The following is a 115,505-nucleotide window of genomic DNA, read 5'->3' on the forward strand; positions in this document are numbered from 1 at the left end:
ACTTATGCCCAACAAGAGTTATAGTCACCAACAAAGTCTTATTGCAAGCCAACAACAACTTTAGTGCATGGCATACAAAGATCAAGCTATTCAGCCATCTTGTATCTGCTTCAAACATTTCCCCTCTGTAACAATGCAAACACTACAACTCGTAGAAAGCTTCACACACTCTTGATCAAAACAGTGTGAAGCAAAACCAATTTATGGTGCCAACAAGAGCTTCATCAAAGGAGTTCAACCACAATTCTCAAAAGCTTCACACACTCTTGATCAAGACAGTGTGAAGAAAAACCAATTTATGGTGCCAACAAAAGCTTCATCAATGGAGGGCAACCATAATTCTCAAAAGTTTCACACACTCTTGATTAAGACAGTGTGAAGCAAAACCAATTTATGGTGCCAACAAGAGCTTCATCAAGGGAGTTCAACCACAATTCTCAAAAGCTTCACACACATTTGATCAAGACAGTGTGAAGCAAAACCAATTTATGGTGCCAACAAGAGCTTCATCAATGGAGGGCAACGACAATTTTCAAAAGCTTCACACACTCTTGATCAAGATAGTGTGAAGCAAAACCAATTTATGGTGCCAACAAAAGCTTCATCAATGGAGGGCAACGACAATTTTCAAAAGCTTGACACACTCTTGATCAAGATAGTGTGAAGCAAAACCAATTTATGGTGCCAACAAAAGCTTCATCAATGGAGGGCAACTACAATTCTCAAACCTTCGAAACAAATTCAAGATTGTTCGAAGCAAATTTAATTTATATGGTTCATCCAAACCTTCTACTACTACAAGGTGTGGCTTGCATCACAATCTCTTGCTCAACAATGTAGAAGTAAAATTTGTATATGTTGTCTGTCCCACATTTTCAAATTTCTAGTTTCCCAAAAAAAAAAAAAAAAAAAAAAAAGGAAATTCAACAAAGCTTCATCAATGGAGGACAACTACAAATTCTCAAAAACTTCACACTATCTTGATCAAGATAGTGTGAAGCAAATTCAATTCATAGTATCCAACAAAAGCTTCACCCATAAAAGCTTCACCAACAAAAGCTTCAACTCCAAAGCTTCACCAACAAAAGCCTCATCAATGGAGGACAACTACAAATTCTCAAAAGCTTCACACTATCTTGATCAAGATAGTGTGAAGCAAATCAATTCATGGTACCTAACAAAAACTTCAACTTCAAAGCTTCACCTTCAAAGCTTCAACACAAAAGCTTCACCAACAAAAGCTTCATCAATGGAGGACAACTACAAATTCTCAAAAGCTTCACACTATCTTGATCAAGATAGTGTGAAGCAAAATCAATTCATGGTGCCCAACAAAGCTTCAACCTCAAAGCTTCACCTACAAAGCTTCAATACCAAAGCTTCACCTACAAAGCTTTAAAAAAAAAAAATATATATATATATATATTTTCGGAAATTCAAAAATTCGAAAAATTGAAAGAAAAAAAATTGCCTAGGCCTCATCTTCTTTGGGCCTAACAACTTTCATAACAAATATATATGAAGAATGAGTTTTGGGCTACCACTTAAAAATGAAATGTCTCATTCGTCAACTCCCTCGACCGGAGACTTGGGGGACTCCTACCATATGCTACTGCACCTTGATACTCGAAAGTCTCACGACCACTCAGTGACTTGGATTTTTCAAATCTCCAAACGATAAGTTTTCCTCACTCGAGAAATTAAGGGAGTACTACCTCAACCTACATGCTTCACTCACAAAGCTTCAACATACAAGCTTCAACAAAAGGAAAAATTTAAAGAACTTAGTGAAGAATGCCTTGGTGTATTTAACACAATACGTTGAAATGAAGCAAAGCTTGTTTATTGATATCTCTGATAAGTTACAAATATGTGCATATACATGAATCAAAATAAACAAACAAGAGGGAGCCTTCACAAAGGTTGCTCAGAAGAAGTTTCAGCAGTCGGCAGAGCCCCAGAAAGAGGAGGCATGAGAGGGTGACTATTCGGAGCCTCAGTACTAGGCAAAACCCCAGAAGGAGGAGGCACTGGAGGTTGATCATTTGGAGCTTCATTACGCGGTACAGCCCCAGAAGACGAAGGCAATAAATGCCTTTGGAACAAACCCACAAACCTCTGATGATCAAGTAAAATCTAACCATCAGATTCCTGCAGCTGGTCGAGCTTTATCTTCATGTTTATAGCATAGTCATGTGCGAGCCTGTGCAACTGTTTATTATCATGCTTGAGTCCTCTGATATCCTGTTTGAGACTTATCACTTCAGCCGCCAATGATTCAACTTGGCGGGTTCGAACAAATAGGCGTTGGGCCATATTAGACACAGAACCTGCACACTGAACACTGAGAGCCAGAGAATCCTTAACAGCCAACTCATCAGACCATTTGGAAAGTAGTATGTTATCTTTAGGAGTGAGAAGGTTCCTGGCCACCACCGTAGCGGTCATATCATTCTTCATCACAGAGTCCCCAACGGTAAGAGGACCAGTAGGGGATAAGAGGGATGAGCGCCATATGTTGTCTTGAGAAGGCATGGCTGCCTTTTCACCAAAGTTCAAGTCAAAACGACTATCGGATGGGCCAGACATTCTCAGAAATGATGAAGGAGAAATGAGGTGCAATAAATCTCTGAAGTAAGGGGAAAATTCCTACAAGCAATAACTCTTTGAATGTATTTCTTGCACACAATTGGTGCCCTTATAAAAGAAAAGGCAACAGGGCCGTTGGTTCAAAAATCGAAGAGGCACCACTCTCCGGATTTTGAAGAGGCACCACTTTCCACACGCAACATCAGCTCCTCGAGTACCACAAATAACTTTGCTAAAGATCTCTGACAAAGTTTAAACACATAAATTTTAAAGGTCCAGCTACCCTACTATTACCCACAAGGGTAAAGGAACATCACCACTACTTGATAACTAGAAAGTCCTAATGTGTGTCAACCTCTGTGCTCTGTGGCAAGGCAGACTGGTAAAAATGCCCAACTTTTACTCACATTCGAGAAAACACTCCCAACAAGATTGCTTGCTCAAAAATCAAAGAGGCATCACTCTCCGAATCTCGAGAGCCATACTCCCAACAGGATTACTTTTTCAAAAATTGAAGAGACATTGCTCTCCAAATCTCAAGAGTCAGACTCCCAACAGGATTGTTTTCTCAAAAATCGAAGAGGCACCGTTCTCTGAATCTCGAGAGCCAGATCCCCAACAGGATTGCTTGTTCAAAAACTGAAGAGGCACTGCTCTCCGAACTTCGAGAGCCAGATTTCCTTGGATAAAGCTTGTCTGCAATCTTCACAAGCAACATCAGCTTTCCAGATACCACAGACCACTTTTTCAAAGCGCTCTGACAAAGTTAAAACATGTGAAGCTTGCAGCTCCCACTACATTGCTATGACCAAGAAGGGTAAATGAATAGCATTATTACTTGCTCAAAAATCGAAGAGGCACCGCCCTTCGAATCTCGAGAGCCAGACTTCCAACAGGATTACTTTCTCAAAAATCGAAGAGGCATCGCTCTTCGAATCTCAAGAGTCAAACTCCTAACAGGATTGCTTTCTAAAAATTTGAATAGACACCGTTCTCTGAATCTCGAGAGCCAGATCCTCGACAGGATTGCTTGTTCGAAAACCAAATAGGCATCGCTTTTCGAACTTCGAGAGCCAGATTTCCTTGGATAAAGCTTGTCTGCAATCGTCACACGCAACATCAGCTTTCCAGATACCACATACCACTTTTTCAAAGTGCTCTGACAAAGTTAAAAACACGTGAGGCTTGCAACTCCCACTACATTGCTACAACCAAGAAGGGTAAAGGAATAGCATTACTACTTGTTGTTAGGGAGACTCCTATATATGTCGACCTTCATCCTCCACAGACAGGCATACCTGCAAAAATGCTCAACCCTTCCTCATATCTGAGAGGGCACTCCTAACGAAGCCTCTCGAAATACTTAGCTTTTTTCCCCCCCCAATAATACCTATGCAAACCAGCAACACCAGAGCAAGAGTATCTCATATCATAAGGGTCAAAAGCAAGAGTATCCCATATCATGCTATTTCCCTGTCTTTTCCTTTGCCCTTGTTCTTACTTGCAAGACAATGAGAAAGAGAGCAATCAGTCAACACTTGAAATCAAGCTTCTAGTCAGGAATTGACTGCCTGGAACCCCTTGCCTGATTATTTACCTGGCATTGCTCTCGAGTACTCATCTTCAACATCTTATGCTTCTAGAAAAGATACCACATATGCTTGGGGGAACAGATAGGGCAAGTGAGAAGGATACAAGGAAGCATGTGGAGACAAGCGCAACAAAACACGTGCCGATTCATCTATTACTTCGTCAACAACAAAAGTATCTCATATCATCAAAGTCGAACGCAATCTTGATTTGATGGACTTGTTTTGACCCTCAAATTCTTGAGTCGACCTTATACTCTGAAGGAAACCAGAAAATCCTCCAGCCCAGTTTAAGAATAAGTCTGTGGAAAGTTACTTCTTCAAAAGCAAAAGTATCTCATATCATCTCTTTTCCATTTGCTTCTCCTTATCCTTGTTGCTGTTTACGACACAAGGAGAAAGAGAACAATCAACCGGAAGCCGAAGTCGAACCTTCGATCCAGGTTGCTTGCTTGGAAGTCTGATTGCTTACCTTGTCTGTTACCTCTTTCGGCAAATCTCCTAGCTCGGCGACTTGGGGGACTCCTACTATAAGGTTTTGTATTGCACTTGACCAAGCCCGAAACTACAAGTAAGCTTCAAGTGAAATTGATACATTACCTTGTGCATCTTCATCAGTTAAAGATACCATCCCTGGATGGAGGAAAAGTACTTCTAAAGAAGATGCCATATCTACGTATAAGACAGAAAATGCAAGTGAAAATGATACCACATTTCGGTACTTAGAAGTTTCGTGATTACTCAATGGCTTGGATCTTGCAAGTCCTCAAACGAGGAGCTTCCTTCACTCGGGAACTTAGGGGAGCACTGTTTGTACCATACTTGACCAATCCTGAAACTACTGAGCACCGGTCAACGTTATACCGTCAAGGACCCAGAAGAGTTTCCATCCAACCAGGAGGCCAATCACAGCGCGTCGACATCAGAAGCTAATCATAGCACGACACATGTCAACATCAAAAGCCAATCACAACACGACACGTGTCGATGTCAGAATGAAACTAGAAACTCTCTTCTATAAATAAAGATTATTCTTTCACAATATTTCCTAATGTCATTGGTACTAAATCATTCAATAGTACTCATTAAAGGAAAGCTTGAACTATGTACTTGTGTAAACCCTTCACAATTAATGAGAATTTATCTACTCCGTAGACGTAGCCAATTTGGGTGAACCACGTACATCTTGTGTTTGCTTCCCTGTCTCTATCCATTTACATACTTATCCACACTAATGACCGGAGCAATCTAGCGAATGTCACAAACTTAACACTTTCTGTTATACCAAAATCCTCATTGATTTTGTGCAATAATAGTATCATTCAATCGAATTCCAAACGGTACGCCGCTGATGTTGGTGGACTCCATCGAACTGGACGCGGGTTGAATGGTAATCAACTCTCCAGTCTTTCTATCTTCTGCCATCACGCCAAGTTGGTTATGATTTGGCAAGATTAAATTTTAATGTAGCTTTGATGATTACAAAGCCACGAGATTTTTGTTTGGTTTCTAGGTTCAAATTTTAAGAACACTAGGATTTGTTTTTTTCTTATGCAATCTTTGTAGAATGCACGACTTTGGGTTTTGACTTGTTTTAGGGTTAAGGTTTGGGAAGAGACAGGCCGAAACCTGCTCTTATACCAAGATAAAAGTATATGTGTTTAGGGTTTGAATTTTGTTATATTATTTTTCTCTCTATGAGGCATATATATAATCATACATGAGGCCCTATAAATTAGGAAACAAGACTCACGCAATATACAAAGAATCAGTCATGTAATCCTATTCTAATTACATTCCTAAATCATAAAGTTGACTCATGCCAACAATGAGTTGTCAGAACTCCCACTGAAGTGAATTGTTTACTAACCTATCTGGAACTGGAATAGGAACAATACTGATTCTATATGAGCTGCCTACAATTTCAAACCTTACAAGCTATAGTAATACGCATCCTACATGTGAGATTTCTTGTGGTGTAAGACATTTCGTGTCTTACAATTATCAAAATTTAGAAGTTATTTAAAAAGAAACAATAAATAGGGGTTCGGATTTGAATTCCGTAGATGATTTAAGAAAGGCATTGATTGTGTATGTTTATACCATACTTAGGGCCTCCGTATTTAGACCTCGTATAAATACTCGGGGAAGTCAAATGTAATTGTGTAATAAATGGAGGGGCAAATATGTAAAAATGGGATAAGCCCTTATTCTATAAAAGGACCACACACCCTTACAATTAGGGAGGGCCTCACATCCCTTCTCATATTCAGAGAAGCTCGTCCTCATATAAGGAAGATCTCTCTCCCTCTCAATCATCTCACAAACAGAGAAATACAATAATCAGTGTGAACGTAGCCCAAACATTGGGGTGAACCATGATACATCTTGTGTTATTTACTTTCTTGCAGATTCACGGTCAGATTTACATTGTTCCAAGACTTCTGGTTTTGTGCATCAACATTTGGCGCCGTCTGTGGGAAACGATACGAAAAGTTGTGTCGGTTCTTCTTCATTTTTTCACCTCCATCGTGAGTTTGCAAAATCACAAAAACGCAGAAACAGAAAAAGATCCAAATCTCAAACACTCCTCAGATCTCTCTCTGGTCCCTCATATCTCTCATGTTCTTGGGTGTCCACACCGACAGACACCTCTCTCTCTCTCTCTCTCTCTCTCTCTGCTCATAAAAAAATCCCAAAGATTTGTTTCTTTTTTACAGCAAGTTCGCAGTATGCACTCCCAGATCACGCCGGACTCCGTCGGAAACATCACTGCTCATTCTTCACCATCTTCTGTTGCTGATAATGGGCCTGGAGGAGACTTGAGGGCTATGGCTGTGAAACTGGATATCAGCATCGATGGCCCAATGATGAGTAGATTTTATATTATATATTTTACCCTAATCTTAGTATATTTTGGTTAATATATTGGAAGAATTTTGATACTTTGAATTATATTTTCAATATAGGACTTTCGACTTCCTCTGGAGCAAAACAGGAGCAAATGGACGAATTTTGGAGTAATTCCAGTTGGAGGACGTTCGTGAGTCACTTAGCTTGATCATATCAAAATTTGGGATTTTTCCACCAAGCGGTTATTTTCTGGCGATGAAATAAAGAAGCAGTGCACAGTGTTGGAAAATGACGTTTTTGGGCTTAAATGACGTTTTTGGAGCCCAAGATGACCTCGGATAGGTTCATGGCCTTCTGGAAAAGTGTTCAGAATATTCCAAACATCAAATCCAGCTATATTGAGCCAGTTTTGGAGCAGCTTATGGGCCAAAACGTGGCTGTTCAGATTTTAGACGAATTTTACTATTTTTATTTAGGGTTTTTATTAATTTTAGTTTGCTAGGGTTTGTGTGGTGGCTTAGCAAATATATTGCTTGGCCGTCTACAGTTTTAGACTACGCTTTATTTTATGCAATACTGGAGACAGAGAGAAGTGCTAGGGTTTTGAAGATTTTCTACTTGAAGGTGTTTTCAATCATTTTCTTAATAGATATTTCTATGATTTCAATTATGAATATGCGGAACTAATTTCTTTTGCTAGGGCGAAGCCTTGAGCCTTAGCATGAATATGTGATTTTTATTTAATTGCTTATGATCGATTGCATGCGTACTTTGAATTGTTAATCACCGGGATAAAAACTATCTAAATGTCGTAATGCCTGATCACCATTAGGATCTTTAGAAAAGTAATTTGATGCAATTTTGGTCGGAAGGTTCCCTGAAATTGACGCTGGCTTCTTGTGATTAATAATTGTAATTTCTCTTAGGATGAATATCACGTCTTAAGGATTGCATGGTTTTTCAAAGGATTTTCATAAAGCATAATGAGTCTTTCATGTTTAGATTTGATCCGAACGTCCGGACGGGTTGCATGTTAGATATACGTTCTATGTTGGAGGTTCCAAGTAGAATATGAATTAGGAAAATCTAACCTTCAAAGTGGCATGTGTAGATTATAAGTAATTGGTAAAAATTCATAGGATTGCTAGGTGATGGTGGAACCCTAGTGCTTTCTTAATTTGATTTTCTCAGAACTGTTTTCTTCTCTAGTCCTAATATTACAGATTATTTATTTTAATTCATTAAATTCGTTTTTATTTTAATTAGGTTATAAAATCAATCACTTCAATTTCTATTTTACAATAATTAAATGGAATCTGATTAGTTCGAATTATTTAATAATCCCTGTGGAGATGACCTTGCGAAATCCGTTTATACTACAATAACCTTGTGATTCTTGCAAGTAAAATAGGAGATTTAAGCCCGTTCACATGAGTAGTAAAAATCCCTATCAAGAAAAAACTATCGAGAAACCTTCCTCCCTAGTAACGAGTCACGACTGAGTCACGAGTCACATGAGTTGCGACTACCTTGACGACCCCCCGAGAGAGTTGAAAAGAGGACCCATTTCACGAAGATCGCAGGAAGCTTTTACGTTCTCGAATCTGAGTCATTCCGACGCCAAAGAGTTTCCACTTTCTTCGAGCTTGAATGGCCTGACGGGGTTGCAGCAGCTCGAGCTCCAAGCGAACCTGCTCAGCGGTGAGTTTCCCGAGTTGGGTTCTCTTCATAACCTCAGCTACTTAGACGCCATCAACAACGCCATCTCTAGAGGTGTCCCATTAAATTTCCCGACCTCTCTGCTTCAAATCTCCATGCGAAACAACAACTTAGTAGGAAACATCCCGAAAAACATCAAAAAGTTAGGTTTTCTGCAAGTGCTCAACCTGAGTCACAACCAACTTGGAGGTGTCGTCCCCGCCCACCTCTTCAACCACTTGTTGCTACAGCAGCTCACTCTCTCCTTCAACCAATTCACGTCCGTAAAGCTCCCGGTTTCTCCTTCTTCGGGCGCCTAGAGTGCGCTCATTGCACTAAACCTCAGCAATAACGAGCTCAGCGAAATGCTACCGTTGTTCATGGCGGCGATGCGGAAGCTCTCGGCATTGACGCTGGAGAACAATAAGTTCACGGGTATGATTCCGACCATGCCGGTTAATGAGGCCGTTCTGGTGACCACGCCGGACATCACGAGCTTAAGATCTGTTTATTTTCCTCTACATTCAGTCACACAAGAAGTTGTTGTCGCGGGCGCACAAGGACTCGGTTGCCGTCGTCGACGTGAGTTTCGAGGAGGGGTTTCCCCTGATCTTGACCGCGCTTGAGGTACTGGACAACTCGACCCAGTTGGTGCTCGAGGTGGCTCAACACTTGGATGAGAACATGGTCAGGATCATTGCTATGGATGGGACTGAAAGGCTTGTGATAGGACAGAGCGTGCTCAACACCGGTGGGGCTGCCTGCCGAATAAATGAGATAGGTTTTGATTGATTTATGAATTGGCGTTGGGACTCCCTGACACTCCTGGGTCCCACAATGAATGCAAATGTGGCATTTGAGCTCTCTAAGAGGATTCCCCACCTAGGGTTAAGAATGAATGAGCACTACCACAGGGCAATGGTTTATGTCCAAATGATGAAGAAGATGGGCGAAAACAAATCTGAAACTTTGTATTTTGATCTGAATACGGGAGCTAAGATCCCATCTGTTGGTCTTGGAACATGGAAGGCTGAACCAGGGGTAGTCGGTCAAGCTGTCGTCGCTGCAGTCAAGAATGGCTATAGGCATATTGACTGTGCATCAGTACAACGTGGCGTCACGGTAATGATGCCTCGATCTGCAGTGGTCCTCTTCCCAACCTATTTGGATTGCAATGAAGAAGATAAGTTTTTTATTATTAATCATATTATTGTCTGCCATATGCCAAAAGGAAGAAGAGAAAAACGAAAACAAAAGCAAAGCAGAAAGAGAAAAGAAGAAAACAAAAGCAAAGCAGAAAACGAAAGCAAAAGCAGAGCATAAAACAAAAGCAAAAGCAACGCATTAACGATCTGCAACTGTCAAAGCTTTTGTGTCGAAACCTTTGTTTTGAGTGATGTAATTTATTTTTCTTATCCTTCGCAGACATCTGTATAAACCCCATCAGAGGGTAATAATAATAAAATAAAATAAAAACGGCAAGCCCAAAATAATGGGCTGGAATGTTGTGTGGAGGGCAAAGGCCCATGTGCCCAAAAGAGCCAAACCCTATATTATCACCAACCAGGTGATCAAAAATACGCCCAGTACTCCAAAATTATTCGGTAACCTGCCGCTATTTTCACCAACCAAGTGATCAAAAGTATGCCCAGTACTCCAAATTATTCGGCAGCCTGCCACTATTATCACCAACTAGGTGATCAAAAGTACGTCCAGTACTTCAAATTATACATGAGCATTACTCACATCAATCATACATAAACATTCATGAGCATCACTCATATCAATCATACATAAACATTCATGAGCATCACTCATGTCAACATTCATAAGCATCACTCATGTCAACATTCATGAGCATCACTCATGTCAATCAACATAAACATTCATGAGCATCACTCATGTCAATCAACTTCAAAAGCTTCATTTACAAAGCTCTAGCTTCAAAAGCTTCATTTACAGAGCACTAGCTTCAAAAGCTTCATTTACAGAGCTCTAGCTTTAAAAGCTTCATTTACAAAAGCTCTAGCTTCAAAAGCTTCATTTACAGAGCTCTAGCTTCAAAGCTTCACTTGCAAAGCTTCACCTGCAAAGCTTCAGTGCAGGGTATACAAATACCGCATCCGAACAACCGCCACTTCGGCCCATACATGGATTCAATTTGAAGTCTCCAGCCAACAGACTCTATTGACCGAAGACTTGGGGGACTACACTATACACCATATATTAGGCCTCAACTGGGCCTCATGAAAAATACATGGGGGACTTTAGCCCATTATTCGTGTATTGATGAGCGAGCCCTTATTCTATAAAAGGGACTCCCTCACCATCATCAGAGAGTATCGCCACCTACTGAGCAACCACCTCGCTGTGAGCATCAACTCTAGACCATATTTATGTATTGAGGAGCGAGCCCGTATCTTATAAAAGGGACTCCTTCACCATCATTAGAGAGCATCGCCGCCTACTGAGCAACCGCCTCGCTGCGAGCATCAACTTTAGCCCATTATTTATGTATTGAGGTGCGAGCCCTTATTCTATAAAAAGGACTCCCTCACCTTCAACGCCACAAGCCGAGCAGCCTCGCAACATATGCTACTTCTAGTCGAACATCATTTCACTTTGAGCACCGCCTCATATCAAGTATCAGTTCAAGACGACATCTAGTTACTTCGGCCCACACATGGACTGAATTTCAAGTCTCCAGCCAAAAGACTCTCTTAACTGAAGACTTGGGGGACTACTGTTTATACCATACTTAGGGTCTTCGTATTTAGACCTCGTATAAATACTCGGGGGACTCAAATGTAATTATGTAATAAATTGAGGGGCAAATATGTAAAAAGGGGAGGAGCCCTTATTCTATAAAAGGACCCCTCACCCTCACAATTAGGGAGGACCTCACATCCCCTCTCATATTCAGATAAGCTTGTCCTCACATAAGGAAGCTCTCTCTCCCTCTCAATCATCTCACGAACAGAGAAATACAATAATCAGTGTGGACGTAGCCCAAACATTGGGGTGAACCACGATACATCTTGTGTTATTTATTTTCTTGCATATTCACGGTTGGATTTACGTTGTCCCAAGACCTCCGGTTTTGTGCATCAACAGTGTATAATTTATCATTTATGCATCTACATATATGAGCTTTCCTATATTTTAAGCCTGGTATATGCTGTTGTTTCTACTTTGGAGAAAAGTTTTTGCTGGACTCAGAAGCTATAGCATTGCAGTGGTTAGATTGAAGATGCTTAATTTTCAAATGCTACTATGTGTAAGCCTTGGAGGTTAATTGCATGACTGACAAACACAAATTAAATACATGAACATAAGCAAACGTAGGCGTGGTGGCAACGTACTCTCTTTCTGCACTAAAATTACCGTAGTTTATATTAAATTAGAATATTGCTCGATTAACAATAAATTACAAAACCGAAATCACATGATTATTTGCACATCCGGATGGGGCATGCACTGCAATGAGAATGCAAGTACCTGACTTTTGTTCACATTGTACATTAGCATCAATGGTGAACCTCTCTCTCTCAAATATACATGTTTTGTCTAAGAGTAAAAAATAATTCTAGGCTGCAGCATGAGTTGCTATAAACGGATCAACATCGTTGTTTCTTGTTCGACAGCCCTTCACCCTTTTAGATGGCAAGAAAAGCTCCTCGCAGCAAACAGCACAAGGCGAACCTCCAAGGCCAACTTGGCGATCAAGGTTCCCATGAATTGACAAGGACCTCACCATTTTCTTCAGCTTGGTAACTAAATTGACGAGCTTCTCCCTCCTCGACCTCTAAATCTTTCGTTATCTCAAATCCTCGATCTCTTTGAAGTTAGCAATGGCGGGTTTGGCGTCTGGGGCTGGAGAAGCTTATATAGAGAATTGGGGGAGTTGAAAGGAGTTGATCAAAGTGTGCTGGGATGATGGCATCACGCGGATTTCGTGCAAGGTTGTGCAAGATAATTAGCATGGCATTTGTGAACGGGAGGTGCTATCCCACACCTCTTTTTATTTTTCACACACTCTTTTCAATTTTTGGCCGTTGAATTGAAGAAAATCAAATGACATAAATTAGTAAGCGTGTGGTTAATAAATATTGTGCCTTTGCAAGGAATGTTATGCTTGGTCATACATGGAATCAGACACTTGTTCGTGTCTTCCCTTCGTTGTACCTTTACAGACAGTTGTGCATTTTTTTTGAAGGTTAGATGCGAACAAGCATGGCATGACAAAGGCAAGGCGCAAATAAACATATCATGCCATAACACCAAACTATCATCTTCATCGTTATGTCTTATTTTTGTTAAAAAAAAAATTAAAAAATTAAAAATAAAAATTCCCTTACCATAACACCAAACTATCCTCTTCATGTTCTAAAAAATGTATTTTTGGTGAAAATATTCTTATAATCTATGTCAAATCAAAACACTCAAAAACAAGGATATAAATCTAATATTTCACTACCGATTTTTCACAAGAGCTATTGCTAGGGAGGTAGTGACGACCCTTGTATATCAATCGCCAAAGTCGTACCGATCCCTTCTTTTTCAAATTTCTCTTCCTCTTTAGTTATTTTTTATTTTATTTCTCTTATCATAACAACAAAGTATCATATTTATGTTCTTCAAGATATAATTTTCCGTGCAAAATCTATTATAATTCATATTTAAGCACTTGAAATCAACGATTTAAAACTTAAATTTAAAGATATTTAAATTTAATAGTGGTTACTCAAATAAAGTAACATATGAAGAAAAAAACTCAAAGGAAAAAACAAAAAAGCAAAATAAATAAATAAATTGGAATAGGGAAAGATTAGTACCATGCTACCGATCCTCACCCAATCGTTCAGGGCGACATTGAGGTGGTGGCGGGGGCATCAATTACCGGATTGTGATTTTCGTCAAGAATGAGTTGGTGGTTGATCCCACGGCTGCCACCGTCGTTCATGATTATAAGGGCATTGTTGTGTGGAAGAAGGATTGAGAGCATTCCAGGCAGTTGATCTCATTCATCAATTGTCAAAAACTATCTAATTTTATGGAGATTATGATCAATTCATATTTTAATTTAAATGTGCTCTAATGTCCTTTGGATTGCTTGAAGTTATCATCATCTTTCATTATAATAAAGATATTGAATGAATAGTTGATATTTAATTTTTAATTTTCTTGATCTTTTGTGGATGCAGTTATTATCTTTTTATCGAGTATGGTCAAATTGCTTACTGAATATATATGTGAGAATTACAAACTAAATGCAGGAAATAGATATTTTTAGCAAATAATTCAATACAGAAAACAATTTTTGGAATTGCCCTAATCACCTAAACTTAGAAATGGGTTATTAAAAGAAAAATAATTAAACTCCCTAATAACGTTACCAAAAAACAAAAGAACAAACTCATTCATAATCGAGTGAAGAAATTTGAACAAAATCACGGTTAACCATCATAAGCATCAATGTAAAGTTTAAACTCATATGTTTGAATTATTTTGTGTTCATATGTTATAATTGGTTATAGCTGACAAGTAATAATTGATTATGAAAATACTAATATGCCCTTGAATTTGATTGAATAGTGGATGAAATCTAACGACAAGAGGTTAATTGGTTAATTTCAAATAATTCAAAGGGTCAATTTACCAACAAAAATAGTTTAAGGAAGTCAATTTCAATTTGAGTAATAATTCAAGAGGTGATATTCCTCTTTACTTGGAAGTGAGAGGTCTTAGGTTCGAATCTCGTGTATAACGAATTTGATACCAAATTAAGCTGCTCATTATGTGGTTTAACCAAGCTCTCCCTCTTTTTAGTGTAAAAATATCGATGTACTAACAAAAAATCGATAGGCTATCCCTTACCCAAATCCTAACCAGAGAGCATAGATTCATAAGAAAACTAATGAAAAAGACTTGAAAACCTTGAGTTTTAACGATAAGGACAAAATAAAGGATAAAGTGAATAGTATCAGGATTGACTTTTTAATGTAAAAATGTGGTTTTTTGTTAAATAAACAATACCAAGAGTTTTTCATTAAAGTTTCCTAGATTCATAGCATTTAATTAATTTTTTATGCGAATTAATCTGATAATACTTTATTATTCCTTTATTGGTCCAGCCTCTTATGAACAAATAATAAAGAACAAAATACACCAATAAAATTTCAACGAGAAACCATGACCAGCTGACGTGTAATTCTCTGGTTGGCCCTCACACGTAGCTCGCCCAGCCCAGAAGAGAAGACACGGGGTGTGTGTCTGTGCCTCTAGAGGTTTCGTCACTGATTCGCACAACAAATCTCACAGAGAGAGAGAGAGAGAGAGAGAGAGAGAATGAGAGAGAACCAATTTCGAGCAGTCGCAATCATCTTCTTCCTGTTTTTCTTCGTCTTCAATGTCTGTGATGCACTGTACGGACCTTCAACGCCAGTTCTTCAGCTAACTCCTTCCAACTTCAAGTCCAAGGTAAATGATCGAACTTCACCAGTAATTGCAACGTGCCCTTTTCAGATTTTCAGTTTTTTTGCACTAATCCATTGAAATTCGTCACCTTTTTCATTGAAAAGCACTTGGGCGCTGATTTGGCTTTTTCAATTCAGAAGCAATTTTATTTCTGTTGAAAGCAAAGTGCTTTCTTGTAGCGCTTTTAGAATTTTACTGCTTAATGAGCTTATTGTATAAATTGTTTGATAAATTTACTTGTTTTCGTTTCCCAGCAATAGAAATGTGATCAGTAAGTTCCGATGATTATTGGGTTAACTACTGATTCCTAGTATGGTGTTACATTATCAAGAAATTGTTTGGATGTGATGCGATTGTTATTTTTTGTTTGTGAACATCGAAGGCGATCAGTAAAACATTGGATCAGACCAAAATATGACCAGTATTTTCTTGAACTGAATCCTTTGGAATGGTGGCAGGTTCTGGACTCGAACAGAGTTGTTCTGGTTGAATTCTTTGCACCGTGGTGCGGGCATTGTCAGGCTCTAACACCGATTTGGGAGAAGGCGGCTACTGTCTTAAAGGGTGTGGCTACCGTGGCAGCTCTTGATGCTGATGCGCACAAGTCCCTCGCTCAGGTTTCCCATAGTTACTCTTGTAATTACTAATTTTGACATTTAAGTTTGAAGTAGCAAAAGTAGATTAACAACACCCCTCTGCCTGAAAATAATTTGGTCATAGTCTTGTCGAATTTGGACAAGGCAATATGAATATGTCAGGTTGTTTACTATGTTAATTTTGTGTGGGACTGTCGGTATGTTTGATTGTTCTATAGGAATACGGGATCAGAGGATTTCCAACAATAAAGGTGTTTGTACCTGGAAAGCCTCCAGTTGACTATCAGGGAGCAAGGGATGTGAAACCCGTTGCAGAATTTGCACTCCAACAGGTTTGTCGTAATCTCCTGTTCAAACTCTTATTGTTTTGTTAGTTTATTTCTTTGTTTGTAATATCGGTTGGAATAGAATTCCGTATTAGAGGATGCGTAGATCATGATTATCCTTTGTTGTCGTTTGGTCATATAATGCTCTTGCATAAAATGGATTCGTGTATTAGTAATGTGACCATTGGTCCTGTACAGATAAAGGCACTGTTGAAAGACCGTTTAAGTGGAAAGACAACAGGAGGATCAAGTGAAAAATCTGAGCCTAGTGCTTCAGTAGAATTAAACTCCCAGAATTTTAATGAACTGGTGCTTAAAAGTAAGGAACTCTGGATTGTCGAGTTCTTTGCACCTTGGTAAGTAGTTATTATTGTTATGATGATCGTATAAGCTGTTTTCAGATTGCGATCTTCAGTCTATTATATGAGACTGTAGAAATTATTGACTATTTTTTCTTCTAATTTCCTTGTTTTACCTTTAAGGTGCGGGCACTGCAAAAAATTGGCACCTGAGTGGAAGAAGGCGGCTAAAAACTTACAAGGGAAGGTGAAGTTGGGACACGTTGATTGTGATGCAGAGAAGGTAACTTTACTTTCATTGCTATGTATGTGCTGGGTTTACATGTTATTATTTTCTGTACTATATGGTTCTAACAAGGTGGTACTACCAGTCTCTGATGAGCAAGTTCAACGTTCAAGGATTTCCAACCATATTGGTATTTGGAGCTGACAAAGAGAGCCCACTCCCCTATGAGGGTGCGAGGAGTGCTTCAGCCATTGAATCATTTGCTCTTGAACAATTGGAAACAAACGTTGCACCTCCTGAAGTGACCGAGCTAACTGGCCCTGTAAGCTTTTATTTCCTTCCAATACTTAAGCTGTGTGAGACTGTAAGTAACCTAGGGGACTAAAGCTTCCGTGCACTTGTAGGATGCAATGGAAGAGAAATGTGGTTCAGCTGCCATCTGTTTTGTGGCATTCCTACCTGATATCTTGGACTCCAAGGCAGAAGGGAGGAACAAGTACATTCAGCAGTTACTATCCGTTGCAGAGAAGTTTAAGAGAAGTCCCTACAGGCAAGTTTTTGGGAAAATGCATTAATCACTTGCGATGAAACCTCGCAGGCTTGAGAAGCTGAGAATCTAGTGACTGACAATGAATGTTCATGTATGTTGCAGCTATGTCTGGGCAGCAGCTGGTAAGCAACCAGACCTCGAGAACCGAGTAGGTGTCGGAGGTTATGGATATCCAGCATTGGTGGCCTTAAATGCAAAAAAGGGAGCTTATGCACCACTTAAGAGTGCATTCGAGGTTGATCAGATTACGTAAGTTTTCTGCCTCCACATTATCTTGAACCACCCTTGATCCTTGTGATAATATAGCAAACTAAAACAACTCAATTTCGTTTTGCAGAGAATTTGTGAGGGAAGCCGGGCGTGGAGGAAAGGGAAACTTGCCTCTGGAGGGCACCCCGAGCATTGTGAAGATCGAACCCTGGGATGGTAAAGACGGACAGATTCTTGAAGAGGACGAGTTCTCCCTTGAAGAACTGATGGGAGAAGACACTACGAACAAGGACGAGTTGTGATAAATTTAAAGCATTATCATGATAGATAGAGGAAACATGTATCAGGCTAAGATTGATTTTGGAGGACGTTACGAGCAATGTTAAGCGTTGCTGATCATTCTAGTGTTTTCTATTTTTTCAACGATGTTTTCGACAGAGCTCAAGAGAGCTATCTTATGAGGAACGTCTTTTCGCATACAAGTTTCTTATGCTTCTGATCTTGTTATAACTGGGAAAATTATTTTTCCTACATTATTGAAAAAGTTAGGACATGTTTGGAACTCTACTTGAATTCAACTTTTTAAACTCAAAAACAATTTTTAAGTTTTAGGCCTTAAAAACTTGTTTGGTATGATTCTTTTCAAAAACTGAACTAAAAAATATAATATATTCTTTAAAAACATAAAAGTTAGTTTTTCGAGTTTTTAAGGTTAAACTCATTCCTTTTTTTTTTTTTCTCCTTCCTTCCCTCTCACTCCAAATCTCTCTTTTATTCTCTCCTTTTTTTTTTATACTTTTTTTCTCTCCTCCGATCCGCTTTCTTTATTCTCTCGGCTCTTTCTCTCACTCATCTTTCTATCTATCTCGTCCGATCCTCTCTCTTATTTCTCTTACCTTCAATCATCTCTTACTTTCTTTCCTTCTCTCTCCTCTTTCTCCCTCTCCTTCGACCCTCTCTTTTTAGATCTCTTTATCTAGTTTAAGTCGTAAAATGTAAAATTTTCAAATTGCAAACCAATCAAATTTTTTAGTGTTACAAAAAATTGTTTTCAAAAAATGTTCTTAAGAAATGTTTTGAGAAATGATAAAAAATTTCAAATAAAGTACCGAACAGACCCTTATCTTTTTTAGCATCGACTTAAATTGGTTTACTTAAGAGTCGTGCTATCTACACACCTACTTTTATCTCTTACACACCTCTCTCAATCTTTTACCTCTCACACACCTCTCTCAATTATCGGGCATCTGATCAAATGAATTAATGAAGATCAATGGACAAAATCAACAAGAATATGCGAGAGGTAAAGCCAAATCTCAGTAACTAATGGCTGGTTAAAGTGAGTGTTTTCAAAAAACAAAAAACAATCGAGCCCGTCCATCTGTGAGAGTGCCTGAAAAACATCTCTGTGAAGATCCACTAGATTCGAAATATTACAGAAAAGAGGAAAAAAAGAGAGTTATGATGCATTAAATTGTAGCTAAGTGGCACCTAATCCCTCAAAACGGATCCACAGCGAAAAATTGTGAATCACCTATACATGCTGCAGCTTCTAAGTACATTCAGAATTCCATTTGCTCAAGTTGGAAAATCATATGCGCGTTTTACCAGTCGCCCTTTATCCTCGCCAAGCATTCTTTTCTCAAAGGTGAATCGGCAAATATCGCCTTGATAAAATCTTCTACCTGCAAAAATTCAAGAGCTTGTAGAACAGTGAGAAATGAACAGCACGGAAAGCTGAACAAAATATGTGCTCAAGTGAAATCATGCCACGGACAACACAAAACTGAAATCATACCTCTGACGACGTAAAGCCACAACTGCGCAACTCTCCACTTTCCCAAGCTGCTGTAATGGATTTTAAGGGCATATCTAATAATTCTGAAGAATTTGAACACAAAAATGAGAATTAGGTCTCTGTTTGCAAGACATCTACTAGTTCTCTCCTGAATCACACTAATGTTTCAGTATCGGACATAAAACAATCAAACATGCCTGCCAATTTACGAATTTTATATAACGAAGGTATGAAATCATCAATGGTGCAAGCAATGCCCTCTTGTGACTTCTCTACTTGGATGGCAGCAAGGGACTCCAGCAAAGAAATTAGGCTTTCCAGCATCAAATGAATCAGACTTTGAAGCTAGGAACATAAATACAACGATATAGTTAGCAGACACATAAGCATCAAAAGTACAAAAACCGGATATATAATCAAAAGATTATACCTGTAATGTTTCTTCTGCTGCCATATCATCTAAAAGGAGTATGTCTTTTGTCACTCTAGAAAAAACCGATTCAAGCACAACACAAATGCTTCTCTTGTAAGTTGAAGGCAACAAGATTGGCTCCCATATCAGACGTACTTTGTCCAGAATAAAAACAACCTGAACAAGATATGTTTAGCCTTATAGACATACCTCCGTAGAAAAACAAAGGTACTAAAAAGGCCTTAACAAATATAGTATGAAACAAAAGTTTGTCATTAAAATTAACAGCAGGCCACCTGATCTATACTCAAATTTGCAGATTGAAATTGTTGCCTTTCATGGGTATTCTGAAATCCATCAGCGCCATCTAGAGCCTGGTAAAAAACAAAAATTTCTGAAGTTAAATAAAAAGCTCAAAGTTTCTAAAATAAACTACATAAATTTCTGGCTCTTATACGAATTGGAACATTTCTGCACGGTTATACCTCTCTCAAACTACGAATAACATGTTGAATTTGTCTCTGCAGTATTTCCTCTGCTATAATATGGAATCTTGGAGCCATATCAACGAACATAGCATGTTCTTTGATGGAACTTGGAAAGTCTGAGCGATACTGTGACAAAAGAGTACAAATGTATGAATTCCACTATTTATTATAACTTTAGAAGCAGTATAGATTAAATGGATTCCATTATTGACAGAATAGCAAATCAGCATTTTGTTGGGATCTAAGTTAGGTATCCTATAAAGAGTGAACTGTGATTCTTTGGCACATTTGAACATACAGTTTTTTTATTAGATAGTGGTACATGATACTAGAGTGATTATAGGTGCAAAGATGCATGTGATATTGGTGATGGTGGTGAATAGAACCTACAAAATTGATAACATGAGCCGATTATGACTGTTCATTGCATACCTCGAAAGCAAGCCCAAGTATCTCCTGAGATAGATAAAAGCAATCATTGTGCATAAGAACAGCAACGTGGTTGATTCCATCAAGCTGCCTTTCTAGCTTCACAAGTCAAGAGAGAAGATCACTTATAGTGCATGCAAAAATCACCAATACTGATGAAAAACTTAAGTGAGGTGAAAACAAGCCAGAAAGTAAACTTGATAAAGATTTGCCAGAGCAGTTTTATTAACTGAGATATGATGTTAAAGCATAGGAAAACAAAATGCTACAATTAAAATATTAAAATGATTTTCGTGGTGGTTCAGAAAAATGACATAAAAATCATAATGATACTGTAACATCAACTGTCATCAGCGACCTCTTTTGTATCTTTCATGAATAAAACTTAGAAAGGGACAGAGAGAAGGTAGCCGGGTTCGGATTCTCAAAAAATTTAGTACAATAGACAGCGCAATAGGACAGACATAACCATCACACCTGCACTTTTTTAGATTGGCTTAGCAAATGTATAAAAAGGTCAGTAGGTAAAGTTTATAACTGGTTTCCATGTACTAACCTTGACAGGAACCACAACTTCATATAGAAGTAGAGCATCCCTAGCAGCCCGATAAAACTCCAAAGCAACTCTGGGGGATGACACGCAAACATCCTACACATTCCAATCACAGTTGTGGCCTTAAAAGAATCGAGAAGCGAGAAAACTGAAACTTGAGAAAAAATGCATTAATCATAAAAACTAAGTTTTAAACACAAGGGTGCTTTTCTATTTTACTACCTCATTAAAGGGGAAAATCAAACATTTTATAAGTTTTAATCCAGATACCTGAAGTGTCTGGTGCACTAGCTTCATTAGTTCAATTGCTGCTTTGGACACCACACACCTCCCCGACAGGAATAGCAAGTCAACAAGCTCTGGAGATTTGGCAGCATCCCGATCATTCTTGTTATTCCTTGGATACTCCTGAGTGAAAATATACTGTTCAACGGCTGGCATTATCGAATAGCTATGAATGCATTCAATACAGATATAGAAGCTTACATGAAGAGTAGAAAAATCACATTGTAGAAGCAGATTTCTGGCTTTTGCCAGGATCTCTGTCTTCTTCCTGGATGCAAAGTGAACCTCGACATTTTCAGCAAAATTGCTCAACTGGTTATCTTTGTTATCAGATGCTGAAATAAACTTCATTTCCCTTAAAGCAGTCTCAAATTCGGAAGTACAACTAATGATCTTCAAAAAGTCAGCAAGTTTTGAAGCATCTTCAGGAACAACCTGAAACAACAAAACGTATGTCTCCATTACATAGACATATGCAAAATGACAAATGTCATGATGCAGGCAGTAATTTTAATGCAGCTAATGACGAGATAATTTTGAGTATTCACCGAAATTCTATGTTTATAATAGAATTCAAACAAACTAAATAAAAAAGAAGGGGATGGGTGCAAAGAGATAAAAGGAATAACCTTCGAAAGAAATTTAGAAATAATTAACTCTGAAATCCTTGGCCATGTCAATCTCCCAAAGCATCGAATCCAAGATTCATCTTGAAGGCAGATATAGTTGCTAATAAACTTGATAACCTGAATAATCCCTGAATAGATAGTCTCGCCATCCATTTTTTCAATCTGAAAATCCAAAGGAAAATGTCAATGCAACGCTTATCAGAATCCAGTGAGTACAAATATGCGGAATACCCTTTATTGAATTGATAACTTAAAGAGTCAGTCCCACAAATTAATCATATATGATAACTTGAGGTGAGCCCTTTTGTTTTTTCCTCAAAGATTACAGGTTCTACCATTAAACATTAACAATAAGACTGATAAAAATTTAGACAAGATTGACATGTAAAAACTACCTTTGGATCATTTGATGGCACAATGTTCAGTATTGCCTCAGTCAGTACTTTAGGGTCTTGATTTACTTCAGCTACAAAGGAGACAGGAGCTCCAAAATTTAGACCCGGGGAGATGACATGCTTGATCATCAAGTCAGCTACTTTAGCAAGACCATAATCCAAAATTCCAACCACCTAAAATCCCATAACAAAATCAGAAAACTGAATTCATTACAATAACTTGAATTGAATTTTGGGCAGTTTTGAACAATGTGTCTACTTGTACTGACATTGTAAGATGAGGACTCGAATTTATATTCAAATTCAATGGCAAGGGAAGGAACGAAACAAATTAACTTTAACTTACATCCAAAGCTTCCAAAACTGTGCGGAGCTCAATCCCATCGTTTCCATCAATGTTTAGTACATACTTGACACGGATTCTATTCAATTCCCGCTCAAACCGCACCGCATTTCCGATGAACCTCACAAGCACCTCTTGAATCTACAAACCCAAACCGAATTCCTCTAAAAACACAATCACAAACTCAAATAAAAATCAGCAAAAAACAACCACAATAGATTTTTTCCATGAACCAGCTATTTACTTTTCTCTCATTTTCGTTCATTTTCTCGGCAACCAAACAGAAAGTAATCTTCTTTACCTCCTGAAAGCATTCTGACCACTCCTTCCTCAGCAAGCTGTACACCACTGGCTCTCTCTCATCGACACGATCATCATCAGAAATCCTAAGAGCTTTCTTCAGCTCCCTCAGTTCCTTGGCGGCGAATCTCAGCCGTCCATTCCTCAACCCCTCTCTCGCGCCATTCAACTTTTCACTTATTGCCAGAATTGCCCTCACCAACTCCAACAATGCCTTCTTCTCCCTCGCCTCTTTCGTCGTAGCGCTCATCTTCTTTATAATCTGTCCGATCTCCGCCTCGATCGGGCGGTCGGAAATCGAACTCAGAAGCTGAACGACGTCGTCGGACATTTGATTGGAGCGCGTAACGGCGTCGTTGCAGACGGAGAAGAGGTTGGCGAAATCCTGGTGGTGAGAGAGGAGGTAAGATTGGATTTTGGACTTGATTTGGAGCGAGTGGGAGTCGAGGCGTTGGATGAGGAGGCGGAGATCCGGTGCGGACAGAGGGGTCGTGGGGTCGCTGAGGTCCTGCGCCGACAGGAGCTCTCGAACGTTGATTGAGTCGAACTGGGCGTCCATTTCTGGCCAATCGGACGGCAGGAACTGCCGTTTGGGGAGACTCAGCCGGAGGAGTGTAGTTTGTATCGGAATGGTGGATGAAGAACGAAGAGATGGGACTGGCGGAGGTTTTAGGCGGAGTGTGATAACGTGCGCCGGGAGCGTTGGTGTTTGGATTTTGGGGCGGGCTGTTAATTATTCGCGGGGAATTATGTTGTTCGAATATGGGCTTTGGGCTTGTTCGACCTTAATGGGCTGAGCTTTTGCTTGAAATTTAATGATTTCAAATATAGCCGGAGCCCAAAGCCCAAAACCCAAAACCCAAATCCCAACATTTCTTAAATTTGCTAAACCTCCTAATCCCTTGTATGAAATTTCACTTTACTCCCTATTATGGCTTTAATCCATGTATCCTTTGCCTTTTATTTTACCTCATTTTGTCAACTAGATTGATGGAGGTGTTAGCTTCGCTAACGTGTCATAGCTCTTTAGTTCATTTACAATTTGTTTTTACATTTGGGACATCCCAAACCGTAAAAGACACTAAAGCATGAAAAACAAAAAAAATCAAAACCCCCGTCTAAATGGCTCAATTTCTCAAGATTACCATTAAACTGAGTCACTGAGAGTCTCGTGACTCTGATATGAGGAGAAATCAACATAGGAGACTAAATCACCGATTTGGACGGTGAATACATGCCGGTCTGAGGACCCGTTTCCTCAACTATTTGGACCCGCCTCACTCCGTTTCATATTTAAAAAATTTGGATCTACCCCGAACCGTTAGGACTTGCCCCGACTCACCAGTCTAGGGCCTATTTACCCACCCCTAATTAAAACTCCCAATTTTTTGACCTAGCACTGAATTCATAACTAAAAAACCAAAGAACCCATGCCACTTCAGCAAATTGAAGTGCTTCTCTAAGTGCAACCACCTCAGCAACATTGAAGGTGACATTGCAACAAGGTTGTCCATAAACCTAGGCATTGTTCGTCATTTCATGGATTAACAATATGGTGTATTTGGAGAACAGCATGCGTTTAAATCAGTCAACACAAGTCATGTTTAGTGTGGAATTTAGGTTAGTTGACCTAAACTTGTCAAGTGCCATAAGAAGATTCCCACTCCACCCTCCATTAGATCTTATGAAAATGAGGTTGGCATTTTTAAATAGATAAATAAGGATAATCAAACTCGAAACCTAGGAGAACCGAACTCGAGGCTTAGGAGAACCAAACTTTGAGACTTCTAAGCAAATCGAAAAAAGGAGAACATGCAATAACTAATGAGTGTTTGAACTTAAAACATCTTTTGTTTAGATACGTACAAATGCATTTCACCAAAAACACAATACACCATCCAAGAGTGTCAAATGAAATTGAACTTATATTTTGCAGTTTAATTATCACACAATGACATTTACTAAAAGTTTGTACTATCCACACACCTATTTTTACCTTTTACATACTCCTCTCAATTTCTGGCTTTCATATCAAATGAATTGAAAGAAAGAAGAAAAAAACAATAAACATAAATTAACATGAGTGTGTGAGAGATAAAAAAAAAATGTGAACCAGATCATTATTTATTAAACATAGTCCAATAGGCAATGACCTAAAATGTTAGACCATAGCAATCCTCTTTTCCTTGGTAACAATTAACTATGAAAGATTCCTCTTCCTCTTCTCTTTTTTCTGTTTAATTTCCATATAATTTAATCCCACTTGATGAGAGGAAAAACAGAAGCAAGAGAATCAGAAGAAAATTGGCACTTTCAAACGTTGAATAGTAGTCAGTCATATATTTGTGTCTGGACACTCTACTGGTTCATCGTACATTCGACGCTGATGAACATTGAACTTTGACCGTTTCAACTTCAACCCAATAACGCACAGTCATGTTATTTTATGTTGGCGTTAAACACGATTATGACAAAAAAATTAACAAGACTTTGAATTAATAATATAATTATTAAATTATTATGTTAGTCTAATGATGCAGCCTGCAATATTCGTGGCAATTACTTAATGGTTGAGATCGAAATATGTTAATTTTATAAGCGTACGAATCTATTGAAATATCGATTGTGTGAACGAATTTACATTTTGAGTTAAAAATTTTACTAATCAAGCAAAACATAACAGAAAGATAACTTAATTAATGCTGCAAATTGTTTTTGTAGATGAATTAAAAAGGTTTATTATATTAATACACCTCACATTTGCTTTTTCACTTAAAAATTATTTTAATGCACCCCACATACTTCTCCATAATACCTCCACACCCTACATTCTCAATATACATCTTATATTTTCTCCATACACCCCACATTTCTCAAATCTTATAACACCCATTTTTAATTTTCATGGACTGAATCTAAACATTTGAACATTTCGTTTGCCAAATGATTTCAAATCATCTAAGAGTCATTGATATTTAATACTATATGAACAAATGCAACTCAATTTCATGCGTGTGGCTGTGTAACATTCAATTGAAATAGATTCATATAGTTGCTGCCCCTTTTCTCAAGGGTTAGGATTTCGTTGGTTAGGATTTCGTTCAACAATGGAGGATGAGATGGTTTTGATAGTTGGAACTTAAATCCAAAATTCAAAATTCAGCACTAAATTGGATTCTTGGAACTTAAATCCAAATTATCATTACATAGTGGAGTAAATAAATTATTTAATATTAAATTTTAATGTGGGGTGCATTCAACATATTGTGGGGTGCTAATATAAAAAACCATTAAAAATCTCACAGCTTAAGCAAAACCATATAGATAACTTACAAGAGGAACTCCATTCCATAATCCAAAATTCAGCACTAAATTGGATTCTTGGAACTTAAATCCAAATTAATCCAATCTAGTAGAACCATCTTGGAAAAAAATAAACTAAAATGAAAACCCAAATGGCAAAGAAGCCACTAAAATCCCCATTGTTTTTCTTCAACAAGATGGGTAATGTACACAAAGGGAAAACAACTTAAGAATAAAATCTAACACAAAGAATTGGTAATTGGAAACTTATCTGTGTTGAGGACAACCCTAACCCTAATTCCAAGCACCCCAAATTTTGTCCCCAATGAAACTCACCAGCCTCCTTATGGTCCCCCTCTCCAGTCCAACCTCACAACCTTCATCACCAGACTCACCACCTCTCATCACTTCACCAACAACAACACCAGCATCCACCATTTGTGGGCCTACCTCCACCTCCTTCTTGTCCCCATGCCCTTCCCCAGAGCCCAAATGACCACCACTGCCCTTGTTAGTCTTCCTTCTCTCTTTCTTCACCTTTGAGTTTCTTAACCTCTTCTTCTCCACCAACCTCTCCTCGTAAGCCTCAATGATTTCGTGGATCAGCTGGCGGTTCGGCGAAGCGTCCCATCGTGCCCAAAAACTCGTGTAGCACCTGAAGCAGTCGCACTTCTGGTGGGCCTTGTGGTCGCCATAGGTCTTGTCCGCGTTGGGATTGTGTGGCTTGATACAAGGCATAGATGTTACCTGCGGCGGTCTTGTCGCCGGTGCAGGATTGGACTTAGTAGTGGGCCCAAGCTGGTTCATCGTGCAACCGCCTGAGGAGTTGTTGGTGCAGGAGATGAGATAGGCCAAGACCTCTTGGTCTTCGGCGGAAAGAGATATGGCCAAGGCAAGGATGGTTGCCGGAAGAAGGGTCAGAGGGTCAGCTACGGAGGGCGGCGACGGTGACGGGTGGATTTTGCCCTTCCTGTTGTAGAGCTTCTTCATATTGGTTGTTGGTGTTGCTCTTCCTTTCTTCTTCTGGTATTTAGCTTTTTGCTTACAGAAAGAAAATGATTTCGTTCCACTTTGGAGTCGGTTGTGTTTTTCACATTTTATATCTCTGCAACTGTTTCGTGGCGAATAAGAATCTAAAACATAGGAGCACACGTGTCAAATGTAGGGAATGCACGTATTTTGCCGTTTGCAGATAAGTATCATCGGTGATGCAATTTTATCATTATAAACGATCCTCTCTGGATCTAATGATCTTGAGCCTAAAGATCAAATGATTTGGACCATTGAAATTTAATTCAATAACTACAATTATTATAATTTTTAGAAGACTCCTTATTTGTAACCATTTGATAAAATTTCAACAATTCAAATCATTTGATCCTTAGGCTGAAGATAATTAGATCCAAAGAGGATGTAGGTTGATTATAAACCTTTCAAATTTTTTGGTAACCTTTTTGGCTAGATAGCTAGTTCTTACTTACTAGAACATGCTCAATGTAAGAGCTGTGCTTATCTTCTCATTTTCTAAGAAGTCTTTCTGTGTTTTCTTCTTTATTAATGGAATTCCTATTGACCCAAAAAAAAAAAAAAAAAAACCTTTCAAATTTTTAATGAAACCTTTCAGTTTTTTAATCATTCCAAATCATGTGTCAAGTAACTATTCATTATAAACCTTCCATTATTTAAATATTTGATGACTAAATAATTTTCGTTTTAAATAATATTTATAAGATAATCTTCAAATAAAAATTAATAAATTGAATGATTTTGATTATGAAATTTAATCACGAACATATTATTCGCAATCGGCGGAATATGGCATTCTCCACGAGGATAGAAGCATTATCAGGGATTTTTTATTTTATTTTTGTTATAGTATTATTGATGCTTCTGCGTTTCTTTGTGGACCAATAGTCGTGGAGATGAAAATTATTTGCTTGCGTTGCGTGTAAATGAATGACTGTAATAAAACTCTAAGATATGAATTAAACACTGAGGCTTGTGCAAGTTGTTCGTCTTACTTCTTTGCTAAGTAAATAAAAAGTCGTCAATGGAGCCGTCTTAAAGATTTACCAAAACGCGTATAAATTTATGCTCTGCTATTTTCTACTGAGTAGATAAGTTCTTTAGTTCGCCGGGGTGTGCTATTCGATCACATCCTCGTTTTATTTCTCATATAATTTTTTTCAATTTTTGATCGTCAAATCTAATAAATTGAAAAATATCAAATGACAGAAATTAATAAAAAATATAAAAGTAAAAATGAGTGTGTGGAATAACATCACCTATAGTTATGTTGAGAAATGTATCCTACTTTGATGAGAAGAGAGACCTCAACTTTTTTCATGGTATCAGAGCAGGTTGTCCCACGTGTAAAGTTTAATGACAACATGTGTTTCACGTCACCCGAGTTGTATGTCTGCGTGTTTATAAATCCCAAATTGATGAAAAAGTGACTTTACATGTGCTTATAAATTATTTGACTGCTTTTCATATATTATTAATTAATTTTATATTGGAATCTAAATTTTTTTTTTTCAAATTCATCGCCTACAAACATAGATGGATTTGAGCTGCAAGAAAGTGGAATTTTTTTAACCATACTTTATGCAAATAAAATATAACAATTAACCATGTGAGCTGAGCATTATTGTATCCTCTCAAACTTTTCGACAAGTCCAAAAGCAATAAAACAAAGGTGGGTAGATAATTTTTATGTTCAATTTGGACATTATTCTAGCCTAGCTAGGAAAGACCTAGGATCAAGTGCATGTGTAATATATAATGTGGTGACATTTTGATTTTATCGTATTTCCCCTACCCTTTTGTTTTAAGCCAAGGCTCTGGATGGAACATATATAAACTTCCAAATTCATCAAAATCCTACTAGTGAAGATTATCACTCCGCTTGTCATGACATTATTTAACTTTTAATACGAAAATTTGGATCCTCAACCACCGAGAATATTTTGTTCTTGTCGGGACAGGAAAATACTCTAAGCCTCGCTTCAATATTTTTTTTCAAACATTTTATCAAGCATCTTAACTATTGTTGAAATATTAATGGATAAACTGAGCTGGGTTAAATTAATGGAAAACTATTCATGGATTCGGCAATGCCCTCAACTATCCATCAGCACAACCATGATTAAAAATAAGTAAACATAAGGCAAGCCGGTAAGTTTAGGAAATATGATGAATTGTTATGTCACAAAAAAAACAAAAAAATCTAAACAATGTTGAATCAAATAAAAATATTACCCTGCAAGGGGTAATAAACTTCCCTACAATTAGAGAGAAGCTCTCTCACCTAACTAATTATGTGATGAGAAACATGCAAAGATAATTTTAAACGACATGAGATATGCAAGTTTTCCTCATGTGATTAGGATGTCATTATAGTAGTATTCCAATCAATCATGCATATATTATTATGGAAAAAAAATATGACATCTCTAAGTACACGCAAGTTATTTTTTTGTAAGTACTTTCCTAGGTCCTAGCCTGTTCGAATTATAATACTCCAATAATAAAACCATTCAAATTCATAACTTATACCCAAACGCTGCCACAAATGTACTTTCACACAACATATAATTTTTGTCTTGGGTCACTCAGAAATGGGTACAGGAACACGTACTAATATCACAGGCACCATAGGTCCACAAGATCCTAGGCTTAATTCCATTTTTCTGCAAACAACATATTCTTCTACCAACACAGCATCGCGTAGAATACATATATGATGACAAAGCATATATATGGCGCGTACATTTCTCTTGAATTTGAAGCTAATCAAAGGAACTGGGCAAGTACTTTTTTCATCACATAATCAGAGATTATACGGTTTGCTTTTTCAGTAGGATGAAAGGCATCCCAGAACATGTATTTGCTTGCGTCTGTGCAAGTGAGCAAGTTGTTTCGATTGCATGCGTAGCCCATTTCAAACATTCCACTGGCACAACACGCCACCGATGACACCTCGAATCCTGCCAATTGTAGAATTTGATCATCAAAGGTTAGTCGGTGCTCTTCACTGATAAATCATAGTTTTATACGCCACATTTATTAACACTCTAAAAAAATCATCTTGCATGCCTCTTTAACTAGTGTTGAAAGAAAAAAAAAGGAGTGCAAGAAGAATTTTTCGGAGTACTAGTAGCACTTTCCTTTAACATATGTCCCAATTTAAATTGGAAAGCAATGTCACTAAATATCCTTCTTATTATTAAGTGAGGGTTATTAGTTCGACTCTCGTGAATAACGAATTTGATATTATATTATATATTATAGTTGGCTAATTGTGTAATTTAGTCTAAATTTTCACTCCTAATGTAAAATATGTATAAAAAAAGGAATAATTAGTATCTGGTCCCTAGTTACTAATGTTCATTAACTGAAACTTTATTAGTTTTCAAATTTTGATCTAAGTTCCTAACATTAATGTACTAATGAAATTACATGTCAGTTACATAATTTTTGAAAATAAAAATTAATAATTGATTTAGGATTTTAATACTCCTACTTTTATTAAACTCCTAACTAATTTTTAATCCAAAACATTTCCAAAATAAATAAAAAATTAGAATAAGTTTGTACCCGTTAGCTTTTTTAAAAAATGTTTTCAATTTTTTAATCTTATATGTACCCATTCATGTAATTTTTTTTTTCAAATTTTTAATCTTAAAATGTACCCATTCTTAAATATACCAATTTGTTATATGTAAAATGAATCATTTTTTGCTAGTAATTTTTTTTCAAACTTATATGGGTACATTCTTTTTCTTTGATTTGAGAATGTATTCATGTCAATTTTCATCGAAGAAATTTACTAATGTTATTAAGCCTAATATCTATTATTTTTTTGTGGTTTTGAAGAATGTACCCATGTTTTGGTACAATAATTTTTTTGTTAATTTTGATGAATGTACTCATGTTTACACACACACACACACAATAGTATAATTTATATTTTAATATTTTTAATCCCACAAATTATGGGTTTTTATTTAAAATCTCATTAACATAAACAACTATAAATTTCAATTTTTAATTTAAAAAATATAGTAACATAAATAGAAATAAATTATCACATTATTTTCAAGGACTTAGATCAAAAATTGAAAACCAACAAGGTTTCAGTCAAAGAATATTGATAGATGGAGACTGCATCCAAAGTCTCCCAAAAAAATATTGGTAAACAATATAAAAGTAATAGAAATTAATATCACTTAATATCCACCACCTAGATATTGTGACTGCTTAAATGCTAAAGTGAGAAAGTTTTGGTTTAGTTGTTGGGTGAAATTCATTAATGATTTTACATGTAAGCATGAAAGAAGCAAACCATGGCAACAATGAACACTTAACAAGTCAACTGACTTACCATAAAAAGAAGGCCTTCTTATCATATGCAGGAAAATGTAATATGGGTTTGAAAAAACCAATTTGATCCCAGGAAGCTGTTTATTCAGATTTGTAGTCAAGGTCTTCAGCTTGCCATTGAACTCTAAAGCCACATTGTTGTAATTTGAAATGCAGTCATTTCCACCCATGAAATTTGTGGTTCTCTCCAGTGGCAAGCACCCCATTGGAGGTAGGCCTCCTAAGGATATTTTCCGAGCTCCGAGATCGTAGAGTTGTTTGATGAAATTTCCTGCAATTCCAATGAGAAAATCTTGGTATTGTTCGATAGAGTATTGATTCGACCGGCCGGGGTATGTGTAGTAGTTTTCAAGGAAGTCATTGGTTCCTAAGCTCATCATGTGCAAAGCTTCATGGATGGTTTGGTCTGCTTTGTTTCCTCCCATATAAAGTCTCAACTTGTTCTGAAATTCTTTGTAGTACTGCAACTGCTTCCATAGTGGTATCACTGACTACAAAGTAAGGTAGTACAGTCCATTAGTATGATATATATACTGAATTAGTACAAGGCTTAATTAGAATCATGAACTGATATCGAGTATCAATCTACAATACCTACTACATTTTTCATATTAATAAATACTGTAAAATAAATTGTGATAAAATATTGACTAATTATCAAAAATGTAATAGATATTGTAAGTTGGTACTTGGCATCAAACACTATTATTTTCCCTTGTTGGTATAAAGTGAAGTAAATAGGCCGGTGCAACACTAGCTAGATATCTAATATCATATTAGACAATCATTATAACTCAATAGAAAGTGAACCAATTAATCGATCAAGTTAATAGTAACTATATTTATCTGTGGAGAGAGAAGCTTTATAATAAATATTTGGGACATACTAGCACATCTGAAGTTGCAGTGTCATAGCCAGTGCCAGCAGAAGCAAAAGTAACTCCGACTGCAAAATCTGATATGTTATAAGCAGGATCCAAGTAGGCAGGTACGGATGATCTAAGTCCAAAAGCGTTGGAGATGAAGTCCGTAGGCACTCTGCCATTGGAGAACCTCCCAGTTGGCTTGCCACCGTCAAAGTCACGACCATAGGGCTGGAAATTGCTCTTCAAAACTGTTTGAATCTGGTTGTTGTTCCCAGCATCCACCGACGAGTCCCCGAACACCACAACTGCCGGAACTTTGGCAACAATTCTTGTGACTAGTAGTAGGAGGCATTGAGCTAGAAGAAGCCATGAAATGTGCAGGTATGCCATGATCAGCTGTTTTTCTTGTTATAGCAAAAGAACCTTGGACGAGTGGTGAGAGTAGGGGGGAGGGGGATTCTCATGTATAAATAATATTGGTTGGAACATAAATACAAGTCTGAATTATAGGAAATTGGAGTAGAGAAGTTGTTGGAACATAAATACATTCATATGCCATTTCTGAAAAGTTTGACAAAATGAAGACATTAATTACTATTGATTAACATGTTTATTTTATGTTGATGACATATTATATAATTTACAAAATTTGGTCTTAAAATTTATTCTCTCTAAAATTACCCTAGTAAATTACAAGCTAGCTAACTAAAATCATGATTTGACCCATAAAATGTAGAAGTAGCCGAAGTCAGTTGAACAGAGTGACCTACATTGTTGTACCAATATACATTTGGTATATTACATGTAGGACACAAACGCATAAACCACGTACATAGTGGCAACTTATTGAAATCCAAGTTCACTCAATTGCCACTGAATCTTCTAAATATCATTTTGATAGGATGGTATCGAGTCCCGTTGCTAGACCAGAAAAAGTATCCTCGATCTCCATTCAATCTTAATCTAACGGTGGAGGAGAAAGTACACAAAAAATAAATACCCACATACCAATGGATTAAGATCGAACAATGGGTGACCACAATTATCTTAGTCCGTATCACGGCCAGAAGACAATTTCACATGCCAAAGAAGATCATAATATTTCAATTAACAAATCTTTAGATATGCCCCCGATCAACTTTTAAGTTGAAGCTGAGAGAAACTATGATCGACTACGATGGCTGATAGGATTTTTAACATCTATGCAAATAGTGTCAAAAATTACATGAAATACTTGCAAGAATACAAGGATATTGTAGTATAGATGCTCATGCAAGGTCGTTTTCCTCAAGGACTATTTGGATAATTTATGTAGAAACAATTCCTAATCAAAATACTTAGAATTAAAACTTGAGAAAATAGAGTTTGAGATTGGGTAAATTAAAAACGAATTTTAATTAAAAACTAATATAATCGAAGAAAAGATTTTTAAATACCAATTTATAAAGGCACTAGGGTTCCACCATCATCTAGCAATCTTATGAATTTCTACCAATTACTTACGATTTACACATGCTACTTCGAAGGTTAGGTTTTCCTAATATATATTCTCCTCGTGATATTCAAACAAGAACATATATCTAACATGCAATCCGTCTGTGATATTCAGATCAATAATGAACATGCAAGACTCATTAAGTTTTATGAAAATCTTTTGAAGAGCCATGCAACCCCTAAGAACGTGATATTCGCCTTAGATGGAATTACAATTATCAATCACAAGAAGCAATACTCAATCCTCCGGTGATATTCCGACCGAATTGCATCCAATTACTTGTCTAAACATCCTAATGGTGGCCAATCATCAAGATAATTAGATAGTTTAAAACAGTGATCAATAATTCAAAGTGTGCATGCAATCAATCATAAGCAATTAAATAAAAATTACATATTCATGCTAAGGCTCAAGGTTTCGCCTTAGCAAACGGAATTAGTTATGCATATTCATAATTGAAATCATAGAAAATATTATTACGAAGAAAAGGGATGAAAACACCTTAAAGTATAAAATCTCCAAGAACCCTAGCCAAGTTCTTTGTCTCTGACGTTGAATAATAATAAGCATACCGGACGGCCAAAGCAATATATTTGCTCAGCCCTCACAAACCCTAAGACATAGGTTTCTTATTCCAACTAGGAAACTAAGAAAAATAATAAAATATCTTAGAAAATAAAACCCTAATTAAACTAGGAGAATCTGCCAAGTACTTGTCCAGTCACGTTTTAGCCTCAGATATCCTCCAAAACCGGCCCAAGATAGCTTGTTTTAAAGATAAGGACCTTGTGAACACATCTCCAGAAGGCCATGAAACCATCTGAGGTCATCTTGGGCTCCAAAAACGCAATTTAAGCCCAGAAACGTCATTTTCCAGCACCGCGCATCGCTCCTTTATTTTATCGCCAGAAAATAACCGCTTGATGGAAAAATCCCAAATTTTGATACAACCAAGCTAAGTGACTCACGAACGTCCTCCAACTAGAATTACTCCAAAATTCGTCCATTTGTTCATGTTTTGCTCCAGAGGAAGTTGAAAGTCCTATATTGAAAATACAATTTAAAGTATCAAAATTCTTCCAAAATATTAACCAAAATATACTAAGAATAGGGTTAAATATATAATATAAAATTCACTTATCAATGGCCTTGCAGCTACTGCACCGAAAATACAGCCAAATGTGGTAATTGAGAGAGAGGCTGAGTTTAATGTAATTGAACAACATGTGGTTGCTACCGCCTCCTATGAAAGTGACTAGTTGTTCCTTTGAAAATGGACCTAGAGGGTTTAATTCTAGAAGCTTTTCCAACAGAAATGGAGGCGCTAAGCTAGATGATTAAATACATTCAACGTTTATGTGTTCTTAGAAAACGAGTTGCATTGTCCCCTAAAATTAACTTCTGGTTCCACTATATATATATTAGTCTATTATTATATAAATAGGTTTTATCCTTTTTTTTTTTTTTTTTTTTTTTTTTTTTTTGTTGAAACAAATAGGTTTGAGTTTCATCTGGTATATTATGTTGACTTATTTTTAGCAACACCACAAGAAAAACCCTTTTTTGGGACTCTTCATTTAGGGACAGATTTGCAAGCTGTGGCTTGTTTTTTTTTTCATAAAAGAGAGATGAGTTAATCTGTTTCTCTTGCTAAAGTTTAGCACAGTAATCCTTCCCCAACTATATTTAATGGCTTTTTTATATTGAATTATATGCAGTTTCGTTAATAAAAGAGTTTACTTATTTATTTATGTACAGTCAGTTTCGTTAATAAAAGAGTTTGTACAGAACAATAGGATTAGTCGTTCTTTAAATTAAATAAGTAAATACTGTTTGGTTTCAAATTCATAGTTATAAAAATCTGATTACAGGTATTATCTATAACAAAATCGATACTCCAAATTTATAGTGAAGAAAAAGAAAATATGCAAAAACCCCAAAGTTGGGAAATTTTAGGTTTTGGTTGATAAATATTTTTACAACCAAACAAACAAGTGTTCATCAGCTTGATTCATTGGTGCATTCACTTCGTCATCTGATGCTTTGAAACTAGATTCTGCCTACACAACATAGTAGTGGTCGCTTGGTGAGTCCCTTCGTTTACATTGTTTGCTCCTTCGGTTTTCTAGTAGTAAATAGTAAGATCCGCGTAAAGCCACAAAGCTAGCTAGGGTTGCGTGGTACCTTGGTTTCACATAAGTAATAGCTTTTTGGCGACGGTTGTAGAGCCAAAAATAATCCCAAAAATTTTAAATGCGACACATGAACTTTTATTCAAGAAAGACAAGATTGTCCTCGATAAATGGGCAGACTTCTCATATGCTCTCACACGCAGCTCACATCCCTGGAGGACTCAGCAGCTTAACACAACTGCCCACAGCTCACCTACTCTTGGTAAGGAATTAAAGATAATGATTAATTACCCAAATACTATCTTTAATACATTTCTAATTGAAGATTGACTCCAATCAAGTAAGTAATCCTAATTTAAATCAATTAGCGATAATTACTTCATTCTCTCAAAATATTATTTCCTATTAAATATCTTGGGAATATTTAGAGAATATCTCTTCATTAAACACTATATGGCCGGCCCTATCCATATAAATACCCCATATTCTACCAAATTTTCAGAGCTTTTGCAACCCTAAAAAGCCTTAAACACTTTACTCTCTCAGAGAAACTAACTTAGGCATCAGAGATCCATTGACCTAACCCCCACCTCGTGGGCGCGTGAGGCTTAGATCTTTGATCAAAGGTGTCGATTGTTTTGCAAGTGCATTTTCGTCAAGACTGAAGACGGTGGAAATTTGCATCAACAAATTAGTGCTTTCATTGTGAGTTTAATTCACACGCTCGAAGAAGACTCTCGCATTCAAAGTTTCTCGTTCGTTCGTAAATTTTTCATACTTTCTTATTCCTAGATTTTTTTAATTCTTTGAATAGAGGTGAGGAAAAAAAATACAATGACGGGAAATTCGAAAACCACGACGAACGAAACTTCCTACGTTCCAAAGATCTGGATCAAATGATGGAGGATGAGACGTAGCCCTACCACGACGATCCACGAAACTCAAAACGATGGCAAGATGATCAACTTTGCCACCACGGAGCACCACCACCATGGCAGCCATGGAGACCATCGTGGCAGTGGGGAGTGGGCCAGCTCCATGGCAGCAAGCCCACGGTGAGCAGCGAGCAATAAGGCAGTCATAAGCCTAGGCCCATGCCACTTTGCAGCAGCAAGCCCATGCTGCAAGGCAGCCGAGCTAGGTCTAGCGTGGACCGACCCGAGCCACTACCTCAGCAGCACAAACCCAAGTAGCTGTGGGAAGAGAAGCAGCCCAGCGCTCGCATGCCCAAGGCTAGCGCAAGTCCAGTGTTCTCCCGAGTCGAGCCCAGACCCAACATGCACAGGCGCCACAGCCCACTCCCGTGGTGTCTCAAGCAGTCTAAGACCGGTTCAACCATCTCAGTGAAGGGAAATAATGAGATTTATGTGGGATTTCTAGTGACTAGCATGCATATACAATTCATAATTTATATACATAAGCAACAGAAGCATGTTATCACATAATATCAAAGCTATAGTCATGCAAATCCCCTTCAAGAAGCATAGGTCCATATTTGATGCATCTAAGAAATTATTGAAGAACAAAGTGAAGGTATAGTTTTATACCTCTTGATCTAGACTTGAGACCAAGAATGGACCACCTCCAAGCTCTTTGTTCTTGGAACTCCTTGAGCCTAGCTTCCCTCCTTGCTTCCTCCACCTTGCTAGAGTAAGTGCTCCTTAGTTCTCCTTTAGTCTCCAAGGTTGAAGACCTCTAAAGATCCACACCCACTAGTGTAGTGAGATGGATAAGGGAATAACCAAAAGGAAAGAAGATGATTAGCTACTCTTTCCTTTGGTGGCCGGCCTTGTGTGTGTTTTAGAGAGAGAGATGTTTTTTCTTATTTTGTGAAAAATGAGCACACAAAACACTAATGAAACTTTTCACTAAAAGTCCTTTATAAATGTCTAAGAAATGAATCAACAACTTGACTCTCTCTCTCTTCAATGGCCGGCCCCTTTTGTGTTGTTTGGGCTTTGGGCTTTTATCATTTCAAGTCATCTTATGCTTAAATAAAAGCCCAATGGGTTTGGGCTTAATGGGCCCATATTAACCCGAACTTTTCTTTAAGTCCAAAAACGATATTTCATCGCTTCTATGATTTCTTTAGACTTTCTAATTAATCATAACACTTAATTAATCCAATTAATTTATTCCATCATCCTTTAGTTGTCTCACTACAAGAGTGTATCGGTGTACAATCATTTTATGTTCTAATTATCAAGGCAGTGAGGTGATTGGCACCAATCCAATTGATTATATTTAATCCAATCACTTAGTGAATTAAAACTTACTTTTAATTCTCCTTCTTCTTTGACGACTACTTATTTAATCATCTAGAAGAACTCACAAGCCATGAGTGACATCTAACCATATATCATGGCTACCCAAGCTAATGTAGAATTTGTTCGGAGAACCTATTCAATTGGAATTACAATGTAATTCGATCATTCTCTAAAACAATACTCACAATCATATTACTAGGGTATGGATATTTAATGTCAAACCCCTAATATGATTATTCCATGTTATATGATTCAATTGAGTCGTATAGGAACGCTTTCCTTTATGATGCTCGATACTTCGGCCGAATATTCCCGAATCATATCTTAGAGTATTCATCCTCTCATAACGAGGATTAGAGATCCCTTGTTGATCATTCACATGCCTCTGAGAATAAATCACTGACCCCAACAATGCATAAAACACACCCAAGATGAGGTGTGGTCACGTCTCATTATCAAAATGATCAGCAACGTATCCCCAAGACAACTATGATGTCTCAGGTCAAATGATTACTTACATTATTCCAACCATTAGAGTTACTTGCTTGACATGTAAGTAGACCTCCATGCAAGTACTCTCGTTCGATTGTGTTCAGTGAACTCATTCCCTTAATGAGCACCTACATACCTGTCTTAGTGTCACTACACGAATGGGATGAGACTTTGCATCCTTCCAATTCAAGGGGACATAGTATGTACTGGTCTATGCATTGTCAGTATCCCTCTGACAATCCTATGACCAGGAACCTTTTGGACATGATGGTTATGTGAAGAAGGTCTCTATAGTCTAACATCATTAGATTACTTCTTCCATCGATCCATTGTCCATGGATTCACTATTTAGGACATATATCGTTTATTGAGATAGTCCTAATTAGTATCTTTGCCTTTTAATGTATAAGAATCATCTATACACACATTCATTGTCCTGAAAGGTTTCTTCCAAAGATTGACTTTCAGGGCATATCTCCAACACTCAGTTCCAAATTTATGGGCCAACGATTGAACGGGGGGCATTTTCACCCTATTTCTCTGCGGATTTGACATTTCCCAACTCAAATCTCGCACCTGGAGTCTACTACACTTCCGCTACTCAAGAAGACGCATTTAGTCCAAGCTTTTCTAACCCATATGAAGAACAACACTTATTTCGACAAGTTATAGAGTTGACGAATACCTTCGCACAGCAGACGACCTTGGTGAATCAACTCTTGTAGCACACAGAGATGTAACGTGCCCCTGACGATGTGTCCCTAAGTAAGACAAAAGCAGACGAAGAACCAATCCAGCAGCATCCCAACAAGCAGCCACTTAACCAGTCACGAAATGAGCGTATTAATGTAGTATACTCCGGTCTTAGCGTGTGAAAGAGCGTGCACTCTCAGTTAGGCCAACAAACGAACATACACTCACGGTTGGGGCCACACTCCGATAATCAACATAAGCAACCTTCCAGGAGAAGTGTTCATTCGCGGCAAGGCCCGCAAGGAGCATCATCCACCTTATATCGGAGTAGGTAGCACAACGGCTTGCTAAGAATAGCTAGGATTTCCAAAAGAAGATGCCATTCGTTTGATGAGAAATAAAAAAGAAAACGAAGGCACATGCCCTTGTTCTTTAGAAATTTTTCGCTACCCACTTCTACTAAGGCTGAGCTTAATAGGAGCAAGAGACTAGGTGGCAACAACCAGAATGAAATATTATTTAATCGTGGAAATGCCATGTCAGGTGCACCTATCAGAACTTGAATCTGAACTACGATTAAGATCAAGTCTTACCAAAATCGGATTTCTTTTTCGTGCCATATGCACTTAGACTTTACTTTACCCCTTTTTATTAGAAAAATAGTCACTCAATCCGGCTCAAGTTCAACCACAGCCTGTGAGTTACCCGCTCGCCTGCTAGGAACATACCACATGCACCGCAGCCGCGACATAGACGAGCCAAACATATGGAAGAGTAACCTAGACCAGTAGGTCCCGACCGGGGGCAGTCAAGAGCTCTACCACCCCCCAACAAAGGTAAATTCATGAAGAAGAAGAAATATTCCTGACCGAGCGATTGATCAATTTCCCGCACAATGAAGCTACTAACAAGGCGTTTTGATAAGACATGACCAACATAAACGAGTCATCTTTCAATGACAAGATTGAGCAAACGGGACTACCCTATATAGATTACCGGATACAAAGACTACTTCTGTTCCGACAAACGCAACAGCTTAGCCTAATGGCACGATGGGGGCAAACGAGTACTAGAATGACACACCAACCCAATTACTAAGAACCGAGGGTAGGCCTTGTTCTCAACATTTCAGACGATTAAATAATGAACCAGCACATCATCAGTAGCTGAGCATCACGGACCTAGTGGTCCAATTCCTCATTCTGCGCACAACCTGGCCCAAGCCATGTTTTCACAACTGTGCCTACCTACTCCATGGCTCTTGGCAGTCATTGATCTATCACCATGGCTCATAATTGTGCCAATCTTGCACCATGACTCCCAGCCGTGCTGATCTTGTCCTGTGGCTCACACCAACCAAGCCCCAAAAGGGCACACAACGAAACACCTAATGATGGCACAATAATTCTAGGAGCAGCTCACTTCACTTACACCCTTACGAGGGTTCTACAAGTAGTTCAAAGTCTCAAGTAGATCACCAAACAAGACCTCGCAAGCTGAAGATTATTTCAGTTGTCCAACAATCCAGCTTTCCTCAGTTGCACTCACGACAACGACTTCCATGCACTCCAGTGCGAGAAGGTAAACTAATTGCTCTTCAATGCGAGAGGGTAAACTAATAGCTCTCCAGTGCGAGAGGGTAAACTAATTGCTCTCCAGTGCGAAAGGGTAAACTAATTGTTTTCCAGTGCGAGAGGGTAAACTAATTGTTTTCCAGTACAAAAAGGTAAACTAGTTCCCTGACACCTATCTAGGTAAGCTCTCAAGTGCGAAAAGACCACATAGCTTAAAAGATCGAATGCTTGAAGACTAATTAGGCAACGAATGACAGGAGGCAGCAACCACTTTGCACTCAACAGTTCACTCATCCGTCACTTCATCTTCAGCAGCTTCGATCTTAGTAACTAAATCCTTACCTGCTCTATCTATGGCAGCTGAGAAATCAAATTCAAACAGTTTCCTCATTTTCAGCAAGCAACCCAGACAACCCAGTCATTAGCTTCAGTCAGGCCAAGCAGCACAAGTACATGGCCCCTGCCACACCTATTTCTTGGCCCATGTTAAGCCGACTCCTGGCCCCTGCTAGCCGACGTACCTAGGGCTGGGTTTGGTTCAAAACGGTTCAGTTCATTTTTTTTAGTTCGGTTTTGGTTTTTTTTTCCTTCAAAAAAATGAAAATTGAAATTTTAACATCTCCAACACAATCACACTTTAAGTCTTCCACTCCTAAAATAAACAAAACATTAAACAGTTGAGAAACTTGTTCTTGTATAAGAGTTGTATATCTTTTTTAAGAATGCTTACAGACCAGGACCTTAATCTGGCACCTTAGACATTCCTGTAAAAGAGTTTTCTTGTTTAACTTGTGAGACAAACCTTATTCCCTTCTCTTGTGCACGAATTTATTCTTGCCTCATAAATTTACATTGCAGTAGCAAAGGTGCTTATACATTCATGCACATGTTAATTATAATGGTGTTGAAGCCTTAAGTTAAACAAATAAGATTGATGCTTTCTGAAATGGGAACTAGGAACTTGGTAAGGATCAGGGTTACCTTTCAGAATACAGAGTAAGGGAAGAGTAAGGGTTACCTTTTAAACTGAAAGGAGAACGACACCGTTTTACTAATAAAAATATTAATTTATAATTAATTATAAAACTTTGGTTCGGTTTCTGAACCCCAGAAACCAAACCGAACCAACCTAGATTCAGTTTGGTTTGGTTTAACAGTTTCAGTTCGATTTTTTTAGGTTCAGTTTTTTCGGCTTCGGTTTGATTTGGTTTTCGATTTTTTGAACCCACCCCTAGATGTACCACACCACTCTGACGGCTGCTCTGTGGCATCACTACCCAAGAAGAAGACAAGGAAAATTAAGTTTTTCTTACATCGGTACGGTGCGAAGAAGACAAAGAAATCAACGAAAGACGGTTCTTTGCACGGGCAAACAAAGAAGAGTGCTAGGGGAGGGGGAACAAATATCCTCTAGCTTTCTCTCTTTCTTGTAGGGATAAATAATTACCCTCCAAAGTTGATTTAATCCCCTACTTAAGGTAGGCTTAAATAGGCTTTGGAGGCGATTTATTGCCCTTTCCTAAAAGAATCTAATTCCAAGTCCAAGTGAGAATCTGCATCAAAGTTGGAGATCTCTACACCTGCTGCCCTTTCCTGCGAGTATCCCAGCAGGTGTGGGGGCATTTGTGGAGCCAAAAATAATCAAGAGGCGACGAGTGGAGTTTTGGGTAAAAATGACAAAATTATCCTTGAGGTATACCGGAATTCCTACACGCGAGCAGTGGAAAATCCTCCCTCAATCAAGTCAAAAGTGCCCAAATAGGTATTTATTTTTAAACATATTGCATCCATCCTCATCAAATCTTCTCCACAAGGTAACCCCTAAATTAATTGGTAAATTATTCAATTAATTAATTAGCTAATTAAACGCAAATCATGAACCTAGCCCACAAATTCATCCAAGTGGCCGGTTCTCCCTCTCCCAAGGGGGTCGGCCACACCCCTATAAAAACCCCATCACTCTCTCCAAAACTCAATTCCAATTCTCTTGCTAAATTCTCAAAATTCTCCAAACACTTTTCTCTCAAAATTCTAACTTTAGCATCGGAGATTCTTCAACCAAACCCCCCCCCCCATTCATCGTGGGCGCATGAGGCTCTTGGCCTTGACCTAAGGTGTTATTTGTTTTGTAGGTGCAATTTTGTCCAAGAATAAGGAGGAAGAAATTTGCATCCACAACGGTAATGCTTGATAAAAAGTCTCATCTCTCCTCTATGTGAAACCATGGGAATTTGTGATCTTCACAAAGAAATCATGCACGAAGGTCGGCTTCCAGCGACAGAGCTCGGAATTTACAACAATGGGGTCATAAACAAGAAGCTTCCAAAATTTAATCATACTTTCATTTCAGTTATTGTCTATGAGATGTTCTCATATTTTAAAAACACCATACCACAACATCATTACCAATACAATTAAATATATTTCTCATTGTATATAACTAAATTATCATTTGACCATTAATTTTTATAGGATGTTCTTCCACAATATTGATAACTGGAAAAGCTCTCCCTGCTTTGAAAAAGTAACAGTTTTGGTATGTTTCAATTATAAACTTATTATTTTGTTTGCCTTAACTATTACGGAGGTCATATAAAAATTTAAAAGGGAGATATTTGAAATTGTTGGGGTCAATTGCATCCAATGTCTCCGTGTTGGCTCCGGCAATGTTGGCATCAAGTTGATTGAAACCCTTGACTTCTGCAGTTAACTTGCTTACTAAATGCTTGCACTAAAGAAAATGAGCTTTATCGGCTGGTGCACAAGAGTGCACTTCCGTTTTCCCTTTTACTATTAGGGGGTCTTGTGGTTCCAATGCCGCCACTTTTTATGGTCCTTTTCTTTTAGTGCTTTGACCCCAAATAATAGCTTCGAGCTAGTTCAGTGGATAAAATGGCTGGATTTTGACATATATATATATATATATATATATATATATATATATGTGTGTGTGTGTGTGTGTGTGTTCGTTTAATTGTTACACATAGGTCAACAACTAGTCACTTTCATTTAAATGTAGTTAAAGGAACAACTAGTCACTTTGATAGTGTAATAATCTACGAGATTTGAACCATGATTCGTCTGTAATGCCATCGCATCCATGCATAGGCCCTACATTTGACAAAATGTAATAATCTAGGACGTAATCGCTAACGTTATTACAGTTTTATAACAACGTCGACTTTTTGTAACCTCACCATTATCCTTGAATCATGGTGCCCCAGCCCAGGCCTAATGCCACCAGGGCAACTGTCAATGGCCCAAAAATGAAAAAGGCACAAAAAAAAAAACCAAGTAACTAGGTATAAAAATAAAAAATAATGACCAGAGCCCTAATAGGGGCTAGAGGACAAAGCCTAAGTTTGACAAAAGATGAAAAAAGGGCCCAGGTTTTGGACATTACAAAAAAAAAAATATCATAACAGGGACCACTCAGTCCCATTAACCCTAACTTTCAACAAATACATTCACCCTTTCCTGATTCCCCACCCCACTTGTTCCCCACTTCCCCCACTGTCCTGCCGTCCCAGTCCTACCCTGACTCCCTTTTCTTTTCTCTCAATACTCAATTCCTTAACGGAAGAAAATATTTCAGTCAATGGAAGGGAAGATGATGGAGGTCGAAATCCATGGATTGGCTGGAATATGATTCTTTCAACTGTTTTCGTAATGGAAGAACCTTAAAGGAATCTTGGAATGCATCAGAAAGAGAGAAGCATATGTGATATAAAGGTAAAATAATTGTACCTTCTATATAAACAAAAAGAAGCTTCAAATGTTGCAAGTGAGAAAGAAGTCCTAGAGATCCAAGTAAATCATATAGTTTAATTTGGGCTGAATAATGGCCGATTATGATCACAACTATAGATCTGGTTACTCTAATGGCACGGGAGGAGGACCGCACACCAATAAATGGAACAAGACAAGCTATGCAAATGATGAGTGCCGCACAATCATCGTTGGTGCCGATGGAACACGAAGACAAGCCATATTAGCCACTATGACTCAAGATAGGCTAAATGGATTAGTAATCTTATGCATTGAAAATGATGAGATTGAAGACTTGGAGTATGATGATATAATTGATGATTTTGCTTCAAAAAATGTCAGAAGACAATTTCTTAAAGGTTGAAATTTCAAGGAGCTTTGCTAGGAACGGTTGTATATGATTGTATTTTTTATTGTCGGGGTTTAGATACTATGTCCCCCCATTGTATACTTTCTCAAGTAATATAATTTGGGCGTGAGGGCCTAGCCCCCTAGCTTCTACTGTGTTCCAGTCTTCGTAAAATATTTTTTTAAACATAAGTTTCTATATTAAAAAAGGGCACATTTTGAGTTTTCGCACTGGGCACCCAAAAACTCAGGCCCGGTTCATGGAAAGTAAGATTTGATTATGTTTCTTGTAATTTAGACATTGAAACTTAATATGAAAGCTGCTTTGCTATTACGTAACAACATAATTAATATCATAACAATATTATTCTATCATTTCACCATCATTATGCCTACGTTGATAGTGTAGTAATCCACGGCGCAAGAACTAATGTTGTTACAATAATATAACAATGTCGACATTATGTAACCACACCGTCATCCTTGAACCTTGGAAAGTAAAGTTTGATGAGTATGATATAACTTTATGTTTCTTGTAATTTAAACGTTGAAACTTAATGTCACGTTGTAACAATCTTAACATGAAGGTTGCACATTATTATGTAACAATGAGTATCGTGTAATGTAATACAAAATATTATTTCATAATTTTACTATTATTATGTAACGTGACATTGGACAATAAACCAATAATTATAATGTAATCTTACATTTTTTGTAATTAAGACTTAACATCATGTTAAAATTAACATGGCGCCTTACGAATACATGTCCTATAATGGTGTAAGTAAACAATAAGATTGATATTTGACAAAAAAAAAAAAAACAATAAGATTGATAAATTAAGGACCAAGATATAATTTAATAAATACATCAATACACGTGTACCGAGTAACTGCATGTGTGACTAAACCGAGTGTTTTGTAGAACATATATATGATCACTAATTAAGCATATGAGGTGTACAGTGCTCTTGAATTTAAAGAGAATTAAAGAAACTGGGCTAATACATTTTTCACCACATAATCAGAGATTATATGGTTTGCTTTCTCAGTTGGATGAAAGGAATCCCAGAATATGTATTTGCTTGCATCCGTACAGGTGAACGGGTTGTTTCGATTGCATGCGTAGCCCATTTCAAACATCCCAGTAGCACAGCAAGCCACCGCAGCCACCTCGAATCCTGTCAATCGCGAAGAATATTTAATAACCAAAGATGGTCATTCATTCTTTTAGACAAATTATAATATATTATATTTACAATTATTTATACGTGTCGAATTGTAAAATAAAAGTACATAAAAATTAACTATCACATGATCTCCGCCACCCAAAGAATATAATTAATATGTGACAACTTAAATGCTAAAGTGAGAAAAATGGGGCTCTAAAGTTTTGGTCTAGTGGTTGGGTGAAATTCATATTATTGATGTTTCCTGTAAGCACAGCACACTTCATAAGTCACTAGTCACTTACCATACGAAGAAGGCCTTCTTATAATCTGCATGAAAATATCGTATGGGTTTGAAAAAACCAATTTGATCCCAGTAAGCTCTTTATTAAGGCTTGTAGTCAAGGTCTTCAACTTGCCATTGAACTCCAAGGCCACATTGTTGTAACTTGAAATGCAGTCATTTCCACCCATCATATTGGTGGTTCTCTCCAATGGCAAGCACCCCATCGGAGGTAGGCCTCCTAAGGATATTTTCCGAGCTCCGAGACCGTAGAGTTGTTTGATGAAATTTCCTGCAATTCCAATGAGAAAATCTTGGTATAGTTCGATAGAGTATTGATTCGACCGGCCGGGGTATGAGTAGTAGTTTTCAAGGAAATCATTGGTTCCTAAGCTTGTCATGTGCAAAGCTTCATGGATTGTTTGCTTTGCTTTGTTTCCTCCTAGATGAAGTCTCAGTTTGCTCTGGTATTCCTTGTAGTACTGCACTTGCTTCCATAGTGGTATCACAGACTGCGAACAGGGGTAGGAGGTGCAAAACCATTATCATGTTGAATTACAAGGCCTACAATGATGAATTCAGATTTTGAAATAATTTTTTGGGGGTTTTGAACTTCAATCCTTGAAGAAGATTGTTTTAATATTTAATAGATATCTTATTAATGTCATTACATTAAAATTAAAATTATTTCTTATTATACACATTTTAATTCATTATATTTATTTTACTTCCTCTAATTAGAGTACATAAACGTCCGTATCATAATAAATTTTACTAAATTAGTGTACCGAAATATCCGTACCTGAATATATTGTAGTGAATTAGTGGAATAAAAAGATATGCAAAAACATAAGTGTACCGAAAAATTCCATACCTAAATATATGATACTAAACTAATGTACCGAAATGTCGGTACCTAAATATATTATAATAAACTAGTGTACTGAAATGTTCGTATCTAAACATATTATACTAACCTAGTATACCGAAATGTTCGTATCTAAATATATTGTAATGAATTAGTGGCACATAAGAAAATATGCAAAAACATGTGTACAAGAAAATCTTTACGAAAATATTTTCTTATATAAGATACTTATTATAATGAGAATTAAAATTTATAATATTTTCATAAAATTTAATTTATGAACACCATAAAATTATAAATAAAAAAGAGAAACATCTAATATGCTGACATTAAATAGAGTATAGAGACTAAAATTAATTTTTAATCTTGTATAAGACATTTTTCTAAATTTTATCTTATTTAATGATTAAAATCTAGTTTGAACATCATATATATTTTGCCTCGTTCGTAGTCTGTTGATGGCCATTGATTGACTGGTATCGGGTACCATTAATTTTTGTTGCTATTAATTACCAAATAAATAGAGTATTGACAAAAAATATATTGACTAATACCGATAATGTAATAACATATTGTAGATTGACACTCAATACCAAACAATCTTTTACAAAGTAGACATAACTTTAATTTTGTACCAGACAATCAATAGAAGAGATTTTTTGATGTCACCAGTTGTATACAACCATGTGTTTATCTCTTGTCAGTGACAAATCACATATATGACTAGTAATGTGACGAGAGTAATAGACACATTATGGTAGCCATTGGTGATATAGAACAAATTTTCCAGAAAATATTCTCTAGATGTCTAGAGGATGAACAAATAAATAACTATACGAGGAATCTTTATACTAAATATATGGTACGTACTAGCACATCTGAAGTTGCTGTGTCGTAGCCAGTGCCAGCAGAAGCAAAGGTGACTCCGGTTGCAAAATCTGATATGTTATAAGTAGGATCCAAGTAGGCAGGTACGAATGGTTTGAGTCCAAAAGCTTCGGAGATGAAGTCCGTGGGAACTCTGCCATTAGAGAATCTCCCAGTAGGCTTGCCACCGGCAAAGTCACGGCCATAAGGCGGAAAGTTGCTCCTGGCAATTGTGGGAATCTGGTTGTTGTTCCCAGCATCGACCGATGAGTCTCCGAACACAATGATTGCTGGAACTTTGGCACCAATTCTGGTGACCAGAAGTAGGCATTGAATTAGAAGAAGCCATGAAATGTGCATGTATGCCATGATCAGCTGCTTTGCCTATTAAGAATTACATGGAGTGAGGAGGGGAGCTTCTCGTGTATAAATAACCTTGTTTGGAACATAAATACAAGTTCGAAATTATAGGCATCGGAGTGGAGAAGTGGTTGGAAGTTTAAATTTGTCGCTAGTACTACACTCTGATTGGTCTGCAAGGAGATATCTAATTTTCTAGAATGGAAAAAAAAAAAAAAAATCTTTGTTTTACAAGAGCTATGGATGTACCATTAATTGAACCACTGAACGCACTGTCCTATATAATCTAAAATACAAATTGTCAAATTGCTTCTAGAATATATTTAAAGCAATATATATTTCTGCAGGGTGCTGAGACAATCAATTAATTCAAACAGGGTAGAAAAGGCAGGTGGCTACCTATATTTTCTATTATATTTGTTGTAGACGACCAAGCTTCTAGTACAATGTATGTTTAGACGGATGTTAATTTGATAACCATATCGTTTTTAGTTTTTAACTTTCATCTTTGGTGCTAGAGATATAGAGAGAAAGGATGGATGAAGAATGTTGGTGGGAGGGGAGGTGAAGAAATAAAGATGAGTGAATGAAAACAAATTCCTGAAATTGAAAACAACTTAAAACAGATATTGTTTTCAAGTTTGGGAGCTAATAATTGTGCATAATTAGATTTTCAAACTGCCAATAATAATTTCCTTAAGTTTTCATTTTGTGTACCTTTCCTCCTACATTCCTTCCTCAACTCTTATTCGTCTCTCATTTCTCCATATTTCAAACACAAAATGTAAAAGCTAAAAATTATAAATAAAAATATTTTAGTTTGATGATGTTCGAGTCCAAAAAGAATATTTCTCAAGATTTTCCCCTTATTAACTTTCTCAGGTGAGTGAAAAAGTTCAAGGAGAGGGGAAACTACTCTATCCCAGGGCAAATCGTATCACAAGTCTCTTTGAGGGCTTACACAGGGGTTTTAGTCTCTTTTTCAATTTTTATAGATCGCCCACAAAAAGAATTACGGACAACAAAATTCGAACCTAGATCTTGTCTAGTGAACAGAACCCTTATTAATTTTATTGTTTCAATAACGTGATATTTGTACTACATACATTTACGAGTCGTCTTGCAAGCAACGTAGCACAGAGGGACCTTATTGTTGTACCAATAAATGTTGCAACGATTGATGTCGTCGCTTCTTTTTCCATTCACGAGGTTAGACTTTGGGTAAAGATACGTTGAATGACATCTACCAAATGCAATTAACCATGCAAACGCGTAAACTATGTAAGTACGAAGTTGTAAATTATTGTAACGAAGAAAGTTCTCTCAATAGGCGCCGAGTTTTCAAAATATCATGTTGATCGCACTGGCAGGCATGTATCAAAAGATCATATGAATATTTCGATTAAGAAATCATTAATGATGTGAGAATGTGAGGGCGAAATTCCACACACTAAACCATGCAAGGATTTATAAGAGATTGAATTAATCAACATCTTGTTAATTGGTTTTATAGTAGAGTTTCAACTTCTTTAATGTATCAAAGCAGATTATCCCACGTTTGAAGCCAACGGTCACACGTGCTTCCCATCACTCACAATGATGGAAAGAAGGACCTTGCATGAACTTATAAGTGAGCTGGGCTACTTCCAATTGCCCATTAAATGGAAACCTAACTTTTTTTCATGTCACTCACTTTAACGATTACGCTGGCCTTTACAACTACTACACCAAAAATACAGCCAAATGTGGGGGGAGAGAGAGAGTTAGAGTTAAAAACCATGTGGTTGCTACCTCACATGAAAGTGACTAGTTCCATTGAAAATGGCCTAGGGTTTAGTTTTCTGAAGCATTCCCAACAGAAATGGAGGTGCTAAGCTTGATTATTAAATACATCATTTATGTGTCTTTTAAAGCGATAAACTTATCATTATTAGGGTTTATTTTTGGCCATACATGTTTGATGTGCAGTGTTGTATAAGTGCTTTTGCCTGAGCTTCATCTGTGAGATATGTTAATTTGGGTTTATACCGCGGCATCCTTCATATGTTGGGAGATTTGGAAATCTAGATGTAATTGTATTTTTCATGGTTCAGTTCCTTCTTTGGAGTATACGGCCGAGAAAGCTTCTCGGGCTGCGGCGGAGTTTTTCAAGGTAAATGGATCTCAAGAAGGTTCCAATACTCCTTTGCCGAATTTGGTTGTCTCTCATCCCCATTTTTGGGAGCCCCCTCCCTATTGGAGTTATCAAGGCAAATTTTGATAGTGCTTGGTCAAGCAATACTCTTCAGTCTGGATTGGGAGTTGTCTTCCGCTCATCCAACGGGACTATTATTAATGGAGTTTCCACCCCTTGCCTATCTTCATCTGCTCTTCAAACTGAGGCCAAGGCAGTTCTTCTTGCCGTCCGTTCAGCAAAGGATAGCAACTTTAGCGATGTGGTTTTTGAATCCGACTTGTTGGAGCTTATCAGAAACTTAAAAAATGATTTCAAGAAAGCCAATTGGACCATTTTTCCCTTGCTCATCCAAATTCGGAACCTATCTTCTCAGTTTCGCTCGCTCAACTGGCGGTGGGTTCCTCGTCAAGCGAATAGTGCAGCCGATTGGGTTGCGTCGCATTGTAAAAGAGGGATGTGTTCTGATGTTTAGGTCATACGACCCCCATCCTCTCTAGTTCATATTTTGTCCAAAGATGGTCTCCCTTGCCCTCCTTAATTCTCCTGGAGTTGAGACTGTGGAGAAGTACAGATTGGACTTTAGCCTCTCTTTTAGGTCGTGCTCTGTCTCCTCCTAGTCTTAACACTAGGGTGAGTCCTTGTTGACTCTATCTCTTTTTTTCTGCTGTTCGGTTCCTGTTGTTTTTTTCCTTTCCTTGTATTGCGGCTTGGCTGCTGGGCTTTGCCCTTATGAATGGTTCATCTTTGTAAAAAAAATACATAAGATTTGGACAGTTATCGTTATCAATTAATCCTCACATATCTCTACTAATCTCTACTAATTAATGAAATCTTTTTTGTCAACCAAAACATGATGAAAAGACAACTTAGTCTTCTATCAAACAAAAAGATGGGCAATAATGTAATTTCACAGATCTAAAACGATATTGGATCACCCAAAGATATTCTTTGATCTCAATCCTTTTATGTAACTGTCATAGACCAACAAATCTGGCAGCTTATTATTTTCACAACATTAATTAGTCTGTGGATCAATGCTGAAAAATGTCCCAAAATTCTACTGGAAAAAATTAAAATAAAATCAAACTAATTAACCTCTCTAAATGTATAAAAACGCTAAGTGACCAACCTTTTATATCTTAATTATAATGCTAATGCTACAGCAGAAGAACGAGCTTTTTCCTAATTGTGAACAAATGATATTATCTACATTAACGAAAGGGAGATGAGCTTCCTCCTAATTAAAACTGTTAAAATGTGAAACAATCAAACCAAAATGCACAGGGTAAACAAATTAAAGGGAGTACCATATGTATAGAGTTATGAATTGAAGATGTGAATTTAGTTACGAATCTCTTTAATCCTAACTTATTAAGTAGTAGAGTTGGCCTGAAACAACTTTTGTAGATTATCAAAGACGGGCCAGAAGTCCACTACCAACAACACTGATATTGTCCTTGTTGATGCACAAAATAAGTGGGGACTTTGGTACAACAGAAAGTGTTAAGTTTGTGACCTTCGCTTGATTGCTCCGGTCACTGGTGTGGATAAGTATGTAAATGGATAGAGAAAGGGAAGCAAACACAAGATGTACGTGGTTCACCCAGATTGGCTACGTCCACAGAGTAGAGGAGTTCTCATTAATTATGAAGGGTTTACACAAGTACATAGATTCAAGCTCTCCTTTAGTGAGTACTAGTGAATGATTTAGTACAAATGACATTAGAAAATATTGTGAGAGAATGATCTCTATTATAGAAGAGAGTTTCTAGTTTCATTCTGACATTGACACGTGTCGTGTTATGATTGGCTTTTGATGTTAACACGTGTCGCGCTATGATTAGCTTCTGATGCTGACACGTGTCGCGCTGTGATTGGCCTCCTGGTTAGAAGGAAACTCTTCTGGGTCCTTGACGGTATAACGTTGACCGGTGCTCAGTAGTTTTGGGATTGGTCAAGTATGGTACAAACAATGCTCTCCTAAGTTCCCGAGTGAAGGAAGCTTTTCGGTTGGGGACTTGCAAGATCCAAGCCATTGAGTAATCACGAAACTTCTAAGTACCGAAGTGTGGTATCATTTTTACTTGCCTTATCTGTCTCATATGTAGATGTGGCATCTTCTTTGGAAGTACTTTTCCTCCATCCAGGGGTGGTATTTTTAACCGATGAAGAGGCACAAAGTAGTGTATCAATTTCACTTGAAGCTTACTTGTAGTTTCGGGCTTGGTCAAGTGTAATACAAACCCTATAGTAGGAGTCCCCCAAGTCGCCGAGCTAGGAGATTTGCCGAATGAGGTAACAGACAAGGTAAGCAATCAGACTTCCAAGCAAGCAACCTGGATCGGAGGTTCGACTTCGGCTTCCAGTTGATTGTTCTCATTCTTCTTGTGTCGTAAATAGCACCAATGATAAGGAGAAGCAAATGGAGAAAAGATGATATGAGATACTTTTGCTTTTGAAGAAGTAACTTTCCACAGGCTTATTCTTGAACTGGGCTGGAGGGTTTTCTGGTTTCCTCCATAGTATAAGGCCGACTCAAGAATTTGAGGGTCAAAACAAGTCCATCAAATCTATAGTACGTTCGACCCTGATGATATCGGATACTTTTGCTATTGACAAAGTAGTGGATGTATCGGTACGTGTTCTGTTACGCTTGTCTCCACATGTTTCCTTGTATCATTCTCACTTGCCCTATCTATTCCTCAGGCAGATGTAGTATCTTCTCTAGAAGCATAAGATGTTGAAGATGAGTACTCGAGAGCAATGCCAGGTAAGTAATCAGGCAAGGGGTTATAGGCAGTCAATTCCTGACTGGAAGCTTGATTCCAAGTACTGACTGATTGCTCTCTTTCTACTTGTCTTGCAGGTAAGAACAAGGCCAAAGGAAAAGACAAGGAAAAAGCATGATATAAGATACTCTTGCTTTTAACCCTATGATATGAGATACTCTTGCTCTGGTGTGGCTTGTTTGCAGAGGTATTATCGGGAGGAAAAGAAGCTGAGTATTTCGAGAGACTCTGCTGAGAGTGCCCTCTCGGATGTGAAGAAAAGTTGAGCATTTTTTTTTATTTACAGGTCTGCCTGGCTGTAAAGGATGAAGGTCGACATATATATGAGTCTCCCTAACAACAAGTAGTAATGCTATTCCTTTACCCTTCTTGGTCATAACAATGTAGTGGGAGCTGCAAGCTTCACGTGTTTTAACTTTGTTAGAGCACTTTGAAAAAATGGTCTGTGGTATCTGGAAAGCTGATGTTGCGTGTGAAGATTGCAGATAAGCTTTATCCAAGGAAATCTGGCTCTCGAAGTTCAAAGAGCGGTGCCTCTTCAGTTTTCGAACAAGCAATCATGTCGGGGATCTGGCTCTCGAGATTCAGAGAACTGTGCCTCTTCGATTTTTGAGAAAACAATCTTGTTGGGAGTCTGGCTCTCGAGATTTGGAGAGCAGTGTCTCTTCGATTTTTTAGAAAGTAATCATGTTGGGAGTCTGACTCTCGAGATTCGAAGAGCAGTGTCTCTTTGATTTTTGAGAAAGTAATCTTGTTGGGAGTCTGGCTCTCGAGATTCGGAAGGCGGTGCCTCTTCGATTTTTGAGCACGTAATCCTGTTGGGAGTCTGGCTCTCGAGATTCGGAGAGCGGTGCCTCTTCGATTTTTGAGAAAGCAATCATGTTGGGAGTGTTTTCTCGAATGTGAGTAAAGGTTGGGCATTTTTACCTGTCTGCCTTGCCACAAAGCACAGAGGTTGACACACATAGAGACTTTTTAGTTATCAAGCAGTGGTGTTGTTCCTTTACCCTTGTGGGTAATAGTAGGGTAGTTGGACCTTCCAAAGTTATGTGTCTAAACTTTGTCAGAGATCTTTGGCAAAGTTATCTGTGGTACCCGATGAGCTGATGTTGCGTGTGAAAAGTGGTGCCTTTTCGAAATCCGAAGAGTGGTGCCTCTTCAATTTTTGAACCAACGACCATGTTGCCCTTTCTTTGCTATTCCTTTACCCTTCTTGGTCATAGCAATGTAGTGGGAACTGCAAGCTGCACATGTCTAAACTTTGTCAGAGATCTTTGGCAAAGTTATCTGTGGTACCCGAGGAGTTGATGTTGCGTGTGGAAAGTGGTGCCTCTTCGAAATCCGGAGAGTGGTGCCTTTTCGATTTTTGAACCAACGGCCATGTTGCCCTTTCTTTTATAAGGGCACCAATTGTGTGCAATAAGTACATTCATAGAGTTATTGCTGGTAGGATTTTTCCCCTTATTTTTGTACTTAAGAGATTTATTGCACCTTATTTCTCCTTTATCATTTCTAAGAATGTCTGGCCCATCCGATCGTCGTTTTGACTTGAACTTTGGTGAAGATGCAGCCATGCCTTCTTAATATAACATATGGCGCATATCCTTTTTATCTCCTACTGGTCCTCTTACCGTTAGGGACTCTGTGATGAAGAATGATATAAATGCTGCGGTGGTGGCCAGGAACCTTCTCACTCCTAAAGATAACATACTACTTTTCAAATGGTCTAATGAGTTAGTTGTTAAGGATTCTCTGGCTCTCAGTGTTCAGTGTGCAGGTTCTGTGTCTAATATGGCCCAACGCCTATTTGCTCGAACCCGCCAAGTTGAATCATTGGCGGCTGAAATGATAAGTCTCAAACAGGATATCAGAGAGCTCAAGCATAAGAATAAACAGTTGCACAAGCTTGCACATGACTATGCTACAAACATGAAGAGAAAGCTTGACCAGCTGCAGGAATCTGATGGTCAGATTTTACTTGATCATCAGAGGTTTGTGGGTTTGTTCCAAAGGCATTTATTTCCTTCGTCTTCTAGGGCTGTACCTCGTAATGAAGCTCCAAATGATCAACCTTCGGTGCCTCCTCGTTCTAGGGTTCTACCCAGTACTGAGGCTTTGAATGATCACCCTTCGGTGCCTACTCTTTCTGGGGCTCTGTCGACTGCTGAGACTTCTCATGATCAACCTTTGTGAAGGCTCCCTCTTGTTTGTTTATTTTGATTCATGTATATGTACATATTTGTAACTTATCGGAGATATCAATAAACAAACTTTGCTTCATTTCAACGTATTGTGTTAAATACACCAATGTCTTCTTCACTAAGTTCTTTGAATTTTTTCTTTTGTTGAAACTTGTATGTTGAAGCTTTAAGAGTGAAGCATGTATGTTGAGGTAGTGCTCCCTTAATTTCCTGAGTGAGGAAAACTTCTCGGTTGGAGACTTGAAAAATCCAAGTCACTGAGTGGTCGTGAGACTTCCGAGTATCAAGGTATAGTAGCATATGGTAGGAGTCCCCCAAGTCTCCGGTCGAGGGAGTTGACGAATGAGGCATTTCCTTTCTAAGTGGTAGCCCAAAACCCCTCTTTCATATATATTTGTTATGAAAGTTGTTAGGCCCAAAGAAGAGGAGGCCTAGGCAATTTTTTTTTTCAAATTTTCGAATTTGTGAATTTTCGAATTTTTGAATTTTCGAATTTCCGAAAAATAAAATTATATATATATATATATTAAAGCTTTGGTGTTGAACCTTTGTTAGAAGCTTTGAGGTTGAAGCTTTGTTGGGCACCATGAATTGATTTTGCTTCACACTATCTTGATCAAGATAGTGTGAAGCTTTTGTAGGTGAAGCTTTTGTAGGTGAAGCTTTTGTGGGTCAAGCTTTTGTGGGTCAAGTTTTTGTAGGTGAAGCTTTTGTGGGTCAAGCTTTTGTGGGTCAAACTTTTATGAGTGAAGCTTTTGTAGGTGAAGCTTTTGTAAGTGAAGCTTTTGTGGGTCAAGCTTTTGTGGGTCAAGCTTTTGTGGGTCAATCTTTTATGGGTCAAGCTTTTGTAGGTGAAGCTTTTGTGGGTCAAGCTTTTATAGGTCAAACTTTTGTGGGTCAAGCTTTTGTAGGTGAAGCTTTTATGGGTGAAGCTTTTATGGGTGAAGCTTTTGCTTTTGTGGGTCAAGCTTTTGTAAGTGAAGCTTTTGTGGGTGAAGCTTTTGTAGGTCAAACTTTTGTGGGTCAAACTTTTGTAGGTTAAGCTTTTGTGGGTCAAACTTTTGTAGGTCAAGCTTTTATGAGTCAAGCTTTTGTGGGTCAAGCTTTTGTGTTGAAGCTTTTGTGGGTCAAGCTTTTGTGTTGAAGCTTTTGTGGGTCAAGCTTTTGTGTTGAAGCTTTTGTAGGTCAAGCTTTTGTGTTGAAGCTTTGTAGGTGAAGCTTTGGAGTTGAAGCTTTTGTTGGGTACCATGAATTGATTTTGCTTCACACTATCTTGATCAAGATAGTGTGAAAATTTTGAGAATTTTTAGTTGTCCTCCATTGATGAAGCTTTTGTTGGTGAAGTTTTTGTGTTGAAGCTTTTGTGGGTAAAGCTTTTGTGTTGAAGCTTATTTTTAGGTACCATGAATTGATTTTGCTTCACACTATCTTGATCAAGATAGTGTGAAGCTTTTGAGAATTTGTAGCTATCCTCCATTGATGAAGCTTTTGTTGGTGGAACTTTGGTGGTGAAGCTTTGTTGGGTACCACGAATTGATTTTTCTTCACACTATCTTAATCAAGATAGTGTGAAGCTTTTGAGAATTTGTAGTTGTCCTCCATTGATGGAGTTTTGTTGAATTTCCCAATTTTTTTTTTTTTAGGTAACTAGAAATTTGAAAATGTGGGAGAGACAACATATACAAATTTTGCTTCCACACTGTTGAGCAAGAGATTGTGATGCAAGTTACACCTTGTAGTAGTAGAAGGTTTGGATGAACCATATAAATTGAATTTGCTTCGAACAGTCTTGAATTTGCTTCGAAGGTTTGAGAATTGTAGTTACCCTCCATTGATGAAGCTCTTGTTGGCACCATAAATTGGTTTTGCTTCACACTGTCTTGGTCAAGAGTGTGTGAAGCTTTTGAGAATTGTGGTTGAACTCTTTTGATAAAGCTTTTGTTGGCACCATAAATTGGTTTTGCTTCACACTGTCTTGATCAAGAATGTGTGAAGCTTTTGAGAATTATGGTTGCCCTCCATTGATGAAGTTCTTGTTGGCACCATAAATTGGTTTTGCTTCACACTGTCTTGATCAAGAGTGTGTGAATCTTTTGAGAATTATGGTTGCCCTCCATTGATGAAGCTCTTGTTGGCATCATAAATTGGTTTTGCTTCACACTGTCTTGATCAAGAGTATGTGAAGCTTTTGAAAATCGTGGTTGAAAGCTTTTGAGAATCGTGGTTGAACTCCTTTGATGAAGCTCTTGTTGGCACCATAAATTGGTTTTTCTTCACACTGTCTTGATCAAGAGTGTGTGAAGCTTTTGAGAATTTTGGTTACCCTCCTTTGATGAAGCTCTTGTTGGCACCATAAATTGGTTTTGCTTCACATTGTCTTGATCAAGAGTGTGTGAAGCTTTTGAGAATTGTGGTTGGCCTCCATTGATGAAGCTTTTGTTGGCACCATAAATTGGTTATGCTTCACACTGTCTTGATCAAGAGTGTGTGAAGCTTTTGAGAATTGTGGTTGCCCTTTATTGATGAAGCTCTTGTTGGCACCATAAATTGGTTTTGCTTCACACTATCTTGATCAAGAGTATGTGAAACTTTCTACGAGTTGTAGTGTTTGCATTGTTACATAAGGGAAATGTCTGAAGCAGATGCAAGAGGGCTAAATAGCTTGATTTTCATATGCCATGCACTGAAATTGTTGTTGACTTGCAATAAGACTTTGTTGGTGACAATAACTCTTGTTGGGCATAAGTGCTCCCCTAGTTGAGTTGTCAAGCTTGAGGGTTTTTTATTATTTGTGAATGCTAGGAGTTCTAATGTACAAGTTGTAACACTCGTCTTCTGGTAGGTGGAATGAATGGTGAGTTGCTTTCATCACTTGGTTAGTGGTACGAATGTGAGTTCATTCATCACCTTTCATCACATTTCATCACCTAGTTAGTGGCACGAGGATGAGTTCCTTCTTCACCTGGTTGGTGGCATGAATGGCAAGTTGCCAAATGATATTAGAGTACGGGTTGTACATTTCATCACCTGGTTGGTGGCATGAAGATGAGTTCCTTCTTCACCTGGTTGGTGGCATGAGTGGCAAGTTGCCAAATGATATTAGAGTATGGGTTGTACATTTCATCACCTGGTTGGTGGCATAAAGAAGAGTACAGGTTGTACATTTCATCACCTGGTTGGTGGCATGAAGATGAGTTCCTTCTTTACATTTCATCACCTGGTTGGTGAGAATAAGGGCAAGGTGTCTAGGCACATTGTAGCAAGTGTCGAATGACACAAAGTATGTTAAACCCTTTCGAAGCACAGTTGGCTTATGTATGGATGTGTTAGAATGTATGCTGTTTATGTATGAATATGTTGGAATGTATGATGTTTATGTTGATTGATATGAGTGATGCTTATGAATGTTTTGTTATGCATGAAGGGATCCATGCTTTTGATATGTGAACCATGTTCGTTGTAACCCTTAGTATCACATACTTTGTGTCAAAGTACGCATGTTGAAGCTCTGAGTTGGAGTATAAGGGTAGGTCAGCGTAGACCAAATGTTCCAGTGCTAGGAATGAAAAAGACTCAGAAGAAGTTGTCTGAATTCCATTTTCTTTAAATATTTGCCGAATGGCTTGTGTGACAAAAGATCTCAAGCGGTTGAGAGTCAAAATATTTGTAATGTGTATGCCTTCTTATAATAGCATTTCCTTCAGTACCTAGTCCTCCACTTTGAAAGAGTGAGGCTTGACCCTATAGTCATAATAGTCGACGGTACATTCACCCTCGGTTGTCTTGATACGAACTTTTATCCCTCTTGTTGTAATGGGCTTGCTGAAAGTAAAAATCATTCCTTTTACCAAGAGACAGATACGTTTGGTGACTTAGCGAGTAGCTAAATGAGGCAGGAGATGATGCAATGGGTGTCTGAATGGCCAAAATCTCCTCACTTGGTAGAACTTGATTTCCACTTCCCACTTGTTGATAAAGGTTAACCATATGAGGGTTCCCTTGGTATATCCTTGCTTCGGTGGAGGCGTGGTTGTAAGCCTGCGCCATCACCTCAGAGTAAGTCTTCCAAGTGTTGGCATTGATCATGTACTTGAAGAAACAATCATGTAGGCCTGCCGTGAAGACCTTGAGGGTGGTCTTGTCATCTACCTCAATGCAGCGAGAATACTCATGGTTGAAGCGACCGGTATACTCTCGTAGTGACTCGTCCGGCTTCTGGCGAATAGTGTACAAGTAATCAGTTTATAGCTCCGTCAGAGAGGGTGGAGGGGAAAAGAAGACATCGCTCTTCGTCGGTGTGCATCCGATATGCCATGGTGGACTCAAAGAGGTTAAGGTGTTCAATTGGGTCCTCCCTTCCAGTATAGAGTTGTAAACCAAGCTTTTGTTTTGTCTTCGCTTGAAGGGGGTGTCGAGGATTCTCATTGTAAGAGGGCCAGGCCTGGGTTGGTTCCAGTTAGGTATCTCAGCCTGACGTTCGACCTTCATCTTGTTTACTTCCTCAATGAAATGTAAGACAAGGGAGTCCTGAGTGGAGTCATGTACCACTAGAATTTTCTTGCGTAAGTCTCCATCGCCTCTTGGAAGTAGGAAAGTTTGAGCAAGAGCGTGTGGTTTTTCCTTAGACTCGCCGTACTGACTTCTAGGGCGAGTCTGTCGGAATACCTCAGAGTCCCCTGTACCTTCATGTTCATCTGGGACCTGACATTCCTTCTCTAGATTGGCAGCTGGCCTGAGTCGTGGGATGGGACTGAGTCTTTCAGAAACCCTTGGGTCATTGATCTTCGAGCATATGTGGATGGGATTATCTCGACGTTATTTTAGAAAGCCTCGGCAGTCGTGATAAACGGCTTTTGATCATTCCAACCCTTCTGCAAGGAGGTGTCTTCCTCCACTTCTCCTGCTTCCGGTCGAAGCATCTAGGTTGAGAGAAGTCTAATGTTGATCAATGTTTTGATGATTAGCTCGCTCCTCATCAGGGATACCCATGTCAAAGGGAGGCAACCCTCCTTGTTGGGGGCACCCAAATGATGGTTGATGTCCACATAGGCAACGAGCTCGCGTGTTTGAGTACGTCTAGTTTTGTGGAACGTCTCAAAGAGCTTATCACACTGCTCCTAGAGGACCTCATTCTTCATTGCTATCTTATTATTCTGAGTTTTTAGCTTATCGACTTTAGCTTGAAGAGCAACCTTATTTCCTTCCTTCTTTTGTTGCTTCGCATTAGGTGCAAGATGGGTGTCATTCTGTGTGTTGTGGCTACCTTCGCTCCCCATGTTGGAAAGGGATGCCTGTTCAAAAGAGAGTGTAAGAATGGTGGAAACCATCTTGACAAAGATGAAGAAAGTGGGAATAAGTGTCGTTTCCCACAGACGACGCCAAATGTTGATGCACAAAATCAGTGGGGACTTTGGTACAATAGAAAGTGTTAAGTTTGTGACCTTCACTTGATTGCTCCGGTCACTGGTGTGGATAAGTATGTAAATGGATAGAGACAGGGAAGCAAACATAAAATGTATGTGGTTCACCCAGATTGGCTATGTCCACAGAGTAGAAGAGTTCTCATTAATTGTGAAGGGTTTTCACAAGTACATAGGTTCAAGCTACCCCTTAGTGAGTACTAGTGAATGATTTAGTACAAACAACATTAGGAAATATTGTGAGAGAATGATCTCTATTTATAGAAGAGAGTTTCTAGTTTCATTCTGACATTGACACGTGTCGTGTTGTGATTGGCTTCTGATGTTAACACGCGTCACGCTATGATTGGCTTCTGATGTCGACATGTGTCACGCTGTGATTGGCCTCCTGGTTGGAGGGAAACTCTTCTGGGTCCTTGACGGTATAACGTTGACCGGTGCTCAGTAGTTTCGGGATTGGTTAAGTATGGTATAAACAGTCCTTAACACTAATATTGTCCTTAACTTGGTAATTACCACCTGCATAATTCATCAGGTATAGGGTCTTTCACTTGGTAATTAAAAAGCCTCGGTATTAGTTGGAGTGGGGTTAGGATGCAGGTATAGGGGTCCTTATATTGTCCTTAACACTGATATTGTCTTTAACTTGGTAATTACCACCTGCATAATCCATCAGGTATGGAGGCTCTTAACTTAGTAATTAAAGGGTCTCGGTATTAGTTGGAGTGAGGTTAAGATATTTAAACTCTTATTTTCACAGAGATATGATCGATGTGGGATATTTCAACACGTGCCCTAACGTGGGATCCAACACAACCCATCACGCGGTAATACGGGCACGCCCCCTCACGTGGGACCCAACCCAACCCTTCACGTGGCAATATGGGCCCGCTCTATGACTCGAATACCATGTAGAATTATCAGAAAGACAGGCTGAAAACCCAACCTAACCCATTATGTGGCAATACAAGCCTGCTTCTAGACTAATAACATATAGAATTATCATAGAGATGGGCCGAAGACCTACTTCCAACAACACCAATATTATCCCCAACTTGAGATATGGTCGATGTGGGATATTTCAACATGCACCCTCACGTAGAACTCAACCCAACCCATCACGTGGCAATACGGGCACGCCCCTCATGTGGGACCCAACCCAACCCTTCGCATGGCAGTTTGGGCCCGCTCACTGGCTTTGATACCATGTAGAATTATCAGATAGACAGGCCAAAGACCCAACCCAACCCATCACGTGGCAGTACGGGCCCGCTCCCTAGCTCTAATAACATATATAATTATCAAAGAGACTGGCTGAAAACCCACTTCCAACAACACTGATAATATCCTTAACTTAAGATATGGTCAATATGGGATATTTCAACACGCGCCCTCATGTGGGATCTAACTTAATCCATCACATGGCAATACAGGCACGCCCCATAACGTGGGTCCCAACCCAACCATTCACATGGCAGTTCAGGCCTGCTTCTGGCTCTGATACCATGTAGAACTATCAGAGAGATGGGCCGAAAACCCAATTAACCCATCACGTGGCAGTACAGGCCCCGCTCTTTAGCTTTAATAGCGTATAGAATTATCACAAATACGGGCTGAAAACCCACTTCCAACAGGACCAATATTATCCCCAACTTATAAACTACCACTTGCGCAGTCTAGTAGCTGTCGGGCTGAAGACCCACTTCCAGCAACACAGTTCGGCAAGTGTGCACAGTCTGGCAAGTATGAGGTTTTATCTCATGCACAGTCCGACAGGTGTGGAGTTTTATCTCAAAAGGCATCGGTATTAGTTTAAGGCAAATTAAGATATTTAAACTCTTCTTTTCTCAAAGATATGGTAAATATGGGATATTTCAACAATTTTATTTGAACAACAACTCGCACTAAGAATGTTTATTAGGGAAACGACAATGACTTACATTAAGCATGTTTGTAAAGGAAAACAACAATAGATTTTAGTTATAACTTTCATGTTTATATTTTGCCTCCACTGTTGATTTAAAGTCCTGGCTACAACCTTAATGATAGTGAGACTTGATTTGGTGCAGCCACTACACTGGAAATTCGCCACACAAAATCAAATTAATGGGTCACATGTGGGAGATCCACACATCGACAACCATGTGGAGCTAAGGGGACTCACACTACACGCGGGGCCAAGGGGACACACCCATCACATAACAGTACGGACCCGCTCCTTGGCTCTGGTACCATGTAGAATTATTAGAGAGACAGACCGAAGACCCACTACCACCTGCACAATCCATTAAGTGTGGGGGTTTTATCACAAAAAACCTTGGTATTAGTTAGAGTAAGGTTATGATATTTAAACTCATCTTTTATCAAAGATACGGTCGATATGGGATATTTCAACACGCGCCCTCATGTGGAATCCAACCCAACCCATCACATGGCAATACGAGCCCGCTCATTGACTTTGATAATTTCAAAACGCCCCCTCACGTGGGACCTAACCCAACCCATTATGTGACAGTTTGAGCCCGCTCCCTGTCTCTGATACCATGTAAAATTATCAGAGAGATGGACCAAAGACCCAACCCAACCCATCACATGGCAGTACGAGCCCACTCCATAACTCTGATACCATATAGAATTATCAGAGAGACGGGCCGAAGACCCACTTCCAACAACACCGATAGTGTCCCCAACTTGTTAATTACCATCTGCACAGTCCGGCATGTGTGTGGTTTTATCTCAAAATACCTTGGTATTAGTTGGAGTGTAGTTAAGATATTTAAACTCTTATTTTCTCAAAGATACGGTAAATGTGAGATATTTCAACATTTTTATCCGAACAATGACTCGCACTAAGAATGTTTGTTTAGGGAAACGACAATGACTCGCACTAAGCATGTTTGTTAAGGGAAACAACAATAGATTTTAGCTATAGCTTTCATGTTTATACTTTGCCTCCACTGCTGATTTAAAGTCCTAGCTGCACCTGCAACCCTAATGAGTGAGACTTGATTTGGTGCAGCCACTACATTGAAAATTCGTCACATGAAATCAAATATGATGAATCTTCATATTTAACGACGAATCACTATCACCACATAAACCTTGTTTTCTTGTGGTGAATATCTAATTTACAAGACATGATTGCTTACAAATAAAACACACCACAAAAATATTAGTTCATACATTACCATTTGAAAACTCAATGAAATATACACTAATACAATACAATCAAAGATCATCACATAATTTATGAGATATAATTAATTCAGATGAAATAGTAATGATAGTGGTTATAGATGGATGATCTACCGTAAACTTTACTAGACTGCTACCCTTAGAAACCACACGCATTACTATTTTACCACAGCGAAGAAATGATTTTTCTTCAAAAAGAAAGCTCGTTCACGCGTGTGCCACTTGGCCTTTTTGTTTGTTTTCCAATAATAAATCAATTAAAGGTGTCTAAAAGATCGCCAATTACATGGTCTGCGAGTATCTTATTTGTTTTCTCCGTTGGATGGAAGGCATCCCAAAATATGAACTTATTTGCATCTGCGCACGTATATGGGTTGTCCTGATTACAGAGGTAACTCATCTCGAATGTCCCAGTGGCACAACATGCCTTCTCAGCATACTCAAATCCTGCCAATCAATAACAACAAACAATAAATCATAATTAAATTATTAATTAATTTAATTTAGAACTAATAGGAAATGTTTTGTTAAAAAGGGAAGTTGATAATTCCAGAAAAATCAGACTCTGCCATCTGCAACAAAAACAGAAGCCATGTGTACCAAGCTAGATTTGATTAATTGGTTGCATGCTTATTTAAAATCCCATATTAAAGTTTCCCACCAAACATTTTCAACTACTTCCATGTCTAGTTCATGCATATATGCTTTCACCAATAGCTCCCCTTTGTTACCAGTTTCTGGTAAATCTGGTTAGTATCAGGATTATTTATAATCCCATATATCACAGTTTAATCTGCTGTAATATTAAGTGAAAAAGTATATATTGAGTTTCAAATTTCAACAATAAATAAATAAAAAATTGAGGATATCTTTAAATTTTTATAACCACACATCTACTGCTAGTAAGTTCTGGATTTTTTTGCTCTTAGATAACTTCACACCTTCAAGTCAAGTGCTAATGTGAGATGCCTGTTTTATGCGACGCGTAGTTTTTCTTCTAAAAAGTTCAGGAGATATAAATACAAATGATAATGTGATGTGTCATGTATATATCCACAAGTTCCAAACCAAAGATCTGATATTTCCACAGAGAAAGTGTGGCAACAAAACTTCCAATGAGTTTGCCCTGATTGGAACTTTGCCAAAGTAGAAAGATGCTGTCATGACTTACGGTTAATACACAATTAAGGCAAGCCAAGATATTGCTAATGCATCATTGCGGTTCTATAAGCATCTATGTGGATCAATAGTTGATAAATACAAATATTTACTATAAAACTTACCATATGATGAAGGTCTTTTGATGATTTGGTAGAACAGCGGATATAATTTTTCTGTCAATAGGATTCTAAGCCCTGGAAGCTCTTGATTCAGCTTTGCCACCATATTTTTCAATTTCCCATTAAATTCCACAGCCACATTGTTGTATTCCTGCATACAATCATTATTTGCCATGAAATTAGTGGCTCTCTCTAATGGCAAACACCCCATCGGAGGAAGCCCGGTTAGGGATATTTTCCTGACCCCTAGACTGTAGATTTCCCTAATGAAGTTTTCGGAAAGTCCAACGAGGAAATCCTCGTACTGCCGGACTGTGAATTGCATTCGCCGGCGGGGCAATACGTAGTAGTTCTCGAGGAAGTCGTTTGTTCCTAAGCTTATCAAGTATAAAGCCTCTGTCAGAATCTCTTTTGCCTTGTCATGGCCAACATAGGCTTTGAGTTTGTTCTGGTACTCCTTGTAGTACTCCACTTCTTTCCACAGAGGTATCACATTCTGCATATATGGCATACTTAGTTCTTTTAGGGAGACTTTGGATGCGGTCCCTAGTTATGAACAGTATTTGATTGAAACCTTATTGGTTTTCAATTTTTGATCCAAGTCCCTGAAATTAATTGATAATTTATTTCTATGTACGTTACTATATTTTTTAAATTAAAAATTAAAATTTATAGTTGTTTATAGTAATGAGATTTTAAATAAAAAACCATAATTTGTGGGATTAAAAATATTAAAATATAAATATACTATTGTGTGTGTGTGTGTAAACATGGGTACATTCATAAAAATAACCAAAAAATTATTGTATCAAAACATGGGTACATTCTTCAAAATGGGTACATTTAGCAAAAATAAAAATGGGTACAAATAAATAAAAAAATATGGGTACAATACAAATAAAACTTTAAAAAATATGGGCACAAAAAGAAATTAATATATGGGTACAAATTAAAACTGAAAGGAAAATTGGTACAAATTAAAAAAGGGTTGCAAATTAAAAATGGGTACAAACTAAAAATAAAAATATATGATAAAAAATTTAGCCATAAATATAAATATACTAATTGTAACATTTTTAATATTAAATGAATATATTTAGAAATAAAAATTATTTTATTATTGAAATAATTAATGATATTATTAATACAAAGGACCTTGATCAAAAATTGAAAAGTAATAAGGTTTTAATCAATAGAATAGTAAAAATAAGGATGAAAACCTAATTACTCCGTTCTTTTATTGTATATTTTCTTTAACTACATAAGTTGCTTCAAATTTTGAAGCGTCAATCAGCTAAAACTTGTACAGATTATTGAAAGTTGGTAACAGAACGCACTGTGTTATTTATATTGTATGAATCATGAATTTAGGATTTCAAAGAAATTTGATTGATAGTCTGATAAAATAACGTACTACATATTGAGCAAAATATAAGAATACATGGCCATTATATGTGCATGCATGCATGACTATGACTAGACAAATCCAAATATGATACAGTTAGAGAGGGGACTTACTAGTACATCAGAAGTTGCATTATCATAGCCAGTTCCAGCAGAAGCAAAGCAAACACCATTGACAAAATCTGAAATCCCAAACTTGGGGTCCAAGTATGCAGGAACCGAAGTTTTGAGCCCGAAAGCCTCGGAAACAAAATCCGGTGGAACTCGGCCATTGGAGAACCTCCCTGTCGGCTGACCACCGTCAAAGTCACGGCCATACGGCTTGAAGTTGCTCTTCAGAAGTGTGGAAATCCCATTGTTGTTCCCAGAGTCCACAGTTGAGTCCCCAAACACAATAACTGCTGGAACTTTAGCCTCATGTTTTGCAACTTGAAGCAGGATTTGAGTTAAAAGAAACCATGAAATGTATACGAATGCCATGGCTAGCTAGCTACTTTTTGTGTCAGTGGCTAGTGGCTGGCAAAAGTTGGAAGATATTTGAGATGGTTTTGGAGATGGGATTGTAATAAATATACTAATGTGAGAAATTGGTGGGATTTGTGGAAGCAATCAAAACCTAGAAGCAAGCAAGCTGCAAGGCCATGAGTCTGCAGGACAGTATTCAATTATGTCAGTTATGTTTGGCTAACATTGGTGGTTTAAGATTTCAGACAATTACCCATCCCAGAAGGCTCCGAGAGGGCACTATTAATAGGTTGATGTGGAGCAGCACCACACCTTTGCAGGTCTCCTATTCCTATATGTTAAGAACAATCTAGATTTAGGCGATGGTAATTATAATCGGTTTTAAACAATGTTTTGGATTCAGTAAACATGTTAATAAATTCAGCGTTATGTACCAATCAAGGCTCTTTTTTTTTTGGGGTCAAAACTCAATAGACCAAGAGTGTGCAACAATTTTGTAGTATAAGCGTCAAATTGTCATGTGGTATTACTAATAATTTATAACTTACAATTTCAAAGAATGTCAAAGTTGATATATAAAAGCAATCTATAGTATAAAAATGAATACACGAATTAATAACAAGAGATGTGGTCCTTATTGTTAGGAAGGCAACTAAATATAAATTCCCAACTAATTTTGAGTTTATATAATTGGTGAGAGATTGTTGATCAAAAATAACTTTTTAAGAAATAGAGGTGGTGGTTGTAATACATTTAATGGTGGCTGAGAAAGTGACAGGTCCTAGTTAAGTGACCTGAAAATTGTTCTGAAACCCTAAAACAAAGCTGGCTTTCTTTTGATGCTCATTTATGGACGTTTTCTGCTATGAATTGGTGCTACAATTTACAAGGATTCTGTAAATTGTAAACCAGTTTTCTATAGTTTCTGAGTTTCTTTTTGTTTGGATGGGATTGATCAAGTTTGAACACATGTTGCCGGTGAGACTTTGTCAGAGGTGAAAAAATGGTTGGGAGTTTGATTCGATTTGCATTTTACTGAAAAAACTGGAAGCACTCTTTACATGAAAATGTTACATGCGAAGGGGTGATGAAAATTGACACAATGAAGAAATTTGCTTGCTCTTGGAAAAGATATGAACATAAATGACTCTTCATTTTTTATGTCTGTGATCAGGATACTCCAATCATACATGATTAACAAATATATGAAACAAATTTGTTTCATGATTAACAAATATATTTTTTATATCTGCTTTTGTTGTTGTACTTTGACTTGGATTAGGCAGTTTGAAGCTTTTCTATTTTTGCCATGTCCACGGATTTTAGAGGAGCAAATTTTAGTCTCTTTTGAGATTCCCGCTAAGGTAGGTAATGCTCCTTCTATTGTTCACATTCTTTGGCATCCTCCTCCATATAATTGGCTTAATGTGGATATAGATGGGCTTGCTAAGGGTAACCCGAGTCCTGTGACTTGTGGTAAAGTATTTCGTTATTCCTGGTGGTTTCTCTCAGAGTTTGGGGTAACATACCTTCCTTTTATGTTGAGCTTCATGCTGTCATCCTTGTTATGGAGTTGGCTCACATGTGGAGTTGGTGAAATTTATGGCTCAAAAGCAACTCTTCCAGTGTGATATCCTGACTTTTTTTTTTTGTTCTCCTCGGCATCTTCATGTTCATTGGAAAATCTGCCTTTCCCCCTTGAAGCATATGGTTTTTTATTGCTCTCATATTTTTCCAAAAAAGAATAAGGTCGTTGATAAATTGGCAAATTTAGGGCTGCTTTTGTGGCATGCGATTCCATCTTTGGAGACTCCCCCTTTTCTGCACACGAATTTTTTGGGCATCCCGACCTATACAGATTTGTCTCCCTTGATGATTTTTTTTTATTTTTTATTTTTGCCTAATCTTCTTGATTGTTTGTTTTGCAGGTTACTGTATCTTTTGGGTTTTGTTTTAGAGGGATTAGGTTTTATGTCTCCCCTTTTCCTTATATCTTTCTTGTTTTCATTTCTAAAAGGGTAAAAAATTTGTCCCCCTTCTTTTTCATGTATTTTTTATATTTTTGTATTATGAGAGGTAAAATTTATGTCTTCCAGATGAGGTATAACATTTTTTTTTCGTTATCAATAAAAATTTTCTCGCATTGCCGAAGTTTTTCAAAAAAAATTAGTACGTAACATTTTTTTTTAATACAAACGATATTGAGAGAGAAATCGAACACAAATCTCGTGGGTAGTGGTATAAACTTTGTTAGTTACAGAATCAAACCTCTTGTACATAAATCAATAATTAAATTCTTAGTTAATCCAATACTCAAGGGTATATTTGCTGTTACATCAGAGTAGTAAGACTAATTACAAAACCCTTTCTGTGAAAGCATCAATCATATATTTTCTATACCAAGCAGAAATCGGAATAGCGATGGTGTAAGACAGACACATAGTTGATCATTAACCTCCAAATGTTGGAAAACATGATTTAGGTTTTGTAATGAATGTTTGCATATAAATGGAACGGAGCAAATTCTGAACAGACGTCGGCAGCTCTTGTGAGTTGTGATCCCCTGCGCAGGGGCGCATCTGTAGACAACTTTTGGCATTCCATGCGCACATCAGTCGGTAGGCACGGGCAGAAACTCGACAGCGCGAACAATGTGCTCAAAAAAATGCCACCTCTATGTTCTTGATCCAAGCCATGGCATCACGTTGTGTTGCAACGTTCACTTCACGCTACTCACTTAATTACCACTTCCATTCTTGGATCCACTATTGGTCGTGGCCCGTGGGTCACAAGTTATTGGTAGCTTAGAGTTGCAGCCATCCGAGAAAAAAATTCATGGTTACGTCATTAGTGGCGGATCCAAAAAATATTATTTGAAGAGGTGGTTAGCAAGAATAGCATGATTAGGGTGCAAAACTTTGTGAACGGGATAGCGTGCAAATTAGCATTTCATCGATCTTTGGTAGATATGAGGTTATTTGCCAAGTGATATTGCACACTTGTCGACAAATGCCAACAACTTACGAGCGATGATGTCGACAAATGTCAATAGCTTTTGAGCGAGCATGCCGAGTGAGTCTATCGGCAGATACCCGTACCAACACATATAATGGCATGAGGCTAGTAGATTCCCTGCCCAGTGTCCATACAGACAATTCGTCAATCAGTTAGAGGGCAACTTTTAAGGGCATCTCAAATTTTAAAAGGATAACACCCAACTCTTCCATAGAAGATTTCTAATCTTAGGAACTTTATCCCAAGGCGGGTCCGCCCTTGCTTTGTCTCTAGTTGTGTAATGAGTCGAAAATAATGTGTGGCATGATGTATATTAGTGTTTGAAAAATAAAAAGAAAAAAAGAAGGAAAAAGAGTGATGTGTATCAATATTTGAGCATATGTGACACCTCCGATACATTATTGGTTGCGTGAGAGGGTTACAGTTATAGACCGTGAAACTGGATCGGGAATTAACAACGTATCATTGTCACATAATGAATGTTGTAGCTGTAGATACACATCTATAAATTCCAATGCATGTATAATTTTCGCTTAATTATTGAGTGATGTTTGACATATAACAGTGAACAACTTTTCTATTGAGATAGGGTTCATTAATAAAAGTAGGTCCCATTTTTATTAAACAAATGGTATAAGTCTTTTTAAATGTGATGTCCTTAACATTTTTCGGACCAAAAACAGAATTAGAAAACTAGGGAATGAACATCTCAATGAAATAAAATCAAAGTGTTTAGGGGAGCACAAGTTATCGATTGGATGCATACAGATAAGTGGCGGATGCATATTGGAACCAAACTGGTCTCGATATCACCTGGAGTCTAAGAAATATACATGTGAAGATCTTTCGATGACCCTTGAATGTTTGGTACGCGTCCTTTTTGTGCCCACCAATTCTCTCAATAACACTCATCAGATTGTTCCGGCATGTCAATACTTGTTGGCATGTGCACAACATGGTTCGGCTAATGACAACAAGTTCACTAAGTGTTCAACGAAATGTCTCAATAAAAAAAACTGAATTTTTTTTTGTGCACACCGCTCTGCTTTATCTAAAACCTTTAAACAGAGACCCCCAAAAGTTTAAATCATGAATCATACAAATTAAAGGTTATTTCTAGGTTAAAACAGAGACCCTAAACCCCGATTGAAATTTTCACGAAATCAAGTGAAAAATTACCCAAAAATTGAAGCAGTGTGTTCAGAAGAAACCCTACTGCTTTTTCCTCCACTGCTTTTAATGTTTCGAATTGCTATGTATTAATGAACACTTTACCGGGCATTTTTTCTTTGAGTGGTGCTATTAGATTCTCTGTGTTCTGCTTATTTCTTGATGATAAAGCAATTATTTTTCTTCAGTTCTAATGGCTGCTTCATTTACTCACATTTTAATTCTTGAGCTTTATCAAGTTTATTAGTTTGTAATGTTAAATGTGTATTTTTATCTCGTACAAATTGTCCGTCTTAATCCTTCAAGTTAGAAGACAATATCCGTATTCTTCTTTGATTGCACATGAAATCTAGTCATTTAGCTAGTCTAGTCTAGTCCTACATATATCGAATGCTGTAAAAAAAAATACTTAAAAAACAACTGATCTTATTTAGAAGAAGAGGTTTTTCTTCAATAGTACATACAAAGTGCTTATCGTGCTCACTTCAACAAGCGATTCTATGAGTCTGTGAGCCTCTAATTATAGAAGGAAATGCGCTCTTAACGCGTACAAAGAGATGGACAATGTTCCCCTTCAGGTGCATCCTCGTGAATATTCGCTTCACCGTTGTTGATTTTGGCTTGAAATGCACTTTGATCATCAGAGCATGACCACGAGCCTGAACTGCAAGTAGTCTTGAAGTGATTAATGTCTTCTAATGGACTTTGTACAAGGCGCTGGAGGAACTGTGGGATTGGGGGTATGTTGACATCTGAAACTCCCTCGAGAATTTGAACAACCTGCCTCATTGTTGGCCTATCCTTCTCATCTTCTTGAATGCACCAACAGGCGACTTTGCATGCTTTAGCGAGTTCCTCTTTGTCAGCACGGCCTTCCAACCTGTAATCCAACAACGTACCAACATCTTCTCCCTTATTAACTACATTGGCAACCATGAGAGGACGGTAGTTTTCTAACCCCTCATCTAACCCTTCTCTATTTCTCCTTCCTGTTATAACCTCAATCAGCAACATACCATAGCTAAAGACGTCAGCTCTTGGTGTGATGGCTTCACCTGAAAACCATTCTGGTGCAAGATAACCTACAGTTCCCCTCATGGTTGTTAGAACGCGGCTATGGTGTCTTCCGACAAGTTTTGCAAGACCAAAATCAGCCAGTTTTGGACTGTATTCTGCATCCAACAAAATGTTGTCGGGCTTAATATCACAGTGTATTATGCAGTCTCGGCACTCCTCATGTAGGTAAGCCAATCCTCTAGCAGTCCCTACTGCAATATGATATCTGGCATTCCAATCTAACATGAGTGCATTCTCTTGATGAAAAAGAGATTGCAGAGAACCATTTGGCATGTACTCATAGACCAAAAGTCGTTTTGAAGTTTCTGTGCAAAAACCCCAAAGACGAACAACATTAATGTAGTGGATAGCACCAATGGTTCCCACTTCAGCACGAAATTGTTTCTCTCCCTGCTCCAGATATTTAAGTTCTTTCACTGCTATATCAGTTGAATTGCGCAATATCCCCTTGAAAACAGAACCAAAACCTCCTTCCCCAAGTTTTTCTGAGAAGTTGTCTGTTGCTCTTCTTAAATCTTTATACTTGAACAGCACCAAGGAATCCTGAAATATTGGCGATGCTCCTTTTGACCGCTTCCTTTTGAGATATACCATGAGAATGGTTGAGATTGTAAGGAACCCCGCAAGTACTCCAATAGCAATCCAAGTAGCCTTTCTCTTTACCTTGTTGGTAGAATCTGCAACTCGTATATGCAATTTTCTGTCACCCATTAGTTTAGTCAGGGAAGATGGTAGTTGAATCAGATTGAATATATCCCCCTTCCAAATCTGGCAGTCGTTATCGTAAGCAAAGGCGGTGATAGAGCAATCTCTTGAGCATGCTAATATACATTCCTCAATGCTTTTAACCATTAAAGACTCCGAATATTGCGTAGAATAAGCACCAGGCACTCCCAAAAATTTGTAAGTTCCTACATCACTGCACTGAAAAGGAGTTTTCCTCACACAACCATAAGAATAACCTCCAAAATCCCAATCTTCTGGGATTTTGGGTTCAAATCCTTCCAAGCATCGACAACGAGGCAAATTCTGAGAGTCGCAGATACTAAAAGCACCACATGAAGCATCGTCAGTACATTGTCCAAGCTGACCACCCCAAGAGTCTCTTGTCTCACCCCCGGCATACAACTTGAGTCGACCATTGATCAAAAGTTTGTATCTCACAAATGAATGAGGATAGGTGGGAACATAAGTTAAATAGCTTCCATTCTCATTTGCAATAGAAGTTAGATTTACTAGAGGAATGTAGTTTCCATTCTTACCATCAATAGAAAAAGTAAGACGAGAAATGTCCCCTGCATTAGTCCAATTACCAAAGGCAGAAGCCGCAGAACCATTTCGAAATAAGGAATAACTTGTTCCAGCTTGTGCTATCTCAAAAGAAAATATTCCAGGGGCTGGATTTTGTGTGTTTCTCCAGGGAGTAAGAAATAGTTTTTCCTTGGTAAGCTTATTATATCCAAGCTTGGCACCTGGAAGCCAAGTGTCAGTTGGGTGATCGATCGAAACTCTGCCATAAAACAGCGGATGAATCCAATTCATCTCTGATGACAAGGTTCCCGTTGTCAAGCAGCACTGCCATGGTGGAATTAGAAACCGCTGACATAGAATGAGTTGACCAAATTGTAGATTTCGTTTGCTCCAGCAACGCTAAGCTTCCATTTCGGAAGAGTTGCAGTGTCAAAGGAGATGAACCAGAAACAGGTTGGTTTCGGTTTGCTACCCAAACTACAGTTCGAGGGCGGAGAGTTTTGTACCAAATGCCTACGTAAAAGTTGTTGGAATTCCTGTTATGCAGTGATGTATTTAGAAATGTGTATAAGAAGAAGAGGTTTTAGAGAGAAAATGAAAAGACAGAGAGTGTTCTCAAAATATCTCAGTGAGAGCCAAAGAATGCTCTCCTGCATATATTCCTTCTTTCCTCAACATTTACATGACTACTAGGGAGAGAGAAGCTACGTGAGCCTATGAGCTCATCATACCATTCATTACAAGACCCTATGAGATCTTGACACATGTTTACATCCAAGCCTAGCACAATATCATCTAATCTCAGCCCTTGATCACAAACTGATTTATTTACACATGCTAAAGTAAGGAAAATACAGTTTAGACCTTAATCAACTAACACTCCCTTCTAAGGTCTTAAATGAGATTACCCCAAGCTTATCCCTCAGAGCACAGAACCTGTCTTTAGCAAGTGCTTTGGTGAAAATGTCAGCTAGTTGCTCCTCACTTTTGCAGTATTGCAGGTCAATTGTTCCTTCCTGAATTGCATCTCTGATGAAATGAAACTTCCTCTTGATATGTTTAGACCTCTGATGGAATACCGGATTCTTTGACATTGCAATTGCTGATGTGTTATCACACATCAAAGGAGTTGGTTCGATCAATTCTTCACCAAAATCATGCAGCACAAATCTCAGCCATGTAGCTTGAGTGGTGGCTTCTGAAGCACTCATATACTCGGCTTCAGCAGTTGAGAGTGCAACACTCTGTTGCTTTACAGAAGCCCAAGAAAATGCACCACTGCCAAAGCTGAAAGCATACCCTGATGTGGACTTCATGTCATCTTCATCTCCACTCCAATCACTGTCACAAAATCCTATGAGTAGAGCTGCATTTCCCTTTTCATACTTAATTCCATAGTCAACAGTTCCCTGCACATATCTGAGGATCCTCCTTGCAGTGCCAAGATGTTTGATGGAAGGACAGTGCATGTACCTGGCAAGTACACATGCTGAGTACAAGATATCAGGCCTTGTTGCAGTTAAGTATAGAAGGCTGCCAACAATTTTCCTATACAATTCTTCATCTGCAGCTTCACTCCCATCACCTTTCCTTAGCTTATCCGTGGGAGGTAAAGGTATTGAGACAGACTTGCAGCTCTTTAAACCAAATATGTCCAGTAAACTCAGTGCATACTTTTTCTGGTGAATAAAGATACTCCCTTCTTGTTGGATTACTCCAATTCCAAGAAAATGATGTAACAAGCCTAAGTCGGACATCTCATACTTGTTCATCATATCACATTTGAACTCTTCAATCATTTCTAAACAGCTTCCAGTATAAACTATGTCATCCACATATATAGAGACAATCAGAGTTCCCTGTCCATCCACATGTTTCACATATAAGGTGGCCTCACTTGGACTTTTTTTAAATCCACTCTGCAGCAAATGAGTATCAATATTGCTGTACCAAGCTCTGGGAGCTTGCTTTAGACCGTACAGGGCCTTTCTTAACTTATATACTTTGTGTTCTTCTCCCTTGACAATATATCCATCTGGCTGATCTGTATACACTTCCTCTTCAAGGATCCCATTCAGGAAAGCAGACTTTACATCTAACTGGTACAGTTTCCACCCTTTCTGTGCTGCCAAAGCAATGAGTGTTCTTATAGTGTCCAATCTAGCCACAGGTGCAAATGTCTCATTAAAATCAATTCCGGGCTTTTGAGTGTACCATTTGGCAACTAATCTTGCCTTGTGTTTTTGTACAGTGTCATCCAAATTCAATTTGGTTTTGAAGATCCATTTTACTCCAACAATTGGTTTGTCACTTGGTCTATCAACCAATCTCCAAGTGTCATTCTTCTCAATCATAGTAATCTCCTCATCCATTGCTTTCTTCCAAGCTTCATCTTGAGAAGCTTCAAAGTAATTCTCAGGTTCAATGACACTGAGTCTACACTGAGCAAACACTTCATTCAGATCTCTCCACTTCTTTGGTGTGTTGTCATAAGTTTCTGTGAGTGGAATTTCACTCTCCATATTCACAGTGTTAGGAGCATCATTGTATACACTGGAAACATACTCACTTCTTGTATTTGGGCAAGATAAACCAGAGGAACTAATATTAGTTTCTTCACACACACCATTTTCTATCTCAATTATGCTTATACCCTCATTAGCTTCTGAGAAAGGTACTGAGAAATGCACAGTTTCCATATTCTCCCAATTAAGAGCAGCATCTTCATAAAAAATAACACTCCTTGAGACAATGATCTTGTTGTGTTTCAGATCATACACCCTGTAACCCTTTTCTCTTGTCCCATATCCAACAAATACACCTTTCTGTCCAGTTTCATCCAGTTTCTGTCTTAACTGGGTTGGCACATGAGTGTAGCAAACAGAACCAAAAATTCTCAAGTGTTTTACCCCTGGTTTTCTACCACAGAATTCTTCAAAAGGAGTCTTGTTCTCTAGTGCTTTGGTAGGACACCTGTTAAGCAAGTAGACAGCAGTGTGAACTGCTTCACCCCAAAACTTGAGTGGTAATTTTTTTTCATAGAGCATGGTTCTTGCCATCTCAACTATGGTACGATTCTTCCTCTCAGCAATACCATTTTGCTGGGGAGAATAAGCAACAGTGAGTTGCTTTTCAATACCAACATCTTCACAAAATTTTTCAAATTCTAGAGATGTGTACTCTCCTCCTCTGTCACTTCTGATTTTTTTCAGTTTGTAACCAGTTTGTAATTCAGTCATGGCCTTGAACATTTTAAAAATTCTGAATACCTCAGATTTGCACTTCAGAAAATAGACCCAACACATTCTGGACTTGTCATCTATGAAGGTGAGAAAATACTTGCTACCTCCAAGTGTCTCACTCATGGGTCCACACACATCTGTGTGTACAAGTTCTAAGGGCAACTTTGTTCTCCATTTCTGTTCTTTGCTAAAAGCCTCTCTGTGAGCCTTTCCAGTAGCACACCATTCACACACCTGATTGTACTTCTTTAGATATGGCAGACCATACACCATACTCCTTTCTTGTAGCATTCTCAGGCTGTCATAGTTTAGGTGCCCAAATCTTCTATGCCATTTCCATGTGTTACCTTCAGTGGTAGCAATATTTGCTACAATATGATCCACATGATTAAACATTAGTGGAAAGCATCTATTTCCCTTCATTTTCACAGTGGCTATATGATCTTGCAGTTCACGATCTCCAAATATGCAGGCCATGAAATTACCAAACAACAACCAATAGCCATGTTCAACCATTTGTCCTACACTGAGAAGATTTTCATCCAAACCAGGTACAATCATTACTTCTGGTATGAACCGAGTGCCTCTTTTGGTCTCCACAATCAGTGTGCCTTTGCCAACTGAGTCAACCAATTCCCCTGTGCCCATTTTCACCTTACACCTTATACTTCTGTCAATATTGATCAGCAATGATTCAGTACTGGTCATGTGGTTACTGCAACCACTGTCCAGATACCAAACTCCTCTATTTTCTTGCACAGAGGCCTTATGACAGGCATAAAACATCATTGCATTATCTTGAACATGATTCAAATAATTTGCAGTATGATTTTTCTTTGGCTGGTGACAATCTCTCACTACATGTCCAAATCTGTTGCAGTTATGACACTTAGGTTTTCCTTTGAACCAACACTCTCCATGATGAGCCTTATCACAGATCTTGCACTTTTGTTTAACACCCTCAGTGATCTCACCCTGTCTCTCAGGCTGTCGAGTGTTGTTTTCCCACTTCCTAGACATAGACTTCCAATTCTTCTTTCCCTTACTGTGATTTCCCTGTGTGAGTGGCCTATTCTGTGCTTTAGGTACAAGACCCATAGTGGAGAAAGCATGCTCTGTGCTTGTAATTTCATCAACATGTCTACTCAATCTAAGCTCATAACTCTTAAGAGATCCTACCACTTCTTGCACAGTCACAGTATTCAAATCAGAAGTTCTTTCAATCACAACACAGATTGGATCATATTTACTGGACAAACTAATCAAAACCTTTTGAACTTCTCTTTGATGAGTGAGGTTCTCACCATAAGATTTCATTTGATTAATTAATTCAAATAGTCTAGTAAGATAGACAGATAGAGATTCATTCTCCTTCATTCTCATATACTCAAATTCACGACGTAAACTTTGAAGTTTAACGGATCTTGCATGTTCATCGCCGCGAAACTCCTCCTGGAGTAGATCCCAGGCACCCTTTGAGGTCTCTTGATTCACGATTCGAGGGAAGATCTCCTTCGAGACAGCACTCTGAATAATGCCCAGTGCCTTAGCATCTTTCATGAGCTGATCTTCCATGTGTGCGTCCAACTCGTCATCATCTCCTTCATCATCATCCGATGAGGATGAATCTTCCTCGTCTTTCTCCTTCTTTGTTTTCTTCTTTTCTCCTTTCTTCTTCGATTCTGGAATAACAATCCCTTTGTCAACCAATTTCCATATCCCATACGATTTGAAAATGGTGACCATTCTCACTTTCCAGAACTCGAACTCCGTTCCATAAAAAACGGGAGCTCGTAAATCACCGCTTCCAGATCCAGCCATTTAGCTTGAATCGGAATGAAATGGAGAGATTTCACGTTGGATTCTCTCACACACTTTCACAGAATTCAACGCCCAGTCCGAAATCGAACCTAGGCTCTGGATACCATGTTGGAATTCCTGTTATGCAGTGATGTATTTAGAAATGTGTATAAGAAGAAGAGGTTTTAGAGAGAAAATGAAAAGACAGAGAGTGTTCTCAAAATATCTCAGTGAGAGCCAAAGAATGCTCTCCTGCATATATTCCTTCTTTCCTCAACATTTACATGACTACTAGGGAGAGAGAAGCTACGTGAGCCTATGAGCTCATCATACCATTCATTACAAGACCCTATGAGATCTTGACACATGTTTACATCCAAGCCTAGCACAATATCATCTAATCTCAGCCCTTGATCACAAACTGATTTATTTACACATGCTAAAGTAAGGAAAATACAGTTTAGACCTTAATCAACTAACAAAAGTTTCGAGAGTTACCTGGTGTGAAGAAACCCAGCTCAAATATGCCACCTGCAGAGGTGATTGTCTGGCTCCCCGAAAGAGAGCGGCCTGCATAGATGGTGTCAGATGCCATGGAAGTTCCATTGAAGGTAAAACATAACAGAAGCAGAACAACAGACCGAGAAATAAAGTTATTGTTGCTACTGATATCCATCTCTTCAAAGAGTCTGCAAGCTGATGCCAAACTTGCCTTGAATGAAGCTTAACCAGAATTATGGTAGATTACACCAGTATGAATTTTTTGACTAGTTGGAAGTTGCCAAGTCTACCAAGTCAACCAACACACCAGACAAAGATCATTTTATACATGGCATTGCAATGGCAAGTATCCCTGTTGCAAAATATATGAAATGCATTGAAATTCTCTTGTACATTTTTTTTCATGAATCAATGCACTAATTAATCTGAACCGTTCACATGCAAAACCGTGTTGGAAGGAAATGGTAATAGGAGGGGTGAGAATCCTACTCCCTCTCTGTAATGGGTAAAACCGCGTTGGACCTACCCATGGCCTCACCTTTGTGAGACAAGGGCATGTGCTCATGATATGAGATGCAAAGATGTGGTGGAAAGCATGAATTAGGGAAATTTTATTTAAACCCATGCAACCTCTTTTTACACCCATCTTAAAATTTTGAATGTTAATTATCTATTTTACCCTATTGCATAATTACTATTAAGTATAAAATGAAATTAATAATAAAACTCAAATTTATCAATAAACCCAAACACTATAATTAAATCCTACGATCATTCTTTGTTTATCATACGTTCATTCTGCTAAAACCCTAATAGCTTTCATAGAGAAATAAAATTTTCTATTGATTGATGGTGATTTTGAAGTTTTGAATCCTCCAACCAAGGTATGACTCAATTTATGAATTTTTTGTTCGTTCGATTTCAATTTTTTAAAGTTTAGAACTTGTCGAATTGAACGATGTCTTTAAGGTTTCTGGTTCCGCATGTGTATATCTTTCAGTCATGTTTGGTTGGGTGGTGAGTCCTTCATGAGCTTATAATTTTTTGCTTTATGGAAGATTTTTCGAGTTGAGGAAGTTTGGACTTTCCCATTGAATTGCCACTGATGTGAAGGGATTTTTTTCGAGAAAAATCTTGAACCTTGATTCTGCAGTCTTGTTGATTCTTTTGGGGGTTTATTTTTCGATTTCCCAAGGACTAAAACATTTTAGAAGCAAATGATTTATTGGCTCAAAGTTTCCAACATTGTTTCCTGCACTGGAAAATCTCTGCACTAAGCAATTATTGGATTACAAAATATCCATTGCCATCTTTAGTTATACTAACTTTGAGGGATACATGTCGGGATCTAGGTGAGCCTTGTCCCTATAAACCTGATTACTGTAAGTCAGAAAGCAAGGATAATCTCTGATTGTATTTTTCGGGGGTCTCCCTCTCCCTCCCAATATGAAAGTTATTGTTGGTCCTACATATTCCAAACTCCATTTGTTGTGTAAGAGGAAACCGAAAGGTAGTTTAAGTTGTCTGTTGTTTACTATAAAATGGGGCTTGATGTGTTTTTAGTCAGTAATATGAAAACATTGCTGCAGTTAGCTATATTTGTCCATTTGTTTTAATCATAGCTTGAAGATTTTTTATTGTAATCATAATTTTGTCATTTATTTTTTAGCAACAAGAATTCAATGATGCCTCTGATCGAGGCAACGAGGTTGGACAAGAATGTGTGGTGGATTATACTGATCAATTTACAACTTATGAGGTAATTATATATTTATAGTGTCGTTGACGTGTTAGTTAATTTTAGAATTTTACTTCGAAATAAAATATGTGTTACGTGCAGATATTCAAAGGAAAAGATGCATTGATTACATGGGTTCGTGAACAGGGAAAGCTGAATAATATGGTAATTATTATTAAAATGTCTGATTTAGGAGGTGAAGGTAAGACTGTGAGTCACCCTCGACTAACACTTGCTTGTGAGTCGCCCTCGACTAACACTTTCAAGAAGTTGTGGTGATACTGTGACTGACATTTTCTGGGCTCACCCTATTAGTATTGAGATATTACGAGTATTCCCACATGTACTTATCATGGATTGCACATATAAGACTAACAGGTATCGTTTTCCACTCTTACAAATTGTGGGTGTGACATCCACTAATATGACATTCTCAGTTGCTTTTGTGTATATAGAGGCTGAGAAAGAAGACAATTACACTTGGGCCCTGACTAGATTAAAGACATTGCTTCATGGCTATTGTCTTCCTGGGGTTATTGCCACCGATCGAGATTTAGCACTCCTGAATTCTATCAAGTCTGTATTTCCTAGTGCGCAACATTTATTGTGTAGATGACATATTAACAAAAATGTGTTGTCAAAGTGCAGGAAAATGTTTGAGTCAAACAAGCAGTGGAATAAATTTAATAGAGATTGGAATTGCCTTGTGAGTTCGGAAACAGAAGAGGAGTATCAGCGTTCTTTGCAAGAAAGCTCTGATCGTCATCAAATGTGATTTTAATTTTAATTATTTCATTTGCGAAATCTAGATTTTCGCTACGCCCACGCTCAATCATTGGACGTGGCGAAAATTGTTCCATAAGGACTCGGAAGTATCAAAATCGCTACTTGGAAACCTGTTATACCAACATACAAGTAGTGCAGATGGAGGAGCTAGCCAGTTTATTAACACAACAATAAACTTCGTCACGAATTAAAACGATGTCATTCAAAACAGTAAGTAGAAGTTTAACGGTAGCAACACTAGACAATCACTATCAGTCTACCACCCACCAAAGAGTAAGGAATATATCAACTACACATTTTGTTTTTTAGGTCACATGGAAAACTCTATATAGACAAGTGATGATCTCATTCTGCATTGCTTTGCATCACCAGGATTACAGAAGGAGCGTCAATCCTTTCTTTTCTTCTTATTCTCATTCTTCTCGGCCGAGTTCTTCAACTGTGGTAAAGAAACGATAGCCTTTTTAGTTAACAAGTCTACTTAGCCTAACAGATATAACATCTCACAATATAAAATAAAAGAGGAGATGGTCTAAGCACCAACAGTCATAAATATGATAGAAAACAAGACCGAGATGAGGATTTTGCTCTTAAAGCATTAACGAGAACTTACTATGATAACCAGTATACGGACAAACATAGCAACAAGACTGAAATACAGCTGTGTTGACCCTAGAAACTACAAAGCCTACGTGGCGCGCAGGCCGAGTAATCTATAAGCTAACTACGTCCTTCGATGAATGCGGGGCGTGCCAACTCGTCGGCCGAGCTCGGCCGAGGAGTAAATTTTGTTGATGTTGCGTTGGGTGCGCGGCTGACTTCTGCGTCTTGCGATTGCGGCCGAGAAAGGAACACGTCTCGGCCTCTTGGGCTCTCGAACCTGAAGACAAGATTACTATTCTTACGAAGTTCAATATCAAATTCAGCTTTCAATGTGCCGAATGTAATAACTGTAACACCTCACTTCGCCGAGAAGGCCGATGAGATGACCTCGACCAATAAGGATTTAGAAACCCTTCTCGACCGAGACTTGGATAGGTAATCAACCGCTCTCGCCGCAGTGTTGTTGATGCCAACGGAAGATACTGCGAGAACGACTAATTTTACGGTGACAGAGCTATCTATGCCAACTTAAGGTATCACCGGTTGCTTCCACAGTGCTGTTGATGCCAACGGAAGATGTGTCAGCGAAAAAGAAAAAGGAAAAAGATCTCAAGTTGTTGAGAGTTTGCGCAGGGCAATTTTGTATTGATTTGCAGGGGGCCTTTTGAATGATGCACTGCCTCTGTATTTATAGGCTGATGTACTTGCTTGGCACGGCCTGACTCTCGAGTAGAGTCCTGTTCCAAATTCCTGACGTGACTTGGATAACCTTCACCTAAACAACCACCAATTAAATATATATATATATATATATATATATATATATATATATTGCACCTTTCCCATGGCATGCAGACTGCCAAAATGTACGGCAACCAATTAAATATATATATATATATATATATATATATATATATATATATATATATCTATTAGTCATTCCCACGGCAAGTCTGCCACATCCATCACCAAGTAAAAAGCACCCTAGTCTACCTAGGTTTCCTATAATTTAAACTCATCATGCATGCATCTTGATGGCTGTCAATTAAATCCAATCCCATCCACATATTCACACGCCTGTTGTGCTGTCATACTTCAAGATATATATCTCATAATAAATCATTATTAAAAGATAATTATGATAAAAATCATAACTTTAAAAATCATTATCTTTTAATAATGACCTTTATTTCTTGATTCAACAGTCAGGAGCTATGTTTACTCAACGGCCTTGATTACTTGGGCCGATGATGTAAAATCGGGTCCAAACAAGCTGCAACACAATTTCAGATAACGATTAGATAGCTGCATATATCACCCTGTTTTAGCTTTTATGCACAAAATGTAGCATTGCCCATCATTCACATGACTAATTGATAATTCCTTACCTCAAACTTGAAAAGAACTGCAGAACCCCCAAAGACAGAAGAAGCAAAGTGTAACCAAATTAGCATAGAAAGGCCATAAGAAAGCAAACCCCCCAGGTAAAGGTATTCCCGGTGCCTTGCCAACATGGCTGCTGCTGAGAAACAGCCAAAGTACCATAGCTGCAATTGAATTTCAGAAAAGAACTAATAAAAGAAATGCACGTGGACTAAAAAGAAACTGCTAGCATCACTACTCTCATACAATAAGCAGTATGACCGCAACTCTCATCAAGCGAAAGTATGTATAGCTCTTTTCAATTTGTCCCGAGAGGGCAAAATAGCTTGAAAACATGACAGTCAATAATGTACAAGAATCTCATTCTCAAACTCTCTTGATAAACTTTATTAAAGCATGAGCTACGTATATCTGAAATTATTAAGCTCCCCTCAAGCTTAATTTAGGTTTTAAACATTCCCAACTAACGGATCAAGTATAATCCAAGCCATAATCTATCGCAAAAACAAGGAACAATTCTTATCCTTATTTTTTGAACCATTCAACCAAAGAATAAACCATGAACTAAGTTACTACTATGAAATTCCCAGATGTTATTATTGTAGTCACAAGATGCCTTCAACAGGAAACCAGATATGGCCTATCGTTTTCATGACTTCAATAAATCAACGCACACAAGTTCACAAGTCTAGTACGCAATACTTTAATAGAAAAAAGTAACTTACACGGGGTGGAATGCAATTGCATTTACTGGATACACAATGTCCCTTCCAGCCTCTGATTTTCTATGACATTTAAATGCAAATATGCAAAAAGGTTAATACCATTAACAAATTAAGGATGAAGATACGGGTGAATGATATTACATTCACAAATTATTCATCAGTAACTGCAGGAAGATAAAGAGAGTTTATTTAACAAATCCTACCTCTTGATTACAGAGTAACCACACCATGCATCCAATGCAAGAAATGACGTTCTCAGAGCACCCATTCCGATCGAAACCAGAGACATAATTTACGGAAGCAAAGAGACTCAAAACAGCACAACCACACCCATTTCTCCCAAACCTGCTTATAACGCTTGTTCATGAAACCACGTCCCTTTCCGGCATGCTTTCAAATAACAAAATACCATAACCCATTTCCCCATTCTTCCCAAACCCATCAATCATCGCATTCCACGCAACCACACATGGTTCAGACATTTCCTCAAACACCTTATGCGCATCGCACAACTTACCAAACTCAGCATAGAAGTTCACAAATGAGGTCTGTATAAAAGGGTCGCGCAAAGTGTATGGGACCCATCGAGGAGTCCAAAGAAACCAAATCCCCGCGCGACGACGACGGAGTGCCGGCCGATTCAACTTCCCGCGGGTCTGACGATCTAGAGGCTGCCAAGCGGTAGATTCACGGTGGCGGGAAGATTTAGCAGAGGGAGAAGAGGCGTTGATGGAGTGATGGCTAACAAATGGAGCAACACATCCTTCTCCTTCTTAGTCTTCTTCGATTTCAATCTTACATCTGACTAAAAAATTGAATGGGTGTAAAAATAAATCTACATACTGAATTAGGTTTATAAGGTATATTAGGTATTAAATTTGGGTTTAAAGAGGTAATAATAGTTTAGTTAAAAATCAAATGGGTGAAAAGAGTAAATTGGGTGTAGAAATAGGTTAGATGGGTTTAAATAAAATTACCCCATGAATTATTTTATTTTTGTACTTTTGCTGAGATTCTTCAATTTCTTTTTGCTCCTCTTAGCCTATTGGGCCACTCTGGTGTGTATATACGGGCCTTTTAGAAGAAAGAAATCAATATATGGGCCTTGCACAAATTTAGCTAGGATCTGTAAACCCAAAAATTGCAGCAGTTTTCTGAAGAAACCCTTTTTGCTTTCTTCCTACTGCTTTGCCTCGGCTGCTCAACTGTAAGTTCTTCCTTTCCAACTGTTTTTCTCATTTATTGTTTCAATATTTCAAATTGCTGTGTGTTTATATTCCATAACCAACAATTTACTGGGCATTTTCCTTTTCTTTTTTCCATTGAATGTCGTAGAAAAGCAATTATTTTCTTCAGTTCTAATGGCTGCTTTCACTTACATGGGGTTTTAAATTCGATAAGTTTCATTTTCACACTCACTTTTGATCTTGGGGTTGCCCAAGATTTTTAAAATACTTATTTTCTTGTAGATATGAACCAGGATGCTCAGGAGATATTCAGGAATGTGGTTCAGAAAATTATGGAATGTGGATGGTGAGAATTTTGTGGGGTTTTCAAGGCTAATCAGAAGATATGTATCAGTTTCAAGCACAAGTGAGATAGACGTGGCTGTTAGAGATGGGGAGCTGAGGGTTTTCATAGTCTCTGGAGAGGTTTCCGGGGACACCATTGGCTCTCGTCTCATGGCGTCTCTGAAGAATCTCTGTCCTGTTCCTGTCCGCTTTTCCGGTGTTGGAGGGTAATCTATTACGTTCCCTGCGGTTTTATTGGAAACTGTAATTCTTTGCGGATGTCCTTTTACATAGGTTTATTTTAGCAGCCTCTGTCTGTGCATTTAAGTAATTGGGTTATCTTGCTTTTCTTAAGAGAATACAATCTTCACATGGATAACATTTTAGACGCTTTGGACAAAACTGTGGTTTTTGAAGTTTGTTGTTTGAATGATATTGGTTAAACAGGAGGTGTTTGTTTTGTGTCTATAATGTGTTTAGGTTGATGATGTCCAAGCATGGATTAAAGTCGCTGTTTCCGATGGAGGATATTGCGGTGATGGGATTATTGGAGTTATTGCCTCATCTGAATAGGATCAGAGTGAGTTTGAGCTATATAAGACTTTACTGAACAAATTCGACGACAAATAGTGTTTCATCTTTTAGTACAAGGGAAACAACGTTTTTACATTCTGGCATCTGGTTATTGTATTGTGTCAGGTGAAGCTGCTGGAGACACTAGAGGCTGCTCTTCTGTTTCAACCTCATGTTGTTGTGACAGTGGATTCAAAGGGTTTCTCTTTCCGCCTCTTAAAACAGCTACGGGGTAATATGCACCACCTTCTTGGTGTTATAATCAGACTTTAGTGATACGTATGGTGTTGGAAAATGGGGACATGCTTTTTGCAGCTAGATACAATCAGCAGCGAGTCGATGCTCCAGTACACTTCCACTATGTAGCACCGTCATTCTGGGCTTGGAAAGGGGGTGAAGCAAGACTCCGAGGCCTGGCTGGATTTGTGGATCATGTCTTGTGTATACTTCCAAATGAAGAAGAAGTTTGCAGATCAAATGGACTGGCTGCGACCTTTGTGGGCCACCCCATTTTGGAGGATGTTTTGGAGCTGAAATCGGTATGATTTTTTTGTTCTCCTTTATGGAATAGAAGTACTTGATAATTGTCATTACAGATCATACTTTAAGATTTCTTGAATCTTTAGCTTCATGTTCGTTCTTTTAAACAGTTGAAAATAATACAAACATAGTTCAGAACTATTTGATGATTTTAAAATCGACTTTTGTTTTTAAGTTTCAAATACCAATACACAATTTTGTTTCTAGAAGGACACTTCACCCCATGAATTGAAGATAGAAGGAAACTGTGAAGATTTCCGAAGGAGATATGCAATACCAGCAGGTGAAATTTAATCTTCATTTGTAATATTTATTTGATTATCCTTGGCAGTGCCTAAGAATAATTCTGTTATAGTGGCCTAAGAATCGAGGTTCCACAATGAAACCATTTCTGAAATCTTCTTGCTCCATCAATTGATTATTTCTTCCCCTTTCTTCTCCTTTTTTAAATAAATTTATTCCAAGCTCCATATCATTGCCAAGGCACTCCTTTCTGTGTGTGCACACATTTCTTTCTCTATCAAAATTGGAGCGTTCATTTAATATTCTGTGATTTTTATTTTGCAAAGGAGCGAAAGTCATTTCCTTGCTTCCTGGAAGCAGATTACAAGAGGTCACCAGAATGCTTTCTATCTTTGCAAACACTATGGGATTATTAAAAGTGTCCTTTCCTGAGTTAGTAACAGTCATCCACGTTGCTCCAAATCAGCATGTGAAGAACTATGTTGCCGGAATGACTAACAAGTGGCCTGTGCCCGCTATATTGATTCCAGGAGGATCCCCGCACCAAAAATATGATGCATTCAGTGTGAGTGAAAAAAACCTAAAAGATTACTGTGGATGCTATAAATTGTGTTTGCTTGTGTATCCTTTTACCTCCTACACAGTGAAATTTGTCTCCTCGTTTGATAGCGGTGATGCACTTAACATCACCATCTAACAGAGCATGAATCTGAGCATATCTGAAACCAAGTTTTCGGATGTTCACATCTGAGCATATTTGAATATGTCTGTTCTTGCTCAAACTTGTTACTTATATTAACTTGCAGGCAAGTAGTGTTGCATTATGTGCTTCTGGAACAGTTGCCTTGGAGATGCAGCTTGCACGGCTACCATGTGTAGTCGCTTATCGAGCTCATTTCCTAACTGAGTGGATTATTCGTTATAAAGCCAAGATACCTTACATCTCTCTCCCAAATATTCTCATGGATTCACCTATTATACCCGAAGCTCTCTTTCAAGCGTGCACTCCGACAAACCTAGCATCATTGATTTTGTAAGTTTCATTTAAGCATGATCTCTTCAATTTTTAGCGTGCTTACTGGCATACCGAATATTATAAGTACAAAGCCTGATATTTCCCTAGTTCGCACATAAATCAAGTATATTTGATCCACCGCAGGGGTTTGATACATGACGATGGCCTCCGAGAAAAGCAGATCGTTGCCGCTGGCAAGGTTATCAGACTTCTTTGCACTCCGGCCAGAAATTCAGATGAGTTGGTAGAGCAGCATCAAGGAGGGAGGTTTCCCCATAACACACCAAGTGTGATAGCAGCAACTGCAATATTGCACCATGCAAAGCCATAATTGTTATCTGTGGGATGTCATTATTTATGCACAAAATGTTATCCAAATGTTTGTTTCTCACCGATGAATCCTTTAACTTGATTCAGATTGAAGGCGGCGAGTTTTGTTTCCGTTCTTCACTCGATTGGAGGTGTATGAATACTGACAATGCAACATCAAAATTCCAAAATTTAATAAGCAACCCTATGTTGATCGGTTTTTCTTTTGACAATCGTTTTATCTAAACAGATCCATCATGGATGAGATTGACCTACGTTCGAAAAAATGTCGTGAACATAAGCTCTAATTTCTTTGCTTGCTTGAGCTTGTACAAGTAAAAAAACAGGTATATTTCTAGTTCATACAAAAACTTAAAGTCCTCTGACATTTACGCAATTTTAAATCGAATCGAATATCATCAAACCCGATTAATTTGGAGTCCGGTTTGATTTGTTAAGATAACGAATTCGGACCAAATCACACCTAAGAAACACAAAATCTAAGACAATGGTAACGCAGATTCGAATAACAAGGCTGACATATAGGGCATTCTTCCACATCAAAGCCATAAGACTAGCTCAACTCCTTACAAACTCCTCAAGGCCACAAACAAAACCCACTTCTTATTATAGTAAACAACACTCACTTTAAAATCCCCACAACTCCTTTCAATCACACTTCACGCTATCAAACTCCACACAAACCCTAAAATCCGAATTTTCCACGAGCAATCTCTTGCGAAAAAGCTCGAAAGATCCCGTTTCGTCACTATAATGGCTGTATCAAGAAGACTGCTCTTGCTTTGCCTAGGGACACTCTTGGCCTGTGTGTTCTTGCTCAAGGTGGCTGAGGCTCATGAGAACCATGGCGACTGCCACAGTGACCCGAATAATGGGGACCAATGCCGGGAGGATGAGACTGATGCAGTCGGGGATGATGATGTGGATGACACATACAAGATTGTGAACAAGGTTGCAGTGACTTTATCGGCCAGAACCGGCGAAGTTGAGCCAGGTGCAGACGAATTACCAGACGCAGATGAAACTGAAGACAATGAATCGAGTCATGTCATTGTAATGGGACACTGATATAATCTAGCTAGCTAGCTAGGGTTACAGCAGTGCTCTGCAGGGTTATCTTTTTCGCATTTGTTTCATTTCTTTCGTATATTTTTTGTTTTAGCAGTGCGTTTTCTTTTCTTGTTCAAGAGCTGGTTTTAATTAAACAAATATGAGATGAGTCCACTGTCATAAAAAATTTCTTTTTTGGTCGCTTGTTGGTTACATCATTCTTCAACTCAAGGTGAAGTAGCTCCAATTCTTGTGATCACATATGTATACTTGGTCTAAGGTGCAAGTTATTTCTCGTTAGATCAAGTCACGCTATTTGAATTACATTTCCCATTTAATCTCACCCGTCACTTGTGTAATAGAGATGAGACTCATTTGTATACGTAGATCTCATCTCAAACGGAGACACGGTCACTAATATTGTCAGTAAATATGGTACAAATAACTAACGATAACCTTTTTAACTCTCTCAGTGTGTAAGTTAATTCACATATTAGTGATTGATTTCAATTATCAATCCCCACAAAAAAGTTCTCTCTTAGTGCAGCAATCAAAGTAATTACAAGCCTAATCAATTAATCAGCTTAATCACAGGTAATTAGAATAAAATTAAGATCAATCAATTCCTTCCACCATATTTTTGCACACGCGCAGTTCTCTCCCTATAAAAATTCCAGAAAACTCACCCTATGCAAATGCAAAAATGAACGTGTCCGAGGCAATTACTGTTTTGTTCCTTGGCACTCTCCTCATGTCTGCAATTTTTGTTGAAGTAGAAGTAGATGCCATGAGGATTATTGGCTATGGAGTTGCTTTAAGAGATGGCATACCTGGATGCAGCTTCAAGCATCCGGAAAACTGCTACAGACAGATGGTAAATTCATATCGAAGGGGATGTGAGCCTGAACAACGATGCCGCAATGGTCGGAGTCAGACTCTTCTTGGAAGATGAAGATTTTTGGTGCATATCTAGACAAGTTGGCATGTTTCTTGATGTTACAGATGATCAAAGTGATCATATGTTCTTGCAGTTAAATAACCCATTTTTGTGTTACATATCATATCTCCAACGAATAATGCAGCCTCATTTGCTTCTAGTTTTCAAAATTTCAATCTGCAATATTTCAATTTGTGTTGGCAAAAGAAAGTGATTCTCTAATGGATGACGGTCAACAAATGTGGTTGAAAGGGTCTTTATGCATTGTTCACAAATGGATATACAAATGTTTAAAAGCTGTGTCCAATAGTATTGAGGTTGCGTTTTATTTTATTCTCTTAATTACTTTAAAATAAAACAATACGGTAAACAAACTTTTCAGATCACGTATATAACTGTATGAGATGTTACCTATAAGAAAACGTTAATCAACACTTAAAAAATAATTCAATAATCAATAACCACGTCATATGATTTACAAAATATGCTTTAAACAAATGATTTTTCTAGCATTATCCTTTAAAATATCTTTGTTGTCGAATACCTTTGCTTAGATTATTTCTTTTTCTTGCAAAAGACGCCTTTGCTTATATATTTATACAGTCACTTTCTTTGAATTCAACCCCAAATTATTGGAAGGACCACTATAATAATGATTTTATATATAAGTTCTTATCTTCTTCTTCCTTAGTTTTGCTGTATGCTCAATCAGATCTCCAGAAGGAATCCGAGTATCATTTCATGGCAAATTCCAAGCTGCAAGCATTTTGGAACCACCCAGCTGGCCCCAAAACGAGTTTGTTTACTTACTCCATAAGTTTATACATGTTAATTTTCTGTTGTTTATTTACTTATATTGTTCTCAACTTCTCAATAGAATATTGTTGGTAGAGTTAATCTTAATCCGATAGTTTGTTCTTGATTAGCATCAAAGTTATTGAGATTAAACAACATATTATCGAGATTATTGATTTCTTAGATGAAAACTAAAATTTTACAGAAAATTGAGTAAATATCTGCCTTCAGAATATTATGACATCATTAAGCCTGTTTCTTATAATTTTGAAGATGAAACTCAATGATTTGATGGTGCCGTAGGCTGTTTAGTTGTTTGTGTAGCGTTTGCCCGCTCTAATTTTGCTTTTTTGAGCTTGCGGATGTGTTGTCTTATCTAGTACCTAACTTCGATGTAAAGTTGAAGTTTATCTGATGATGAAGTTATTTCGTTTCATAAAAAATTAAACACTCAATTAACACTATAACTTGGTACCTGATATACCATTTTCTCATATATATTAAAAGAAAACTAATGAAAATGATTTGAAAACTTTAAGTTTTAACGATAAAGACAAAATAAATGGTAAAATAAATAGTACCAGGATTGACTTTTTAGTGTAAAAATATGATTTTTCAGTTCATTAAAATGAACAGTACTGAAAGCTTTTTGTTAAAACTCTTTATATTAAAAGATTTGCTATTTGTTCTAATTTTGCAGTCCATTTCTGGGCCCCAACATTTAAATGGGGTCTAACCATTGCAAATATTCTTGACTCAGCAACACCACCAGAGAAACTATCCTATCCTCAGCAGTCAGGTTGGCCATGACTCCCTAATTTGTTTGATGGCCTCCGTCTTCCCGGATTCTAACATACAGTTGGAGATATATTCTCTGTTTTTTTTTATATATCTTATCACATGACTTAGCCACTGTCACGTAATGAGAGTGTTGAGCAATATAAGAAGAAAGAGATAGATATATCTCCGAGGAAGTCAAGAACCTCCCGTCTTGCCAATTTTGTCGAAAATTTTACTTACTGGTTGGTGATTATTTCATTAATTGATTACTGATAGAAACTTTTGGCGTCCACATTTGATGATCTCCAGTCCTTGCATGCAGTGGACTAATATGGGCAAGATACAGCACCGTAATTATACCAGTAAGTGATTCTAAACCTCAAGTTATTAATTAATTACAGCAAATAATTTACTGTATAAGTTTGAGATAGATTTTCACCTTCTCATGGTTGTCCATTTTGGTATATTGCAGAAGAACTGGAATCTTGTGAGTGTCAATTTCGCTATGTCTGTAACCGCTATGTATCAACTTTCGCGTAAAATTCAGTATGTTGCCCCTCATATTGGAAAACTGTTATTAGCATTCCAAATTAATCGTTATAGCACAATTAACTGCTCTCGTATCTGCCTTATTTTGAGTCGTAAGTAATTACAATGAATTGACTATCACCAATTTTGATATTTTCCAGGCATGACTTGTCCATCAAAAACCAAGAAGTTGCTGCAGAAGAAGAATGAATAAAGCCTCAATTCCACTTGCTGCATATTAAACTTTGCGTGCTGATTTCGAGTTAAGCACATTCCGATTCAATCTTGTAACAATTGCAGTAAAACATATTCGTTCTCATGCATTAACGTTGGATTATGTTTGAACCTCATGGTTCAATTAAGGCCAATGAAAAATATATTGAAGCATAAATTCTGTTTATAAATAGCGACATCTTCATTCGGTACATTTACTCAGCGGGCTTACTAGCCACTGAGAGAAGCCTAATTACGCGGTAGGGAGTATTTATCCCCACACTCAAAGCCGAATCTCCGCTTGTATAGCTTTGGACTTGCAGTTATGCAGGTACTAAAAACGGTTATATGCCTGTGGAAAACAATGTTCGTGTACTTTCCTCCAGTACATGTCCTGTGTTTGCAGATTTTGCTGCGTTGTAAGCTGTCTTGCAGCATGATCTGCCTATTACATAAACCTATTCCTGGAAATACGCCTGGCATTTTGGACCCAACCCGTTAACCCGATTCGACCCAACCCGTTAATATTTGTATTTGGATGGATGCTTAACGGGTCGGGTCGCTAACGGGTGAACCCGTTAACAACCCGTTAAATAACGGGTCACTTTGGGTCAACCCGTTGGACCCGTTAGGACCCGTTAACACCCGTTAGCACCCGTTAGTTGAGGATATTTTAGTAATTTTAGAAAAGTCTTAATAACAAAAAATAAACTTTATGCAAAAAAAATAATAATAATAATTGTTAACGGGTGAAACGGGTGACCTGTTAGCTTAACGGGTCGGATTCGGATGACCCGTTAGCTTAACGGGTTGGGTTTGGGTGACCCATTAACTTAACGGGTCGGGTTCAACCCGACCCAAACCCAATAAACCCGACTCGTTTACAGGTCTACCTGGAAACACGTAGATTTTGACTTAACTAGGGATGAATGAAACTTGCTATTCCGCCTATGTAACTTTATCTTACATTGTTGGTCTCAAACTCAAATAAGGAGGGGAAGGGTGTCAGGTGGTCAACCCAACATTCTTTTTTTTGTATGTCGAATTTTATGATGATCAGGAAGAAGAAGATGACAACCTTCTAATTGAGATCATCTCGGTTTACCTTTTAAAGGTTAACGCTGAAAAAAATTAACTAAGTTAAAAATCGTTTAACCGTTCAATTGCCAGTTTAAAGATGGCTAAACAATTACGAATTTAGTTATGTTTTTTCATAGATAATCTTTAGAGGCTTGCCTATAAAATAAATAGTTCAGATCACCGTACAATATTACAGGATGAGAAAGAGAGACACGTTAAAAAAGTAAAATGAGAAGGTTCAAATGAGAAGGTTGTTAGCATCCTCCGAAAAAGACAACTTAATCACTAAACCGTTATATAAGAGTTGATATGGATGGTTTAGTATTAAGGGCTATACGCCTACGTCCCAACAAAATGCTAGAAAAATTGATCAAAACGAAAGAAAAATATAGAAAGAAAATCTAGGAAATGTGTTCAGTCAACATGGTTTCAGTGTACTAGCATCTGATGAACTTTCTCTTCTCAATAATCCCTATGGCTATACGCCAGCACATACGTAACAGGCGGTCAACCACCCACCGCCGTTAATTTTAGCATAATTCCCAATCACAGACACTAGAATGCGCCGCCTCTTATCCTACGCTCCCATTGCCTATATAAGTACTTAGAACGTCCAAATTATTCAACCTTTTTACGGCAGAAACATTTTTACCTGATATTTAGACAAACGCGATTCTCAGAAAATCCGCTTCTCAAAATACCAGAGAGCTCGATCATAATCTGAGTAAGTCATCCCAATTCTCGATCTGGGTTTCTTCAATTACGGATTATGCTTCCATAATCTCCATGATTAGTTCCAAAATCTATGTGCAATTCAATTAAATTCGTTCATTTCTGTGAAAACTGTGTGCCCCGTTTCTAAAATTTCTTAGCTTTGAGCTGGTTTTCGTTGAAATTTGATATTAATTGTATGTGGGTTTTGTTGGGGTTTTTTTTTCAGTGGATAAAGTTGAAAACTTGATGTGGGTTTTGTTTTTTATTTCAATAGTTTGATGGTGGAACTGAAAAAATGATTATTTCTTTGAAAAGGCTGGTAATTTTGGTTTATTGGTAGTTCTGGATACATTGTTACGTATTAAAAGTTGAAATTTTTGGCTTTGTAGGATAACATGGAAGATCCACAAGTGGAGCACAATATTTGGGTCATATGGAGAGGTAAAAGGTTTAATGTGGAGATCAGTTCGGGTGCTACTGTAAAGGATCTCGGGCATGAACTGCAAAAGTTAACGGATGTTAAAGCAGATACGATGAGGCTAATTGTTCCGCAGTTCTCGGATAAAAGCTCAAAAATGTTGTCTCCCTTCTCTGATGGGCATCAGGACTTGAGTTTACAGGAAGCTTCCATCGTTGAGGTATCGTATTTAGTTGGTGTTTGTGTATTCGGTTCATGTCTTCTGAATAATTAAATAGTTACCTAGATATTGTTACTGCTTTTGGAGTTTGGTTGTTCTACTTGTCTATAAGATATGATAGCCGTCCTATCAGAAGTTTTATGTCAGCGACTTAGACGACAAGGAAACTTTAGCACCCTTCTAATTTCTGTTCAAGTTTCATTAATGAATATGTGCAATGAATGTATTAAAGGGGATAAGATGGATGTGATTTTGATTGATTAAATTTCTATAACTGAACTTTTGGAGTTCTTGCATGCTAACTGATTGATTTGTTCTTTTTTAGGGGAAGTCCATCAGAATGATGGGAGTGTCTGAAAACGAGGTTGATGAAGTTTTACAAAATGCAAAGGCAAACTTAAGGATAGCTGGATTTGATGAAGAGGAAAAGAGACTGAGGCAGCGGATGACAGGCAGGCCTCAGAGTCTGAAACTTCCGCAAGGACCTTATATCTTTTGTGAATTCCGGACACTTCAACTTCCAGGAATTGAGGTATTCTAACATTATATATGACCAAATTTATTGCTTTATCAATTTTTGATAGAGGCGTGGAACTTCAACTTAGTAGTTAATTGTCTGTAGTTGAACCCTCCGGCTTTAGAGGCGTTGAAAAGAATGCACATGCTTGCTGCAGATCCTGGAATTATTTCTGTCATGAACAAGGTACCGTGGAATGCATATTCCCACACTCGTATAAACAGACTGTCCAGTATGCAGTGCATTTGCTCTGTATTGATAAATTGAATTCCCTTGTACTCAGATGCCACCGCTGATAATTTATCTTTGCATTGTTCTTTTTAAAGCATCGTTGGCGTGTGGGAATCATGACTGAAATGGCCCCTGTTGGTTATGTTGGCATAAGTCCCAAATGCATCCTCGGCTTCAATAAGGTAATCACTCTACGCATCATAATAAATTATGAAAATGGTAGAACAAGTATAATTTCTTTGCTTTACATTTCTTGGCGTCGCTTGCTTACTGTTGCAGAACCATGGAGAGGAGATATCTCTGCGTCTTCGAACAGATGACCTCAAGGGTTTCAGGAAATATGAAAGTATCAAGAAAACTCTTCTGCATGAACTTGTAAGCTATTTATAGTTATGTACTCTACATTTTCAGTGTGCGCGCGCATTTTGTGTTGGTACATTATGTCTGCAGAAGCTTTTTGTGGTTTATGACATTACATGGTGTTGTGGTTTTTGGGACCTTATACCGTTCTTCTATTTATTTCAGGCTCACATGGTATATTCTGAACATGATGCGAACTTTTATGCTTTGGATAAACAGGTAACAAATACAGTGGATGCATGTTCTTTTAAATTTCCATGGTAATGTTCCAGTGTAGTTGCCTTCATTTTTTTTAATTTAATATTATCTCTGTTTAGTTGAACCAAGAAGCTGAGAGTTTAGATTGGACGAGATCAACAAGTCACACACTGAGTGGAGTGCGGTACCCGGAACAGTATGAAGAAGACTTCATTGTTGGAGACAGAAGTAATTCTTCTCAGAAGCTTGGAGGAAATATATCCAATCGGCTGCCAAGCGCTCGTTCAGCTTCAGTGGTTGCTGCTTATCACCGTATGGCAACTGTTTCTCATGATAGTGTCTCTGAAGCACATGAAGAATCACATCCTGATGATTCCGGGTCAGATATGCTAAAAGAATCCAAACTTCAGAAGAACCCTGCTATGGAGCCTGATCCTGATGCCCAGTCTGACAATCAGAACAAGTTTGAGCCCAGTCCTGATGATTCTCAGGGAACTAATGAATCATCCTCACAATTTACGGGAAGCGGGACCTTATTTGGAAAAGATTTCAGTGAGTCTATGATCTGTCAACCTGAGTTAGCGGGGACTGAGTCTCGTGAAGAACCAGATCCTGATAATATGGATATTATGGAAAGCAGGGGTCAAGCAAGGAATAATGTGGACGAACCTGATCCTGATGACTTGGATGCAAAAGCAGATAATTTAGGATATGGTTCATATGGAAATATTATAAGACCTAAACATGACAATTCTTTGGTTACTGAAACCATCAAACATGAAGACAATCCAAGGAATGCTTATTATGAACCTGATCCTGATGATTCTCATTCAAATGGTGTCACTCAGGCAGATCCTGATCCTGATGCTAATTTGGTGCATCCACAGGATACATCCAGAATGCAGATTGATGAACCCGATCCAGATGATCAAGAATTTCAGAGAATTCAAGACCCTGTTACAATTTTTTGTAAACGCTTGCAGGAGAACATTAAGATGCTGCAAGCTGAGGTTAATCCCACACAGGCTACCACAGTCCTCCAAACTCTCTTTAAGATAATAAGGTTCAGTAATCTAATTTGATTAACTTGTAGCCTTTCCCCATAAACGTAAAAACTTCCAGGCAGTACATACCAGCTGGTTTTATCTTTTTAGAATCACCATGTGGTGACGGCTATATTGAACTTGTTGCTCTGAAGTAATGTAGAACTCAGGTAGCACCTGAAGTAGATAGAAATGCATTGTTGGGTCATCTGTAGACCTTTATGCATTGAGTTGTTGATTGTGGCTTATCCATACACTTTTTTTGTAGGAATGTGCTTGAACACCCAGGTGAGATGAAATACAGGAAACTTCGCAAGGTACGGACATTGTTACCATTAATAGTCTTTCATTAAATTTAGCTTGAACAGGTGGAGTTTCCTCTTAAATATTTCTCCTAATAGCTGATGGACATACATTGCAGGCAAACCCCACAATCCAGAGGAATGTGGCACTCTACAAAGGTATGCAACTTCCCGTACATTTAGATTCTGTATTTATTGACCTGGCTTGGGAAAAACCTTAAATGGAACCCGGAAGGGTTGGATAATAATCACAGGACGGTCATGCTTGTACATCTAAAGATGGAACTTTTGTGATAACCGTTTTTGTTTTACCCTTTTTCAATTTTGCCATATCAGCTGCCATGGAATTCCTTCTCCTGATTGGCTTCAACGAAAGCGTCGTGGATGAAGTTGGAAAGCAAGAGACTTATCTTGTGCTGAAGCGAGATGATCCGGGCTTATTATGGCTTGCCAAGTCCACCCTTGAGACATTTGTTTCCTAAAGACACATTTCCAAGCAAAGAGTCTGCTCTGTCTATGTGTGTGATCTCTACTGTATTGTGTTCCCTGCAAGCATGCTTGGCTGTACTTTTTGCCTTACATTGTAACATATCCGTGTAGAACTGAACATTGTTGAATATATGATTACCTGGCTTAAGATCATGTCAGGTCAACATTGTAAATAAAAATGGCTGTTTTAGACTCCGCCGCCGCTCACTGCCGGTCCAACGCCCTCGTTTCAATCATAGTACGGCTGTTCTATTTTAGATTCGAACGTTGCTCACCAACCAGTTTTTGGTGAAGTAATACTTATCTTATTCGAAGAGGTCTCAAGTTCGAACTGCATTTGGGTTTAAAATAACATACCCAAAAAAAAGGTGCATATACTGAAAGAAAACTTTTGTATTGGATCACGCGTTCATGGACAAATATAACTTACAGAAGTGAAACCAGAGAGAGAAAAAGGACACCATCTTTTATCACCCTGTGAAATCTTATAAGCTAAAAAAGTATGAGCAGTCACTCCCACTTTACATCCAGATATTAATAAAACTCATCCGAGTCAGGATACTTTGCTCCAACACTTTGATCCGCAAACGGGGTTTAAGAAAACAGGAAACTCAAGAACTATCCATTGGAATATCACTGGGGTTTGAATTCTGCAGGTTTGCCCTGAAAGCGCTTCCTGAGATGACATTTTGAGGCTGGCTGGCTCCGAATGTAAAGTCTTGAGGAGGAATGTCTATGGGAGGCCGGGCAAAAATGGAGGTAGCACCAACATTGTTAAATGCAGGTAGGGGAACTGGATCGTTGGCTCTTGGGAAGCCAAAGCTAAACGAAGGTGCAGCTGCCGGTGGGAAGGCTGGCAAGGTTGGGTTGCTACTGTCGGTTGATCCAAAGATCTTTTCCTCGTACTCCTGCAGTTGATGGTAATTTGCTGCATCCATAAACACAAAAGAAAGTCAGAGATGTATAATTGTTCAGAACAAGTGGGCACTACCTTTATGCATGAATATTGCTAGGTAATATTCAGAAGGTTTGACAATCATGGAATTCCATTTGCTTTCTGCTCCTCCTAAGAAATGCTGCAACTAATCTTCATTGCATACCTTCACTTAATTCAACAGCAGGTCTCCGTTCTTTCACCCACTGGTAACTCGGTGCAAGTCTCCATCCCCTCGATTTCATCAAATAAGCTATTACAATAGCCGGAGACCTGTAGGAATGAGCATAGACTGGTGGTTTAGCAAAATATAAGGCTGGTGCCATTTACACACCCTTTTTTACCTTCCACACACCCATCTCAATTTTCGGCCATCAGATCGAATGAATTCAAGAAAATCAAATGACAGAAATTAACAGAGGGTGGGTGTGTGGATAGCACTACACCGTATTAATTGCACTGGCTATGTGATGCACTATTTATGAAACACTATAGGTCATGTGTGTGCATGTCAGTGCACTGTTATGTACACTTGTAACTACAATGAAAAAACATGATTTTCAGTAGTTCACCTATTTTTCCCAGACATGCAGTGCACTAAAACGCGAGCTTTGTCCCTTTCACATTGCTCTGCAAGATTAAGCACAGTTTCACTTCGTTCAGTAGGAAAATTAAGCAAACAATGCAAATTTTGAATTGCTAATTATACTAAGAATATCCAAGCTAGCATCGCAATTCTGAAATTCAATAGCGAAGCCATTCAGTAGTAAGTATTAAAAAATTTCAGGTCAGTTACGGTAATTAAATGCTATAAATACACTTGAATGATGTTTTGCCACCAAAATTCACAATAGATCAGCAACTGCAAAGCGTGGACTAGTTAATTTTTGTATTAACTTAACCTAGTAGAGTGTGGTTCATGTGTCTCATCTAAAATTGATCAATTTAAGATTACTAGAAAGATTTCTTCCAACAAATTATCAGAAAGGTAGTACGAAAAAAGCCTGTCCCGTTATTCCAATCCTCCATAAGTCAAGATTGATTTATGGCCCTTTGTCCATATCTTGATTCTAATTCTCTATTGGGAATGCTGACACATAAACCTATAAAGTTGCAAATCCGCTGAACCAGTGGACGGTACCAGAATGCAAAATGGGGCAATTAGGCAAATGCAAATCAAGAAACCATTCAGTGGCGTGCTATCATAATGATCAAAACATATCAAATTCAACCATCAATAATCTAATTACCAAAAATAAAAAAACTATCAATAATCCTATTCATCAAAAACCGATCCGTTTAGTTATGAAGATCCCGCATTGAATAACCAATCAACACAAATATTTTAATGTTTCCATAACCTAGTTTCAGTGGCTCCGTATATTCTTTGACCTAAATACTATGTCAGGAGAAAAATCTATAGAAAAACTAGGAACCAATTGAAGTAGCCAATGTACTCGGATAAAATGAAAGCGACAGTGAACAATATGTTAAATGTGAGCATGTCAGTAACTGATGTAAACAGTAGGTCCCAACAGCTATATATAAAGACTGAGTTTGAAGGGGCAAATCTGTATTAGTGAAACATATTATGAGCCAAATATCCAAGAATCAAAACCATACAACGAGCTGAAATCTAGAATAGATTAAACAACATATGTGTCATTATGTTCACAAAGAGAGTACACACCTAAAAATTGATTTGCATCCTCAAATTGCAAAATTTTGTCATCTTGGAGATAGTGATAAGTGAACGAATTCTTATAGAGATTTTGACAAGCAGGAACCGTCTGCACATAGAAGGAGAAAATCATCACACAAGAATGTCAAGCCTTCAAATGTTGGAGACTGAATTGCTATTTCAACCAACACAACACAAGGTAAAAATCATTAAAATCAACCCAATGATCATAAATCAGTTCATGTCAAGTAGTGAACAACTAAGTCATTATCCAAGTCCATATCTATTCATAACCCTAGACACAGCCTTAATCCGCCTTTCTTACTCCTCATCTGGAATTATCAGTTTTCTACTGCAGAGGAGTTAACCATCCAGATGACCACTAAGCAGCATATCCTTGAATGCTACTATTCGCTTCTTCATGTTCTGCTATCTATCTCAACAGCCAACCATTTCAATCTAATAGACAAGATAACTTTTGATCTCAACCATTCCATTTAACAATGGATGATCTTGTAGCTATCTCATTGACTTCCCTATTATTTATATAAACAATGCACTTCCGAATACTGCAAGTCCCCTCGATCAATCCCCTATCATATATAAGATCAGAGCTTTAGTATCTCTTATCCATCCTAAATACAGTCTCCAAATGAAAGTCTAATTAGCACAACCAACGTACTAAAAACGATTTCGGCTACAAACATCGAACCATTGAACTAAACTGATTCATTCCAAAGAGAAAAACCGGACCAGAAACGCATTTTGTATCTACAATTCTATAACCAAGGCATAAAAATCAAGGGTACAAAATATTACATTTAGAACACGAGAGATTCCCTGAGTCTTGAGAAGTTCAGAACGAGAAGCGTTATCGTAGCTGCCCAAATAGAGAAACTCCGGCAAGATCTCAGACGGAAAAGCACTAACTTGGATCGAAGTTCTCTCAGCTACCGCCGGCATTCGATGGCCGCAGACCCCACAGACCTCGCCCTCTTCGTATTTGTGATAGTGCCCACAAACCCCACATGGGTTCTCCCTCTCCCTCTTCCTCATAGCCTAGTAGCAGCAAGATTTCGCACCGACCCAGATGAGAAAACGACTTCTAAATCACAAAACAAGCAAAACCCAGATCAAAAACCGGAGAAATCGAATTAGGTTCGTCAAAAATTGTCTTTGATAAAGCCTAAAGTGGGAAAAAAAGAGCGAGATTTATAGAGAGAGAGAGAGAGAGATGGGTAGAAAGAGAAGTAGGAGGCGTTACAAGGAAGCGTCGATTTTATCAGATTGATGAAGGTTATTGAGCACTAGGATTCGCGTTTTGGCTTTTGGCTTTTGGGCGTCTCTCACTGACAAAGCTGTCCTACTGCGGTGGGAGACAGAACAGTAGAAGAGAAAGAAAGCAAAGAGGAGATAGAGAGAGATCACGGCAGTGCGTGTTTATCCTTATTGCATATATTATATATCATTCCGTATTTATAATGGAAAGAGAAAGATGAGAGAGAGATTTTGGTTTAGGTGTGGTTTTGTTTGATGCTCTGCTTCTTCCTGGTTCTTGTTGAAGGCCGTGCAGAAAAGCCCAGATTTCCTTTTCTTTTGATCATTCAATCCACAGGACGGTTTATTTCTCCCAAAGCCCCACCCACATTAGTACCCAATCATAGTGTTCCTTTGGACCACATATCGTTTGGGAGCCATTTACACGTTCCTCCAATAACACGATGACATGTGGATTGTTCGGTTCACGGCTCATGACTACTCCTAGTGTTTTCATTATCCTTTGCTTTTTTGACATGAACAACTCACATGGATAATAGAAAAACTTACTTGGAATTAGATGTTCCGGTAGTGGTAATTCAACTCAATCACGTATTTATTTGTGTTTGATTTCTTACATAGTGACAAAACTGTGTTCAATGCTTATCTTTACGCATGGTAAGTAATTCTTTCACTGTGACATTCCAAGCATGCAAAGGTACTTCCCCGTAACAAAGTCAAGTTAATTATTGTTCACGGTTTGACATTTACGCAACCAAAGCTTTTCAAATATTCCAATGAGAAATAGTGAGTTCTCTCACCAAGTCAAATTTGCTTTCTTTCTTTTGTTGCTTCTAAAGCTCCAGTGATGGTGGACTTTTTCTCCCCACAACCAAAGCCCAGATCTTCAAGCCTCCAATCCTTTAGCTGCATCACTTCTCTTGTAATTACCGGTTTTTCTCTTGCATTGTAATTTATGATGCAAGTTAGTTTTATTCAACAAAATGAAAATATGAGAGTCGAGCTCTTATCATAAATACAGAGAAAAAAAACACTTTTACGATTGTTTCTGCTTGAATCGTTTTGTGTTAAAACTCAAGTTGTATTGTTGTAGTATTGAGTTTAGGGTTATTGTTAAACTAAACAATAATCCGACTACAACAATACGAGTTATGACTATTGGTATCAGTATTTGGTTCAATTTAACATAAAAAGATTATTTTGTTTTGTATATCGGATTATTGTTCAATTCAATAAGTTTAGTATCAATATCTATATTAGTCTAATTTAATGAAGAGAGTAATGGTATTAAACACATAAAACTGACACAATTTATAATAAGGGTGTAATTCAATTACAATGTTGAGGCGATTCACGTGAAACCACCAAAATATAATTGATTAAAACTATTCTGACGTCATGTATCAATAACACAAAAACGTGACACGTGACACATGTAAATATTTATCTACAAGACTTTAGAACATTGTCGCTGAAACTGTACACATGAGTAGCTCTCCTGAGTTAGGTGCAAGGCCCAAAGTCAAGCGGCCCATTAAGATGTCTCAATGCAACAGTCGTCAAAAAGAGTTGAACAGAAAATGCCATGGCCATTGTTGGCGCTTTGAAGAAAACAATGGCGTCTCCCCCTTGGCGCAATCTCTTCAGTCGTCGCATGTCCTCGTTTTTCTTCGACCCCCCTCCTCCTCTTCGTTCTCGCAGAGTCGTCGTCACTGGTACTCTCTCTCTCTCTCATTCTCTCTCTCTCTCTCTCTCTCTCTCTCTCTCTTTCTCTGTAATCTTAGCTTGCTGAGCTCTGGTTTGCAGGGTTGGGCATGGTGACGCCATTGGGCTGCGGAGTGGAGACGACGTGGAAGAGACTCATAGAAGGCGAGTGCGGCATAAGGGCACTGACCCATCAAGATATCAAGATGAACGGCTTTGATTCAGACACCCAATCGTACACCTTCGACCAGCTCACCTCCAAAGTTGCTGCAATCGTACCCTGTGGAACCGAACCAGGTGAATTCAACGAGGAACTGTGGCTCAATTCCAAGGTAATTTGCTTAATTTTAGTATCAAATTTTGAACGTTTCGCCATTTAGTGCTACGATTTTCTGATATTTCTTCGCACTCCAAGTGGAGGTATTAGTTGGATAGTGAGTTCGATACCAATTTAATGTCCGACTCATTGTATAAAAAAATATAGAAAGTTTCAGGCTTTTACTGAAATGTTTGAAATGTATGTGTATATTTTGTCAGGATCATCGTTCAATGGCGAGATTTATTGGGTATGCAATGTGTGCTGCTGAAGAAGCACTTAAAGATGCTAATTGGATGCCTACTGAGCCCGAAGAGAGGGAAAGAACGGTAATTTCAAATTTTTAAGTTTGTTTAAATTTAAAAAAGAATGAGGTATATTTGAACTTGGAGAATGACAGGGTGTCTCAGTTGGTGGGGGAACTGGAAGTATCAGTGACATATTGGATGCTGCACAAATGATTTGTGAGAAGGTTGGTTTGATTGTTTTGCATTTTGGGTTGTCATAATATTTATGCAATGATCTGGGAATGGTAGAAAGAACAACCTTGATTTGTACTGTTTCTGATTGTGTAACCAGCGTATTCGACGTCTTAGTCCTTTCTTCATTCCTCGGATACTAATCAACATGGCATCTGGTCATATCAGCATGAAATATGGATTTCAGGTGCGTGAACAACTTTCTGAGATACATTCTGTTCTGATGTATTAATCAAAGACCAATGTGGACCGAGATGTAGGTCATTAGCTGTCATGTTGGTCTTTTTTCAAGTTTGAAGTTGGCACCTAACCGTTGAAGTAACCAACAGGGTATAGTTGAAAAGAGTGCCAAGAACACAAATGACTGCAACTCATTTCCCTCACTAAGCCATGAATTATATTCTTCTCTTTTCAATTTTCAAACCGACAAGTCTCTTCTTAGTTTGAAGGTCATGCAGACATATTTTCTTGTAGTAAAGCATGCATCTGGTGTTGTTTTTAAGCTTAGGGACCAAATCATGCTGCAGTAACAGCTTGTGCTACTGGAGCACATTCTCTGGGTGATGCCACAAGGATGATTCAGTTTGGAGATTCAGATGTTATGGTGGCTGGAGGCACAGAGTCTAGCATTGATGCTTTATCAATAGCAGGATTTTGCAAGTATGTTGTTCCACTGCTATATAATATTATAAGCCTTTATGTGACTTAGCCATGTACTGCACATGTACACAATCTTCTGATACCGAATTTCTAACCTGCATTTGTTGTAACGTATTTGGCTCTGCTTACAAAAGTAGCTTCACTTTTAAAAACGTTGTACTTTGTTTATACTTTTATCTTGTTTAAAGGAGTTTACTTCTTGTTTTCCAGGTCAAGGGCCTTGACCACGAAATACAATTCCTCCCCACAAGAAGCATCACGACCTTTTGACTGTGGTCGGGATGGGTTTGTGTAAGTACATATTCTTAAAGGTTTGTTTGCATGATTTGTGTGTTTCTGTTTTGTTTCTTCATGCTTACTGTTGTCTAACCTGTACTTATGATCCCAGAATCGGTGAAGGTTCTGGTGTTGTGGTTTTGGAGGTAGTTTGGACGTCTATTTCTAAAAAATTAGTTCTTTAAATTCTTCTCTTGTTTCTTTCAGTTTTTAGTTGGTGTATTTACTATTGGGTTTATATTTTCCAATGAAGGAGCTTGAGCATGCAAAGAATCGAGGAGCAAAAATATATGCAGAAATTCGTGGTTATGGCATGTCAGGTTGTTTGTCATAAACTAAATATATTGTATATGTTTTGTAATGCTTCGGTAATTTACTAGTTTTTTAAGATAGTGAGCCTGTACAGGTGATGCGTATCATATTACTCAACCACATACTGATGGAAGAGGTGCCATTCTGGCCATGACACATGCCCTTAGACAGGTAAAACCTTGATGGGTGTATATGCCATTCTCAAAATCTTTTTTTTTTTTTTCATCTGAGTCGCACAATTTATATCCGAGGATGTCATTCCAAAAGTAGAAAATCTATATCTAATGATGATAGTAAAAATTACTTGACTATTAAACTTCAAAAGGTTGATAGGTACCGTACGATTGCTCTAACTTGGCCCCTAGAAAGTTCATTGTTTGTGGTATGATCTATTAGGTGTCCTGTGCAAATTCTTCATCATGTAGTTAAGTTTCTGTGGTTTATAGTAATGCACCTGCTCTTGACTCGCAGTCAGGCCTTCATCCTAAACAAGTGGATTATGTAAATGCACATGCTACGTCGACACCTTTGGGTAAGTGTTTATTTTAGAAGTTGCTACAACTTAGTGTTTTCAGCTATTCGCTTTAGAGTTTCAGGATGTATTAAAACTAGTATGGATGTGGCTCATCTTGTTTTAATTTACTAATCAGGTGATGCAATAGAAGCCAATGCTATCAAAACCATTTTCTCTGACCATGTGACATCAGGTGCTTTAGCATTGTCCTCCACCAAGGTATAGTATTTTCAAGTACCTTAGCTTCCAAAAAAAAATAACGCAACTCATGAGGTTCAATATTAGGAACCTGTTGCTTGTATCTAGGTGGTGTTGTATAGTTGTTTTATTCGTATACATTTAAATTTCAGGGAGCTGTTGGTCATCTCCTTGGTGCGGCTGGAGCTGTTGAAGCAATATTTTCTATTTTGGCCATACACCATGTAAGTTGCTCCTTTGCTGATTGGGATGGAAACAAATATCTGCAGAAAACGTAGCTGACTGATAATATATAGTTTCTTTGAAGATTCATGACAAAGTCATGCACCTAACCTTTCCCGGTAGGGCTAGCATGCTGAATCAATAGGGCGATTTAAAATAAACGAGACAAAATTATATTACCTGTGTTCTCACCTGGATAATATAGTAAAGTCGACAGTTTGTGGACTTGAGTTATTGCATATGATGTGAGCATATTAGTGGATTTGTGTTGTTACACGTCTTTTGATTTGTTGCTTTCCTGTTTTATTGCAGGGAATTGCACCACCAACGCTTAATCTGTCACAACCAGATCCAGTATTTAAGGATGCTTTCATGCCTCTGACAACTTCAAAGACCATGCCAATAAGAGCAGCTTTGTCAAACTCTTTTGGCTTCGGAGGAACAAATGCATCCCTGTTGTTTACATCTGCTCCTTGACAAAATGGTTGGCGAAATCTTCTCGTCCAGATTGTGTTTGATGTAGATGGTTCTCCGAATGGAAAAAATCTGCAACACTCAAAATCCCATCTTGTACAACTGAAGCCGATGGAATTCCCGAGTGTCATTGCTGTATTTCTGAATTTTCCCCCTTGATTTCGAAAATTGGACTGGTTTAGTGTAGTGGTAGTACACTGTAATCACGGTTAGCTTGATTAGAGATTAGGTAGAGTATCTTGACAACATATCTTCACTAACAGAACTGACAGTGAGGAGGAACTGTGATGAACGGAAATAAGTGAAATATTTTGCTCGGACAAACAGAATGTCGGGGGTTTGACTGTAAACGGCCCCCAGACGGAGGAGACGTAGCCCCGTGCCCCTGCCACGGACTACCGTTGTTTTCTCTTGCTGCTTGGCTACGCCGGCTAGTGTGTTTTCTCTCATGTATTATTCTCTCCCCTCAGAGTTTTCTTTCATGTCCTTAATACTTGTTGGGTAACTGAATAAGCTATAACGGGCACATAGAAATCATGAGAGTGCTTTTTTTTCTCACTGACAATCCTTCTTCCAATCGCTAACGTCTAATTTTCTCGTGTGTACAAATGCACACACACAACCATGACGTGGTTCTACTATTCCACTTCTTTTATATAAAACATGTATTCATTTTTTTAGTACTATAATTTATGTCGATGAAATATCAACTTTGTCATCCACCCGCTCTTTCTATTTCCTTGTCATAGCTTTTGCAAATACGTTTTCTTGGCCTATATATATCCTTGTATTGCTAACGTTGTCGTTAACTCACAAGAGTGTAGAGATCAGCATATAATCCAATGTTGTATCATGTTGGTTCTGATTTCACTTATAATGTACGATGTCTTTTGTGATAAAACTTCACACGTGCTTGGCTAACAGGTGGATTAGTTGGGGACAAAAGTTTTCGCACTCGAAATGATCGAAAGTATTATCCTATTCGAGATTAGGACAAGCCATTTAAGTGGACTTTCAAGTGTTTTGGAGCAACATTAACAAGAATCTCGGCCGGCAATCAAACCAGCATTTTCCTCTGTTGTGAAGCTGTGACTTGCCCTTTGCTTCTTCTCTGTGATCTTGTTGTACTGAAGAAAGCATGGCAGACAGATTCAGTAATCTTCCGAAAGAAATCGCTCATCATATTCTATCCTTCATCTCATTCAAAGACCTCACTCGGGCTGGCTCCGTGTCCAAAAGAAGCCAAGGGTTTTGTCTGTCAACTCCGTTTTTTAACCTGAACGATTTTTCTGATGTGCGTTTGCGCTGCAGCACGAGTAAAGGAGTGCTGGATTCTATCGACAGATTCTTGAGCTTCCATTTTTCTTGGAGAAATCACGATACACATGAGAATGCTGGCCGTATTGAACGCTGTTTTTGTGACGAAGAAAAGTTTCGACTGAGTAAATGGATCGAGATTGCAGTGAGGTGCAATGTTGAAGTGGTTGATCTTTGGATTGCTTCAAGTTTTTGGTATCCAAAGCTTCCTACTTCTCGCTTTCTTTGCCCATCTTTGAGGTCTCTGGTTGTGATCAACATGGAGTGTTACATCAGCGATGCGGCTGCTTCATTGGATTTTTCGTCTAATCTCGAATACATTAACTCGAGTAGTGTTGTGAAAGTAGGAGATGTGTTCTGGAAATGGATTTCACATTGCTGCCGATGCCTCAAGGACTCGCATCTTTATCATGTTTACGGCTTAAAGGAAGTTAACTTAGAAAGCTCGTCTTTGGAATCGTTTAGTTTTGTGTTTCTTGATCCTTTCAGGTGACAAAATTGAAAACGTATGTATCAACTTGGTTTGTAGCTGTTATCCCAGCAAGAAATCCTTCGGGTTTTCGACTCCAAATCTTAAACATCTGCAGTGGCTTGGGAATTTCGGCACTCACGTAGAACTTGGAAAACTCGCGGGCTTGGAGAGGGCTGAGATTTCTTCTACTTGTGGAGTGGTTGACTTCGATGTCTTGTTTTGCATTCTTCATTGCGTACACCGGGTTAGAGTTCTTATTCTGAACGACGAAATTGTCAGGGTAGTAGACGTTGAACTTCACAAATTTAGTAAATTGAATGAGAATTCGGTTTTCTGCAGTGTTTTATTTGCTGACATTTCAGGCTTTCTCGATGGACTCCTACGTGCCGCTACAATTAGACGGTGTTTGTGATTTGTCGATGCAAACTCTTAACTTGAATGATGGCTTCATCCCTGCACTCGTCGCTCTTTTACGCGGAATGCCTAGTTTGAGATCACTGTCTATAAATGCTAGGCAAGTACAGGATTGCAGCAGTACTAGTACTGAATCTAATGTAATCTCGATCACAACCTAGCAATGATATAACTCAAACAGAAGCCTAGAATTGATCTACCGAAAATCCGATTACATTTTTTCTCTATCGCTATACATATTAAATATGGTAATGGACAAAATGATCTAAAAGTTTTAAGAATCTAAGCGTGGATAGATTTGAAACCTTCTGTAAGAGGGATCACTTTTGCTGACAGCTTGGACTGCAACTTTGATACAGCTTGACGAATGTCCTGCAATTGAAGGAGAACAATTCATTGAGTTATTTCTGAAACAATCAAATGATCATCCGATATACATGCAGAATATCCATATGCAACAACATGAAGCTAGGACACTTTCACTCAATGTTACCAATATAAACAAAAACAAGAAGACATAGTTCAGATAAGCAGTTACCTCTAGATGGTAGCGGGAGGAGAAATGGGTTAACAGAACTGACTTATTTCTTATCCATTGGGCATTCTCAATGATCTGCGTTAACAGAGTAAATTTTACAATTACAATTTCGGTGAAAAGATGCAGTCTAGTCATTAGTCAAAACATATACAAAACCTGCAGGGACAGAGCAAACTATCTCAAAAATCATAAATAAAAAAACCCATAGAAAAAAGCTAATTGATCACATGCCTCGTCTATATGAGTATGACCATGTTGTCGTGCATGCTCAATGCTGCACCCTTCATCCAGAAAAGTTGCCTGTCAAAGATCTCGTCAGTTAAAACATATTTTTCACCAAATTATGGAACTGTGTTTGTGTATATTCACTTCCAGAAAATAAGTTCATATGAAATCACTCTACCATAATGTAGAGCCATTTCCGAAAAGATTCATATTCGATATATCCTTCTTCACAACAGACCTAAAATTACCAATGCATACAACCACAACCTAGAAAATTTCCACAATGCATCTAAAGATTGCCACTAAACGATGATTAATGGGATTAAATTCCCGGTCTACTACTGAGGGCCAATAATAAAATGCCCAGCAATTTATGCATGGAATCAACTATAATTATGTTGGTCAGTGAACTCTCCTAAACATGTATGATGCGACTCCGGAAATAGCCGTCAAGGAACTAAATATGCAGTGTTTGAATCATATCAAAAGCAGATGATTATATTTCTACATTTTATATCCAACAGAAAGCACGCCTAAAGGATAAGATTTCTTCACACCTCAGTTATAAGAATCTTTGCCCTCAAGGCATCAGCATTGCGTGGATCCAGCATATAATCTGACGTTGTATCCCCTGTGAAGGCCACTTCTGGTGACAATATAACGTCTGTAATCTAGAAAGAAAAAATCAAAATCAATACTAATTAATCAAGATAAACACAAAACTGTTATGCAGCTATTACAAACCTCAACACCAGACTTCTTCAATTTCTCAATCTGCTTCCCTTTTAGATGAATGTACTGCTTCTTCAGCTTTTTTCTAACCGAGTAAATCACATAACCCTGAAAATTAAAAATAAAAAGAAGTTACATGATATTCTGAACTCTGGGTTTTAGGTTGCATACACTTGCTATGTTTGATTATCTATATTAGCAAGCAACGACATCAAGAACGAAAGGCCTCACTCGTAAAGACTTTATAACCCCAAATAATACAAGTCTGGGACGTAGTGAATATGCTCCCAAGACCCACCACATGAATCCAATACTATGGAAATAATGATTCCTGATCGTATAGTCAGAAGAAAGAAGCCATGGCCCATTTGTTGCATATGAATCTATTAAAAAAATAAACTAGTCCTACCATTCTGAGCATTTACATTTGTAGTTCCAGAAACATTTTGGTAAACTATGTAGATGAACTATAATTTGATGAAGCACGCACCTGGCTAGGTATAGCATGTTGAGTCCTAAATGGCCGGACAACAAGGTTATTCCGCAATTCATATGTTTCACCTGAATTCAAATGTGTAATGTTATCACCTCAGGAATGAAGAGATATAAACAATCCCACTAAACTATTGCTACATACCAACATCCAATGCAACCAAATCAAGATTCAATTCCACATGACCCATCGTTCTGTGAATGTCTATTAGCTTCTCCACATCCTCTTTAATACAAGGAGGCACAAATACCGTTGGAGGTTTCAAGTTGTACAAACCACGGCTGGCTACATACATCGGCAGCCCACCCTGAAACGTTAAATACAGTTCAAGCACATGCTAACATTTCAACCTCCAAATGAAGCAAAATGACTCTGTCTTAGAAGATTAAAAGTAATCAAATGTGGATGCAGCTAGTCATCGGAACACGGATGCATGGTTGATTTTGGAAGCCACCAAATTTGCTTTTACACCAACCTAAACTATGAGTCTGTTTGGAAGTGCTTTGCAAATGGCTAAATTCACTTTCACATAACCAAAAATGCTTATGAACATTTGATGGAAAAATCTTAAAAGTGCTTCTAGGTTTCCAAGTGCTTTATGGAAAAACACTTGTATGATAAAGGCGTTTTTAGTAGAAGTTCTTCTTAAAGAAAAATTTCCAAACTAGCCCATAACTTACAGAACTTCCAATAAAGTCACAAATTTTCAATAATTATAAACTAACACAATCACTGACTTATAAGAAATTGTGGATACATAGATGGTTGACTTGAAAGCCACCAAATCTGGAAGTGCTTTTAATACGGCTAATAGCACTTTCAGATGACGCATAGCGCTTAAGTGCTTCTGTGTTTCGAAGTGTCAAAACTTCAAAACACTTTAATTTTCCATTAAAAATTTGAACGTGCTTCTATAAAAACGTTTCTAGTAAAAGTGCTTTTCAGAGAAACATTTATAAACCAGCCCATAACTTACACAACTCATAACAACAAAGTCCTAAGCTTTCACTTAACTAGAAATTAACACAACCATTAACTTGTATAAATGAACTGAAGCAAACAACTTAATGGATACCCAAAAGAGCAAAGCATGAGGAGCTCACAATATGATCAAGATGGGCATGAGTGATGAACAAATTGTTCTGATGAATGGCTCTGGAGGGGCACCTCCCGATGTCGAAAGCGCACTTGAACTCCGGGATGATAATGCAGGTCTCATGGCCGCCAATCGAGAGACCCTCAATGTTCAAGCCCTCCAAGTCCATACCTTTCCGGAGAACCTGGGACCGGGCCAGCCGGTACTCTTCGTCCTCGATTGCCCGACCGAATGCGGGAAGTAAAGGCGACCCTTTGAGGGAATTTACGGAATTGGCATGGGTTTGCAGTGAAGCTCTCTGGGGCTTTGGTATTTGGGAGATGGGTTGGTGGAAGGGGAAAATTAGAGGGGCTTTGGAGGGTGAAATGGTCAGAGAAATTTGCATCTTTCTTGTGGGTTTGTGGTGAGAGTGAAGCTCATAAGATAGCAAAACCGAGGAGAGAGAGAGAGAGAGAGAGAGAGAGAGAGAGAGAGAGAGGGTTTTAGCGAGGTTTTTCTGAGAGTGGAGAGAGAGTGGATTTTGTTGCTCTGTCTGGGTAAACTGGAGATATTTTGGGGGAGCTTTATCTAATTTTACGAGGGAGAAGACACCAGACGGTGCGTTTTGGCTGTTGAATGGCGGGGTTCACAATTTTGGAAGGACCCCAAAACGGTGCGTTTCGCTGCGAGTATGAAGGATAAGTAGAATTTGTTTGGAGAAGTTTGCATTTTTTTTTTTTTAATTTTTTAATTTTTTTAATTTTTTGGGGGAAATTGCTTCTTTTCTTGTTAGGAATCGAACGCTTCACTTACATATTCAATGTAACACCCTGACATCATTTTTCGAGGTATACTCTTCTGTCACTAATTCACCACGTGACAAGCGTCTATTAAATGAGCGCATCTCACTTTTTAAATACATGACAAATATCTATTAAACGAGCAATAGGACTATGTTTTGGTTACAAAAGAGAATCTTTCAATCTCGAGGGCTTGGGGTGAAATTTTGTTTTTTGGTGGAACATGACCAATTGCTTGGAGTTCAAGGCTCCTATCCCTTTATTGTAGCAGTAGGCTTATAATCAGAGCTCCAACTCTTCAAATCCCGTTGGATTTCAATTATGTCTGCCAAGAGAAAAGCACGAGGCAACATCTCAAAGAACTCTAAACAGATAAAAGTTGGAAGATCCGAAAACGGGACGAAATACAGGAAGACAAAGATGATCAAAGCACCAAGGATGTGGACACACTACGGCGGCCTCAATCACCAGACCTTGTTATCCATCGAATCCTCCAACTCTCTTCGCACTGAATCCGCAGTCCGAATGAGCTTTCTTTCCAAGCAGTGGGAAGATGTGTAGTCCTCAGTCCCTGTATTAGATTTCGACGAGGGAAACATTCATCATACACTCGACAAAAAGCCAAGAAACTGTGGATTTAGAAAACTCCGATTTCTTCACCTTAGCTTTGTGCATTTCCATCGAGCATTTGTCATTAACGTCATGTGTTACGCGGAACAGCCTCAAATACTTGGAAATTATACATTGCACTGGTGCGAGGGAGATCGTAGTCAATGCTATGTATCTCGAATCTTTTAAATTCGTTTCAGGTTCGGATCAAAGCTGCAGAATGAGATTAGAAGACATCTTAGGAGCTAAGCACCAGAGAAACTTTGTATTATGTGGATGCCAAGATCATGTGGAGGCTGTAGTCAGTACTTGGGACGAAATGTGCTTCACTTTTAGTGGTTCTATGAAGTCAATCTCTTCGATCAAATTGGCTACTGCAGGCTCATTGGAACAATTTTCTGCGCTGAGAGATTATCTCGAAAGGTTTGATTGCCCCGAAGCCATATCCCTATATGTTGGAGATGCCAAGGTATAAATGAACCGTATCTATATATGCATGCTTCATTGTGTATTTCTTCATGTATTCCAAGTTCTGCGGTTGATTCCTTACTAAAAGT

General features: G+C 38.2%; 16 protein-coding genes and 1 long non-coding RNA gene across 22 annotated transcripts; 7 read left to right on the top strand and 10 right to left on the bottom strand.

The window, feature by feature from the left end:
• Positions 1-9,094: 9,094 nt before the first annotated feature.
• Positions 9,095-9,521, top strand: LOC126633753 (uncharacterized). The gene is made up of 2 exons (XM_050304322.1): positions 9,095-9,202; positions 9,258-9,521. Exons 1-2 carry the CDS (start codon positions 9,095-9,097, stop codon positions 9,519-9,521), a joined length of 372 nt encoding a protein of 123 aa, XP_050160279.1.
• Positions 9,522-14,977: 5,456 nt separating this feature from the next.
• Positions 14,978-17,812, top strand: LOC126581846 (protein disulfide isomerase-like 2-3). The gene is made up of 9 exons (XM_050245778.1): positions 14,978-15,209; positions 15,665-15,823; positions 16,021-16,134; positions 16,327-16,484; positions 16,611-16,710; positions 16,799-16,975; positions 17,058-17,203; positions 17,306-17,452; positions 17,541-17,812. Exons 1-9 carry the CDS (start codon positions 15,078-15,080, stop codon positions 17,713-17,715), a joined length of 1,308 nt encoding a protein of 435 aa, XP_050101735.1. The 5' UTR covers positions 14,978-15,077; the 3' UTR covers positions 17,716-17,812.
• Positions 17,813-18,708: 896 nt separating this feature from the next.
• LOC126633754 (centromere/kinetochore protein zw10 homolog) lies at positions 18,709-23,775 on the bottom strand (the record flags this gene model as incomplete). The annotated part of the gene is made up of 14 exons (XM_050304323.1): positions 18,709-19,098; positions 19,212-19,294; positions 19,409-19,556; positions 19,642-19,800; positions 19,920-19,997; positions 20,109-20,237; positions 20,544-20,639; positions 21,097-21,189; positions 21,364-21,501; positions 21,580-21,813; positions 22,008-22,169; positions 22,403-22,576; positions 22,749-22,886; positions 23,047-23,775. Coding segments are annotated over 14 exons (2,442 nt in total), but the record flags the coding sequence as incomplete, so codon positions are not given.
• Positions 23,776-25,032: 1,257 nt separating this feature from the next.
• Positions 25,033-99,420, top strand: LOC126634667 (uncharacterized). Of its 2 annotated transcripts, none has more exons than XM_050305209.1 (12): positions 25,033-25,043; positions 95,405-95,457; positions 95,837-96,085; positions 96,411-96,617; positions 96,708-96,788; positions 96,929-97,015; positions 97,113-97,208; positions 97,359-97,412; positions 97,511-98,454; positions 98,703-98,751; positions 98,856-98,895; positions 99,073-99,420. In XM_050305209.1, exons 3-12 carry the CDS (start codon positions 95,843-95,845, stop codon positions 99,216-99,218), a joined length of 1,947 nt encoding a protein of 648 aa, XP_050161166.1. In that variant the 5' UTR covers positions 25,033-25,043; positions 95,405-95,457; positions 95,837-95,842; the 3' UTR covers positions 99,219-99,420. The 2 variants fall into 2 exon arrangements, with proteins under 2 accessions (XP_050161166.1, XP_050161165.1); XM_050305208.1 differs by lacking the exon at positions 25,033-25,043 and adding an exon at positions 54,801-54,811.
• LOC126581857 (uncharacterized) lies at positions 26,352-27,492 on the bottom strand. Its single transcript, XM_050245787.1, has one exon. The coding sequence runs from the start codon at positions 27,336-27,338 to the stop codon at positions 26,643-26,645; it is 696 nt and encodes a 231-aa protein (XP_050101744.1). The 5' UTR covers positions 27,339-27,492; the 3' UTR covers positions 26,352-26,642.
• Positions 29,876-33,069, bottom strand: LOC126581852 (GDSL esterase/lipase At2g04570-like). The gene is made up of 3 exons (XM_050245783.1): positions 32,621-33,069; positions 31,735-32,224; positions 29,876-30,337 (listed from the first exon to the last, which is right to left on the bottom strand). The coding sequence occupies exons 1-3, from the start codon at positions 32,987-32,989 to the stop codon at positions 30,144-30,146; spliced, it is 1,053 nt and encodes a 350-aa protein (XP_050101740.1). The 5' UTR covers positions 32,990-33,069; the 3' UTR covers positions 29,876-30,143.
• On the bottom strand, positions 46,203-48,985 carry LOC126581854 (GDSL esterase/lipase At2g04570-like). The gene is made up of 3 exons (XM_050245785.1): positions 48,561-48,985; positions 46,845-47,334; positions 46,203-46,551 (listed from the first exon to the last, which is right to left on the bottom strand). Exons 1-3 carry the CDS (start codon positions 48,924-48,926, stop codon positions 46,358-46,360), a joined length of 1,050 nt encoding a protein of 349 aa, XP_050101742.1. The 5' UTR covers positions 48,927-48,985; the 3' UTR covers positions 46,203-46,357.
• On the top strand, positions 51,074-51,565 carry LOC126633755 (uncharacterized). Its single transcript, XM_050304324.1, has one exon. The coding sequence runs from the start codon at positions 51,074-51,076 to the stop codon at positions 51,563-51,565; it is 492 nt and encodes a 163-aa protein (XP_050160281.1).
• Positions 64,663-68,139, bottom strand: LOC126581853 (GDSL esterase/lipase At2g42990-like). Its single transcript, XM_050245784.1, has 3 exons — positions 67,497-68,139; positions 65,982-66,474; positions 64,663-65,145 (listed from the first exon to the last, which is right to left on the bottom strand). Exons 1-3 carry the CDS (start codon positions 67,860-67,862, stop codon positions 64,952-64,954), a joined length of 1,053 nt encoding a protein of 350 aa, XP_050101741.1. The 5' UTR covers positions 67,863-68,139; the 3' UTR covers positions 64,663-64,951.
• LOC126634666 (G-type lectin S-receptor-like serine/threonine-protein kinase At2g19130) lies at positions 72,442-74,880 on the bottom strand. The gene has a single exon (XM_050305207.1). The coding sequence runs from the start codon at positions 74,649-74,651 to the stop codon at positions 72,573-72,575; it is 2,079 nt and encodes a 692-aa protein (XP_050161164.1). The 5' UTR covers positions 74,652-74,880; the 3' UTR covers positions 72,442-72,572.
• LOC126581869 (uncharacterized) lies at positions 82,055-83,000 on the bottom strand. The gene is made up of 3 exons (XR_007609177.1): positions 82,718-83,000; positions 82,483-82,683; positions 82,055-82,200 (listed from the first exon to the last, which is right to left on the bottom strand). It is a non-coding gene; the product is annotated as an uncharacterized LOC126581869 (long non-coding RNA).
• LOC126581865 (bax inhibitor 1-like) lies at positions 83,042-85,917 on the bottom strand. Of its 2 annotated transcripts, XR_007609175.1 has the most exons (4): positions 85,342-85,917; positions 85,139-85,198; positions 84,419-84,577; positions 83,042-83,088 (listed from the first exon to the last, which is right to left on the bottom strand). XR_007609175.1 is itself a non-coding variant. In XM_050245797.1 (3 exons), exons 1-3 carry the CDS (start codon positions 85,366-85,368, stop codon positions 84,392-84,394), a joined length of 273 nt encoding a protein of 90 aa, XP_050101754.1. In that variant the 5' UTR covers positions 85,369-85,917; the 3' UTR covers positions 84,340-84,391. The 2 variants fall into 2 exon arrangements, 1 of the variants encoding a protein (XP_050101754.1); XM_050245797.1 differs by lacking the exon at positions 83,042-83,088 and having other exon boundaries at positions 84,340-84,577.
• LOC126581844 (probable lipid-A-disaccharide synthase, mitochondrial) lies at positions 86,206-89,562 on the top strand. Of its 3 annotated transcripts, none has more exons than XM_050245775.1 (9): positions 86,206-86,345; positions 86,619-86,876; positions 87,130-87,229; positions 87,349-87,454; positions 87,538-87,761; positions 87,970-88,045; positions 88,332-88,570; positions 88,812-89,038; positions 89,165-89,562. In XM_050245775.1, exons 2-9 carry the CDS (start codon positions 86,620-86,622, stop codon positions 89,349-89,351), a joined length of 1,416 nt encoding a protein of 471 aa, XP_050101732.1. In that variant the 5' UTR covers positions 86,206-86,345; position 86,619; the 3' UTR covers positions 89,352-89,562. The 3 variants fall into 3 exon arrangements, with proteins under 3 accessions (XP_050101732.1, XP_050101733.1, XP_050101731.1); XM_050245776.1 differs by having other exon boundaries at positions 86,238-86,345; positions 86,608-86,876; positions 87,973-88,045; XM_050245774.1 differs by having other exon boundaries at positions 86,239-86,345; positions 86,608-86,876.
• On the top strand, positions 91,939-93,844 carry LOC126581864 (mitochondrial pyruvate carrier 4-like). Of its 2 annotated transcripts, XM_050245795.1 has the most exons (5): positions 91,965-92,133; positions 92,833-92,931; positions 93,222-93,274; positions 93,385-93,458; positions 93,602-93,844. In XM_050245795.1, the coding sequence occupies exons 1-5, from the start codon at positions 92,079-92,081 to the stop codon at positions 93,648-93,650; spliced, it is 330 nt and encodes a 109-aa protein (XP_050101752.1). In that variant the 5' UTR covers positions 91,965-92,078; the 3' UTR covers positions 93,651-93,844. The 2 variants fall into 2 exon arrangements, with proteins under 2 accessions (XP_050101753.1, XP_050101752.1); XM_050245796.1 differs by lacking the exon at positions 93,602-93,844 and having other exon boundaries at positions 91,939-92,133; positions 93,385-93,592.
• A 180-nt stretch (positions 99,421-99,600) lies between the features above and the next one.
• Positions 99,601-103,459, bottom strand: LOC126581855 (protein-tyrosine-phosphatase IBR5-like). The gene is made up of 6 exons (XM_050245786.1): positions 103,105-103,459; positions 102,660-102,945; positions 101,850-101,949; positions 100,732-100,789; positions 100,326-100,432; positions 99,601-100,153 (listed from the first exon to the last, which is right to left on the bottom strand). Exons 2-6 carry the CDS (start codon positions 102,894-102,896, stop codon positions 99,837-99,839), a joined length of 819 nt encoding a protein of 272 aa, XP_050101743.1. The 5' UTR covers positions 102,897-102,945; positions 103,105-103,459; the 3' UTR covers positions 99,601-99,836.
• A 1,240-nt stretch (positions 103,460-104,699) lies between these two features.
• LOC126581843 (3-oxoacyl-[acyl-carrier-protein] synthase, mitochondrial) lies at positions 104,700-108,838 on the top strand. Its single transcript, XM_050245773.1, has 14 exons — positions 104,700-104,833; positions 104,925-105,154; positions 105,360-105,467; positions 105,539-105,610; positions 105,718-105,804; positions 106,126-106,277; positions 106,488-106,568; positions 106,666-106,699; positions 106,807-106,873; positions 106,960-107,036; positions 107,337-107,397; positions 107,516-107,598; positions 107,730-107,801; positions 108,112-108,838. Exons 1-14 carry the CDS (start codon positions 104,704-104,706, stop codon positions 108,274-108,276), a joined length of 1,419 nt encoding a protein of 472 aa, XP_050101730.1. The 5' UTR covers positions 104,700-104,703; the 3' UTR covers positions 108,277-108,838.
• Positions 108,839-110,645: 1,807 nt separating this feature from the next.
• Positions 110,646-114,122, bottom strand: LOC126581851 (tRNase Z TRZ2, chloroplastic). Its single transcript, XM_050245782.1, has 8 exons — positions 113,568-114,122; positions 112,609-112,771; positions 112,462-112,532; positions 111,984-112,079; positions 111,797-111,910; positions 111,246-111,314; positions 111,015-111,089; positions 110,646-110,848 (listed from the first exon to the last, which is right to left on the bottom strand). Exons 1-8 carry the CDS (start codon positions 113,943-113,945, stop codon positions 110,759-110,761), a joined length of 1,056 nt encoding a protein of 351 aa, XP_050101739.1. The 5' UTR covers positions 113,946-114,122; the 3' UTR covers positions 110,646-110,758.
• Positions 114,123-115,505: the final 1,383 nt, after the last annotated feature.

Source organism: Malus sylvestris, chromosome 9 (genome assembly GCF_916048215.2).
Source record: "Malus sylvestris chromosome 9, drMalSylv7.2, whole genome shotgun sequence".
NCBI lineage: Eukaryota > Viridiplantae > Streptophyta > Magnoliopsida > Rosales > Rosaceae > Malus > Malus sylvestris.

Coding starts and splice junctions, on each gene's coding strand:
- LOC126581843 (XM_050245773.1), top strand. CDS start 104,704: ATGGCCATTGTTGGCGCTTTGAAGAAAACAATGGCGTCTCCCCCTTGG. Junction 106,278..106,487: donor TCAATAGCAGGATTTTGCAA/GTATGTTGTTCC, acceptor CTTGTTTTCCAG/GTCAAGGGCCTTGACCACGA. Junction 107,599..107,729: donor TAGCATTGTCCTCCACCAAG/GTATAGTATTTT, acceptor TTTAAATTTCAG/GGAGCTGTTGGTCATCTCCT.
- LOC126581853 (XM_050245784.1), bottom strand. CDS start 67,862: ATGGCATTCGTATACATTTCATGGTTTCTTTTAACTCAAATCCTGCTT. Junction 66,475..67,496: donor ATGCAACTTCTGATGTACTA/GTAAGTCCCCTC, acceptor CCATATATGCAG/AATGTGATACCTCTGTGGAA. Junction 65,146..65,981: donor CAAAAGACCTTCATCATATG/GTAAGTTTTATA, acceptor ATTGATTGGCAG/GATTTGAGTATGCTGAGAAG.
- LOC126581865 (XM_050245797.1), bottom strand. CDS start 85,368: ATGGTGTGGTTACTCTGTAATCAAGAG. Junction 85,199..85,341: donor GGTTACTCTGTAATCAAGAG/GTAGGATTTGTT, acceptor TAAATGTCATAG/AAAATCAGAGGCTGGAAGGG. Junction 84,578..85,138: donor GCAATTGCATTCCACCCCGT/GTAAGTTACTTT, acceptor ATTCAATTGCAG/CTATGGTACTTTGGCTGTTT.
- LOC126581855 (XM_050245786.1), bottom strand. CDS start 102,896: ATGAGGAAGAGGGAGAGGGAGAACCCATGTGGGGTTTGTGGGCACTAT. Junction 101,950..102,659: donor GAATCTCTCGTGTTCTAAAT/GTAATATTTTGT, acceptor TTCTATGTGCAG/ACGGTTCCTGCTTGTCAAAA. Junction 100,154..100,325: donor TGCTGTTGAATTAAGTGAAG/GTATGCAATGAA, acceptor TTATGGATGCAG/CAAATTACCATCAACTGCAG.
- LOC126581846 (XM_050245778.1), top strand. CDS start 15,078: ATGAGAGAGAACCAATTTCGAGCAGTCGCAATCATCTTCTTCCTGTTT. Junction 16,485..16,610: donor GTCGAGTTCTTTGCACCTTG/GTAAGTAGTTAT, acceptor TTTACCTTTAAG/GTGCGGGCACTGCAAAAAAT. Junction 16,976..17,057: donor TGACCGAGCTAACTGGCCCT/GTAAGCTTTTAT, acceptor GTGCACTTGTAG/GATGCAATGGAAGAGAAATG.
- LOC126581851 (XM_050245782.1), bottom strand. CDS start 113,945: ATGCAAATTTCTCTGACCATTTCACCCTCCAAAGCCCCTCTAATTTTC. Junction 111,315..111,796: donor CAAAGATTCTTATAACTGAG/GTGTGAAGAAAT, acceptor GATCTTTGACAG/GCAACTTTTCTGGATGAAGG. Junction 110,849..111,014: donor CCTCCCGCTACCATCTAGAG/GTAACTGCTTAT, acceptor CTTCAATTGCAG/GACATTCGTCAAGCTGTATC.
- LOC126633753 (XM_050304322.1), top strand. CDS start 9,095: ATGCTACCGTTGTTCATGGCGGCGATGCGGAAGCTCTCGGCATTGACG. Junction 9,203..9,257: donor CGGTTAATGAGGCCGTTCTG/GTGACCACGCCG, acceptor CTCTACATTCAG/TCACACAAGAAGTTGTTGTC.
- LOC126581852 (XM_050245783.1), bottom strand. CDS start 32,989: ATGGCATACCTGCACATTTCATGGCTTCTTCTAGCTCAATGCCTCCTA. Junction 32,225..32,620: donor CTGCAACTTCAGATGTGCTA/GTATGTCCCAAA, acceptor CTTACTTTGTAG/TCAGTGATACCACTATGGAA. Junction 30,338..31,734: donor AAGAAGGCCTTCTTTTTATG/GTAAGTCAGTTG, acceptor TACAATTGGCAG/GATTCGAGGTGTCATCGGTG.
- LOC126581857 (XM_050245787.1), bottom strand. CDS start 27,338: ATGAAGAAGCTCTACAACAGGAAGGGCAAAATCCACCCGTCACCGTCG.
- LOC126581864 (XM_050245796.1), top strand. CDS start 92,079: ATGGCAAATTCCAAGCTGCAAGCATTTTGGAACCACCCAGCTGGCCCC. Junction 92,932..93,221: donor ATCCTATCCTCAGCAGTCAG/GTTGGCCATGAC, acceptor GATGATCTCCAG/TCCTTGCATGCAGTGGACTA. Junction 93,275..93,384: donor ACAGCACCGTAATTATACCA/GTAAGTGATTCT, acceptor GGTATATTGCAG/AAGAACTGGAATCTTGTGAG.
- LOC126581844 (XM_050245775.1), top strand. CDS start 86,620: ATGCTCAGGAGATATTCAGGAATGTGGTTCAGAAAATTATGGAATGTG. Junction 87,230..87,348: donor CTCATCTGAATAGGATCAGA/GTGAGTTTGAGC, acceptor GTATTGTGTCAG/GTGAAGCTGCTGGAGACACT. Junction 87,762..87,969: donor ATGTTTTGGAGCTGAAATCG/GTATGATTTTTT, acceptor TTTTGTTTCTAG/AAGGACACTTCACCCCATGA.
- LOC126633755 (XM_050304324.1), top strand. CDS start 51,074: ATGGATCTCAAGAAGGTTCCAATACTCCTTTGCCGAATTTGGTTGTCT.
- LOC126634667 (XM_050305209.1), top strand. CDS start 95,843: ATGGAAGATCCACAAGTGGAGCACAATATTTGGGTCATATGGAGAGGT. Junction 97,016..97,112: donor GCATCCTCGGCTTCAATAAG/GTAATCACTCTA, acceptor TTACTGTTGCAG/AACCATGGAGAGGAGATATC. Junction 98,896..99,072: donor GAATGTGGCACTCTACAAAG/GTATGCAACTTC, acceptor TTGCCATATCAG/CTGCCATGGAATTCCTTCTC.
- LOC126581854 (XM_050245785.1), bottom strand. CDS start 48,926: ATGGCATACATGCACATTTCATGGCTTCTTCTAATTCAATGCCTACTT. Junction 47,335..48,560: donor CAGCAACTTCAGATGTGCTA/GTACGTACCATA, acceptor CCCTGTTCGCAG/TCTGTGATACCACTATGGAA. Junction 46,552..46,844: donor AAGAAGGCCTTCTTCGTATG/GTAAGTGACTAG, acceptor CGCGATTGACAG/GATTCGAGGTGGCTGCGGTG.
- LOC126634666 (XM_050305207.1), bottom strand. CDS start 74,651: ATGAATTGGATTCATCCGCTGTTTTATGGCAGAGTTTCGATCGATCAC.